This window comes from Oncorhynchus mykiss, chromosome 19 (assembly GCF_013265735.2).
Source record: "Oncorhynchus mykiss isolate Arlee chromosome 19, USDA_OmykA_1.1, whole genome shotgun sequence".
Taxonomy (NCBI): Eukaryota; Metazoa; Chordata; class Actinopteri; order Salmoniformes; family Salmonidae; genus Oncorhynchus; species Oncorhynchus mykiss.
In genome coordinates this window covers 24,173,568-24,316,682 of record NC_048583.1, presented here as the reverse complement: position 1 = coordinate 24,316,682, position 143,115 = coordinate 24,173,568, and the positions used below count along the sequence as shown (strand labels likewise).

Below are 143,115 nucleotides of genomic sequence, written 5' to 3'. Positions count from 1 at the left end.
TTATGGCCAAACAGTTCTATTTTTGTTCCATTGGACCAGAGGACATTTCTCCAAAAAGTACAGTCTTTGTCCCCATGGGCAGTTGCAAACCGTAGTCAGGCTTTTTTTATGGCGGTCTTGAAGCAGTGGCTTCTTCCTTGCTGAGTGGCCTTTCAGGTTATGTTGATATAGGACTCGTTTTACTGTGAATATAGATACTTTTGTACCTGTTTCCTCCAACATCTTCACAAGGTCCTTTGCTGTACGTTCATCTCTAGGAGACAGAACGCTTATCCTTCCTGAGCTGTATGACAGCTGCGTGGTCCCATGGTGTTTATACTTGCGTACCATTGTTTGAACAGATGAATGTGGTACCTTCAGGCATTTGGAAATTGCTCCCAAAAATGAACCCGACTTGGAGGTCAACAATTAGATTTTCCCATGATGTCAAGCAAAGAGGCACTGAGTTTGAAGGTAGGCCTTGAAATACATCCACAGGTACACCTCCAATTGACGTCAATTAGCCCATCAGAAGCTTCTAAAGCCATGACAGTCAACTTAGTGTATGTAAACTTCTGACCCACTGGAATTGTGATGCAATGAATTATAAGTAAAATAATCCGTCTGTAAACAATTGTTGTAAAAATTACTTGTGTCATGCGCAAAGTAGATGTCCTAACCGACTTGCCAAAACCATAGTTTCTTAACAAGAAATTTGTGGAGTGGTTGAAAAATGAGTTTATGACTCCAACCTAAGTGTATGTAAACTTCTAACTTCAACTGTACCTATACCTGTTGTTAATGTTAATTTATTTAACCCTTATTTTAGCAGATAAATTGGGATTCCGTGGTAAATTGACTGAGAATAAATTCTCATTTACATGTCAGACCCTGTGGAAGATCCTGATTGCACTGAGCTTTTAAACTTTGTCAGGCATGTGTAATTATGTACATGTGCCTGCGTATGTGTATGCCTGTGTGCGTGTGTGTGGATGTGTGTGTTAATGCTTCTGTTAGTATGCACCTGGCGCATCCATCTAGCCCTTTATCCATCAAACCTGTTCTGGAGCCCCACTACTACCTGTCATAGACCAACGTCGTGGATGACATCCAGATGTGTATGTTAACAAAGTTAGACTCCCAATCAGCCGTTTAAAAAAAATTATTACTCTCTCATTATCAAAACAAACAGGGATTTGACTAGCTCCAGCGATATAACTCACACAAGCAAATCAGACACTCAAGTTGCCTTTGGGAGAGCATATTGAATTAACAACATGCAGACCCTTTAAATTGATCACTAGTCACAAATACTAACGAAATAAACACAATTATATAGCATTAATTACATTGGAGATGGCTCCACAGGAACAGGCATGCGATTTTGATTACAAACGTGATTAATTCTGTTTACTCTTGCGATTGATTTAATGAAGGTGATTAGTCAGAGGGAAATGACTTTGTTGAAACATATCGTGTCTCGTGTCAGTCCTGGGTCGTGTTGATTAGGCACCAAATATAAGAAAACCAACTGAAACAGGGAGGGACAACATGAACATAAACTTCTCTCAATTTCGTTTTTTGTTGCAAAACGTTTTCCATTGCATGCTCTAATGAACATCACCCAAATAAGTTTTCTAGGCTTTAAGGTTGGCGATGCCGTAGCTAAAGTCTGGGCTGGTAAGATGGCCTAAGGCCCCCTGCCTTGTGGTGGGAGGATGTTTGGTTTCATATAATCAAGTTCCTGCAAAGAAGCGTGGGAGTATAGAGGCACAAACCTCCTCTCTGGTCAAAAGTAGGACAATATATAGAGAATAGGGTGCCATTTGGGACACAGCCTTCCTCTCTCTAGGCTAATACACAGCCATGCCTATGATATTAGTACAAATGCCAATTTAGATAAATTATGTAGTTCAATGTTGATTTTTAAGGCATCAAAAAATAACTGAAGTTTTATGATTGCTATTAACATTGCCCATGTGGAGTTCAATCACAAGCCATCTACACTCTATTTTATTTATCTGTCACCCACTCTCTCTTAGTCCCTCTCCCTCCTTTTTTTCTCTCACTACCTTGTTCATTCTCCCCTCACTTTAGACTTCTTGGTCACATTTCAAAAGGCAGAAACACACACACACACAGCGGGTTAATTTGATGGAATGTGATTAAGTCACGGGCTCTGACAAGAGACAGAGAATGCCAGACACCCATTGGAGAGAAACGTGTTTATCAACAACGACAATGCCTTGTCTGCCAAACTGACCCGCGCCGCCAAGAACTGACATCCTCCCAGACATGATTGTTCCATTCCACTCACTTACATGTCTGGTTCCATTTGGGTTTAGCTGACTAGTACATTTTGCACATTTCAAATGTACACGTGGTTGGCTTGACGTAAACCCAACATGACACATTCCAGGCACTTGTACCTACGTACCATTGGGGTCTATGACTATTTCAAGCAAGGCAGCTTTGAAAATAGTCATTGTATGTGCTTTTTTTGTCTTGTCGCTTGCAGCAGGTACTATATGCTACCTATTGCGTCTCAATTGCTGGTTCTTGTGAATTTTCTGTCAAAATGAACAATGTTTTAGTAACGTGTTGTAATAAAGCTGGTACCACTAAAGATTATTACTGTGCCATGTTCCTTTTTCCCCGCTATCATCAGCAGCTCTACCATTTCCTCTGTGATGGTTATCACCTAAACCCAAGGACCTCATCACGAGTCACGACCAAAATGTCAGCACTGTTCCGTCCTTCATCGATAATCCAATTCAATCTCACTTTATTTACGATGTCCTTGTTAATAGAATTATCCATTGGCAGCCATGAGTTTAATAGGCGAGGAGGGAGGAAATTAATTTATCGAGAAAGGCATAGCCAGGAAAACAGCTGCTGTTCAGAGATAGTGTGGAGAGTTACACAAACATACACAAGTGAGATAGGGGAGGGCTAATGGGAGAGGAGCGCAAGAGGCCAATCCCAAAGGCCAAACAACTCAACTCAAAAGTGACAAACACTTTAAAAATATACAGTTCCTACACAAAGAGAGATATATTGTTCATGAATGAAGACATGGTACAGTGCCTTGCGAAAGTATTCGGCCCCCTTGAACTTTGCGACCTTTTGCCACATTTCAGGCTTCAAACATAAAGATATAAAACTGTATTTTTTTGTGAAGAATCAGCAACAAGTGCGACACAATCATGAAGTGGAACGACATTTATTGGATATTTCAAACTTTTTTAACAAATCAAAAACTGAAAAATTGGGCGTGCAAAATTATTCAGCCCCTTTACTTTCAGTGCAGCAAACTCTCTCCAGAAGTTCAGTGAGGATCTCTGAATGATCCAATGTCTACCTAAATGACTAATGATGATAAATACAATCCACCTGTGTGTAATCAAGTCTCCGTATAAATGCACCTGCACTGTGATAGTCTCAGAGGTCCGTTAAAAGCGCAGAGAGCATCATGAAGAACAAGGAACACACCAGGCAGGTCCGACATACTGTTGTGAAGAAGTTTAAAGCCGGATTTGGATACAAAAAGATTTCCCAAGCTTTAAACATCCCAAGGAGCACTGTGCAAGCGATAATATTGAAATGGAAGGAGTATCAGACCACTGCAAATCTACCAAGACCTGGCCGTCCCTCTAAACTTTCAGCTCATACAAGGAGAAGACTGATCAGAGATGCAGCCAAGAGGCCCATGATCACTCTGGATGAACTGCAGAGATCTACAGCTGAGGTGGGAGACTCTGTCCATAGGACAACAATCAGTCATATATTGCACAAATCAGGCCTTTATGGAAGAGTGGCAAGAAGAAAGCCATTTCTTAAAGATATCCATAAAAAGTGTTGTTTAAAGTTTGCCACAAGCCACCTGGGAGACACACCAAACATGTGGAAGAAGGTGGTCAGGTCAGATGAAACCAAAATTGAACTTTTTGGCAAAAATGCAAGACGTTATGTTTGGCGTAAAAGCAACACAGCTTATCACCCTGAACACACCATCCCCACTGTCAAACATGGTGGTGGCAGCATCATGGTTTGGGCCTGCTTTTCTTCAGCAGGGACAGGGAATATGGTTAAAATTGATGGGAAGATGGATGGAGCCAAATACAGGACCATTCTGGAAGAAAACCTGATGGAGTCTGCAAAAGACCTGAGACTGGGACGGAGATTTGTCTTCCAACAAGACAATGATCCAAAACATAAAGCAAAATCTACAATGGAATGGTTCAAAAATAAACATATCCAGGTGTTAGAATGGCCAAGTCAAAGTCCAGACCTGAATCCAATCGAGAATCTGTGGAAAAAACTGAAAACTGCTGTTCACAAATGCTCTCCATCCAACCTCACTGAGCTCGAGCTGTTTTGCAAGGAGGAATGGGAAAAGATTTCAGTCTCTCGATGTGCAAAACTGATAGAGACATACCCCAAGCGACTTACAGCTGTAATCGCAGCAAAAGGTGGTTCCTTAAAATGAATAAATGTCGTTCCACTTCATGATTGTGTCCCACTTGTTGTTGATTCTTCACAAAAAAATACAGTTTTATATCTTTATGTTTGAAGCCTGAAATGTGGCAAAAGGTCGCAAAGTTCAAGGGGGCCGAATACTTTCGCAAGGCACTGTAAATAGATAAAGTTATTCTAAGCTATATTCTTTGTTCTCCCATCATTTCAACAAGCTAGCTAGCTATACAGTGCATTTAGGAAGTATTCATTACCCTTGACTTTCACGTTTTGTTATGTTACAGCCTTATTCTAATATGGATTAAATAGTTTTTGTTCCTCAATCGGCACACAATACCCCATAATGACAAAGCAAAAACAGGTTTTAGAAATGTTAACAAATTTATTTAAAAAATGTAAAGCTGAAATATCACAGTTACATAACTATTCAGACCTTTTACTCAGTACACAGTTGGCTGAGATACAGCCCTTCATCAAGGATCTCTTTGTCTACATCAAGGTTCTCCCATCTACACAAAGGAACTGTGGAACTCTGACAGAGTGACCATCGGGTTCTTGGTCACCTCCCTGACCAAGATACTTCTCCCCCAGTTGCTCAATTTGTCCAGGCAGCCAGCTCTAGGAAGAGTTTTGGTAGTTCCAAACTTCTTCCATCTAAGGATTATTGAGGCCACTGTGTTCTTGGGGACCTTCAATGCTGCAGAAATGTTTTGGTACCCTTCCCCAGATCTGTGCCTCGATACAACTCCTTCGATCTCATGGCTTGGTTTTTGCTCTGACATGCAGTCAACTGTGGGACCTTACATAAACAGGTGTTTGCCTTTCCAAATCATGGAATCATGTCCAATCAATTGAATTTACCAAAGGTGGACTCCAATCAAGTTCTAGAAACATCTCAAGGATGATCAATGGAAACAGGATGCACCTGAGCTCAATTTCAAGTCTCATAGCAAAGGGTCTGAACATAAATTCTTACATAAATAAGGTTTTTCTGTTTTTTATAAATGTGGTAAAAAACCTGTTTTCACTTTGTGGGGTATTGTGTATAGATTGATGAGAATTTTTTTTTTAAAAACAATTTTAGAATGAGGCTGTAACGTAACGTGTAAAAAGCCAATACTTTCCGAATGCACTGTATATCAATGCATTATGTAAACTGCGAAGCTTCATATCAATGCACAATCTAAATTGAGGCTGCGAATCCGCCATAGAAATAGAAAGAATATAAGCTCCGGTAATATGGATAGCCTAGTGCCATATGTCCACCAGATCCACATGCGTTTTGCCGTATGTGTCACGGTCATTGTAAGAAGCGGACCAAGGTGCAGCGTGGTGAGCGTACATATTCCTTTTTATTTTAATGTCGCCAACAAAACAATAAACAATACAAAACGACCGTGACGCTTAACAGGGCTATGATGCCTCTAACAAAGTTAACTTCCCACAAACACAAAAGGGAAAAAAGCTGCCTAAGTATGATTCCCAATCAGAGAGAACGATAGACAGCTGTCCCTGATTGAGAACCATACCCGGACAAAACAAAGAAATACAAAAACATAGAAAATAAAACATAGAATGCCCACCCAAATCACACCCTGACCAAACCAAAATAGAGACATAAAAAGCTCTCTAAGGTCAGGGCGTGACAACATGTTGTTTTTGAGAAATGTCTAGCCTGCATTTTCCGTACTTGATGCACATGTGGTTTGCATCATAGAAAATATCATTTTTGCCCTGTTTGACCAAAGCTAATAATTATAAAAAGATGAGTTATTCTCCTATTGAACAACTGGCTGGCTGTGCTACCAACAGACTGGTGCACAAGGGCACATTAGAACAATAAATATAGTTTGTGTCGATTCCTCTGTCACACATCTCTAGCAACATGAATACATTTAACTGGTTGTTTCCATATTGAGTACTGATTTCAAATCACTAGCTTGCCGTGCATGATGGCATGCTGAATTACGCACAGAACAGTTCTGTGCATATGTATTTTGCACACCATTCTGTTGGCTGGTTTCATGAAAACTAGCCAACAGGGCGCACTACCCAAGTGTAGTAATAATGAATTGTCACAGTGTCCTTCTTACTGGAGACATATTTCCAGTCGTATCTTCTCATCTCTATACACAATAGCCATTATCATTTAGTCTCTGTATGGTGCCACCCCCACCATGGGGAACTTTTATGAACTTACGGACTGTTCTATGTATGATGACTTCCGCCAGAACACAAAGAGTTTGACACATCTGGTGGACATGAAGCTTATCTATTGAAAGGTTTGGAGCAATTGGCCATTTTGCATGTCCTGGTGCCCCGGTTGGGTGGAGATTTCTCTTTAGGATCAATGGAATGGTCAAAAATGAGCAAACCCAGGGCACCGGGCCATGCAAAACAAATTTGCCCTAAACGTTAGTCGTCAAAACCATTCATCTTGAGGCGACTGGGGGAGCAGAGTTCTAAAATACAATCTGATTTGATTTGATATCACGCAATAAGTAAAACTGGATTATGATCATTTGCTGGTAAAAAAGGGGAGGTGCAAAAACATTAGTTTGCTCTCTCTATTTTAATTTGCTCCATGACAAGGTGCCCAAGTATAAGGCCGTCACTAGTTAACACCGCCACAAAGTCATGAACATTGTCTATTTCTACTTTTTCTCTTCTTTTAATCGGATTTTAAATCTAACTCTCACCTTAACCCTAACCTTAACCACACTGCTAACCTTAGTTTAACGCTTAGCTTAAATTAAGACCAAAAAGCTCAAGTTGTTTTCATGCATTTGTAAGATAGAGCCAATTCTGACTTTGTGGCTGTTTTATCTAGTGGAAACCCAAGTGTAGGCTACAGAGAAAATGTATTTGGCTCTCAACCAACTCGCGAATAGGAAGAACTTTGCATTAGGTGTTTCTGACTAATTAACATTGCCATGCTGGTGGGTGGCAACTTTGAAATAAATCCCAGCCCTAAACGAAACGTAGGCTGAAAATAATATACACATTATGTTATAAGAATAGACACATAAGACTCACGAAAACATCAGAAGTCACACATTCAGGTTTGGCACTTCAAGCCCAAATACACGTATATGTGGAACACCTGCTCGTCTAACATCTCACTCCAAAATCTTAGGCATTAATACAGAGTTGGCCCCCCTTTTGCTGCTATAACTGCCTCCACTCTTCTGGGAAGGCTTTCCACGAGATGTTGGAACATTGCTGCGGGGACTTGCTTCCATTCAGCCACAAGAGCATTATTGAGGTCGGGCACTGATGTTGGGAAATTAGGCCTGGCTCGCAGTCTGTGTTCCAATTCATCCCAAAGGTGTTCGATGGGGGTGAGGTCAGGACTCTGTCTCGACAAACCATTTCTGTAGCGACCTCTCTTTGTGCATGGGGGCATTGTCATGCTGAAACAGGAAAAGGCCTTCTCCAAACTGTAGCCACAAAGTTGGAAGCACAGAATCGTCTAGAATGTCATTGTATGCTGTAGCATTAAGATTTCCTTTCACTGGAACTAAGGCCTAGCCCGGACCATGAAAAACAGCCCCAGACTATCATTCCTCCTCCGTCAAACTTGATTGTCACTGACAGAGCTCTAGAGTTACTCTGTGGAGATGGGAGAACCTTTCAGAAGGACAACCATCACTGCAGCACTCCACCAATCATGCCTTTATGGTAGAGTGGACAGATGGAAGCCACTCCTCAGTAAAAGGCACATGAAAGCCTGGTTGTTTGAACTTTCTAGCCTGAATGCCAGAAAAAGTCTGGAGGAAACCTGACACAATCCCTACCGTGAAGCATGGTGGTGGCAGCATCATGCTGTGGGGATATTTTTCAGCGACAGAGACTGGGAGTATAGTCAGGAACGAGAGAAAGATGAATGGAGCAAAGTACAGAGAGATCCTTGATGAAAACCTGCTCCAGAGCGCTCAGGACCTCAGACTGGGTCAAAGAATCACCTTCCAACAGGACAACGACCCTAAGCACACAGCCGAGACAACGCACGTGTGGCTTCGCGACAAGTCTCTGAATGTCCTTGAGTGGCCCAGCCAGATCCCGGACTTGAACCCGATCTATCATCTCTGGAAAGACCTTAAAATAGCTATCCAGTGACGCTCCCCATCCAACCTGACAGAGCTTTAGTGGATCTGCAGAGAAGAACTGGAGAAACTTCCCAAATATAGGTGTGCTAAGCTTGGAGCATCATACCCAGGAAGACTCAAGCCTGTAATCGCTGCCAAAGGTGCTTCAAAAAAGTACTAAGTAAAAGGTCTAAATACTTATGTAAATGTGATATTTCCGGGTTTTTTTTAAATAAATTTGCACAAATTTCTAAAAAACTGGTTTTGCTTTTTCATTATGGGTTATTGTGTGTTGATTGATGTGGGGAAAAAAACAATTCAATACATTTTGGAATAAGGCTGTAACGTAACAAAATGAGGAAAACGTCAAGAATACTTTCCGAATGCACTGTACTTCCTCAATCGAAACAAACTTTTTGAAGTTAAAATGTTTTTATTTTCCAACATTATAAACAATTAAGTTTCTCAGAGCTTAATTACTAGATGGCAGTGACGTCATATCATTATCATTATCATTAACATGCTGACCACACCGCTCAAGTTAGGTGTAGGAGCATTGCAAAATAAATGTACACATTCATGTTATCCAATAATGTCATCCTAACTGTGCTCATGTCAACGAGCATCTGCATAGCCAAGTGCTAAACTTGGTTATATTTTTGACGCTTGACACACTGCAAGTCCCACCTCTCCCATCTCGTCATTGGTTTTTAGGAGCATATACCCATGTGGGTGATCGAAAGCTGAACTGAGGTCCGCACTCCAGTCGGTGGTGATAATGCACCTTAAAGTTGGTTGCCAACCGCCATATGAAGTCCAAAGAAGAAGAAGAAGAAGACTGAAGTAGGAGAGATTACTAGAAACGAACTCAGTTTACCATTTTATCTGTGGATCAATTGTCAGAGTAGAGGACCTTGTGCATATCAGGTAAAATAACAACTCAATGTTTATTTCCCAGGACAAATTAGTGAGTAACAAAAAGCTAGCAAAATGGCCATGAATGTTTAATGTGTTTTGACGTGTACTCAAATTAACATAGTTGGTTCAGAGTTCGCTTTGATATTTCAACCTGCGTGTCCTGATCGCTCCTGGTGTGAATGGACAAGTCTAGTCAGCATGTAAGCTTACGGACTATTTCATTTAAAAAAATATGAAATCCCCAAAATATGAAATCCAAATTATTTGGACGAGGCTCAATGTTAATTTAGCTCACGAGATGACCACAAGATCTCAGTGCAAGAGGCGTCACTACAGTCCCTGGTTCGAATCCAGGCTGTATCACATCCAGCCATGATTGGGAGTCCCATAGCGTGGTGCAAAATTGGCCCAGCGCCGTCCGTGTTTGGCCGGGGTAGGCCGTCATTGTAAGTAAAAATGTGTTCTTAACTGACTTGCCTAGTTAATCTTAGGGCGCATGAACTGCTAGCGGGACACCTACGACAACATCCGGTGAAATTGCGAAATTCAAAATACAAAAATAGTAATATTAAACATTAATGAAAATATAAGTGTCTGACATCATTTAAAAATTTAACTTCTTGTTAATCCAACCGCGTTGTCAGATTTCAAAAAGGCTTTACGGTGAAAGCATACCATGCAATTATCTAAGGACAGCGCCCCACATCAAAATACTTTTTCAACCAGCACAGGCATCACAAAATCACAAATAGTGATTAAATAAATCACTTACCTTTGAAGATCTTCCTCTGTTTGCAATCCCAAGGGTCCCAGCTGCACAACGAATGGTCGTTTTGTCCTTTATATCCAAAAAAGTCAGTTTAGTTGGCGCCATTGACTTTACTAATCCACTCGCATGCAAACGAATCCAAAAAGTTACCGGTAAAGTTCGTCCAAACAAGTCAAACAATGTTTCTAATTAATCCTCACGTACTCTCATATCTAAATAAATGATCAAATTTAAGACAGAGAATAGTATGTTCAATAGGGAAGATAAATAACAAAGAGCGCGCACCTCATGCATCAAGACTACTTTTCTAATGAGGTACACCTTGGAAAAACTACAACTACTTGTTCATTTTTCAAAAAACAAGCCTGAAACATTTTATAAAGACTGTTGACATCCAATGTAAACCATAGGTACTGCAATCCGGGTGCTTTTTGGTTGTAAATTCAATAGGCCAACAAAGGGAGCTCAAAAAAAAAACATTTTCCGGATGGATTTTCCTCAGGTTTTTGCCTGCCATATCAAACCGCTGTTATACTCACAGACATTATTTTAACAGTTGTAGAAACGTTAGAGTGTTTTCTATCCAATGCTACCAATTATATGCATATCTTAGCTTCTGGGCCTGAGTAACAGGCCGTTTACTTTGGGCAAGTCAGACTATCCGAACTTCCGAACACTGCCCTGGATCCCTAAGAAGTTGTTAAATAAAGGTTCAATAAAAAATGTAAAATTAAAAGATCTGAGAGGTACTCCCATATCTTCACTCCTCCCACGCACAATCTCTCACGTCCAAACAATCTCCCTTTTGCTCCAACACTTTAACATTGTATCATGCCAGAGAAAACATGGGAGAGATGGTTTGACTGGCTTTTGTGAATCAAGGCTGAAGAAAGGCCAACCACTATGGGGCTCATATTCATAAAGCGTCTCAGAGTAGGAGTGCAGATCCAGGATCAGTTTAGACTTTTAGGTCTTAATGAATAACATTACATGGGCAGGGGAAATCTGCATTCCTATTCTGAGACACTATGAATACGGGCCCAGCTCATGTGAACAGAGAGGTGAATTAAATTCCAGATGTGTGTGGCATCTGTTTTCAATTAGAGTACTACTAATCGAAGCTAAAACAACATTCCACCACCAAAAGGTGCTGAAGGCAAATTACAGAAAGTGAAAACATTGGATTCATTTGAGGCAGAGAAAGGAGTGTTTGGCACTCATCTAAAACAGTAACATGGTAATGTATTAGACCGTGTCTATAGCAGGTTAGTTAAAGTTACTGTACATAATGTAAGTGACAAATGAGGGAGTTGGCAACACCATGGTTGTGAGTTCAACACCATGCTACAACCACCAAAACCTTCAAAAGATACTTATTAAACCAACCCACTCCTTTCACCATTTATTATTCACCAAAAATTCCTTTGACCAAACCACCCCTGTTTACCAAACCGCTCAAAACCAACCCACTCCTTATTTCGTTCACAGAGAAAGGAAGTTCCCCTCAGGTAAAAAATAAATAAATAACATACAGTTGTCCATTTCACAAATACCCAACATTACAGCACTGTGACCTCGTGAGGCTGAGACTAGCTTTGTGTTCGTCTCCATGGGAACCATACAAGCAGGGAGATCCCATCCCAATTCTGACACCAATGTAGCAAATGTGTTAATTTATTCAGACAGACAATATGGCTTCTTCTTTTACTGAACTAGGAGCTGGAGACACACAAATAAAATTCACGTGGGGCAGACTAGACCCCAAACTATGAAAAAGAAAGAAAGTCACTCTCTGTATTACTCCTAGTTATGTATTATTACGTGACTGAAACTAAATTTCGTTGAGTCAATGCCCAGTGTCATAACTTTCTAAAAAATGTTCCAAGCTCCCTCTACTGAACCACAAAATGGGTCTGAGAACAACCCCTCTCCAAAGACCACTGGGACCATTACAAATCAATACAGCCCATTGAGTCAGCTGATAGTCTGCAGTGGGAACAGAAATGGAAGGTATGTTACAGAAATATGAGATTTGGTATCGTTTCTATATCATATTTTTCTGTTTCTGTGTCTCACGAAGAATGGCTAAGACTGATTAGGTTAATGAAACATTTCTAGAAATGTTGGGCAGCAAATAAATTAAAAAGACATGACATATGACTGCCATATGTAATGTTGAATTCATAGATTTTGACAGTACCAGTCTACAGTCTTATGATCTTTTTTAACGTTTTCGGGAAATTATTTATAAGAAATACTTTAAAAATGTTAAATCCTTTTACAGAATAGCTTAGATATTGAGTAATGGAACGCGAGGTCAGCTCAATGGCAGAGCAGTTAAAAAAATGTATTATTTGAACAGATGTGACTCCTTACTCACCAAGCCCTTTTACTAGAGGATCACTTCGAGCCTTGTCTCAACACGTTCTGAGCTTCACACTATTCATAGTTGGTATCTCAGCTTCTTAGATCCTTGCCTAGGCATACCTCTCCCTCCCTTCTCCTACATAAATGGTTCTGACAGTGGAGTAAAGGTACTTTAGGTGGGTGTTAATCAACCGCAACCCTCAATCTTTAGTGGAAGAGTGTGTCATGGAAGGGAACGTGTCAGAACTTGTCATGAGCATTTTTGGTTGTCTCATCAAACAGGAAGTGCAAGTGCGTATCCACAGTTATGGACAGTGAATCAGGCGTTTGTCTTTTGACGCCAAAAGGTATCAGGGGACCAATATTGATGTGACACCCACGGGTGCAGTTCAGAGAGAAGCTGGCGGGGTATCAAACTTTTTAAACATTTTGTTGTGTTACAGCCTGAATTTAATATGTATTAATTTGAGATGTTGTGTCACTGGTAATGCCCCATAATGTCAAAGTGGAATTATGCTTTTAGAGGTTTTTACAAATTAATAAAAAATGAAATGAGTCTTTAAATATTCAACCCCTTTGTTATGGCAAGCCTAAAGTTCAGGAGTAAAGATTTGCAAAACATTTTACAGAGTTTAATGGCTGTGATAGGAGAAAACTGAGGATGAAGCAAATACCTTGTAGTTACTCCACAATACTAACCTAAATGACAAAGTGAAAAGAAGGAAGCTTGTACAGAATACAAATATTCCAAAACATGCATCCTGTTTGCAATAAGTAAAACTGCTAAAAATGTGGCAAAGAAATGAACTTTATGTTTGGGGCAAATTCAACACATCACTGAGTACCAGTATTCATATTTTCAATCATGGTGGTGGCTCATGCTATTGGTATGCTTGTCATCGGCAAGGTCTAGGGAGGTTTTTAGGATAAAAATAAACAAAATAGTTAAGCACAGACAAAATCCTGGAGGAAAAGCTTTCCAACAGACAATGAAAGACAAATTCACCATTCAGCAGGACAATAACCTAAAACACAAGGCTAAATATACACTGGAGTTGCTTATCAATATGACATTGAATGTTCCTGAGTGGCCTAGTTACAGATTTGACTTTAATTGCTTGAAAATATATGGCAAGACTTGTATGATGGCACCGGAGAGGATGGCTGCCTTGTTTGTAACTTATTCTGTACATAATATTGCTGCTAAAGACTCTTATGACCGAAAATAGATTCTGGACAGCGATTACTCACCTCGAATTGGACTAAGAATATTTCTTTAATGAGTCAGATGGAAAGGATATACTCCAAACAGGCCCTCATCCCTGTCGATCGCAGGAGAAAAAACAGACATTTCGCGGAAGGAGATCATGGTGCTTTGTGAGGATCAGGCCGTCGACGAGTGGCTAATCTGCCTTTGCCATTCGTACTGTTAGCCAACGTTCAATCGCTGGAAAATAACTGGGACAAACTAAAAGCAAGTATATCCTACCAACGGGACATTAAAAACGATAATATCTTATGTTTCACCGAGTCGTGGCTGAACGACGACATTAACATACAGCTGGCGGGTTATACACTCTATCGGCAGGATAAACCAGCAGCCTCTGGTAAGACATGGGTTGGCAGACTATGTAAATTTGTAAACAACAGCTGGTGAACGATATCTAAGGAAGTCTCGAGGTTTCGGGCCCTTATTATATCCGCCTAACTCTGAGAACTACATTTTAATAGAAAACTAAAACAAATTATACATTTGTGACATCAATATGACAAAGGATTCAGTTATATGAGATCTGTATGTAAAACATTTACATTTGACATTTTAGAAATTTAGCAGATGCTCTTATCCAGAGCATAATAAGTAAGTGCATAATCTTAATTAAGATAGCTAGGTAAGACAACCACATATCACATTTAAAAGTAAAATATAAAAGATACAAGCATTCCATTCCAGCTTAAAAATGGATACAGTATCTTCAGAAAGTATTCATACACCATGACTTATTCCACATTTTGTTGTGTTACAGCCTGAATTCAAAATGTATTATTTTGTATGTTTTCTCACCCATCTACACACAATACCCCATAATGACATAGTGAAAACATGTTTGTAGACATTTTTTTATTACATAAGTTTTCACATAACTGAGTCAATACATGTTTGAATCACAGATGTGAGTCTTTCTGGGTAAGTCTCTAAGAGATTTGCAAATTATTATTTTAAAAATCTTCAAGCTCTGTCAAGTTCAAATCAAATCATATTTGTCACATGTGCCGAATACAACAGGTGTTGTACCTTACATTGAAATGCTTACTTACAAGCCCTTAACCAACAATACAGTTTTAAGAAAATACCTAAAGAAAGTAAGAGATAAAAGTAACAAATAATTAGAAGCAGCAGTAAAATAACAATAGCGAGGCTATATGCAGGGGATTACGGGACAGAGTCAATGTGCGGGGGCACCGGTGTCGAGGTAATTGAGGTAATATGTACATTTAGGAAGAGTTATTAAAGTGACTATGCATATACAATAATAGAGAGTAGCAGCAGCGTAGAAGAGGGGGCAATGCAAATAGTCTGGGTAGCCATATCCGCCTATATCCGCCTAACTCTGATGTTCAGGAGTCTTATGGATTTGGGGGTAGAAGCTGTTTAGAAGCCTCTTGGACCTAGACTTGGCGTTCCGGTACCGCTTGCTGTGTCTATGACTTGGGTGGCTGGAGTCTTTGACAATTTTTAGGGCCTTCCTCTGACATTGCCTGATATAAAGGACCTGGATGGCAGGAAGTTTGGCCCTGGTGATGTACTGGGCAGTACACACTACCCTGGTGTTGGAGTCGTGCCTGGCAGTGCAGTCATGAGTGAACAGGGAGTACAGGAGGGGACTGAGCACGCACCCCTGAGGGGCCACCTTGTTCAGGTGGATGTGTTGCACATTTAACATGCTGGTAGAGATTAGGTAGAACAGATTTGAGTTTCCCTGCTAATCAAAGTCGGTTAGGACATCTACTTTGTGCATGACACAAGTAATTTTTCCAACAATTGTTTACAGACAGATTATTTGAGCAATTTCCAAATGCCTGAAGGTACCACGTTCCTCTGTAGAAACAATAGTACGCAAGTATAAACACCATGGGACCACGCAGCCGTCATACCGCTCAGGAAGGAGACGTGTTCTGTCTCCTAGAGATGGACGTACTTTGGTGCGAAAAGTGCAAATCAATCCCAGAACAACAGCAAAGGACCTTATGAAGATGCTGCAGGAAACAGGTACAAAAGTATCTATATCCACAGTAAAACAAGTCCTATATCGACATAACCTGAAAGGTCACTCAACAAGGCCATAACATCGTTATGTTTGGAGGAAAAGGGGGAAGGCTTGCAAGCCGAAGAGCAGCATCATGTTTTGCGGGTGCTTTACTGCAGGAGGGACTGATGCATTTCACAAAATACATGGCATCATGAGGAATTAAAATTATGTGGATATATTGAAGCAAAATCTCAAGACAATAGTCACAAAGTTAAAGCTTGGTCGCAAATGATTCTTCCAAATGGACAATGACCCCAAGCATACTTCCAAAGTCAACAAGGACAACAAAGCCAAGGTATTGGAGTGGCCATCACAAAGCCCTGACCTCAATCCCATAGAAAATTTGTGGGCAGAACTGAAAAAGCGTGTGTGAGCAAGGAGGCCTACAAACCTGACTCAGTTACACCAGCTCTGTCAGGAGGAATGGGCAAGGGTGCCTATAAATTTGTCCGCAAATGTATGTTAGCATTTTTACTCAGCTAGAGTGTGTCTGTAGTTACACATCACACTATTACTGTTTTGGAATATAATGTTCAAAATATTTTCTTGAATAGCCTCTATATCGTGTGCATGTTTAACCATTGATATGTTCTGGGGGCCATTTTGAAACCTTAAGGAGCATCAGGTACTTCTAGAATGTCTACCAATGGCATGTCTATCTTTTTGTGAGAAATAACACTGGTCACTCAAGACATTTATGAAGTATAAATAGCCCTCACATTAGATTAGGGACTGCAAAAATACTATATTAATGATTAGTAAATGGGTTATAAGGACCTAAACATCTTATGAATGAAATTATGAATAATTCATACATAATTAAATGGTGAGCAAACTGTTTGTAAATACATTATAAATGGTTTATTACTGAACTTTATTATAAAGTTTTACCGGTGCCTGAATTGACGTGTTGTACCCAATGCTTGAAGTGGGTGCCGTACACATTTTGGGTTCCGCTGTTGTGCCGAAAATCTGCCCCCTGCCAGAACCCCCCCCCCCCTTCTAATTTCCTTAGTCTTGTGGCTAGAGTCAAATACTTTCTATAGAACAAACTTCACATCAGGATAGGCAACTGAAATTAATAATTAATGTATTTGTGTTATATTAAACATAGAGGGAGTAAAATGTTGACAAGCAATAACCATTTCAGAACAACTATGGCTGAATTATTATCCTTACACATTCAAAAATACAATTCAAAAAATACATGGGAGAGATGACGAATATTGGCAAAGAGATTCATTTATAGACTAATACAAAGTCAGTAGCGGATTTAGTTACTGGCGACATGGGCGGGCGACATGGGCAGCCGCCCTGGGCGGCATCTTGCCGGGGGGCGGCTCCGGGTACCCCAGGGTGCGAGCGGGAGCGGGTGATGAAGGGGGGGTTCGCCCAGGGCGCCATACAAGCTAGAACTGCCACATACACTTGAAACAAATAGCCAAACTGAAAACTGCAGACAAAAATGCTTTCTGCTACAAAGAGCAGGGAAATATAGGCTTAACTGGCAACGGAGTGAAGAGCAGAACTCTCATCTAGCAAGCAAGTCCCGGCAATGAAGAACGCGAAGGGGGGGGGGGGGGGGGGGGATTCTGGCAGGGGAGAGATTTTTGGCACAACACCAGTACTCTTCGTCTTTAGGTGTCTGTACTCATCATATTTTTAAACCAATATTCTATAAGATTCAGAATCACCTTTATTCGCCAAGTGCATTTTAAACATACTCAGAATTGTATATGGGGATATGGCGCTGCTAGTGATAGATAACATTTAGACAAATACAGACAGAGGGATTTACACCAAGTTTATATATAGTACATTATATACAAAATAGATAAAGTGAACATAGATGGGATATACAAATTTACAGTATAAATACATCTATATGCAGAGGTAGGGATGCTCCGTAACGTATAATGATAGGTGCCTATGTACAGTGTATGTAGTGTTTTATACAGATGAATCGAGTGCGATTCCAGTATAGGGCAGGAATTATGTGCAGTTCAACGGTAGCTTGATGCAGTGAGCAGCAAGTACCTATAATTTGAATTTTGTTGACAGATTCAATAGAATACAGTGGGGCAAAAAAGTATTTAGTCAGCCACCAATTGTGCAAGTTCTCCCACTTAAAAAGAGAGAGGCCTGTAATTTTCATCATAGGTACACTTCAACTATGACAGACAAAATGTGATTTTTTTTCTCCAGAAAATCACATTGTAGGATTTTTTAATGAAATTATTTGCAAATTATGGTGGAAAATAAGTATTTGGTCACCTACGAAAGAGAAAGATGTCTGGCTCTCACAGACCTGTAACTTCTGCTTTAAGAGGCTGTCCTCCACTCGTTACCTGCATTAATGGCACCTGTTTGAACTTGTTATCAGTATAAAAGACACCTGTCCACAACCCCAAACAGTCACACTCCAAACTCCACTATGGTCAAGACCAAAGATCTGTCAAAGGACACCAGAAACAAAATTGTAGACCTGCACCAGGCTGGGAAGACTAAATCTGCAATAGGTAAGCAGCTTGGTTTAAAGAAATCAACTGTGGGAGCAATTATTAGGAAATGGAAGACATACAAGACCACTGATAATCTCCCTCGATCTGGGGCTCCACGCAAGATCTCACCCCTTGGGGTCAAAATGATCACAAGAACGGTGAGCAAAAATCCCAGAACCACACGGGGGGACCTAGTGAATTACCTGCAGAGAGCTGGGACCAAAGTAACAAAGCCTACCATCAGTAACACACTACGCCACCAGGGACTCAAATCCTGCACTGCCAGACGTGTCCCCCTGCTTAAGCCAGTACATGTCCAGGCCCATCTGAAGTTCGCTAGAGAGCATTTGGATGATCCAGAAGAAAATTGGGAGAATGTCATATGGTCAGATGAAACCAAAATATAACTTTTTGGTAAAAACTCAACTCGTTGTCTTTGAAGGACAAAGAATGCAGAGTTGCATCCAAAGAACACCATACCTACTGTGAAGCTGGGGGTGGAAACATCATGCTTTGGGGCTGTTTTTCTGCAAAGGGACCTGGACGACTGATCCGTATAAAGGAAAGAATGAATGGGGCCATGTATCGTGAGATTGAGTGAAAACCTCCTTCCATCAGCAAGGGCATTGAAGATGAAACGTGGCTGGGTCTTTCAGCATGACAATGATCCCAAATACACCACCCGGGCAATGAAGGAGTGGCTTCATAAGAAGTATTTCAAGGTCCTGGAGTGGACTAGCCAGTCTCCAGATCTCAACCCCATAGAAAATCTTTGGAGGGAGTTGAAAGTCCGTGTTGCCCAGCAACAGCCCCAAAACATCACTGCTCTAGAGGAGATCTGCATTGAGGAATGGGCCAAAATACCAGCAACAGTGTGCGAAAACCTTGTGAAGACTTACAGAAAACGTTTGACCTCTGTCATGCCAACAAAAGGTATATAACAAAGTATTGAGATAAACTTTTGTTATTGACCAAAGACTTGTTTTCCACCATAATTTGAAAATAAATTCATTAAAAATCCTACAATGCGATTTTCTGGATTTATTTTTCTCAATTTGTCTGTCATAGTTGAAGTGTACCTATGATAGAACCAGAGAACTGGGTCAGAATATAGGATCAATGAAAGAAAGCCATCAAGGCACATTCGTCTCAGTTTTAGCACCTACTTGGACATTATTTAGACACATTTTAGGGTTAGGAAAGTATATAAATATAAGAAAAATGGTTAGGAGAGCCTTTATGCACAAAATATATTGACCAATAAGAAATACAGTGGTTTGATTCATCCTGAAAGTTGCCATGTTGAAGTTCAACACAAAAGATTGGAAGGTGGGAAAAAGTGTACAATAGAGAAAGAACAATAATCCTATAAATATACCCTAATTGTAACTAATCATGGAACTGTATGACAACGGTCCAGTCATTGTGAAACAAGCGCCAGGCTCCAGGTTTAAACTGCTTCGTGTTGTCTGATAATGATAATGATTCAAATAGGCTACATGTCCCAAATTATTGCACAATGATAGCGACCCTCGGGAACAAATTACAAGGACATGACCAAGGTGAATGTAATGATTGAAAAATAAAGGTGGGTATTACTGGCGGTGGCTCCCGATAGCGGCTAATATTTAACATGAAAAGCCCAGGCATTTAATTTAAAAATTCTAAAGCGCACACATCAACTTGGCAGGTTCAGTTTAAAGAAGCCTATAGCTTTTGGGTCTCCAAATTTCATCCACACATTGCAAATTCGAAATAACTGCACAGCTATTTATTTCGTACCAATTTCACTGTGGAAAAGAGGAGGCAATATATGTCATGTTGATATGATTTTCAGCCTGTTTCCATATGGCTGCTTTTTACACTTGTCTCCAGGGATCATAAGGAAAAATCATCTAAAACAATTGCTGTATATTTACAATCCACTTCTCCTAACTGATGACTCATTCACCTAGCTCGTATCAATTTATGAATTACAGTGCATGGAGAATGCTGTTTTTTCTATGGGAAAAAAAATTAAGTCGTTGCTTTTTCCACTTAGAACCGGCAGGTTCGCTAGACCTTAATCATAGTTTCATCATGCATAACGGTGGCATAGAAGTAAGTGTGCTGCACCCCCTGAAAAATCTGAATAAAAAATGATACAAATGGTATAAATAAAAATATTTATTTATTTATTTTTCTCACAAAAGTAGTGCACTGGACCTTTACTAGTCCTGTATTACAGGACCTATTTAGTGCAGCCCAAACTAAATTCAGCACAAGCACACACATACCCACATTTCCTCACATGGAAAACAGCATTCCTGCCACAGATGTAATGGGGACCATTAACTCCAACCTGCTAATGAGGGTATTATCAGCGACACGCTAAGTCATTGGTGAAAACAAATGATTCACTGTTTTTGAAGGACTTTAGCAGAACCTTTGGTGAGATTTCAACGAAATGAAGGCTAGACAACAAGCAAGCGTGAAACAGCCAAGTCTGCTTTTAATATCAGTCCCCTGGTGTTATTTCTAACAGACTTTGACATTTCTACAGTGGGATGAAACTGGACCATGGGTTAGGAAACTGCTATGAAAGAGCTGGCACATGGTTATGGTTAGGTTTCAAAGTCTGGAATTCAAACATGTCTATGTCCCAAAGATTGGGTCTATGTCCCAAAGATTGGGTCTGTGTCCCAAAGATTGGGTCTATGTCCCAAAGATTGGGTCTGTGTCCCAAAGATTGGTTCTGTGTCCCAAAGATTGGTTCTGTGTCCCAAAGATTGGTTCTGTGTCCCAAAGATTGGGTCTGTGTCCAAAAGATTGAGTCTGTGTCCAAAAGATTGAGTCTGTGTCCCAAATGGTACCCTATTCCATATGTAGTGCACTACTTTTAACCAGGGGCCATAAGGGGTAAATTGGTCAGTTTAATGGATGCTTACTTGCTAAAGAAGTATTGAGAGTTGACCTTGTGATTGTTGTTTGCGAGCGTTGTTCCACCCGAGGGGAAACAAATGATGTCATCACGTTTAATTTACTAAAACTGTGCGTTTACACTAGAGACTTCCTGTTTTTTGCATTGGCTGAGGCACAGTCCCCTGATTCCACTGGTATAGCCCTTCGCCTATGCAGTAGACAGGCTTGTCAGACATTCAGTGTTGCTCTACGATGCCCACAAGCTTTACACAAACCATCTCAAGTTAACCCGGAACTTGGATGAACATTTTTATGGAACTGAATTGTGCATTTCCAGAGGTATATGGGTCCTTCCAATGAAAAAAAAATGTTTTTCTTATATTGCATATAGAACAGACACTTCAAAACATACCTTATTTTTATAAATTGTTTTACTAATTTTGCTATGCATGAATGTGTTTCTATGGGCTAATAGCAGCAAGGTCAAAGTCAATGTTTCACCAAATACATCAAACTACATTTTAGGGGTCCTACAATTCTAAACTAAATAGCTAAATGATCCATGGTATGATCATCTTAAAACAATTCCATATGTTTGCTGTATTAGTTCTACTAAGCTATCAGCCAACAAGTTAATACATTTAGAGGGACATTTAACAAGTCCACGAGCTTCACAGCCACTGACTCTCTAGACAGTGTGGTAGTTAGTAGTCAATGACCACCATGTTTAAATCTGAAATCCATTTTTGAAAACCAGTAAGACAAGAGAGAAATGAATTGCTTGTCCACTCATGGAGTTCACAAGAGTAATTCCAACAACTAAGCAAGTACATGCTTAGAGGGCATGTCACATGTCCAGTCATGATGACGGAATTTAACATGTGCAATGGAATTTACATTGGTGATGTATCACCCGTCTTTCTCATGTTGAATATAGATGCATCTAACATGGAGGTGAATTTCATTGGTTACACCCTAGTACCTCCTCAATGGAATGCTTTTGACTCCTAATTAAACAGGGAACAAGCTTTAGGGAGGACTCTTGAGTCTGAGATAAGATCAGGCTCATGTCAGGACAGAACTCCCCTAGCTCCCATACTTCTCTCTCCTTTTGATAGAGTCAGGTTTATGCAATAATGTATACTAGATGACTGATAGGGGGCGCTGTGCTGAAGCTAAACACGCCTCCATCTTGGTACTCCTCAGAGTAAAAAAATATTTTGTAATCTATAGAAATGCATTTATTAATGTCTACATGAGTGTTTGCCATATGCATTCTATTACAGACACCTTAATGCCTACTTTTAAATTATATTATGTGAGATAAACATACACATTTAAAATATATATAACCGATTACTAATGTTACTGTCCCCAGTACAACAAAAACATACTTAATAAATACATGTTATTTTGTCCTTGAAACATTTAATTGAAATACTGTAGAATTCCATTCATTCCTATGGAGGACTGCTCCTACTGGGGAGTGCCAATATGGCCGACCGGTGGCTGCAAAGCATCTCAATAGACAACAGAGGAAGTGGCAAGGGAACTAATGTGGGTTAGAGGGGAGGAGATGCTGTGTATTAATGTGGGAATAGCCTGAATTGTAACCTCTCCTCCCCTCTTGTCCCCTTTCCCTCTCCTCCTTTCCTCCTGAGAGGATGTCACTCTTCACCCAGTGGTCCAGTTGCCTTATTAATGGCTAAAGTAAACAGATATTTTTAACATGTTGTTCATGCATTATGATACATAAGGATATAGTCATGATGAATGTAAATGCATGATGATTAATTAATTAATTCCTACTCTCGTTAACATAATTGATTCCTTATTACAGACAGTAATAAGAGTGACAGTACCGCGTCCTCTTTCTCAGGAGGTTATAACTCTTTACCCAGTGCTCCAGTGTTTTCTTGGGACGTGAGACAGTTTGTTTGTCTGTCCGGATAGACCTCTCAACTGTATCCTGTAGGACAGTTCAACCTCCCCTCAAGAGACGGTACTAATTTAGAATCTTATACGTCCCAAGACAAAACATGTCCTGAATTTGACATCTGATTTATGATCAGAGAAATCTTAAGTAGCTCACGCTCTCTTTAAGGAATACACAACAAACCCATAGGACAACATTCCCCCAGGTAACATGACAGCACTCGTTAGTCGTTAGATTTGATGTATGGTTTGCCAAAACCACTGTGTAACAAAAAAATATATTACTGACCGAATAAGATAACGGATTTGCTTTTATGTGCATTCCTCCAATCCTAGAATTGGGTGGGCTATAGGGTGGGGGTAAATACAGGGATAATTCTAGGAATAAACTACAATATTTTTTTAAATGGGAGGACGCTATTGCGATAGAGGGCACACATAAAACAGCACTGTAGTCAGGGAGGATGATAGCGAGGTCGAGGGAACACGTACCCTCTATACCCTTGTCGGAAGATTAACAGGCATGTGAAAATTCACAGATTGCGCATTCTGCGTGTGATGGATTAAATCATGTTTGCCTCATCCAAGACTGCACAGGTAAAGACAAAACAGGTAAAGACATGTGGCAATTCTATGCCAGAATTTTTTTTTTTTAGAGGGGAGTGGATGAAATTCAAAGGACTGTAGTGGCTCATTGAATTAAGGATGGGTGAGAGATGAGTCGAACAGCTTTGACATCAAAACTTGATCCCATGCCTTCTGCTATCTATCATCGTGACTCCGACACTATACATGCATTGTGGTGCCATTTGGGATGGAACACAAATCTTTATAAATAGGCTTTGTTGTCTTTCCAACTAATCTAGAATGATGAACGGTGGAGTTTTTATTCATATATTATTTTATTTTTTGTCATCAATGAGTATGTTTACATGCAAACTAATAATTAAATATTCATTTGGGGGGCATTGTTATTTTTTTGCCTATTTGTCTTATCTCGTGTTTCTTTTCATTTTGTGCTGTTTTGGTTACGGTCTTCAGAACAACTACCAGTGTCAGAAGACCTGAGTGAGGCCCCCCGAGTGGCACAGTGGTCTAAGGTACTGCAGACCTTGAGGCGTCACTACAGATCCAGGTTCGATCCCGGGCTGTGTCGCAGCAGGCCGCGATCGGGAGAACCATGAGGCGACACACAATTGGCCCAGCGCTGTCCGGGTTAGGGGAGGGTTTGGCCGGCCGGGATGTTCTTGTCCCATCGCGGTCTAGCAACTCCTGTGGCGGGCCAGGTGCATGCATGCTGACACCTTCACCAGTTGCACACTGTTTAATCAAATCCAATTGTATTAATCACATGCGTCGAACACAACAGGATACAACCTTACAGTGAAATGCTTACGAGCCCCTAACCGACAGTGCAGCTACTTTAACAAGTAGTTAAAGAGGAGCAGTAAAAAATAACAATATATACAGTAGGGTGGCCAGTACAGAGTCAATGTGCAGGGGCACCGGTTAGTTGAGGTAGTATGTACATGTAGGTAGAGTTATTTAAAGTGACTATGCATAGATGACAACAGAGAGCGGCAGTGGGGGCAATGTGAATAGTCTGGGTAGCCATTTGACTAGATGTTCAGGATTCTTATGGCTTGGGGGTAGAAGCTGTTTAGAAGCCTTTTGGACCTAGACTTGGGTGGGGGCAAGGGAGTGGGGGCAATGTGAATAGTCTGGGTAGCCATTTGACTAGATGTTCAGGATTCTTATGGCTTGGGGGTAGAAGCTGTTTAGAAGCCTTTTGGACCTAGACTTGGGTCAAACGTTTTGGGTAGCCTTCCACAAGCTTCCCACAATAAGTTGGGTGCATTTTGGCCCATTCCTCCTGACAGAGCTGGTGTAACTGAGTCAGGTTTGTAGGTCTCCTTGCTCGCACACACTTTTCAGTTCTGCCCACAAATGTTCTATAGGGTTGAGGTCGACTTTGTGATGGCCACTCCAATACCTTGACTTTGTTGTCCTTATTAAGCTATTTTGCCACAACTTTGGAAGTATACTTGGGGTCATTGTCCATTTGGAAGACCCATTTGCGACCAACTAGACTGATGTCTTGAGATGTTGCTTCGGTATATCCACATAATTTTCCTGCCTCATGATGCCATCTATTTTGTGAAGTGCACCAGTCCCTCCTGCAGCAAAGCACCCCCACAACATGATGCTGCCTCCACCGTGCTTCACGGTTAGGATGGTGTTCTTCGGCTTGCAAGCCTCCCCCTTTTTCCTCCATCGTTATGATGGTCATTATGGCCAAACATTTATATAAAAAGTACAATCTTTGTCCCCATGTGCAATTGCAAACCATAGTCTGGCTTTTTTATGGCGGTTTTGGAGCAGTGGCTTCTTCCTTGCTGAGCGGTCTTTCAGGTTATGTCGATATAGGACTCGTTTTACTGTGGATATAGATACTTTTGCACCTGTTTCCTCCAGCATCTTCACAAGGTCCTTTGCTGTTGTTCTGGGATTGATTTGCACTTTTCTCACCAAAGTTCATCTCTAGGAGACAGAACGCATCTCCTTCCTGAGCAGTATGACGGCTGCGTGGTCCCATGGTGTTTATACTTACGTACTATTGTTTGTACAGATGAACGTGGTACCTTCAGGCCTTTGGAAATTGCTCCCAAAGATGAACCAGACTTGTGGAGGTCTACAATTGTGGCTTGTGGAGGTCTTGGCTGATTTCTTTTTATTTCCCCATGATGTCAAGCAAAGAGGCACTGAGTTTGAAGGTAGGCCTTGAAATACATCCACAGGTACACCTCCAATTGACTCAAATGATGTCAATTAGCCTCATTTTCTGGAATTTTCCAAGCTATTTAAAATGAAGGTCAACTTTGTGTTTGTAACTTCTGACCCACTGGAATTGTGATTAAGTGAAATAATCTGTCTGTAAACAATTGTTAGGAAAATTACTCGCGCCATGCACAAAGTAGATGTCCTAACCGACTTGCCAAAACTATAGCTTGTTAACAAGAAATGTGTGGAGTGGTTGAAAAACTAGTTTTAATGACTCCAACCTAAGTGTATGTAAACTTTCGACTTCAACTGTAGGTAGAGGTAAAGTGACTATGCATGGATAAACCAGGCCTAATCTGTAACGGATCTCGTCCTCCTCTTCTGAGGAGGAGTAGCGAGAAGGATCGGAGGACCAATTTGCAGAGTGGTAAGTGATCATGATGTAATATTTAATGAATCAAACTGAACAGAACACTGGAACAAAACAATAAACATGAATAAACTAAAACCGAAACAGTCCTGTCTAGTGACATACACAAAGACAGAAAATAACCACCCACAAAACTCAATGGAAAACAGGCTACCTAAATATGGTTCTCAATCAGGGACAACGATTGACAGCTGCCTCTGATTGAGAACAATACCAGGCCAAACACAGAAATAGAAAATCATAGACAAACTAACATAGACAAGGAACTAAGGTCAGAACGTGACATAATCGCCCAACATCAGTGCCCATACTCACTAATGCTCTTGTGGCTTCCACAGCCATTTAAGTCACATAATTGCCAGTGCTTTTTTAAATGATTAAATAATGAATAGCTAGGCTAACTCTAACTTCCATCATGTGCACATTCAAATAGCCTTGTCCAACTAGGTCTACTATCCCCTCGTATACCTTAGCTGTTAAAAGTGATATTGTGGCAGATTTTAACCAATGCCTGATTAAGCTAATCATGTAAATGTAATTAACTAGAAAGTTGGGACACCACAAAATAATGTTTATAGAGCTGTTATCTTCCGAATAAACTCTTAAAGACCTAGTAATCTTTTACATCAGTAGCAGTCAATATTTAATCGTCACTTTATTTAGTCTCATCTGAAAGTTGTAAATTCTTGGGTTATCTTCACGAACCCTGGCTAACAAGTTGAATCAGCAATACAAAATATGATTTAATTATTTATTTACTAAATAATCACACAGAATTACATCTACACAGAATGGAACATACATTGATTACAAATTGCAATTGTAATGCATTCTAATTAACCGGCCATTTGAAAAAGGAAAATGCAATAAATATTTACTCTGAGCTGCGCTTCGGTAGATTGGTCATAGATAGTAGGCTGGGTTGCCCAGCAGGGATCTCTTGTCCTTTGAAGAATGTCTCTGTTGGTAAACTGGATACTTGGTAGTACCGTCGTCATGCGGTAGGCCAGAATACTCTGTCCGTCCTCTCCTACCCCAAGTCTACAGTTGCTGCACTAACGCAATGGCTAACGCAACTTCTTTAGTGAATAAGGGTTCAAAATTCATACCAAGTTGCCATGCTATATGCTCATGCTATATTCTGGCTGGTATAGTCGAACTTCATCCTTCCGTGTAGGTCGTCACCTTCACATTGAAATTCGATGCTAATTTTGTTAGGTTCTTGCTGAGGTTGGCTTAGTTCTGTAGGTGGTCTTTATCCTTTCAACGTGGGGACTGCAAGTCCTCACGTCCTTGGAACAGGAAGTTACATTTTCGTAAAGGGGCTTATATAGGGTTGGGAGAGAGGGCCGTGTTTCATAGTTTACAACCAATGTCTGTTCACATGGGCGGGGCCACTGAGTTTGAGCATAGTTCACTCATGAAAACCAATTCTCTCATTTAGAAGCTAAAATTACATTACGGCTTGTGAAAAGAATGAGTCTAGCTCAGCGGTTCCCAAACTAGGGGTCACTGATTTGAAAATGGGGTCGTGGGAGAATTTCTAAAATCCTGGTAAAAATCATAGAGGTTGATGGTTTTTGCAACTGCACTTAAAGAAACTTCCAAAGTTCTTGAAATGTTCCATATCGACTGACCTTCATGTAAAGAAATTATGGACTGTCATTTCTCTTTGCTTATTTGAGCTGTTCTTGCCATTATATGGTCTTGGTCTTTTACTACATTAGGGCTATCTCCTGTATATCACTCCTACCTTGTCACAACACAATTGATTGGCTGTCATCAAGGCGAAGGGTGGCTACTTTGAAGAATCTAAAATATATTTGGATTTGTTTAACACTTTTTTGGTTACTACATGATTCCATATGTGTTAATTCATAGTTTTGAATGAGTAGGTGTGTGCAAACGTTTGACTGGTTTGTATGTATGTGTTTTATGATGATGTGTAGCCTAACATGTGCAATGATGTGCCAAATCGGTGGTTTAGTGCATTTGTTATTGGGGGCTGGCCCGGGAGATGCGGGGAGCTGGGATGTAGCGCACCGGGCTAAGCACGCGTACTGGGGACACCGTGCGCTACACCGCATCACACGGTGCCTGACCAGTACGACTCCCGCCGCGGTAAGCACGAGGAGTTGGCTCAGGTCTCCTACCTGACTTGGCACACGAAGAGTTTGGCCCCCCCTCCAAAAAAAATGTTTTATTGGGGCTGCCTCTCGTGCTTCCGTGCTAGCCTTGTACCCATATACCTTCGCCGTTCCTCCTGTGCTCTCTCCACCTGCTTCCATGGCAGGGTCTTGTCCCCATTACCTCCCAGGTTCAGGATGTTTTACCGTCCAGTATTTCGTCCTGATTCCTCGATTCCACAAAGCTCCATTCCTCCTTATCACACTGCTTGGTCCTTTTATGGTGGGTTATTCTGTCACGATCGTCGTAGTGAGGAGATCAAGGCGCAGCGTCATATGAATACATGTCCTATATTTAATGAAGAAAGAACACTGAAACAAACTTACAAAACAACAAACGAACATGCCGCTATATAATCTAAATGTGCAGACACAGGCAACTAGACATAGATAATAACCCACAAAATACCCAAAGAAGATGGCTGCCTAAATATGGTTCCCAATTAGAGACAACGATAAATAGCGGCCTCTAATTACACCTAGATAGTAAACGACCCCATAAACCTACAAAACCCCTAGACAGTACAAAAACACACACATCACCCATGTCACACCCTGACCTAACCAAAACAATAAAGAAAACAAAGAATACTAAGGTCAGGGTGTGACAAGCAGTGGAGAAGAAGGAAAGGAGGAAGACTGGATAGGAAAAAGAGTGAAGGAGACAGAGGAGGAAAGGTAAAGATATGATTACAGAGCCTGCCAATTTATTATTCCAAACAATATTTTTGAGATAAAATACAGAAACCGTGTAAAGCTGCTGCCAATAGTAGTCAGATATGTAAGATATATGATGGCAGCACATCTGTGGAAACAAAATTATTTGATTTTGTTGAATTGAATGGAGAAACAGCAGAGAAAATTGCAGCTGAGGTCCTGGTGATCATCCAAAAATGTAACCTGGAAAACATTCTCAGTCGACAACAAATACCAACTTTGGAGGACTGAATAGGCTGAGGAGGGTCAATGTCCATACCAAAGTAAAAAAAAAATGCTCTGCAGGGGGAGGTGATTGGCTTAGGTTGTCCTGCCCACGTCATTCATAACACGGCCAGAACAGCTTTGGATATGATGTTGAGTACCTGCTCACAAAGATATTTGGAATATGTTCATATTTTCACCGTCAGAGTAGAAAGACTAAAGGGCTTTTGTGAGTTTGTTGCCCAGGAGTACCATAACATTTTAGGACACAGCAATGTTCACTGGATGTCGATGCTCCCTACTCTAGAAAGAGTGCTGAAAATGTGCCATTGAAATCCTTTTTTATTTCTGAAGACAAAAGCCCTGTTGTCCTGTGAACAATGTTCGAAGATTCACTGACTGAACTTTGGCTGGCCTTTGTCCATGTAAACTTGACCGTATTCAGTGACACAATCAAGATGCTTGGAGGCCAGGACCACTGTGCTGTGGAGTCCGCTGCAATTCTGAGAAACGTTGAGGCAAAATGACTGCAAAATTCCAGTTTTGGTCAGAGGACTTCTGAGAGAGCTAGAGGAAAATGGAGCCATGTCTAAAGAGAGCTTTCTAAAATCATTCTTCACTATGGCTGTGAACTACTTGCAAGCATGGGGAAAGCACACAGATAATCTAAAAGATTTACATACGTCTCCTTTTAAAAAGGCAACCTCTGCGTGAAGGCAGCAAGCACACCCAATGTGACCATCAATGAGGATGCATTGTGTGACGAGGTTACTGGCCTGCAAGAGTTCCTAAAGGGGGGATCGCTTGAAGAATGGAAAACATCTGAGACACCACTCAGTCAAAGATGGAGCATGGTGGTTACTGACTTCAAAGAGAATGACATCCCACACACTAACCTGGCTAGATTAGCGTCTGTTGTCATGTGCTTACCTGGAAGTAATGCACCAGTCAAGAGAGTGTTCTCCCAAATGAATGCTCTATGGACAGCAGCAAGAAATAGGTTCACTGCTCCTACCATCAAGGCCATGCATATTGTGAAGACAGACGTAAACCTCCCCTGCCAGGAGTTCATGGAGAAGTTGGCCAAAGACAGAGCAATCCTGAAGAAAATACATTCTTCTGAGAAATATACAGATTAGGTTGGTATAAGTATGTTATGTAGTTACCAATCTCATTAGCATCTGATTTCTTTATTATGTTAAGTATTTCACATATACTATTGTCCGTTTTTTTTTCAATTTTGCTCATGTTCTCTTCTGCTGTTATTCTACCCAGACTACCAGGACCACTGAATGGCTGTTCAGATCTGACAGTTCTGTCTTGTCTATAGTGTTTCTGTAATATAGTTGTTTTCTCTGTCACAGTGTGCCTGTTAGACAAAATACATGAAACTGGAAATGTCCCCGGTTTTCATTTCAGAAATCTGGTCACCAGGTTGGGCCGTTTCCATATAAATTACATTGGTAGAAACGATACAAAACAACCAACTAGTTTGCTGACTATATACAGCTAAACACTGCAACTATTTCCATGAGACAGAGAGCAATCATTCGAGCTCCACCAATGATGTGCTCGCCTATACCAACAAAGTTACCATGACATGACAGGACTTGCTAATCTGAGAGCTATTCCCCAAGTTTCACAGCATCAAACATCGACAAAACCAAACACATATCTGCTGTTTACTTATTTCACTCACCTCGACATCACTTTTCAAAGTTCAAGGATGTGTCCAACTCCGTATCACCAACCAACATAGAGATACAACCTCTTTTACAGTGAAAAGTCATGTCCTCTTCGACGCCGTCATTTTGAGTCATGAAGTGAAAAAAACATTGAAAAGGCAAGTGACAGCATACCCTGTTTCTGGTTGATGACAACAGCCAAACAAATACAACAACGTTTGTTAACAAGTTCATTTTGCGATATTGACACAGATATTGTTGTTAGAATAACAAGGCCATTCGCAGCCCTATAGTAATTCAAAGAAAGGCCGTCAACGTCCACTATGTGTTCTAAAGAGTTAACAACGTTCTCTCTGCGTGGTGTTTTGGGAAACACATGCCACATATTTGGCTGTTGTAGGAAAGACGCATTGTTAAAGCACTCATAAGCCTAAATTCCATTCCTATCAGGAAAGCGGGCCCAAAGCCTAATTACACTTACAGTTAATAAAGTGTTACCAAACAAAGTTCACAGGAGGATTCCAGCGAAGATGACCTTACAACCCTCTCTCCAGTCTCAGTCATTCTATAACACAGGGAGCTTAGTCTCAGGGTACTTGTATTACATTTACTAATAAAGGCTTGTTGATTACAGGGTGTTGAGCAAGGAATTCATTAACTGCCAGAGCTTGAGGTTTCATTTTATTAAATGACCCTGTCTAAACAACCCTCCTCTCAGTTTCTGTTATTTCGAGGGGTGGAAAAATGTTAACACAAAACTCCCACTGAAACCCATCCGCTTCTGCTTGTTAGAGACGGTCGTAAACATGCAACAGACGTGTGGGCTTGGCTTCTGCTTGGCTTCTGCTTTTGTCCGTACCATACCATACCGCATGTTGATTTTGTCCACCCACACCAGACAGGACACACAGATTGAAATATCAAAATGAACTCTGAACCAACTATATTAATTTAGGGACATGTCAAAAAGCATTAAACATTTATGGCAATTTAGCTAGCTAGCTTGCTGTTGTTAAGATAATTTGTCCTGGGATGTAAATGTTGGGTTGTTACGTTCTGACCTTAGTTCCCTTATTATGTCTTTGTGTTAGTTTGGTCAGGGCGTGAGTTGTGGTGGGTAGTCTATGTTCTTTTTTCTATGTTGTGTTTATGTGTTTGGCCTATTATGGTTCTCAATCAGAGGCAGGTGCCGTTCGTTGTCTCTGATTGAGAATCATACTTAGGTAGCCTGTTTTCCCCATTTTAGTGGTGGGTGATTGTTTTCTGTGTCTGTGTTTCCTACAGAACTGTTTTGTTTTTTGTTTCTGTCTTTCACTTTGTTTTTTTTGTATTTTCGTGTTCAGTGATTTTTCATTAAAAATGATGAACACTTACCACGCTACACATTGGTCCGATCTCTCATACTCCTCGTGGGAGGAGGACGAATCGCGTTACATGGGTTGTTTTTTTACCTGAAATGCACAATGTCCTCTACTCCGACAATTAATCCACACAGTAAAGGTTCAATCGATTTAGTTACTAGTAATCTCTCCTCCTTCAGGCTACTTCTTCTTCTTTGAACTTTATATGACAGTTGGCAACAAAATTAAGGTGCAATACCACCACCAACTGGACTGGAGTGTGGACCTCAGTTCATCTTTCAATCACCCACGTGGGTATATGGTCCTAAAAACCAATGAGGAGATGGGAGAGGCGGGATTTGCAGCATGTCAAGCGTCACAAATAAAACCAAGTTCTATTTTAGCGCCTGGCTACGCAGACGCTCGTTGACACCCACGAGCAGTGTAGGTGTAATGATTGAATAACATGTATAGTATGTGTACATTTAACAGGCTGACCACACCGCTCGCATCGCATGTTACATGCTGACCACACTGCTCGCATCATGTGCGCGGGCGTTGAAAAATAAATGTACACATACAGTGCCTTGCGAAAGTATTCGGCCCCCTTGAACCTTGAGTATTCGGCCGACCTTTTGCCACATTTCAGGCTTCAAACATAAAGATATAAAACTGTATTTTTTGTGAAGAATCAACAACAAGTGGGACACAATCATGAAGTGGAACGACATTTATTGGATATTTCAAACTTTTTTAACAAATCAAAAACTGAAAAATTGGGCGTGCAAAATTATTCAGCCCCCTTAAGTTAATACTTTGTAGTTAATACTTTTGCTGCGATTACAGCTGTAAGTCGCTTGGGGTATGTCTCTATCAGTTTTGCACATCGAGAGACAGAACATTTTTCCCATTCCTCCTTGCAAAACAGCTCGAGCTCAGTGAGGTTGGATGAAGAGCATTTGTGAACAGCAGTTTTCAGTTCTTTCCACAGATTCTCGATTGGATTCAGGTCTGGACTTTGACTTGGCCATTCTAACACCTGGATATGTTTATTTTTGAACCATTCCATTGTAGATTTTGCTTTATGTTTTGGATCATTGTCTTGTTGGAAGACAAATCTCCGTCCCAGTCTCAGGTCTTTTGCAGACTCCATCAGGTTCTTCCAGAATGGTCCTGTATTTGGCTCCATCCATCTTCCCATCAATTTTAACCATCTTCCCTGTCCCTGCTGAAGAAAAGCAGGCCCAAACCATGATGCTGCCACCACCATGTTTGACAGTGGGGATGGTGTGTTCAGCTGTGTTGCTTTTACGCCAAACATAACGTTTTGCATTGTTGCCAAAAAAGTTCAATTTTGGTTTCATCTGACCAGAGCACCTTCTTCCACATGTTTGGTGTGTCTCCCAGGTGGCTTGTGGCAAACTTTAAACGACACTTTTTATGGATATCTTTAAGAAATGGCTTTCTTCTTGCCACTCTTCCATAAAGGCCAGATTTGTGCAATATACGACTGATTGTTGTCCTATGGACAGAGTCTCCCACCTCAGCTGTAGATCTCTGCAGTTCATCCAGAGTGATCATGGGCCTCTTGGCTGCATCTCTGATCAGTCTTCTCCTTGTATGAGCTGAAAGTTTAGAGGGACGGCCAGGTCTTGGTAGATTTGCAGTGGTCTGATACTCCTTCCATTTCAATATTATCGCTTGCACAGTGCTCCTTGGGATGTTTAAAGCTTGGGAAATATTTTTGTATCCAAATCTGGCTTTAAACTTCTTCACAACAGTATCTCGGACCTGCCTGGTGTGTTCCTTGTTCTTCATGATGCTCTCTGCGCTTTTAACGGACCTCTGAGACTATCACAGTGCAGGTGCATTTATTCGGAGACTTGATTACACACAGGTGGATTGTATTTATCATCATTAGTCATTTAGGTCAACATTGGATCATTCAGAGATCCTCACTGAACTTCTGGAGAGAGTTTGCTGCACTGAAAGTAAAGGGGCTGAATAATTTTGCATGCCCAATTTTTCAGTTTTTGATTTGTTAAAAAAGTTTGAAATATCCAATAAATGTCGTTCCACTTCATGATTGTGTCCCACTTGTTGTTGATTCTTCACAAAAAAATACAGTTTTATATCTTTATGTTTGAAGCCTGAAATGTGGCAAAAGTTCGCAAAGTTCAAGCGGGCCGAATACTTTCGCAAGGCACTGTACATGTTATTCAATCATTGCACCCACACTGCTCGTATTTTCTCAACATGCCCAGATGTCTCTCTTGTGTAAAATGATGTCACTGGTTAAGATGCTATTGACTCACCCATGTCATCATACATCATGACTAATGGTTTATTCACATGATTACCAGAAACGCAAACACTTCATAATTAAAGAACGTACTCCCACACAGGACTCTCTTGATTTTCCCCCTGGGTAAATCAACTGACATATTGACATTTGACCCTTCAGTCCCTATCACCAGAGAGAAGAAGGGGAAAGAGAGAGAGTCTACTCCATATCTGGCCATGAAAATAAGATCACGAAGTGAGGAATTTTTGAATGGAGGTCAATGAGAGTGTTGAATTTAGTCACCAAAAAATGTAATTGCTATTTTTTAATAGTTAAGTTGTTATGAATGCACTCATGTAAGTACAGGCTCGTGGCCTTTCGGCAAATTTGAAAAATCCGACTTTATATCAGAGTTGTGCCTGTTGGTCACACACATATCTGCCCTCTCATTGGCTAGAATGATCCCACCTAATCTCGTCTCCTCCTGCATGCCTTCCATCTTTGAGGACATGTATTTCCATTGTTTGAGTGGTCACTTGACTATCTTGTCAATATAATACATAATCTTTGCTATCGCCTCGTGGCTATGACCTCACGTCAGACAGTAGTGCGGTAACAGGACAATAACATTCACCAACTTCCTCTCTGTCTAAAGCGGTGCCGGATTCTCCCTGGAGGTAAGTAATAATAATTCTTCTTTGTTTGTGTAGAAAAGTATATGAAAAGTATATGTTGAGAGACAAGGGAGATGTCAGGGAAACGCAGGACAACAATGTTCTTAGTTTGCCATTTTTCGTACCAGGTGAAATAATCAGTTTCAAAAATATTTACAGTGAAAAATCTCACAATGGAAAAATGAAAAACAATAAAGAATAACTTTACCAAGTCAGCCTGAAAACATTTATAGTTTCCACAGCACATTGGAATCTAGCTCATGAGTTAGCTTTGAGTTGGGACAGAGCTTCAACAACATTGTGCTGCTCAACGTCCTGGAGGTCTGAAATTGACTGGTTAAATAACAGAGTGAGGCTGCCTTTCCCTCCTTGGGACTATGCAGTCTCACAAACAGCAGAGGACTAAACTTCCCCTACAGTAGTAAACAGGTATGTTCAACACAATTACACATAATCAATACAATAATAATTGACATTCAGGTAAGCATATCCAACATTTCCAGACTGTAATAATTATGAAAAAACCTTTAGTTGGCATAATTAATGACGTTTTACAGAAAGTGATGATATCACCTTCCCTATAACCATGGCATCTAGGTAATGTCTAGATGGGATACAGCTTTTGTCAAATTGACACCAAAAGTTGATTTATTTAGCATTTTAGTTAACCCTAACCCCTTTCATAACCATAACCTAATTCTCCTAACCTGCTAGGTTAATTTTCCTAACCTGCATTGTAAGTTCTCCTAAACCTGTTACGTAAAGTACATTTTGACAAAAGCTTCTTAGACAAAACCCTGCATCAGACCGGTGGCCATGCATTTAATATTCACAGTGGAGGCTACCAGGAAGTACAGTACCATTTGGTGTCACTTAGAAATGTCCTTGTTTTTAACATCGAATTGATCAGAAATACAGTGTAGACATTGTTAATGTTTTAAATTAAACTATTGTAGCTCAAAACGGCTGATTTTGAATGGAATATCTACATAGGCGTACAGAGGGCAATTATCAGCAACCAATACTCCTGTGTTCCAATGGCACGTTGTGTTAGCTAATCCAAGTTTATCAATTTAAAAGGCCAATTGATCATTAGAAAACCCTTTTGCAATTGTGTTAGCACAACTGAAAACTGTTGTTCTGATTAAAGAAGCAATAAAACTGGCCTTCTTTAGACTAGTTGAGTACCTGCAGCATCAGAATTTGTGGGCTCGATTACAGGCTCAAAATGTCCAGAAACAAAGCACTTTCTTCTGAAAATCGTCAGTCTATTCTTGTTCTGAGAAATGAAGGCTATTCCATGCGAGAAATTGCCAATAAACTGAAGATCTCGTACAAGGCCCCGGTGCACAACTGAGCAAGAGGACAGTCTAGTTTGAGAAACAGATGCCTCACAAGTTCTCAACTGGCGGTTTCATTAAATAGTACCCGCAAAACACCAGTCTCAACGTCAACAGTAAAGAGGCGACTCCGGGATGCTGGCCTTCTAGGCAGAATTACAAAGAAAAAGCCATATCTCAGGCTGGCCAATAAAAAGAAAAAATATTAAGATGGGCAAAAGAACACAAACACTGGACAGAGCAAGATTGGAAAAAAGTGTTATGGACAGACAAATCTAATTTTAAGGTGTTCGGATCACAAAGAAGAACATTCGTGAGATGCAGAAAAAATGAAAAGATGCTGGAGGAGTGCTTGACACCAAGGTGGTGGTAAAGTGGGAGATTTGTACAGTGTGAAAGGGATCTTGAAGAAGGAAGGCTATCACTCCATTTTGCAACACCATGCCATACCCTGTCATCCACAGGGCTTAATTGGAGCCAATTTCCTCCTACAACAGGACAATGACCCAAAGCACAGCTCCAAACTATGCAATAACTATTTAGGGTAGAAGCAGTCAGCTGGTATTCTGTCTATAATGGAGTGGCCAGCACGGTCACCGGATCTCAACCCTATTGAGCTGTTATGGGAACAGCTTGACCGTAAGAAGTGCCCATCAAGCCAATCCAATTTGTGGGAGGTGCTTCAGGAAGCATGGGGTAAAATCTCTTCAGATTACCTCAACAAATTGACAACTAGAATGCCAAAGGTCTGCAAGGCTGTAATTGCTGCAAATGGAGGATTCTTTGACGAAAGCAAAGTTTGAAGGAAACAATTTATTATTTAAATGAAAAATAATTATTTATAACCTTGACTATAAGTCTTGACTATATTCCCTATTCATTTTGCAACTCATTTTATGTATGTTTTCATGGAAAACAAGGACATTTCTAAGTGACCCCAAACTTTTGAACGGTAGTGTATATGTTTACTATAGTGAAATACATTGGCTGTAAACTTTAACAAAATAATACGTTTGGACTAAACCTGTAATTGTGTCTGTGTGATTTTGTGACTGTGACCAGTAATATGAGTAGGATATACCAATGTTGACAAACTATGACGAACGGAGCTAGTGTGGTTCGTAAAGCTAAAGTAAAATGTAGCAATGTTACTACGAGCACACAGAATGGAGCTGACGGCCATCCCTAAGGCGTTTGAGTCTAGGTTAAGGAATGGCGTGAATTAATGAATGATAGTGGTCGCATTCCCTTGCTCAGACGTGAATCAACCAATGGTGCCAACCAATGCCAACCAATGGCATGAATCAACCAATGGTTGAGTGCCACGTCATCGACTGTGCCGTCAGGCACCAGATTGCTATAACATAATATGTTACGTGGTTAGCTGGTACGTAAAATACCTATCCAGGTGTAGTAAGATCTGGCATGCATCAGCAACGCCTGGGCAGAGGAACGTGCCCAGTGTTTGTGTATGTGTGCATGCCTGTAGGCGTGGGTTTTAAAGGAAATAGTCACAGTGCGATGTCGCAGAAAAGCCTCTTCATCACAGTTTGCCTCTCTAAAAAGCCTGTAAAACATCTAATTGGGCCTGAAGTTACAGGCTTTGGGACAATTATAGGAGAGTAGAGGTGGGAAAAAAGTCACAGTGTAAATTATGAATAGTCAGTGACTACTCCTTGGGGATTTATAGTAGCATTTGAACAGTCTCCAGACTGCTTTAGCCGTTAATATCTCTGACATTACATTTTGGAAGACGAAGGGAGGACAGCAGCTGGAAAACGTGGTTTTCCCAGGCTAAAGTGAGGTTAGCCACAGGAAGAATAACAGTACTAATGTCTCGTTCTGGAAGTGACAGGGATTCTCCAGTTCAGATATTCATCATCACAGTGAGTCAACATGACTGTCTAGAGCAGGGGTGCACAATTAGAATTTAAAGAGGTCCAGTGACTAACATTTTCTTCCCCAAAAGGCCCAAACCATTAAAATGTCTAATGTGCGCTATGATTTGGGGGCATATGTGTTCTTGTATATGTGTAGCTAATAAACAAAGTACTACATTTCAATAACATTTCAACAATATTCATTGCACATTTTTAATGCAGACACATTAAAAATGTAAAAGGTAAAATAAATATGCAGCCCAATCGTAAGTGAAAGTATTTCAAGCAGAACAAGACAGCATCTTCCCCCAAAAAATAACAAAAGTGCCTGTTTCTGAAAAAAGTGCTTAGATTTTTTTACAAATAAGAAACCACAGGTCTAATATTTATCTTTCTGACTCTCTCCCACTTCACTTCTCCATCTCTCTTCTTTAGTGAGAGAAATGGGCTGTTGCTTGCCCTGCCAGTAATTTGAACCTTGGCTGGAATGGAGTCAGTCAGTGCCATTCTCATGCACATATGTGGTGAGTCTAGAACAGTACTTATTTTTAATGATGTCCATAGTGGAGAAAGAAGACTCACAACTGTATGTGGAGCCAAACATGGTCAAGGTGTGTAGTTCTACTTTGGTTAGACCAGGGAAAACAGTCTCAGACACAGCCTGCAGCCAGAAAGGGTCATGATCAGTTAGTTGAAAGTGCTCTCTTAGTGCAACATTTGCTTGCAGATCAATCAGTTCCATCTGTAGAGATCCAGCATGTGCCCACTTGAAGGTCTGTATCACCTCCTTTGAAAATCCCCTGACATCTGTGACGAGGAATGGATTCTCAATTAGAAGAAGGAGCTGCTGTCGAAGGCTGAAGCTGTCAAAGCGATTACTGAAGTTTCCAATCAGCTTGTCAATGAAGTCAACATGAGGAGAAACATCTCTCTCACCCTGAATCTGTTCCTGCAATTTTGGGAAGTGTGCACAGTCTCCTTGAAGATCTTCATCGAACACTTCCAGTTTCCTCTGGAAGGAGAGGACAGATGTCATCAAATCACAAACTGAATTGTTCTTGCCCTGTAGTTTCACGTTGTGCTCATTAAGGTGTGATGTGATGTTTACCAAAAAAGCAACAATATCCATTTTGCTCTCATCTTGCAAAAAAAGTTCAAACTTGGTTGCCTTCTGACTCTTGAGCTGTACTAGGAAAGCTGTTATTTATTTTTGATGAGTTTCATCATTGTATGAGTTTCATCATTGAGTTTCATCATTGTATTCATCACTTCAGCATACTCTTCTGACAGATTGGTGCACATGACAGACTGATGAATGATGCAGTGGTACGTTGTGATCTCAGGGTTGTCCTCTTTCAGCCGTACCGCAGCTCCTCGCTCACTTCCTATCATGGCAAGGGCCCCGTCTGAGGTGGGAGAGGCCACTTGTTTTAGACCTATCCCCCTCTTTCTCAGCATCTCCTTTATGGCCATGAATATGTCCCTTCCTCTTGTATGTGTCTCGAGTGGTACCTAACAGGTCTTCACATAATTCCTTCTTCCCTGTGTGGTAAAATCGAACATTCACCACAAGCTAGGCATTATCACTCACATTTAGATTCATCAACAGCTAATGCTATGCATGGTGCATTCCATATAGCTTCATCACGCTGTGTTAATACATCCTCTGTTAGTATTTCACTCTTTCTTGTTGTATGTGACATTGGGATTTGCTTGATCTTTTCACACAGCTCGTCTTTTTGTTTACCGTCAAGTAAAGTTTCAGCAACAGCATTCATGCACTCCATCACCACTCCCCCGTCAGTAAATGGCTTTTGGTGTTGACCCAAAATCCACGCTATTTTTAGTGAACATTCGTTTGCATATTGTTGGGCAGTGAAATGCATGGGAGAGGACTCTGGTGGACCAATTATACTGGGCTTTGAGTTTGTCTATTTTGCGTACCCTCACCTCAGACTGCTGTGGTTATGTTTGCTCAAAAGATCTGTGCTTTGTCTCGTAGTGGCGCTTCACATTGGCACTTTTTATCAGAGCCACAGTCTCTCAACAGATCAGGCAGAGTGGTTTGACACTCACTGCAGGAAGGATAAAAGCATATGTCTGTCCACTCCTCTTTGAAAGCTTGATTTTCTGTATCGACTTTCCTGACTTGACCACACCATTCTATAATTTATCCTCTCACTTCCGCCTTTACTTCTCTCGCTGTCTCTCTCTCTGACATTTTATTTATTTATTACCTTTATTTAACAAGGCAAGAACAAATTCTTATTTTCAATGACTGCCTGGAACAGTGTGTTAACTGCCTTGTTCAGGGGCAGAACGACAGATTTTTACCTTGTCAGCTCCGGGATTTGATCTTGCAACCTTTCGGTTACTTATCCAACGCTCTAACAACTAGGCTACCTGCCGCCCCAGACATCAGTCTCCTAACAGGCACATTTGCTTGATTGGCTGAGTTTCATGAAGTGATTTAAATAACGCACGTGATTGGACAGTATGGGGCGCTGTCTGGGACCTTCCCAGCTGCGCTGAGCCAGCGCATATGTGTATATTGAAAAAAAGGGTTGTTTCATCAGTATTTAATTTATTTATAGAACCTTCACTCGGTCCGAATCCGGACCGAGGTCTGCCAATTGTGCACCTCTGGTCTAGAGGGAGACATTGGTTGCATCCCAATAATCTCTCCTTTCTCCCAAAATGTGCACTTATTCAGTTGCCTTGATTGATTTGAAAGGAAATAACTGGTGTATGGAAACTGCATCTAGCCTGTCCAGGATTTGCTTGCTGTCAAATCCTGTCTTCCTACGTCCTTGTTTCCTCTATTGATTTCAAAGCGCATTGGAGGAGAGGATCCAAGGTCCCTCCCTCGGACATGAGCTTGGGAGGATTTGAGGAAAAAATAATGGAGAAAGCAAGGATTTGACAGTTAGTAATGTTTTCAGACACAGCTCAAATCCTCTGTGATTAAGCCACACTGACCACACGGACAGGAAGTGACATCATATTTATGTCTATTTGCACTTTTCCCCTATGAGCTCACTGAAATAATGTCCAGATTTCCATTTACTGTACCCACACAGCCAGGATAACTTTAATGTTTCTTTAATATTTCAATTTTTATGAAATTCACTGAGGAGGATAGTCCTCCCCTTCCTCCTATGAGGAACCTCCACTGATCCCTAGGTATTGTGTTCTCTTTCCCACAATTGTGTGCTGCTTACCCAATAAAAGATGTGCTCTTAGACACACAAGTGCACACACAACTGGGCCTAAGAATGTCCTCTCAATCCTCATTCCTGAGTTTGAACCACAGACCTATAAAAAGCCCTATGATCTCCGAGGTGACATACTGTTGGATGGCCTGAGACAAAACAATGAAACTGGGGTTTCATAGCCTGACTAAGAGCTCTATTCAATCCGTATCGCTGAAGCATTACAGATTGTGCGATAGTAATTTAAAGGTAATTTCCAATTGAGCCGACATATGCAGTGTTTACCTTGACTGCAGTCTCCTTTAGAGCTGACATATGCAGTGTTTACCTTCCGCGATATGGATTAAATAGAGCCCTAATACTACTTACATGCCCAGTATGTTTCTCTAAATACCACAATGGACCATCAAATTTACCATAAAATGCCCATTGAACTGATTCATCGCAGGCTCTTTTTACAAGTTCCTAACCAATTGTGCTATTTTGTGTGTTTTTTCACATTGTTAAAATTATTTTGTACATAATGTTGATGCTACTGTCTCTTGTGACCGAAAATAGTTTATTGATATCAGAATAATGATTACTCAGCTCGAACTGGTCAAAGAAGCAGAAACTTACTTACAAGCAGAAACTAAAGCAGAAAGCACCAGTGACTCGCTCAATATGGAAGTGGTCAGATGACGCAGATGCTACGCTACAGGACTGTTTTGCTAGCACAGACTGGAATATATTCCGGGATTCATCCAATGGCATTTAGGAGTATACCACCTCAGTCACCGGCTTCATCAATAAGTGCATCGACAACGTTGTCCCCACAGTGACCGTGCATACATATACCAACCAGAAGCCATGGATTACAGGCAACACCCGCACCAAGCTAAAGGCTAGAGCTGACGTTTTCAAGGAGCGGGACACTAATCCGGACATTTATAAGAAATCCGCTATGCCCTCAGACGAACCATCAAATAGGCAAAGCATCAATAAAGGACTAAGATTTAATCCTACTACACTGGCTCTGATGCTCGTCGTATGTAGCAGAGCTTGCAAACTATTACAGACTACAAAGGGAAACCCAGCCGGGAGCTGCCCAGTGATGTGAGCCTATCAGACAGGCTAAATGCCTTTTATGACCGCATCGAGGCACGCAACACTGAAGCACGCATGAGAGCACCAGCTGTTCTGGACAACTGTGTGATCACGCTCTCCGTAGCCGATGTGAGCAAAACCTTCAAACAGGTCAACATTTACAAGGCCCCAGGGCCAGATGGATTACCAGGACGTGTACTCAGAACATGCACAAACCAACTGGCAAGTGTTTTTACAGACATTTTCAACCTCTCAGAGTCTGTAATGCCTACATGTTTCAAGCGGACCACCAAACTCTACACCCACTCCAATTCGCATATCACCACCGGAAGATCCATAGATGACGTAAAATCAATCGCAGTCCACACTGCCCTTTCACACCTGGACAAAAGGAACCCCTATGTGAGAATTCTGTTAATTGACTACAGCTCAGTTTTCAACACCATAGTGCACACAAAGCTCATCACTAAGCTATGGACCCTGGGACTAAACACCTCCTGCAACTGGCCCTCAGGGGTGCGTGCTCAGCCCCCTCCTGTACTCCCTGTTCACCCACAACTGCGTGGCCAAGCACGACTCCAACACCATCATTAAGTTTGCTGATGACACAATGGTGGTAGGCCTGATCACCGACAACAATGAGACAGACTATAGGGAGGAGGTCAGAGACCTGTGGTGCCAGAACAACAATTTTCATAGAGAGCAAAGGAATTTCTTCCACCTCACAGAACTTGAGGTCCAAACAAATTTCATGTTCCAGAAAAGGTATAAAAGATTGGTGAAGAATCCAATTACGAACTGGTCCGTTTGTTACAACTTGGAGAAGCTCATGGGAGACGGTGTGGCCACATTACCATAACGCTGTTTATATAATAGCCTCAGATATGAGGTTTACATCTAATTGTTGTATAAGATGAATAAGTGAGTATGATACTGTTTACACAATTTTACAATATGATTTTGGACTGTTTAATGAAGGAAACTCCAATTCCCTTTTGAGTTGAACTAAATCAGAGGACTGCCCCTGAGCCCAGTTAGGGTCAAGCATCCTGGGACAGCCCCTTTTCTGCAATTCCGAATAAAACCCAACTTTGAGAAATTATCACCAGACCGTGTTTCTCTCAATCATGGGAGTACAAAGGTTGCATACCATTGCTGAATATTTTAACCATACCACGTGGTTAAACTATTAGACTACCGATACCGACAGAATAAGAACAAGTCTTTGATATTAATTACTAGTCTGCAGCTAGGAATTCGGCATCATTGAACGCAAAGAACGACAACCGCCGAAACATCCATTCTATAACGAATGAATGAATGTCACTCTGAACAACCACTCTAACCACAACATACGACAGAGAGAGAGAGAGACAATTCTACAAAAGAAACAAACTTTTCAACAGCAATGAAGACGTTGAGCGTAAATATATATATTGATTGCAATTGTTCCCGAATGAGTGAGCGTTCATGTGTAAAGGATTAGCATTTCAATTGTTATAATTATCAACTCTGTAGTGACTTCTCAGCTGACCTCCATTCCCCGTTTTGTCCGATGCCGGTTTAGCCCACTAGGGCACATTCCATTATAATTTCTTGTAACCATATTGACTTTGTTTGTTTGTTTATGCATTTCTGTGAATTACTTAGTTAGTAATACATAAATGGTTTAAGACAATTGATGTATGGATGACTCATAGTGAAGACTGGGTTTGTGTAGATAACCAACAATTTGGAATGAGACTAACGTGAGGTAAAGTAAATAATTCATTAATCAGAAGACTTATTTGATCAGATATAAAATATCAGAAAATTTATTTTAGGAAATGATAACTTTGTAATCTGAATATTTTCCTTGGTGCCCCGACTTCCTAGTTAATTACAGTTACATGATTAATTAGTTTGATCGCGTAATACTAATTACAGAGAATCTTTGATAAAAACTAAGTCTTCAATTTAATGATAGTAAAGACACAACATCACCAACAAACTATCATGGTCCAAACACGTCGTTTAGAGGGCACGACAATACCTTTTCCCCCCTCAGGAGACTAAAAACATTTGTCATGGGTCCCGAGATCCTCAAAAAGTTCTACAGCTGCACAATCGAGAGCATCCTGACCGGTTGAATAACCACCTGGTATGGCCATTGCTCGGCATCTGACTGTAAGGCACCAGCGAGGGTAGTGCATACAGCCCAGTACATCACTGGGTCCAAGCTTCCTGCAATCCAGAACTTATATACTAGGCAGTGTCAGAGGAAGGCCCCAAAAATTGTCAAAGACTCCAGTCACCCAAGTCATAGACTGTTCTCTCTGCTACCGCATGGCAAGCGGTACTGGAGCGCCAAGTCCAAAAGGCTCCTTATTTAAGCTTCCCTGCATTAAATTTCCCGGCCACTAGGAGTGCCGCCTCTGGATGAGCGTATTCCTATTTGCTTATGTCCTTATACAGCTCATTGAGTGCGGTCTTAGTGCCAACATTGGTTTGTGGTGGTAAATAGATCGCTGCAAAATATACAGATGAAAACTTTCTTGGTAAATAGTGTGGTCTACAGCTTATCATGAGATACTCTACCTCAGGCTTCCTCGAGACTTCCTTAATATTAGATTTCATGCACCAGCTGTGGTTTACAAATACACCACCCCTTGTCTTACTGGAGACAGCTGTTCTATCTTGCCGATGCAGCGTAAAACCCACGACATGTTATCCGTGTTGTTGTTCAGCCACGACTGAAACATAAGATATTACAGTTTTTAATTTCCTGTTGGTAGGATATTTGTGATAGTAGCTTGTCTATTTTGTTATCAAATGATTGTACATTGGCTAATAGGACTGATGGTAGAGGCAGATTACCCAGTCGGAGTCGGATCCTTAACCTGTCTACGATACTGGTTCCCAATTGGGAATCAACCCTCCCACGTTCAGCTGAAACGGTGGCGCATGGAACGCAAAAATATTCTTAAAAATATTTAACCTCCACACATTAACAAGTCCAATAGCTCAAATGAAAGATAAACACCTTGTTCATCTAGCCAGCAAGTCAGATTTCTAAAATGTTTTACGGCGAAAACATAGCACATATATATGTAAAACCACCACCAGACACAGCTCATTTCAATAGCCAAAACATGCAATCAACAAACGCAGGATTAAAAAATAAATCGCTCACTAACCTTTTGAAAATCTTCATCAGATGACAGTAATATGACATATTACACAGTACATATTTTTTTTTTCAATAATATGCCATTTATATCCATAAATGTCCATTTACAGTGAGTTCACCTTCAGAAATTACTCAAAAATGCCCGCAGGAAATCTATGTAGCGCGGCAAGATAACGTAAATAGACATCATAAACTTTGACTAAATATACATGTTCTACATATAGTTAGAAAGATACACTGCTTCTTTATGCAACCGCTATGTTAGATTTATTTTTAACGTTACAGAAATCGCACACTATTCCATATGCTGAGACAGCGCTCAGTTCCAAGCTACATTTCCACGTAATGTTGGAGTCAACAGAAACACAGATTTAAGCATAAATATTCCCTTACCTTCGATGGTCTTCGTTCAGAATGTTCTGGAAGGCTTCATACTTACCCAATACATCGTTTGGTTTCAAGTCTTGCGTCTTTGTATTAGCTACTGCTAATAACATCAGCTGAAGTGCACCAAAAACGTCCTCTGGTCCGGTAAAGTTGCGCATCAAAACTTCAAAATTACATATTATATGTCGACTAAACAGGTCAAACTAAGTGCAGAAGCAAGCTTTATGATGTTTTAGACACGCAAAACAAACTTCAATTCAATCGGCCATCGTCTGCTCTTCTCTTGAGTGCTGGAACAAAGGAATGGCTGGGACCAATTCGCGCCCATACGCACAGCCTATTCTCTCGTGGCACGCACTAATTTCACTCCCATAGGGTCAATTCTCGCGGGATTTGAACGATTCAAAGCTCTAATGAAAGAGGACATCTAGCGGAAGAGATAGAAAGTGTCCCCAGAATCATAACTGGTTGGGAAGGGTGGGGGCCATGACGTCAAAGTTGCTCCAACTTTCATGGCCACAAAAACTAGTTTGGAAGAATGCCTGCCCTGTGAGTTCTGCTATACTTACAGACATAATTCCAACGGTTTTAGAATCTTTAGAGTGTTTGCATATATTAGCAATTTTTGACAGATTTTTTTTCCAGTTTACTAGGGGTACCCAATCTCTCCAAAGGGGGCGTATGTCTGCCATATCCTTAACAGGTTGGCACCCCAAACTACTTCCTCGATCTATCTGTCTCTTTCTCATGCAAATTACAGGGATTTGGGCCTTGTCGGGTGTTTGAAGTACAGTGGGGTAAAAAAGTATTTAGTCAGCCACCAATTGTGCAAGTTCTCCCACTTAAAAAGATGAGAGAGGCCTGTAATAGGTACACTTCAACTATGACAGACAAAATGAGAAGAAAAAAAATCCAGAAAATCAAATCATTTTTTATGAATTTATTTGCAAATTATGGTGGAAAATAAGTATTTGGTCACCTACAAACAAGCAAGATTTCTGGCTCTCACAGACCTGTAACTTCTTCTTTAAGAGGCTCCTCTGTCCTCCACTCATTACCTGTATTAATGGCACCTATTTGATCTTGTTATCAGTATAAAAGACACCTGTCCACAACCTCATACAGTCACACTCCAAACTCCACTATGGCCAAGACCAAAGAGCTGTCAAAGGACACAATAAACAAAATTGTAGACCTGCACCAGGCTGGGAAGACTGAATCTGCAATAGGTAAGCAGCTTGGTATGAAGAAATCAACTGTGGGAGCAATTATTAGGAAATGGAAGACAGACAAGACCATTGATAATCTCCCTCAATCTGGGGCTCCACGCAAGATCTCACCCCGTGGGGTCAAAATGATCACAAGAACGGTGAGCAAAAATCCCAGAACCACACGGGGGGACCTAGTGAATGACCTGCAGAGAGCTGGGAACAAAGTAACAAAGCCTACCATCAGTAACACACTACGCCGCCAGGGACTCAAATCCTGCAGTGCCAGACGTGTCCCCCTGCTTAAGCCAGTACATGTCCAGGCCCGTCTGAAGTTTGCTAGAGAGCATTTGGATGATCCAGAAGAAGATTGGAAGAATGTCATATGGTCAGATGAAACCAAAATATAACTTTTTGGTAAAAACTCAGCTCGTCGTGTTTGGAGGACAAAGAATGCTGAGTTGCATCCAAAGAACACCATACCTACTGTGAAGCATGTGGGGGTGGAAACATCATGCTTTGGGGCTGTTTTTCTGCAAAGGGACCAGGACGACTGATCCGTGTAAAGGAAAGAATGAATGGGGCCATGTATATCGTGAGATTTTAAGTGAAAACCTCCTTCAACTTCAATTATGTGATACCTTGGTTCGTGAACTCCCCCCAAAGTCGCCTTCGCATTGCGATTTAATATACCCATACTCTTCCCAGTCTCTATGGTTAGCTTCCATTTGACCAGATGACGCAGACACTACTCAGCATTGATGCGATCTTTCTGTAAGTACAGCAACCGCCTCAATTTGACTGATGAAATAATCCCATTGGATTGCTCCCCTCAAACTCCACCACAAATGTAATGGTCCATTTTGAAGCAGTTCACCCCTCCCAATCGTTCATCTTTTCATAGACCTCACGTGTGAAATTAAGTGTTATCCATTAGCCTCAAATGTTCAAGTACCTCTATCCCAGAGCACGTATTTTTAAAAGTGTTGTGCTCATAGAGATGCTTCCCTCAAACTATAGATCAAATCACACAGACAAGCGCTATTACTCAATTTCATATGATCATTATATGATAGAGAGATACATAACACTGATGTAGTCTGTCACAGAGACCCGGCATCAAATCACCGCTCATCTAGTCTTCATTGGACGGGTCCGGGTGGAAATGAGATGTCCTGGAAATGGGTGTTAGACTATGTGGCCATGCATAGTACATGACAGTGTGTGTGTGAAAATAGAGTCAGACTTTGAGCACATGTACAGTATGAACGAGAGAGAGAGAGAAAGAAAAAGAGAGAGTGTGGAAATGGGAGTAAGTCTTTGTGCACATGCACAGTATGTGACAGTATGTGTGTAAATGGGAGTCAGACTATGTACAATACATGAAAGAATGTGTGTGTGTAACACAATCTTACCTTGTCAGAGCAGACTGTTTTCCTGCAATCCCGTCTTGCCAGTGTCTGATCTGGCTGTCATCTCTCATATCTGACTAGCCTCCACACAGAACCATCCAGAAGGTTTGGATTAGACAAAAGGGGCCTGGAGAGAGAAAAAAAAACACACACACAGTCTTTGAAAACAATTCACTAAATGAGGGCATTGCAACAAAATGACAATAGAATCCAGGCATTGACCGACTCTTTAACGAACACCGATTGGAGTAAAAGGATCATAAGCAATGTTACCTATCAAAACAATGGCTGAAAATGGAGGTCCTTGATCTGAGCATACAAACCAAAAGGATACCTTATTTGCTATTTTTCCATTCCTTTGAAAAGGCAGAGGCGTATTCCATTAGGAGAAGCAACAATGTGCCCATAGGAGCACTGTAAAACGTCTGGAAGACAGGGAAACTTAAGCAGAGGGTTGCTGCCTGTCAGACAGAGCCTAAAAACAGTATCAAGAAAATTGTATTTCAGACAGCATTTCAGACCCAGACAGCATTTCAGACCCAGTGCCCCAGCAAAGAGAGGATAGACAATGTTGTGTGATAGACGCTGATCTTGGGTCACTTTTGTATTTTCCCCACTATTGGTTATGGTTATGATTGAAGAAGAGGAAGCTGGTCTTAGATCTAAGGAAACTTTCCCCTAGAGCGCACTCAACAGGGTGGGTAATGTGTCATGTTGTATCTACTCAACACCTCCTCTGGTTTTACAGGCTCCTAGGTTAACACTCATAACTTTATGGGCTGCTTTCCCAGACTAAGCATGCTCGTGGACTAAAAACCTTGACTTAATCTGTGTTTTGGAAACCATCCCCATAACTGTGAAATGATTCAGAGTAGGGCAGAGAAAGCCTATCTAAATGCTTGCTTGCTGTCAGGTCATGTACTGTATACACGTGTGCCCCACAAAGGTGCATGCTCAGTCCCCGCACGTCTCCAACTCAAATCGGTGGTAGTCAAAGTAGTTTTTAACTGTAATGCAGTTGATTGATGATAACATGAACATGTACTGGGCTTGACATCCATACAAGCATTACATTCAGATTTTTACCTCAATATAAACAGTTGCCTAAATGTAGGCTAATTTTGCTGGGGAGAAATGGGGAGATTCGGGATGGAGATGCAGGTGTGAAAACGGTGCAGCCTATTTATTTCATGCTATCTTGGCTGAGCTCCTATGTCAAACACCGGGAAACGGACTCCAACATCTCAGAAGAGGTAAGGTCTTGTCTTTTTTGTTTAGCCAGTTGCTTGTAAATAGCTGGATGGCTATAGAGATTAGCCCTGAATCACTATGAGTGGTGAGGTGCAGACCAATTTATTAGATGCGTATGAAAACTCCAAGAAGCATGAATACTCTGACTTCTGTGAAGGCCGCATGTCAGTAAAGGCTGACCATGCTGAACCAGTCAGCCATGTCACAATATAGATTCAATGTTTGGAGGAAAAAGAGGATCTTACTAATCTAACATCTCATAAGAGGATTAATACCACAAGTGTGTGCGTGTAAGTGTGAGAGAGGAACCGAGAGTGGAGGCATGAATACTCAATAATGACCACTCGGCACTTCTACTTCTCTATACTTGGTGTAGCTCTGAGGTAAGACTGTCAAAAATCTGTTACCTTGAACCATGATTGTGTTTGCATGTCCAAATCCCACAATCACATGCAGGTGCTTTTAGTCTTCATTAAAATCTCAGAAACTGACTGCGTAATTTCACAGAACAACCAGTGAGTCTACTGGACGAGGCCAGGTTTCTTTAAAGCCACAATCAGGAGTTTGTGTTTTCAGCACAGCGGCAGCCCTGGCCGCAACTTGGTTTGAGGGATGGGGCCTTGAAAAATGGGTGGAAAACCCTCTTAAATTTTTTTGACTGAACTATGGATGCAAGAAAGGACAGACAGTCCATGAGATCTATATAAAAGTTCATAACATTTGTTGAAGGTACATCTGGATTGCATACAAAAACCCAACACCAAAAACATTATGGAGTTGTACAACCCTAAATTTGGGGTTATGATAGGTGAAGATTGTTGAACCATACATTTCAGTTCTTCAAGAGTCAATAAGATTATCAGGAATTAAAATGACCCTTCACGGAAATACATTTTAAAACTTTGTTAACCTCAATGATTTTGAATGCATTTTATCCACATGTTGTGGAATTGTGTTTTCAAAACCCTTGAAATGAATGGGAATCTTACGGATCGTGGTTTAAATGGCAACTGTGTATTGTACACAGTACCCCCCCCCCCACACACACACACACACACACTCACACTTTAATGCGACGGTGATTGTTAAAGTTAATTATGAGTAACCAAATACATAGGTCATTTTCCGTGCTGGTAATTGGCCCGACCCTTACATATCCTTTCCATAGCACAGACACTCTGGAATGGAAAGGAGAATGGTGGGGAAAACAGCCAGGAGCCAATCAGAGAAACCACAGGCCCCCATCAGGAACCAATAAGAGGACATTTATATGACACAAAATCGCAGAATGGATTGATACTTTTGATCATTAAATAGAGTACAAAACAAATGTGAGGAATGTGTACTCACCAGTACTCACCATTTGTTTTATATTCTATTTGATGATCTATCATTATTTTCTACTCACTGAGTAGTCTACATGCGTACTTAAAAGAAAATGCATGATTTTGGAAAGACACTAAACACAGTAGAAATTAAAGAGGAAGTTCAGGATTTTGCAACTTGATGTTTTCTCACTCTGAAAGTAGTCTCCTGGGCCTGAAGAAACAGTCATCCATGGTTCGGTTCTTTAAACAGCTGCTACAAACTTCAGCTAACTTTAGTTACCATTAGGTAACAATCAATTTGAAGTGAATGAGGTGTGTTCATGTAATTTGTAATGGCCAAATAACCTTTATTAAGTAGAATCCAACCAAATTTCAAATCAAAAAGTATATTGGTCACGTACATAGATTTGCAGATGTCATCGCAGGTGCAGCAAAATGTTTATGTTTCTAGCTCCAACAGCACAGTAATATCTAGAGGCAGGGGCACAACTTTCACTGGGGACAGGGGGGACATGACCTCCACACATTCTGAATATGCATTTTTGTCTCCCCCAATTTTATCATTGCACTGTCTGTGATATAAAAAAGTGGCAGCAGTGTACTTTAGGACCATGCATACGCCTCAGAGCGGTTGGGTAGGCTGTTTGACGGTTTCAACCGGCTAGATTTAGGACTACACAGACACCAAAGAGTGTGTGAACAGAGGCAACTGTTGTCTGTGTGTTTTATGCTTTTTCTCCGAGTTGTAAAAGGAAGCAGAGAAGAAACTGTCTACTCTTTATTTGACTGATGTAGCTGGCAAAGTAACTTGGGGCAGCAGGGTAGCCTAGTGGTAGAGCATTGGACTAGTAACCGGAAGGTTGCAAGTTCAAACCCCCGAGCTGACAAGGTACAAATCTGTTGTTCTGCCCCTGAACAGGCAGTTAACCCACTGTTCCTAGACCATCATTGAAAATAAGAATTTGTTCTTAACTGATTTGCCTAGTTAAAAAAAAAGGTTAAATAAATAAAAAAACTGCTGTTTGACTTAAAGTATTTATTTCCAGTGGTGTAACTGACATGTAATGGTAGCCAAAGTCTCATCCTCTCTCGGCTGAAGTGAATAAACTATTTAGCTAGCAAGTAGCTACCACAGCCAGTTCATCTCTAGCTATCTGTCAGGTAGCTGTTGTCCCATTTCAACAGAAGTAAATAAACTTGGCTAGTTTTCACCAGTTGATGTAGACCTAGCTAGCTAGCTCACAATCTTGAGCTATTATTTTTTACCTCAATCACACTAGACCTGTCTCAAATAATGAAAGCAGCGGCCAAACATTGAAGACCGATATTCTGATGTTTTTGACAACGCAATGTAAGTTTTTATTAGTATAGCGTTGTAACGTTAATGATCTGTCAGTTTCCCTTGGTAATTCCCTACTTTTCACACTGACACGGTTTATAAACAGCTCTACAGGCTTCACTGTTATGGTGCACAGTCAGTACACAACACTATGCCCATCATAAGAGGATCTTAAGAGGATCAGATGGTGACAGGTGTCCCAGCAGGGTCAGATAGCCAGGGAAGACCAGTATACAGAGCTCAGGTGAATTTTGCAGTATATGAATGGATACAAAGTTCCACCTTGAGTTGATGGTAGGCTACAGTCTGGGATGTGGGAATAATGGTCATTACAATTATTGAACCATTGATAATATTATTGGATAATATAATGTATAAATAAACACCAAGGTAATTCTTTGTCATGCCTCATCTGAGCAGGATCAGGTGACAGGTGACAGGGGTCTCAGCAGGGTCAGGAAACCAGGGAAGGCCAGTCTGTGAGAGCGCTGAGGTAAACTTTATTCTCTCTGAGCAGCAAACACAGGACAAGCCAGAAGCTTCAAAGATTGAAACTATTTAAAGGCAGTCTGACAAACCTCTAAAAATTGATTTCCAAACTGTATCAAGGTTTGATAGAGGCTTTTCCTGATGACACAAAACATGTCAGAACAAAAATGTGAGTTCAACCTGGGAGACACTATTGACAAGGATTAATGGATACAGATGTGTTTGAATGCCAAGTCATGCTCTTAAATCTCAGACATAATTCACTGCAATTTAATACCATCCACAGAAAATACTATACTGAACAAAAATATAAATGCAACATGTAAAGTGTTGGTCCCATGTTTCATGACCTGAAATAAAATACCCCAGAAAAGTTCCATATGCACAAAATTCCTATTTCTCTCAAGTTTTGTGTACATTTTTTTTTAAACAGCTTGATCATTACACAGGTTCACCTTGGACTGGGGCCAATAAAAGGCCAATCTAAAATGTGCCGTTTGTCACAACACAATGCCACAGATGTCTCAAATTTTGAGTGAGCATGCAATTGGCATGGTGACTGCAGGAATGGCCACCAGAGCCTATGGCAGAGAATTTAAATGTTTTTCTTCTCTACCATAAGCCACCTCCAACTTCGTTTTAGAGAATTTGGCAGTATGTCCAACCGGCCTCATAATCACAGACCACGTGTAACCACGCCAGCCCAGGACATCCACATCTAGCTTATTCACCTGCGGGTTCGTTTAAGACCAGCCACCCGGACAGCTGATGAAACTGAAGAGTATTTCTGTTTGTACAGTATGTATGTATTCGGAAAGTATTCAGACCCCTTGACTTTTCAACATTTTGTTACAGCCTTACTCTAAAATTGATTATATCGTTCCCCCCCCCCCCCCCCCCCCTCATCAATCTACACACAATACCCCATAATGACAAAGCAAAAACTGTTTATAGAGTTGAAATCGGAAGTTTACATACACTTAGGTTAGATCATTAAAACACATTTTTCAGCCACCCACACATTTCTTGTTAACAAACTATAGTTTTGGCAAGTCGGTTAGCATATCTACTTTCTGCATGCCTTTAAACAGCTTGGGAAATTCCAGAAAATGATGTCATGGCTTTAGAAGCTTCTGATAGGCTAATTGACATCATTTCATTCAATTGGAGGTGTACCTGTGGATGTATTTCAAGGCCTACCTTCAAACTCAGTGCCTCTTTTGCTTGACATCATGGGAAAATCAAAAGAAATCAGCCAAGACCCCAGAAACAAAATTGTAGACCTCCACAAGTCTGGTTCATCCTTGGGAGCAATTTCCAAACTCCTGAAGGTACCATGTTCATCTGTGCAAACAAGAGTACGCAAGTATAAACACCATGGGACCACACAGCCATCATACCCCTCAGGAAGGAGATGCGTTCTGTCTCCTAGAGATGAAAGTACTTTGGTGTGAAAATTGAAAATCAATCCCAGAACAACAGCAAATGACCTTGTGAAGATGATGGAGGAAACAGGTACAAAAGTATCTATATTCACAGTAAAATTAGTCCCATATCGACATAACCTGAAAGGCAGCTCAGCAAGGAAGAAGCCACTGCTCCAAAAGCAGACGGTTAACTTTAGCTGGCTATGACAATCAGTTTGTATTGCTAGTACTCTATGGATTGGGATTATAGTTCATTGTTTTCAAGCTAACTTTAGATGTCTAAACAAAAGACCCCCAGTTAAAACTTGCTGTTAGCTAGCTAACGTTAGTTGAGGTTAGATGGCTGGCTTGCTAGCTAACATTAATTTACGTGTATGACCTGAGTTTAACGTTAGTGATGTTTTCTCAGAATGGAATTGTGTATTGCTAGTTACACCCTGTTAGCTAGCTAACTATCTAACATTGAACCAATTTGGTTAACTTTAGCTAGCTATGACAAGCTTGCTGTTAGCTAGCTAGCTGACATTAGATGGCTGGCTGGCTTGCTAGCTAACATTACGTGTATGAACTGTGTGTAGGGATGTTCTCAGAATGCCATTTCGCATCAATTGTATAATAATGCTAAAATATTTGTACATGGAATTTGTCTTTCAGCATCAGTAGAACACGCCTGACTCTCCTCCACCAGTCATATTACCAGGACGCCACCCAGGACACAAACACTTTGGTGGAAAGCTGCTGCCATCCCATGTGACAATAGCAGCAGTATGACGTCTCCACAAGGAATCGATGGCAACACTTAGTATGTAAAGCAAAAACATGTTTTGATTATTTAATTGATCTCCAACATGATTGGCACTACTTTTATTGCATTACAGCTTTGATTTTGCTCAACAAGTAAGCAACATTTCCTCCTTTATACTGATTAAGGACATAGATGGATAGATATACACTCAAAAAAATGTTAGAATATACACGGCTCAAAAAAATAAAGGGAAAACTTAAACAACACAATGTAACTCCAAGTCAATCACACTTCTGTGAAATCAAACTTTCCACTTAGGAAGCAACACTGATTGACAAATTTCACATGCTGTTGTGCAAATGAAATAGACAACAGGTGGAAATTATAGGCATTTAGCAAGACACCCCCAATAAAGGAGTGGTTCTGCAGGTGGTGACCAGACCACTTCACAGTTCCTATGCTTCCTGGCTGATGTTTTGGTCACTTTTGAATGCTGGCGGTGCTTTCACTCTAGTGGTAGCATGAGACGGAGTCTACAACCCACACAAGTGGCTCAGGTAGTGCAGCTCATCCAGGATGGCACATCAATGCGAGCTGTGGCAAGAAGGTTTGCTGTGTCTGTAAGCGTAGTGTCCAGAGCATGGAGGCGCTACCAGGAGACAGGCCAGTACATCAGGAGACGTGGAGGAGGTCGTAGGAGGGCAACAACCCAGCAGCAGGACCGCTTCCTCCGCCTTTGTGCAAGGAGGAGCAGGAGGAGCACTGCCAGAGCCCTGCAAAATGACCTCCAGCAGGCCACAAATGTGCATGTGTCTGCTCAAATGGTCAGAAACAGACTCCATGAGGGTGGTATGAGGGCCTGACGTCCACAGGTGGGGGTTGTGCTTACAGCCCAACACCATGCAGGACGTTTGGCATTTGCCAGAGAACACCAAGATTGGCCAATTCGCCACTGGCGCCCTGTGCTCTTCACAGATGAAAGCAGGTTCACACTGAGCACATGTGACAGACGTGACAGTCTGGCATTTCTTTGGGGGGCCGCACAGCCCTCCATGTGCTCGCCAGAGGTAGCCTGACTGCCATTAGGTACCGAGATGAGATCCTCAGACCCCTTGTGAGACCATATGCTGGTGCGGTTGGCCCTAATGCAAAACAATGCTAGACCTCATGTGGCTGGAGTATGCCAGCAGTTCCTGCAAGAGGAAGGCATTGATGCTATGGACTGGCCCGCCCGTTCCCCAGACCTGAATCCAATTGAGCACTTCTGGGACATCATGTCTCGCTCCATCCACCAACGCCACGTTGCACCACAGACTGTCCAGGAGTTGGCGGATTATTTAGTCCAGGTCTGGGAGGAGATCCCTCAGGAGACCATCCACCACCTCATCAGGAGCATGCCCAGGCGTTGTAGGGAGCTCATACAGGCACGTGGAGGCCACACACACTACTGAGCCTCATTTTGACTTGTTTTAAGGACATTACATCAAAGTTGGATCAGCCTGTAGTGTGGTTGTCCACTTTAATTTTGAGTGTGACTCCAAATCCAGACCTCCATGGGTTGATAAATTTGATTTCCATTGATAATTGTTGTGTGATTTTGTTGTCAGCACATTCAACTATGTAAAGAAAAAAGTATTTAATAAGAATATTTCATTCATTCAGATCTGTGTTATTTTAGTGTTCCCTTAATTTTTTTGAGCAGTGTATTTTTGGCAACTTTCCTTCACTACATTCCGAAATAAAATAATGTACTTTTTACTCCATACATTTTCCCTGACACCCAAAAGTACTCGTTACATTGTTTTTAAAAATGTATTTTCCCGTTATTTTACCAGGTAAGTTGACTGAGAACACGTTCTCATTTACAGCAACGACCTGGGGAATAGTTACAGGGGAGAGCAGGGGGATGAATAAGCAAATTGTAAACTGGGGATTATTAGGTGACCGTGATGGTTTGAGGGCCAGATTGGGAATTTAGCCAAGACACCGGGGTTAACACCCCTACTCTTATGACAAGTGCCATGGGATCTTTAATGACCTCAGAGTCAGGACACCCGTTTAACGTCCCATCCGAAAGACGGCACCCTACACAGGGCAGTGTCCCCAATCACTGCCCTGGGGCATTGGGATATTTTTAGACCAGAGGAAAGAGTGCCTCCTACTTGCCCTCCAACACCACGTCCAGCAGCACCTGGTCTCCCATCCAGGGACTGACCAGGACCAACCCTGCTAGGCTTCAGAATCAAGCCAGCAGTGGTATGCAGGGTGGTATGCTGCTGACATTGTGACAGAAATTGTCCAATTCACACATTAATCAAGAGAACATCCCTGGTCATCCCTACTGCATCTTATCTGGCAGACTCGCTAAACTCAATTGCTTAGTTTGTAAATTAATGTCTTGAGTGTTGGAGTGTGCCCCTGGCTAGCCCGTCAAAAAAAAAATGGTGCCGTCTAGTTTGCTTAATATAAGGATTTTTTAATTATTTATACTTTTACATTTTAGCAATTCCATTTACTTTTGATACTTTATTTTTAGAACCAAATACTTTGACTTTACCTCAAGTATTATTTTACTGGGTGACTTTTACAGGAGTAATTTTCTATTAAGGTATCTTTACATTTACTCAAGTATGACAATGTAGTACTTTTTCCACCACTGGATGTGGCTAGGGGTTATAGTTATAGTATCTCAGTGTCATCTAATATTTATAAAATCTTTTCATCTGGACAATATTATTATGTGGAATTTATCCTTATTGTAGGCTACTACTTTTACCACTTTTAGTCTTTACTACGCTACTCATTGTTTAGCACATGACCTCACATGTGAATCCTTAAAGAGATGGCTGGGGCTGGCTTAAAAGGGTGTGAACAATGCTGAATAGGTGTAGACAAAGGAGAGCTCTCCAGTAGGTACCAAAAATTCAAAAGCCCTTTTCTCAAAAGGGAGTTTACAAGTTTATCTATTTTCAAAGCAGAATTACTTTCCCATTTCATTTTTGAGGAACAGTGTGTGATATACCATTTTGTAGCTCTGAGTCTACTTTTATCCAATGTAAAAAACACAATTTCTAATTTTGCGACATAAGACCGATTTGAGCCGGTTGGTCACATTTGTGCATCCATAGCTTTCTCAGTCATCATTATTCACGCTTTATTCGGGATTATCCTTAATCATGGTAGCATCCACATTCATGTGGAAGTGTTTAGAAACATTCTATTCTTAATTACAATAAAAGTGTCCCCAAAAAGGACATATGTAGATTGTGTATAAATGCAGGAAATGAGCTTTAGTTGCCCTCCAAAAAATCTGAGGGAGGACCCCCAGACAGGTTATGTCCCCCCCATTTCTAAAACCAAAGTTGTGCCAGTCTAGAAACAATATTGAAAAAATAGTATAAAAATAAATAAAAAATCTACTTCTGTTGATTGTTCACTAGTGTAGTGAACGTGAGTGTTTAGAGAAAACCAAATCGTATCTTACTTTCAGGGTGACATAATTAACTATTCCATTAAGTATAAATACAATCTGTGAATATATATACATTCTGTGAATATACAAACTCAGCAAAAAAAGAAATGGCCCTTTTTCAGGACTCTCTCTTTCAAATATAATTTGTAAAAATCCAAATAACTTCACAGATCTTCATTGTAAATGATGTGATGGTCAGATTCGTATTTATCGTCGAAGGAATGAGCGTTACACCGAGGCGTGTACTCTGGAGCGGGATCGATTTGGAGGTGGATGGTCTTTCATGGTCTGGGGCGGTGTGTCACAGCATCATTGGACTGAGCTAGTTGTCATTGCAGGCAATCTCAACGCTGTGCGTTACAGGGAAGACATCCTCCTCTCTCATGTGGTACCCTTCCTGCAGGCTCATCCTGCCATGACCCTCCAGCATGACAATGCCACACTGCTCATTCTGTGCGTGATTTCCTGCAAGACAGGAATGTCAGTGTTCTGCCATGGCCAGCGAAGAGCCTGGATCTCAATCCCATTGAGCACTTCTAGGACCTGTTTGGTCGGAGGGTGAGGGCCATTCCCCCCAGAAATATCTGGAAACTTGCAGGTGCTTTGGTGGAAGAGTGGGGTAACATCTCACAGCAAGAACTGGCAAATCTGGTGCAGGCCATGAGGATGAGATGTACTGCTGTACTTAATGCAGCTGGTGGCCACAACAGATACTGCCTGTTACTTTTGATTTTGACCCCCCCCCTTTTTGTTCAGGGACACATATTTCCATTTCTGTTGGTCACATGTTTGTGGAACTTGTTCAGTTTATGTCTCAGTTGTTGAATCTTGTTATGGTCATACAAATATTTACACATGTTAAGTTGGCTGAAAATAAACGCAGTTGACAGTGAGAGGACGTTTCTTTTTTTGCTGCGTTTATGTACATACATAATACCAGTCAAAAGTATGGACACCTCATTCCAGGGTTTTTCTTTATTTTTACTATTTTCTACACTATGAAATAACACATATGGAATAATGTAGTAACACCATAGTGTTAAACAAATCAAAATATTTGTTTGCCTTGATGACAGCTTTGCACACTTGGCATTCTTTCAAACAGCTTCACGAGGTAGTCACCTGGAATGCATTTCAATTATCCATATCTGCAGCACTCTACCACTCAGGCCTTTATGATAGTGGCCAGATGAAAGCTACTCCTCAGTAAAAGTCACATGAAAACCTGCTCCAGAGCGCTCAGGACCTGACTGGGGTAAAGTTTCACCTTCTAACAGAACAATGACCCTAAGTACACAGCCAAGACATTGCAGGAGTGGCTTCAGGACACGTTTTTGAATGTCCTTGAGTGGCCCAGCCACAGCCCAGACTTGAACATCTCTGGAGAGACCTGAAAATAGCTGTGCAGCGACACTCCCCTTCCAACCTGAAAGAGCTTGACAGGATCTGCAGAGAAGAATGGGAGAAACTCCCCAAAATGCAGGTGTGCCAAGCTTGTAGTGTCATACTGTACCCAAGAAGACTGGAGGCTGTAATCGCTGCAAAAGTTGCTTCAACAAAGTACTGAGTAAAGATTCTAAATATTTATGCTAATGTATTTTTGTGTGTGGCTATAATGTCTAAAAACCTATTTTTGCTTTGTCATTATGGGGTATTGTGTGTAGATTGATGAGGAATAAGGCTGTAATATAACAAAATGTGGAAAAAGACAAGGGGTGTGAATACTTTCCCAATGCACTGTAAAACAGCTAAACCACAAACTAGGAGGCTCAGTGGATCTCACAGCCCATAAAGCTATCACTATCTAATAGCTTCAGTGTAGCTTATCTGTTAGAGGTGATTCTGATCAAAGCGGTCATTGGTTTCCTCCAGCTTTCAGAGGTCAGGGCTCCTGCTCTATCCCCCTCATAGCTCAGAGTGGTGGTGAGATGTCTGTGGAGGCTTGGTGGTGGGTGACCCTTGGGGGTTGTGTGCTCCAGTTCGGGCTTGTCTTTCACCACCACCACTGCTGCTCTTCTCTTTCTCTCCTTCTGCTCTCTCAATCCGGTTTGTTTTTGTCTTAGCGCTCCTCTGGGAGGCATAGCCCGGTACTTCCTGGTCCATGACGGACAGGAAGTCGTAGAAGGGCATGGAGGGCATCCATTTCTCATCCACAATAACACCTGGGTGGGGGAGAGAGAGAAGAACAGAAGCAGAACCTGTTTAGAAAGCACCATACTCAAATAGTAGAATAACAGAAAAACCTGAAGGAACAGAAACAAGAAAAAGCTCAAGAAATCTGTAAAACGGTAAACTAACCCATGAAAAGATGAGCTAGGGGTTGTTTTTTGACAGAGCATACAGTAACCTTATAATAGAACAAACTTACTCAGGCTGGTTATAGGCAGACTATCACATTCCACCTATACAGTAGCCCATATATCCTATTTAAAAAAGGACTGAATACAAACAGATAATTTGGTTCCATTTCTACCTACCTACATATAGCTGAAGTCGGAAGTTTACATACACTTAGGTTGGAGTTATTAAAACTCGTTTTCAACCACACCACAAATATCTTGTTAACAAACAATAGTTTTGGCAAGTCGGTTAGGACATCTTAGTGCATGACAAGTAATTTTTCCAACAATAGTTCCATCTCATATTGCTCAAATAAACAGCAAACCTGGTTAAAAAAAAAACTAAGCAAAACCTCACGGCACAACACCTCTCCCCTATTTGGTCTAGATACAGTGCCTTGCGAAAGTATTCGGCCCCCTTGAACTTTGCGACCTTTTGCCACATTTCAGGCTTCAAACATAAAGATATAAAACTGTATTTTTTTGTGAAGAATCAACAACAAGTGGGACACAATCATGAAGTGGAACGACATTTATTGGATATTTCAAACTTTTTTAACAAATCAAAAATTGAAAAATTGGGCGTGCAAAATTATTCAGCCCCTTTACTTTCAGTGCAGCAAACTCTCTCCAGAAGTTCAGTGAGGATCTCTGAATGATCCAATGTTGACCTAAATGACTAATGATGATAAATACAATCCACCTGTGTGTAATCAAGTCTCCGTATAAATGCACCTGCACTGTGATAGTCTCAGAGGTCCGTTAAAAGCGCAGAGAGCATCATGAAGAACAAGGAACACACCAGGCAGGTCCGAGATACTGTTGTGAAGAAGTTTAAAGCCGGATTTGGATACAAAAAGATTTCCCAAGCTTTAAACATCCCAAGGAGCACTGTGCAAGCGATAATATTGAAATGGAAGGAGTATCAGACCACTGCAAATCTACCAAGACCTGGCCGTCCCTCTACACTTTCAGCTCATACAAGGAGAAGACTGATCAGAGATGCAGCCAAGAGGCCCATGATCACTCTGGATGAACTGCAGAGATCTACAGCTGAGGTGGGAGACTCTGTCCATAGGACAACAATCAGTCGTATATTGCACAAATCTGGCCTTTATGGAAGAGTGGCAAGAAGAAAGCCATTTCTTAAAGATATCCATAAAAAGTGTTGTTTAAAGTTTGCCACAAGCCACCTGGGAGACACACCAAACATGTGGAAGAAGGTGCTCTGGTCAGATGAAACCAAAATTGAACTTTTTGGCAACAATGCAAAACGTTATGTTTGGCGTAAAAGCAACACAGCTGAACACACCATCCCCACTGTCAAATATGGTGGTGGCAGCATCATGGTTTGGGCCTGCTTTTCTTCAGCAGGGACAGGGAAGATGGTTTAAATTGATGGGAAGATGGATGGAGCCAAATACAGGACCATTCTGGAAGAAAACCTGATGGAGTCTGCAAAAGACCTGAGACTGGGACGGAGATTTGTCTTCCAACAAGACAATGATCCAAAACATAAAGCAAAATCTACAATGGAATGGTTCAAAAATAAACATATCCAGGTGTTAGAATGGCCAAGTCAAAGTCCAGACCTGAATCCAATCGAGAATCTGTGGAAAGAACTGAAAACTGCTGTTCACAAATGCTCTCCATCCAACCTCACTGAGCTCGAGCTGTTTTGCAAGGAGGAATGGGAAAAAATGTCAGTCTCTCGATGTGCAAAACTGAGAGACATACCACAAGCGACTTACAGCTGTAATCGCAGCAAAAGGTGGCGCTACAAAGTATTAACTTAAGGGGGCTGAATAATTTTGCACACCCAATTTTTCAGTTTTTGATTTGTTAAAAAAGTTGGAAATATCCAATAAATGTCGTTCCACTTCATGATTGTGTCCCACTTGTTGTTGATTCTTCACAAAAAAAATACAGTTTTATATCTTTATGTTTGAAGCCTGAAATGAGGCAAAAGGTCGCAAAGTTCAAGGGGGCCGAATACTTTTGCAAGGCACTGTAGTTTGTGTGTATGTATTGATATGTAGGCTACGTGTGCCTTTGACAAAACATTTTTTCATGTAGTTCTGTCCTTCTGAGTTCTGAGCTGTTCTGTATTATGTCATGTCTCAGGTTTTGTGTGGACCCCAGGAAGAGTAGCTGTTGCTTTTGTGACAGCTGATGGGCATCCTAATAAAATACCAAATACGCAGCTGGATTTTAGTGCAAGGTCACGGATAGGTTGCTGAACATAAGGAATAATTCCATGACAACATGTGGAACTTCAATTTAGAATTAGATTTTCCACTGGCGCTCTGAAATAGATACAGCAGAAGAAAAAGTCTAAAATGACCAGCAGGATCAAACACCAGATCTGTAGTGCACAGTTAAAGGGATGGTTCACTTAACATGCAAATTGCATCACAGTTTTTGCTCTGTACTGAAAGTTCTCCATCTTTAAAACTTGACTACTGACATGCACACCTTTTTAGGGTTGTATTAACAACAAATACTAAAATCGTCTTTGAATGACCTATACCTTTAAGAGAGAAGGGTACAATTCATGTTAATAATAACACCACCACATTGTGTTCTAGAAAAGTGCTATATACACCCAAAGACACTTATGTGATAGCCTGTACACTTTTGTAGCACTAAAAGTAAGGGCTTGACCCTTCACAGATAATACTCATGATCTATATATACAGTCAGATCCAAAATTATTGGCACCCCTGATAAAGAGGAGCAAAAAATACTGTTCAAAATAAATAATACAAATACTGAGCTATATTGATTGTATGGTCAAGAACATGGGAACATTATATTTTATACTAATTCAATTGCTCAGAGAGATTTTGTTCAACAAAATGTATTTTTTTAATCTAGAAAATATATTGGCACCCGTTTTCAATAATCTATAACCCTCCCCTTGCGGATAAGGGAAGGGGGGATACCTAGTCAGTTGTACAACTGAATGCCATCAACTGAAATGTGTCTTCCGCATGAATCAGAGAGGTGCGGGGGGCTGCCTTAAATCGACAACATCTTTGGGGCCCGGGGAACAGTGTCAGCTCAGATAACAGACCTGGGTTCAAATACTACCAGGCACCTCAATTACCTTTCATTAAAATGTCAAAACAAGTATTCAGATAACCTTTATATGAAAAAACAAACAAGTAGTTGAATATTGAAATGCATTTGAAAATACTATTTGGAAGGTATTGCCATGTATTTACAATTACTTCAAATACATACAGTATCGTTGGAAGTATTTGAAAGATAATTTTTTAAATAATACTTGGTATGTATTTGAAAATAGTTCTGAATGTACATTATTTCAAATGAAACCAACAACTCTTATACATGAATGTTACTTTTCTGCATACGCGTCCGTTTTCCAACACCAAACCCACCACTGGTGTGCGTGGCCTAAGAGCTCGATTTTCATGTCATCTGACCATATCAGCATATCAAAAAAATACCTCATATCTACTGTAAAATTTGGTGATGGATCTTTGATGTTATGGGACTATTTTGCCTCCACTGGTCTTGAGGCCCTTGTTAAGATCAACGGCATCATGAACATTACCAAGTACCAGGACATTTTAGCCAAAAACCTTTTTAATTTAAAAAAACTTTACTTAACAGGGCAAGTCAGTTAAGAACAAATTCTTATTTATGACGGCCTACCCCGGACGACGCTGGGCCAATTGTGAGCCGCCCTATGGTACTCCCAATCACAGCCTGGATTTGAACCAGGGACTGTAGTGACGCCTCTTGCACTGAAATGCAGTGCCTTAAGGCTCCCGAGTGGCGCAACGGTCTAACAATAACCCCAAGCACATCAAATGCTTAACTGACCACAAAAATCAACATTTGGTCATCTCAGTCTCCGGACTTGAACCACATTGACAACCTGTGGTTTGAATTGAAGAGAGCAGTTCAGTTCAGAAGTGCAGACAAAGGATATCAATGACCAGGAAAGATTCTGTATGGAGGAATGGTCTAAGATCCCTCAAATATTCTCAAATTTCAAACATTTTAGAAAAAAGCTCAGTCCTTGCAAAGAGAGGGTGTTGGAGTATTGAAAACAGGTGAGCCAATAATTGTGGTGCCTATCTTTGAGATTTGTTTTATTATTTGTTAAACCAAAATCTGAGCAATTTGCATTAGTATAACTTTTTTTTGTTGTTGCATACAATATAGTTCAGTGTTATTTATTTTTGTATTTTTGCTCATCTTTATCAAGGGTGCCAATAATTTTGAACCATACAGTAGCTTTGTCTCTCCAGACAGGAATATTGCATTATATACAACTTATGCTTTTACAGCAGTTACTTAATATGGGGCCAATTCCATCTTCCATTTCCATGCTTACAGAGAGTGACTAAGAGACTTTGTGGCTGTCTCAAGGAAATGGACAATAAAGGAATCATCTTCATTGTGTGGTGAGTGGAATGCATAAGCGTGTGTAGAGAGGGGTAAAACATGAGCCAAAAATCCACTCTACTGTCATTTCAGGCTTTAGTGGGATTGGGCTGGTCTTTGACAGTAACCGTCTGAGTACATGACATTTACAACAATACAATGCTTGAATTACACAATAAAGTCAGGTTGTGTACATTATCACCTGGTCGACCATGAAAGGAGTCATTTTTTCACCTTGACAAAGGGTGCAGATCCTAGACGTGAGAGGCGTGCCATCAACCAGAGGGTTGCCGTTTCAAATCACAGGTCTGTCTGAAAAATGTGTTGGTTGCTGGTATCAAATCCTAGATGCCATCTCCTGCATTTGTGCCCTGCTCCAGGCTTTACTATGGCTGACCCTGGGCTCAAAACTCTTCTCGCTGTGTGTGTGTGTTTTTCAAAGAGTTGGGATGAAGCAGAGTCAAATTTTCAGCTCTGTGATAAAATTGACAATGATCATCGTGTGGAGAGTTGAATGCATTGGCAGTTAATGCGTAGCGAGAGAGGGGAGAAACATGAGCCAACACACTACTGTCAAATCAGGCTTTGGTGGGATTGAGCTCATCTTTGAAAGTAACTGTAAAATGTCATGTACTTAGACAATGAGTCAATGCTTGAATTACACAGAGTAATGATGCAGGTTTTGTGCATTATTGCCTGTTCGACTGAAAGGTCAAATTTACAGTCGGAATTGATACAAGCCACTTTGTCAACCTGCCAATGGGTGTAGATCCTAGAGGTTAAATAGGGGTGCCAGCAACAAGAGGTACTGAAAAAAATCTACTGGTAGGGGTAGCTGGTATCAAATCCTGAAGGCCATCTCCTACTGTTGTTCCCTTGAGCAAGGCATTTAACCTAAACTGCTCCATTATCTCCTTCCCATGACTGACCCTGTGCTCCAACCACTCAAATGTGAGTGTGTCTAGAAGGGGTTGAAATAAAACAAGACATTTCCATATGATATGGCATTAGCCATCAATGCATAGAGAGGAGATAAATGTGAGCCAATGACCCACTCTACTGTCAATTCAGGCTTTAGTGGGATTGGGCTTGCCTATGAAAGCAACTGTAAATGTCATATACTCAGACTAAGACAATGGGTCTGTTTGAATTACACATAAATTAGGAGAAGCCAAGATATATGCACAGGTTGTGTGCATTATCACCTGGTCGAGCTTGAAAGGAGTCATCTGCCATACTCTCAATGGGTTTGGATCCCTCTGGTAAATGCAAGCAGTTTGGTGGGAAAGACCTCAGATTTGTTCGGGAGGGTGAAGTGTTACCAAACGTCCAGACAGAAATGTATTGTATAGAGCAGACTGGTTCACAGTCTGTGGAATTGGGAGTAGTGTCAGCTCTAGACATCGCAGCGCTATCTGCAACGGTGTACAGAACTTCGGTGTATAGATTTTCTCTAAACGATATTTCCACATTTCGTAACTGAACAAAATGTTAATACGGATCAAACCCCAAATCAAAATGTAAGATACAGTAAGCTTGGTATAGAAACACGAGTATCATAAGATGTCCTAACAGTAAATGTACCTTTCCGTCAAAGTTTAATTGATGTCTATAGGGTTTCTGATTATGATAGATGAATAAAAACTCTCGAGTCAGCTCCAGAAAATAAAAAACATCAACACGGTCTAAACGTCGAACACTTCAAGTTGACGAATGATGTGCTTCTCCAGACAGAGAAAGCGCAGGGTGTTCTCATTAGTGCACGCAATGCAAAACATTAACATTTTGCAACAGTAAACAAAAAACAAGCGTTTATTGGACAACTCTAGGTAGGCCATCCCTGTTTCAGTCCGTTTTCTTCCATTGGATGCCTAATGAACACAAACCAGAAAAAGAGGGGGCATTAGCCTGAAAAGAACCTCAATCTATGGTGAGTGCTGTATGATGACAGGACTATAACTGGCAACCATCAGACACAATTAAGAGATACAGTTCCCTCCAGAGACAGAGGAAGTGGATTGGAAGCGTCTCAGGAAAACATCCTCCTTCCTCTACTGTACTTCCTTCATTTCAGCTCCCTCTGTCACTAGAAGTGGAATAACTGAAAGAAAAACCTGACGCCTAGTCTTTGGAGGTTTGTCGATGAGTGTGCATTTTGGGTAGAAACCAGCAAGGCATCAGTCTGTCACACACATATATACAATACTAATCCGCCCACAAAACAAAAGCGATTGGATTAGCTCAAAAAGGCTCTGGAGAAAGAGGTTTGAATGAATGAATGAATGAATAAATAGAGGTGATCTCATGAATGGTGGTGACAGATGGAGCTGTGTGGTACAATACTCAGACAGGACACCGTCACCTGAGATTACAGACTCTTGGCAAAGACTCAATTGACAAAAAAGCACATACACGTACACAGAATGGCTTGAATGACACAATCAGGAAAAAGACCATAAGATCGGCCTACTCCATTATTCACTGACCCATACAGTAGAGAATGGGAAATGTATGTGATTATGTTGATTAATAGGTTGTGTTGACATGATTGCATAGATTATGTGTGTGATCTGGAGCATGTGATGCAATGCACACTTCTGTGCATGAAGACAAAGTACCATATCTTCTCAACACAACCAGATATGCCTAGATTTGCATATGTAGCACAACACTTCTATACACAAGTAATACATATGGGCAGTGGTGAATGAAATAACTGATGTTGGGAATGTGCAAATAGGAGCTGGTAGTCAGAGCCTTCAACTTGCAGCCATGGCAGCAGGGCTGTGCCCCCCTTAAAGGCCAGAAACTGCAGGTGCAAATGCAGCATTCGTCAATCATCATAGAGTGCACTTCCATATGTGGAAGCAAAGTACAAGTTATTTTTCTTTAATTGTTCTTTGCTGATAAACTTATTTCTAACAGTGGTCATTTTGGTCACTGCCAGTGTAAAGTGTGTAAATTAAGGAAACACTGGACCAACCAAGTACATTAACACCCCCCCCCCCCCCCCCCCCCTCCCATACCTGCAGGTGGTTCTTCACCATCCTCCACTCTCTGCAGCCACTGCAGAATGGGCTGTACCATTAAGGGTCTGCCAGTGGGGTAGTGGAAGACCTCTCCTCCTGTGGCCAGCTGGGAGACCACCAGGGCAGGAAGCAGGGGCAGGAAACCCAGGTATGCCTCCAGGACAGCCTTACCTGCAGGGGTATGACCCCTGGAACACACAAGATACCCCTCAACACAAAAATACACCCTGCATTCACTGGTTTTTCCATCCAACCAATCCAACCAGTCAATGAGCTGAGATTCAATTCAAAGACAAAAGTAAAACACAATCCGTTTTGAAAATAGTGGGTCATTGGCAGAAAATAACAGAGTTGAAAAGACAATGGAGTTATACAACCCCAATTCTGAATCATACTTTGCCTTGAAACAGTATATTGAAATGTTCCTCCCAAGTGGACGACAAGATAAAAAAATGATGAACATTTAATGCTAATGCCACTAGAACTAAACCTTTCTGTTACATAATTGGGCTATGGCTGCCTTGCCCTGAACTGTGTGTTCCCGACACTCTGAAACCTACTGCAACCCTTCATTGACGTGGGACACGTAATGCTCCGGTACATACAGGTGGATCCAGCAGGGCAGGTAGGGGTTGAGCAGTCCTGTGTTCAGCAGACTCCTCATATCATCCAATACTCTCTTGTTCCCTTTCCTCCCACTCTCCTCTTCTCCCACAAAGAGCAGCAGAAGTTTTTTTTTAACCTCCAGATACAGGGGCAGGTTCTCCACTGTCAATTCTGGCTGGAAGGGGTACAGAGGGCAAAAAAAGGTGATCAATGATAAATACAGTGTGTTGCAAAAGTATTCATCCTCCTTGGATTTGATTTTGTTACAAAGTGGGATTAAAATGTATGTGTCATTCTTTTGTCCACAATCTACACAAAATATAATTTTTTTTAATATTAATAAAACTATATCACACACACACATACAGTTGATGTAGGAAGTTTACATACACCTTAGCCAAATACATTTAAACTCCGTTTTTCACCATTCCTGACATTTAATCCTAGTAAATATTCCGTTTTAGGTCCTTCCTGAGTGGTATGACGGCTGCGTGGTCCCATGGTGTTTATACTTGCGTACTATTGTTTGTGCAGATGAACGTGGTACCTTCAGGCGTTTGAAAATTGCTCCCAAGGATGAACCAGACTTGTGGAGGTCTACAATTTTGTTTCTGAGGTCTTGGCTGATTACTTTTTCTTTTCCCATGATGTCAAGCAAAGAGACACTGAGTTTAAAGGTAGGCCTTGAAATACATCCACAGGTACACCTCCAATTGACTCAAATGATGTCAATCAGAAGCTTCTAAAGCCATTACATTTTCTGGAATTTTCCAAGCTGTTTAAAGGCACAGTCAACTAAGTGTATGTAAACTCCTGACCCACTGGAATTGTAATTAAGTGAAATAATCTGTCTAAACAATTGTTGGAAAAATGGCTTGTGTCATGCACAAAGTAGATGTCCTAACTGACTTGCCAAAACTATAGTTTGTTAATTAACAAGAAATTTGTGGAGTGGTGGAAAAATGAGTTTTAATGACACCAACCTAAGTGTATGTAAACTTCTGACTTCAACTGTACACAACACACATACACACACATATATATTAGTCGTTGCACAAGTATTCAGCTCCTTTGTTTAGGCCTACATTTTGGCTTAAATCACATAAGTTATATGGAAAATGATAGGGGTTGAAATTATTTTTGAATGACTAAGAGAGCATTTCGAAAGCCTCAAAGAAGGTCAGCCATTGGTAGATGGGTAACAACAATAACAAATCAGACATTGAATATCACTTTTTTTTACTCCCTTTAACTCCCCAATTTCATGGTATCCAATTGGTAGTTACAGTCTTGTCTCATCGCTGCAACTCCGGTACGGACTAGGGAGAGCCGAAGGCCGAGAGCCGTACGTCATCCGAAACACAACCCAACCAAGCTGCACTGCTTCAAGACACAATGCCCACTTAACCCGGAAGCCAGCTGCAGGAAACACTGTACACCTGGTGACCTTGGCAGCGTGCACTGCGCCCAGCCCGCCACAGGAGTCACTAGTGCACGATGGGACAAGGACATCCCTGCCAGCCAAACACTCCCCTAACCCGGACGATGCTGGGCCAATTGTGCACCGTCTCATGGGTCTCCAGGTCACGGCCGGCTGCGACAGAGCCTGGACTCGAACCAAGAATCTCTAGTGGCCTTAGACCACTGCGCCACTCAGGAGGCCCTGAATGTCTCTTTAAGCATGGTCAAATTAATAATTGTGCTGTGGATTATGTTTTAAACTACCCAGACAAAGATAGCCGTCCTTCTTCACTGAGCTGTAGGATAGGAAGGAAACTGCTCAGGGATGTTACAATGAGGCCATGGGTGATTTTAAAACAGTTCAATGGCAGAAAAATGTGGATGGATCAACATTGCAGTGACTTCACAATAAGTACATACATTTTTATTTATTTAACTAGGCAAATCAGTTAAGAACAAATTCTAGGAACAGTGGGTTAACTGCCTTGTTCAGAGTTTTTAGATTTTTACCATGTCAGCTCAGGGATTTGATCTTGCAACCTTCCAGTTACTAGTCCAACGCTCTAACCACTAGGCTACCTGCCTACCCATGACAGCGTGAAAGGAAGAATACAAATATATAGAACATGCATCTTGTAAGCAACAAGGCACTAAAGTAATATTACAAAAAAAAACATAAAAGGAATACACTTTCTGGCCTAAATGCAAAGCCTTATGGTTGGGGCAAATCCAACACATCACATCACTGAGTAACTGCAGCCTTATTTTCAAGCATGTTGGTGGCTGCTTCATGGGATGGGTTTTTCTTGACATCAGCATATCCAGGATAAAAAGAAACGGGATGGCACTAAGCAAAGGCAAAATCCTAGAGGAAAACCTGCTTCAGTCTCATTTACACTAGACACTGGGAGAGGAATTCACCTCCACCGGACAATAACCTGCAACAGAAGGCCAAACCTACACTGGAATTGTTTACCAAGAAGCAATGGTGTAATGTACTGAAGTAAAAATACAACCTTTTTTGTTTGTATCTGTACTTAATTTATATTTGACAACTTTTACTTCACTACATTCCTAAAGAATGTAATGTACTTTTTACTCCAAACATTTTCCCTGGAACCCAAAAGTACTCGTTACATTTTGAATGCTTAGCAGGACAGGAAAATGGTCCAATTCACACACTTATCAAGGGAACATCCCTAAGGTCTCTGATCTGACATACTCAAAACACAAATGCATAATTTGTAAATAATATCAGTGTGCCCCTGGCTATCCGAAAAGAAAAAAGAAAATTGTGCTGTCTGGTTTGCTTAAGATAAGGAATTTGTAATGATTTATTACTTTTACTTTTGATACTTAAGTATATTTTATAAATTACATTTACTTTTGATACTGATAGGTTTGGTTTCTGAGCTTTATATATTATTCATCATTAGGTTTAATAGAGACATGAAGGGAGCCATCGGTAAGCTTGGGAAGGGCTGAGTGCAGGGAAAACAATCACAAGTAGCAGTACTGATAAGGGGAGGAACCGTGTAAGGCCCATATCACTCAGCTCTCTGCAATAATGATGCAATGTTGAGTGATAAGGAGGAGACTCCACCCAAAGTGTGGTATATATATATACTACCACGAGTAAAACCATGTTTTTGTCTAATGCAGCTGTATTGACCCTCTGGGCAGAATAAACTTTGTTTAAAGCTTTCCTAGTGTCTGTTGAGTTTGTACTCTGAAAATTAGAACCTAACAATACTTAAGTACATTTAAAACCAAATACTTTTACTCAAGTACTATTTTACTGGGTGACTCACTTTTACTCAAGTATAACAATTGAGTTATTTTTCCACCACTGCCAGGAAGACATTGCATTTTCCAAGTTACAGTTTTGACTTAAATCTGCTGGAAAATGGAAAGACTTGAAAATTGCCATCAAGCCACAATCCAACATCTTCAAAGAGCTTAAAAAAACAACAACCTAGTTACAGTTTTGAATTAAATAGAGTTGAAAATTGAGAAATTGAAAATTGAGAGGCGACTCTGGGATGCTGGCCTTCTAGGCAGAGTTACAAAGAAAAAGCCATATCTCAGACTGGCCAATAAAAAGAAAAGATTAAGATGGCTAAAACACAGACACTGGACAGAGAAACTCTGCCTAGAAGGCCAGCATCCCGGAGTTGCCTCTTCACTGTTGACGTTGAGACTGGTGTTTTGCGGGTACTATTTAATGAAGCTGCCAGTTGAGGACTTGTACATTAGTGTCTAGTTTGAGAAACGGACGCCTCACTTGTCCCCTTGCTCAGTTGTGCACCGGGGCATCCAGTTTGCACTGTTCTGTGAAGGGAGTAGTACACAGCGTTGTACAAGATCTTCAGTATCTTGGCAATTTCTCACATGGAATCGCCTTCATTTCTCAGAACAAGAATAGAGTGACGAGTTTCAGAAGAAAGTTCTTTGTTTGTGGCCATTTTGAGCCTATAATCAAACCCACAAATGCTCAGACACTCAATTACTCTAAAGAAGGCCAGTTTTATTGCTTCTTTAAATCTAAATTTTTCAGCTGTGCTATCACTTCAAAAGGGTTTTCTAATGATCAATTAGCTAATCAAGTGTATCATTTTAAAAGGCTAACACAATGTGCCATTGGAACATAGGAGTGATGGTTGCTGATAATGGTCCTCTGTACGCCTATGTAGATATTATATTTTATTTTAAAATCAGCTGTTTCCAGTAACAAAGGTCATTTTCAACATTGAATGTCCACACAGATTTCCTGATCAATTTGATGCCATTTTAAATGGACAAAGAAAAATGGCTTTTCTTTCAAAAACAAGGACATTTCTAAGTGACCCCAAACATTTGAACGGTATTGTATGTTGAGTCTGCCTGTCGGAGGTGGAGTTCCAGAGCTCACAGGTGTGCCTGGCATGGATTGTGACTCCATCTCGTTCCTCGCCCTCTTCAACTGTGTCATTCACCGCCCGACTCTCCATCAATGCCAACTGGCTCTGGACCAATGCATCAGCTGTCGCCCGTATCTCTGCCCTCAGATAATGTTTCTCTTTCTGCTGGTGTGCCTTCAATGACTCGATCTCAGTCTTCAAAGTTTGAATCTGATCCATGTGCACCTTCATCAGATGAGCAGAATGGCCCCCATTGATTACAGTGGCCTATGATAGAAACGGTAGATCAATTAAGAATTAAAAGTGACTCCAACACAAATGCTGTGCACACATTTTAAGAATCTAGCAAAACTAACTGCTTTCTTGGCAATCATGCGTTTTTCCGATGCGGCCTGTTGTCCAGCCCTTTGTCCACATTTCTCAATGGATGGTTGTATGCTCTGCAAAAACATTCACGTTTTTAGTACACAATTATTTTTTATTTTTTTTATTTAACCTTCATTTAAACTATTTTATTACACAGTATACAGTACACAATGATAGGCTATATACATTTTTTTATTAAGAAAATGCACTGAAACAAAATACCTTTCGTTTTGGTGATCCTCTCAGGGCCGGCTCATTTCCTGCTGTGGTACGGTCCTAACCCTGGAACGGGTAGCACCATTCTCTTTGCTCACAAAGTCACTTTTTTATATAAACAGCTCATTTTTGAATAGTAACTGTGTTAAGGGTGGAGTTGGGGCCGGGGTGAGGAGTACTGGAAAGGTGTGACTTTTATAGGCCATAAGTATACAGCAGATCGCCAATTCTCCTCACTTTGACTATGCTGTAACAGTGTTGCACCATGACCAGGATTTCTATTCATTTAAGTGAGCAGATTAGGGCTTTCAGGAGGAACAGAAAATCTAGTACAGCTAATAAAGTATTTTTTTAATCAATTAGTATATTTGAGTTTAACCACAATATTTTCTCTGTCTTTTCTGGTGGAATAAACTGAAATTCTATGGCTTGTTTAAAACAATATTTTGTTTTCAAATAACCTGAAGTGTATGAGAAAAAGGCCATTCTTGAACGTGGGGTTAGTTACTAATTTGTACATAAAGCCAGTTTGTTATTCTGTTTTTAGAGGGAGAGACACCTGCAAATTACCTCTAAATCTCACAGCATAATCTTTTAGTTGAGCAACCACTGTAGGGTGGCCGGAAATACTCTGTTAAGTACTCGTAAATGAGATGCCATACTGGGAACGCTTTTGTAATCTTAACAAATGGTTTGTGTGTGTCAAAACATTTTCTGTGATGCGTCTCATATCTGGTAGTGAGAAATTGTTATTTCTTACGAATATGTGGTGGCAAATTGTAATCAAAGTGTTTCTAAGTTTTTAATAAAATCAGATTGCGTGATACGACTTCAAATAAATATTTACACAGTAGCGGTTTCTGTTTTGTTCAGAGGAAGATGTTACACTCATCCTGGTTCAACAATTCAAATTATTACAATGACCAAAAATATTATATTTTAGAAGGACGCTGTACAGATGAACACACGTATAGACAGACAGACACCCTAGTATGAAAACACTGGCGTACCCCTTCATTTTTTAGGTCCATGTTTCTTAAATCCTGGTCCTGGGGACCCAAAGGGGTATACATTTTTGAACTAGTACTACACACTTGATTCCACGAATAAAATATTTGAATCAGGCCATATATAGCCCCTCTCTTTCCCTGTCTGCACATACAGTATGTGTACATGTAACGGATGTGAAATGGCTAGCTAGTTAGCGGTGCGCGCTAGTGGCGTTTCAATCAGTGACGTCACTTGCTCTGAGACCTTGAAGTAGTGGTTCCCCTCTTTTTTTGTGGAGCGATGGGTAACGATGCTTCGTGGGTGTCAGTTGTTGATGTGTGCAGAGGGTCCCTGGTTCGCGCCCGGGTATGGGCGAGGGGACGGTCTAAAGTTATACTGTTACATACACACATTACACACAGGAATAGGGTTTTCCAAATAGGCTTTTTTAACTATATCCATTCAAATGTTTGATGGATTATTTTTGGGGGATGGAATTTCTATCAACCTGTGATACAAACAGACTTACAAATGTATCCAGTAATGCTCTCTGGATGTGTGTAACCAGTTGGTCCGGCATGCAAAGGTTGAGAGAATGAGCCTCAGTTTGGCCTGTAGGTCCTCGTGACACCAGAATGGCAGGCAGCGTCACAGAATACTCCACAGCCCTGAGAACAGAAATACATTAGAATAACTTTTTCCCTCCCAGAAGGAACATCAATATTCATTATATTACAAAAAAAAAAATAAAAAGCACACACACACGCCTATACCCAAATAAGCACCCTATTCAAGATAAATATTTGGTGAGGTTGGCATATCTATTTTACATTCATTGTAGTCTCTTCCCACAGTCGCTGTATGAGCGCCATGAGTCGAAGTGAGACTAGTACATATATTTTTGTCATGACATCAGATATTTGCAGTCTAGTTGGATCTTTTGACTGGTGACCCAAAGCATTTCCACGTTCTGTCTCCGTACTGCTTGTTGTGACTTGGCTACCTGCTCAACTTTTTCACTTTTCAACTCTGAATAACTTATTTCATCAAACTCTGTATTTAACACGCTTACCAAGGTCCTCATTTTGTCTTTTTATAATCCAATGCCTTAGATCTGCAGGGCCTCCTCTGGACCAAAAAATAAAAGCTAAGTAACATTATGCCTTCTGATTGCAGTTGCTGTACTCGTAATACAGTGCCTTCAGAAAGTATTCAGATACCTTGACTTTTTCCACATTACAGCCTTATTCTAAAATGTATTTATTTTTTCTCAGCAAATCCACACACACCCCCTCCCCAAATAACAAAGCGAAACAGGTTTTTTGAAATGTTTGCAAATTTAAAAACAAAACTTAAAAATCTTATTTACATACGTTTTCAGACCCTTTACTATGATACTTGAAATTGAGCTCAGGTGCATCTTGTTTTTATTGAACATCCTTGAGCTGCGTCGACAACTTGATTAGAGTCCACCGGTGGTAAATTCAATTGATTGGGCATGATTTGGAAAGGCACACACCTGTCTATATAAAAAGGTCCCACAGTTGACAGTGCATGTCAGAGCAAAATCAAAGCCATTATGTCAAAGTAATTGTCAGTAGAGCTCCAAGACAGGATTGTGTCGAGGCACAGATCTGGGGAAGGGTACCAAAACATTTATGCAGCATTGAAGGTCCCCTAGAACACAGTGGATTCCATCAATCTTAAATGGAGAAGACCCTCCCTAGAGCTGGCTGCCCGGCCAAACTGAGCAATCGGGGAAGAAGGGCCTTGGTCAGGGAAATGACCAATAACCAGAAGGTCACTGACAGAGCTCCAGTTCCTCTGTGGAGCTGGGAGAATCTTCCAGAAGGACAACCATCTCTGCAGCACTCCACCAAATCAGGCCTTTTTGGTAGAGTGGCCAGACGGAAGCTGGTCCTCAGCGAAAGGCACGACAGCCCACTTGGTGTTTGCCAAAAGGCACCTAAACACTCTCAGACCATGAGAAACAAGATTCTCTGGTCTGATGAAACCAAGTGTGAACTCTCTGGCCTGAATGCCCGGAAATGTCTGGAGGAAACCTGACACCATGTTTTTCAGCAGCAGGGACTGAGATCGAGGGAAAGATGAACAGAACAAATTATACAGATCCTTGATGAAAACATGCTCCAGAGCACTCAGGACCTCAGACTGGAAGGTGAATCTTCACCCCAACAGGACAATGACCCAAAGCACACAGCCAAGAAAATGCAGGAGTAGCTTCGAGACAAGCGTCTGAATGTCTTTGAGTGGCCCAGCTAGAGCCCGGACTTGAACCTGATCGAACATCTGTGGAGAGACCTGAAAATACCTGTGCAGCAACACTCCTCATCCAACCTGACAGAGCTTGAGAGGATCTGCAGAGAGGAATGGGAGAAACTCCCCAAATGCAGGTGTGCCAAGCTTGTAGCATCATACCCAAGACAGTGAACGCTACCAAAGGTGCTTTAACAAAGTACTGAGTAAAGGGTCTTAATACTGATGTAAATTTGATATTTCAGATTATTAATACATTTGCAAGAAAGAAAAAAAAGGGGTATTGTGTGTAGATTGATGGGGGGGGGGGGGGGGGGGGGGGGTTAATCCATTTTAAAATAAGGCTGTAACGTAAAAAAGTGGGAAAAGGAGTCTGAATACTTTCCGAATGCACTGTATACAGGAGAACTATCGCCTTGTGGTGAGGATAGACGAGTTGCAAGCTCCGCTGCAGACACAAATCATTAGGCAAGGGCAATTTAAGTGTAGGAAAGAAGGATCCAGCATCTGTGCCACCAATAAATACAGGTACTAGTGTAATTTCCTCTGCACAGTCCCCGCAGCTGGACCGTATTCCCATGACTTCTGGAAAGACATGCTGGTCGGCATGCTCAACAGGTGTCGCTCATTCAGACGAGACACATTAAACCGGTTTCCCCCACTAAGCAACTAGCCAGAGCCAGCCTTCTCAGGTCTGTGTTAAGCGCAGGGGTGGGCAATTCCAGTCGTCGGGGGCCTGAGTGGTGTCACAGCTTTGCCCCAGGTAACACACCTGACTCCAATCACCTAATCATGATCTTCACTTTAGAATGCAACTTGATTAAAATCAGCTGTGTTTGCTAGGGATGGAGAAAGAAAAATTGCTACACCAAATCAGGCCCCTGAGGATTGGAATTGCCCACCTCTGCTAGTGGGGTCTGAGCCGCCGAAGCCTCGCACCATTAGCTCTGGCAAATTGAAAACAAGTCATTGGAGACTCCATTACCCACAATATTAGACTTAAAAATAATCATCTCACAATCATACATTGTTTACCAGGGGAAAGGGCTACCGACAAAGGCTAATCTTAAAAATAAAACAAGGAAAATCAAATGTTGATACAGTAGTGGCTGTGACCAAAAGTTGAGAATGACAAATATTAATTCCCACAGTGTTTGCTGCTTCAGTGTCTTTAGATATTTGTCAGATGTTACTATGGAATACTGAAGTATAATTACAAGCATGTCATAAGTGTCAAAGGCTTTTACTGACAATTACATGAAGTTGAAGCAAAGAGTCAATATTTGCAGTGTTGACCCTTCTTTTTCAAGACCTCTGCAATCTGCCCTGGCATGCTGTCAATTAACTTCTGGGTCACATGACTGATGACAGCCCGTTCTTGCATAATCAATGTTTGGAGTTTGTCAGAATCTGTGGGTTTTTGTTTGTCCACCCGCCTCTTGAGGATTGACCACAAGTTCTCAATGGGATTAAGGTCTGGGGAATTTCCTGGCCATGTACCCAAAATATCGATGTTTTGTTCCCCGAGCCACTTAGTTACCACTTTTGCCTTATGGCAAGGTGCTCCATCATGCTGGAAAGGCATTGTTCATCACCAAACTATTCCTGGATTGTGGGGAGAAGTTGCTCTCGGAGGATGTGTTAGTACCATTCTTTATTCATGGCTGTGTTCTTATGAAAAATTGTGAGTGAGCCCACTCCCTTGGCTGAGACCTCACACGAACGGTCTCAGGATGCTTTATTGTTGGCATGACACAGGACTGATGGTAGAGCTCACCTGGTCTTCTCCGGGCAAGTTTTTTCCGGATGCCCCAAACAATCGGAAAGGGGATTCAGAGAAAATGACTTTACCCCAGTCCTCAGCAGTCCAATCCCTGTACCAGAATATCAGTCTGTACCTGATGTTTTTCCTGGAGAGAAGTGGCTTCTTTGCTGCCCTTCTTGAAACCAGGTCATCCTCCAAAAATCTTTGCCTCACTGTGCGTGCAGATGCACCCACACCTGCCTGCTGCCATTCCTGAGCAAGCTCTGTACTGGTGGTGCCCTGATCCCGCAGCTTAAATCAACTTTAGGTGACGGTCCTGGCGCTTGCTGGACTTTCTTGGGCGCCCTGAAGCCTTCTTCACAACAATTGAACCGCTCTCCTTGAAGTTCTTGATAATCTGATAAATGGTTGATTTAGGTGCAATCTTACTGGCAGCAAGCCCTTTTTGTGCAAAGCAATGATGACGGCACGTTTCCTTGCAGGTAACCATGAAAGAGAGGAAGAACAATGATTCCAAGCACCACCCTCCTTTTGAAGCTTCCAGTCTGTTACTCACACTCAATCAAAATGATAGAATGATCTCCAACCTTGTCCTCGTCAACACTCACACCTGTGTTAATTAGAGAATCAGCTGATGACAGCTGGTCCTTTTGTGGCAGGGCTGAAATGCAGTGGAAATGTTTGCATGGAAAAGAGGGACTTTGCAATTAATCTGATCACTCTTCATAACATTCTGGAGTATATGCAAATTGCCATCATACAAACTGAGGCAGCCTGTGAAAATTAATATGTGTGTCATTCAAAACTTTTGGCCACGACTCTCCTGGTCCACAAGACACCTACTAGACTGGGGTAAAAACTGCCAGACTAAATGTCTAAGACACCCGCCTAGAGCCTCGCCGCGTCCCCCTGCATCCATTGAAGTCCAAGACATCTCCGCTCCCCCCCCCCCCGAATAAGTCGACCTCTGGGAGGCCTTCAATAAGAGGCAAGCAGACACCCTCCCTCCTCATTGTCCATATGACTGCACCATAGAACTCCTACCGGCTCCACCCCTCCCCAGGCCCGTATTTACTCCCTCTTGATCCCTGAAGCTGCAGTAATGGACAATTATATTCACGAGTTGCTGGAGGCAGGTTTCATTCACTCCTCAACATCCCAAGATCGTGCAGGTTTGGAGGTCTGTGTCTTTGCATCGACTACCGAGGGCTGAACAGGATCACAATTAAGAACCGTTACCCCTTACCCGATGTCTGCCGCCTTGGAGCTGACCGAGGGGGCTGAATTCTTTACCAAATTGGACCTCCGCAACGCTTACAATCTGGTGAAAATCAGGGAGGGACATGAGTGGGAGACTTCCTTTAACCTCTCTGGAATATTCGGTACGGTAGCGTCCCACCCCGCCAACAGCCAGTGAAAGTGCAGGGGGCCAAATTCAAAACAACAAAAATCTCATAATTAAAATTCCTCAAGCATACAAGTATTTTACACCATTTTAAGAGATACAGTTCTCATTAATCCAACCACAGTGTCTGATTTCAAAAAGGCTTTACAGCAAAAGCACCACAAACGATTATATTAGGTCACCACCAAGTCACAGAAAAACACAGCCATTTTTCCAGCCAAAGAGCGGAGTAACAAAAAGCAGAAATATAAAATTAAATCATTAACCTTTGATGATCTTCAGATGACACTCATAGGACTTCATGTTACACAATACATGTATGTTTTGTTCGATAAAGTGCATATTTATATCCAAAAATCTTATTTTACATTGGCGTGTTATGTTCAGTAGTTCCAGAGAGCCACATCAATTCACAGAAATACTCATAATAAAACATTGATAAAAGATACAACTATTATACATGGAACTTTAGATAAACTTCTCCTTAATGCAACCGCTGTGTCAGATGAACAGATATAGAACAGATATAACCCTTGGTTCTCTCCAGACCGGACTGCCCAACACAAAAACATCCTATGGAGTTCTGCATTAGCATCGAACAGCCCCCGTGATATGCAACTTTTCAGGGAAGCAGTTATATACAGGCAGTTAGAAAAGCTAAGGCTAGCTTTTTCAAGCAGAAATGTGCTTCTTGCAACACAAACTCAAAAAAGTTCTGGGACACTGTTAAAGTCAATGGAGAATAAGAACACCTCCCAGCTGCCCACTGCACTGAGGATAGGAAACACTGTCACCACCGATAAATCCACTTTAATTGAGAATTTCAATAAGCATTTTTCTACGGCTGGCAATGCTTTCCACCTGGCTACCCCTATCCCGGTCAACAGCACTGCACCCCCCACAGCAACTCATCCAATCCTTCACCATTTCTTCTTCTCCCAAATCCAGTCAGCGGATGTTCTGAAAGAGCTGCAAAATCTGGACCCCTACAAAATCAGCCGGGCTAGACAATCTGGACCCTTTCTAAAATTATCTGCGGAAATTGTTGCAACCCCTATTACTAGCCTGTTCAGCCTCTTTCGTGTCCTCTGAGATTCCCAAAGATTGGAAAGCAGCTGGGGTCATCCCCCTCTTCAAAAGGGGGAGGGACACTTGACCCAAACTGCTACAGACCTATATCTGTCCTACCCTGCCTTTCTAAGTTCTTCAAAAGCCAAGTGAACAAACACCTCAGCCACGCTCAAGGTCCTAAAACGATATCTTAACCGCCATCGATAAGAAACATTACTGTGCAGCCATATTCATTGACCTGGCCAAGGCTATCGACTGTCAATCACCACATCCTCATCGGCAGACTCGATAGCCTTGGTTTCTCAAATGATTGCCTCGCCTGGTTCACCAACTACTTCTCTGATAGAGCTCCATGTGTGTAATCAAAGGGCCTGTTGTCCGGGACTCTGGCACTCTCTATGGGGGTGCCACAGGGTTCAATTCTTGGGCCGACTCTCTTCTCTGTATACATCAATGATGTCGCTCTTGCTGCTGGTGAGTCTCTGGTCCAACTCTACGCAGACGACACCATTCTGTATACTTCTGGCCCTTCTTTGGACACTGTTAACAACCCTCCAGATGAGCTTCAATGCCATACAACTCTCCTTCTGTGGCCTCCAACTGCTCTTAAATGCAAGTAAAACTAAATGCATGCTCTTCAACCGATCGCTTCCTGCACCTGCCCAGCATCACTACTCTGGACGGTTCTGACTTGTGGACAACTACAAATACCTAGGTGTCTGGTTAGACTGTAAACTCTCCTTCCAGACTCACATTAAACATCTCCAATCCAAAATGTTATTGAATTGGCTTCCTATTTCGCAACAAAGCAGCCTTCACTCATGCTGCCAAACATACCCTCGTAAAACTGACTATACTACCGATCTTCGACTTTGGCGATGTCATTTACAAAATAGCCTCCAATACCCTACTCAATAAATTGGATGCAGTCTATCACAGTGCCATCCGTTTTGTCACCAAAGCACCATATACTACCCACCACTGCGACCTGTACGCTTTCGTTGGCTGGCCCTCGCTTCATACTCGTCGCCAAACCCACTGGCTCCAGATCATCTACAAGTCTCTGCTAGGTAAAGCCACACCTTATCTCAGCTCGCTGGTCACCATAGCAGCACCCACCTGTCACCCAAAAAAGCCAATTCCTCCTTTGGCTGCCTCTCTTTACAGTTCTTTGTTGCCAATGACTGGAACGAACTACAAAAAACAGGAAACACTTATCTCCCTCAATAGCTTTAAGCACCAGCTGTCAGAGCAGCTCACAGATTACTGCACATCTATAATTTAGACCAAACAACTACCCCCTCCCCTACTGTATTTATTTTGCTCCTTTGCACCCCATTATTTCTACTTCACATTCTCCCACTGTAAATCTACCATTCCAGTCTTTTACTTGCTAGATTGTATTTACTTCCCCACCATGGCCTTTTTTGCCATTACCTCCCTTATCTCACCTCATTTGCTCACATTGTATATAGACTTATTTTTCTACTGTATGTTTGTTTTACTCCATATGTAACTCTGTTGTTGTATATGTCGAACTGCTTTGCTTTATCTTGGCCATGTTGCAATTGTAAATGAGAACTTGTTCTCAACTTGCCTACCTGGTTAAATAAAAAGGTGAAATAAATAAATAAATAAATACAAAAAATAGGAAATATTTGTATTTAAGGAAAAAGCACACCATGCAATAATCTACGGCACTCAGAGCCCAAATCAGCCAAAGAAATATCCAGCGTGTTGTGTAGTCTACATTAGTCAGAAATAGCATTATAAATATTCACTTAACTTTGATGATCTTCATCAGAATGCACTCCCAGGAATCCCAGTTCCACAATACATGTTTGATTTGTTCGATAATGTCCATCATTTATGTCCAAATAGCTACTTTTGTTAGCATGTTTTGTAAACAAATCCAAAGTCACGAAGCGTGTTCACTAGGAGCAGACGAAATGTCAAAAAAGTTCCGTTACAGTCCGTAGTAACATGTCAAACGATGTCTTTAGGATGTTAACATAAATCTTCAATAATGTTCCAACCGGACAATTCCTTTTTCTGTAGAAAAGCAATGGAATGCGAGCTAACTCTCATGACCGCGCGTCACGAGCCCGTGGCTCTCTGCCAGACCACTGACTCAAAGTCTCCTTATGAGCCCCTCCTTTACAGTCTAAAGACTGTTGACATCTAGTGGAAGCCTTAGGAATTGCAACATGACCTTATTCTTCCAAGCTACTCAATACTGCCCCCCCCAGTAACCAAGAAGTTAACACCCCTAGTGTCCACTATGCGTATTTAGCATGCCATTCAGATGATCTAACTCACTGGCAGTCTTCCAACCATTGGTCAATCGTTGAATCGGTTCGTCTTTGTTTACCTCAATGACATCCTGATCTTCTCCAAGACCCTTCCGGAACACATCCTGCAAGCCCGCCAAGTCCTGAGACGTCTCCAGCAGTTCCTTGGGTTTGGCCATTTTTACAGGCGTTTTACAGAACTTTGGTGCCGTGGCAGTGCCTCTCACAACTCTACCCTGCAAGTCTCAGACCTGTTGTTTCGGCTGGACCCCCGAAGCCGACAGGCCATTCACGGAGTTCAAGGGACATTTTACCTCCGGACCCATCCTCGTTCATCCTGATCCTACTCGTCCCTTTGTGGTAGAGGTGGATGCCTTGGACGTTTTCCAAGCGTTTCTCGCCAGCGGAATGCAACTACGATGTGGGCAACAGAGCTCTTGGTAGTCAAGTGGGCCCTTGAGGGGTGGAGACACTGGTTGGAGGGGGCACCTCATCCTTTCGTGATCTGGACAGACCATAAGAACTTGGTCTCCATTCAAGAAGCCAGGAGGTTGAATGCTCGCCAGGCGGGCTCCGTTTTACAGGGTCAACTTCACTCCAGCCTAAATCGCCTGGGATCCAAGAATCAGAAAGCAGATGCCCTGTCAAGGAGGGACTCAGAGCCCATCATCCCCAGCTCCCGCATTATGTCTCCACTTGTTATGGAATATAGAAACCATGGTACGACAAGCCCAGACCCGAGAACCTGACCCTGGCGGGGGTCCCACTAACAGACTTTGTTGCACGTGGCCAAAGCAAGTCGTAAAAACAGAGCCCCGGCTGGGTTGGTCCAACCTCTGCCCATCCCCAGCCAGCCCTGGTCCCACCTGTCCGTAGACTATCACAGGGTTACCTCCATCCCAAAGGCTTACCACTATCCTTGTGGTCATTGGTCAGTTCTCCATTGCCTTACCAAAGTTGCCCTCAGTGAAGGAGTCTTGAGACTACAGACTTTCTCAGGACATTGTCTCGGATCGTGGGCCCCAGTCCATCACACAGTATTGTAAAGCCTTCTGCTCCCTGTTGGGGGCGTCGGTGAGTCTCTCCTCAGGGTTCCACCCACAGTCGAATGGGCAAACAGAGCAGGCCAACCAGGAGCTGGAGAAGTTCCTGCCCTGTTTTGTTTCCACAAAGGCCAACAACTGGTGCAAGTTACTCGTCTGAGCCTAGTATGCTCACAACACATTGCTGAACTTGTCCAATGGACTGTCGCCGATTGAGTGTCAGTTCTGGTTTGCCCACCGTTTTCTGAACAAGATGCCGAAGAGGGGGTGTCATCATCCGAGGCGTTCATTCGAAGATGTCGCCTCACCTGGATCAGAAGGCGATCAACCTTTCTCCGATCATCTGCCCGACACCAACACGCAAACCGCCACCGAAGGCCTCCTCGGCTCCTCCGACCGGGTCAACGAGTGTGGCTGTCCACCGGTGATCTTCCCTTAAAAGTAGGACTCGGACCTCCCGGGTGGCGCAGTGGTCTAAGGCACTGCATCGCAGTGCTAGCTGTGACATCCTTGTCTCATCGCGCACTAGCGACTCCTGTGGCGGGCCGGGCGCAGTTTAAAAAATAATCCTGTGGCGGGCCGGGAGCAGTGCACACTGATCAGGTCGCTAGGTGTACGGTGTTTCCTCCGACACATTGGTGCAGCTGGCTTCCGGGTTGGATGCGCGCTGTGTTAAAGAAGCATGGCTGCCTGCTCGGGACATCCTGGATCTGGGACTCCAACCAACTATGTGGTAGTCGCTCTGGCTCCAAGGCTGGAGCCGCTCCTAGAAGGGGGAGGTACTGTCCTGTCATGGTTCCATCTGTCACCAGAGAGCGGCATAGACAGTCCTAGGCCCATTAACGACACTCAGGTGCGTCCTACTTAATCTTTATGATTTTCCTGTTAAAAAAGGTGTGTTTTTGGTTGTCCTTTGCTGAAGTTTGAATTATGTGCCGTGTGCGTTTGTCTCCTGAGTTTGAGACTTAGTGTTTGTTGTTTTCCCACTCTTCCCTCCGTTACAGTTTCTCAGTAACGTATTATGTTTATCCCTTACCACTGATTCCTCATCTGGTCTCTTCTCTGTACCTGGGTCCAAACTCACCATGTCAGAGAAAGATGTTGGCCTCGAGTAATTGTCTTTGGCCCCCTCCCAGTTAGAGGGAGTGATGAGCTCTACAGCAGAGTTTCACAACTCAATCGCTGGTTGAAAACGGTTTTCTGCCTCCTCCCAAAATATCGATGTTTTAGATACCTGTCCCCCTTTCTGAGACTCTCCCACAAACCAGACCAAGCCTGGCCTGCTGAAGAATGTCTGCCACTAGCAGTCAGTGTAGTAAGTTCAGCTTTCCCCCCTGAGACTGTCTGTGTCTCGATCTTGGTCAGGCAAAACATGGCAGTGTTCGCCTTAGCAATCTCAGTGGAATAAAGTCGTTCTCCATTACAGTCATTATTGAAAGAGATTGTGATAATATCTCAAAATAGGACTACTTAATGTTAGTTCCCTCACTTCCAAGGCAGTCAGTCAGTCAATTAACGAATTACTGATCATAACCTCGATGTGATTGGCATGACTGAAACATGGCTCAATCCTGATGATATTTACTGTGTTACATGAGGCCTCTCCTCCGTTTTACAATAGTGACCATACCACCCCCCCCCCCCCCTCGCATGACAGAAGAGTTGCTAAAATTAACGACAGCAAATTTCAATACGAAAAAAGGACTACATTTGTGTTTAGTAATGAAATCTATGCAGTTTACTCAATCACTTTTATAGCTACCGTTTACAGGCCTCCTGGGCCGTATACAGCTTATCTAACTTAGTTGTCTGAATTCCGATTGGACCTCTCAGTCATGGCAGATATTCACATTTTAGGTGACTTCAATATTCACATGGAAAAGTCCACAGACCCACTCCAAAAAGGCTTTCGAAGCAATCAGCGACTCAGTGGGTTTTGTCCAACATGTCTCCGAACCTACGCATTGCCACAGTCATATCCTAGATCTAGTTTTGTCCCATGGAATAAATAGTGGATCTAAAAGGTTTCCACAACCCTGGACTATCTATTGCTTGCAATCGCAACAAATAATCTGCTCAGACCCCAACCAAGGACTATTACTATTTAATGACCATATTAATTACTTTCAATGTACTGCTAATAACAAACTTTATTGTTAGTGCCAAGTGCAATATCAAAATCTTTAATATTTTGGCTGGTTGTAAAAGTAAACTAAGATCTAATCATTTTATTTGTTTACAGCCCATTGTGGTGAGTGACATTCATTAATGTGTCAACCTGACAAGATAACTCTTTAGGTCACAACTCAAATTAAATACGGCAAATGTTTAAATGGATGTTTAATGTCCCAGCGAAGAAAAAGCTGAAGAAAAGGGTAGGGCTTTGAGGAGTCTTTACCAGAGTGTGGAGAGTGAAGAAATAAGTCACGTATCTACATTGCCCAAGATGACCGCTGCTGACCAAACCAGTTTCCATCTCCTTCACCCCCACCTTCCTTATTTGTATCATTTCAAAACTCTTCTAATAAACATCCTCTATTAAAGAGGACAAACATTAGGTGTACAGATTTGTTGAATATGTGGTGTTACTGTTATTATAGAATTACAGGATATTCCAAAAGGCACACGTATTAAACTCCAATACATACATAAGCAAAATCCATGGAGAAAAAAAAAAATCCTAGGAGTATGATACACTTTGAGAAGACTGAAAAAAAGTCCCCACACACTTGGATAAATGAAATACTACTTTTAGTTCTTATGTTCCTGCACCTAAACTAGCATGTTGGGTATGATAGATTCCTCCAGTATGATACACACACATGATTTTTAAAATTAGCACTGTACCATATTTCTGCTTGTCTGTCAGCAAACAACCCGACCATCGTCTCTCCTCTGAGTGCTTTTGCTGCTTCCTTGAACACTGGCACACCTGAGAGACACACACACTATGAGACAGGAGAATTCCATTTTAATTCATGATTGTTATATATGTTAATGCCACACACATACGCTACCTGCGTCTGCTGTGGAGCTGAACAGGCCTAGTACTGTGACAGGGGCGATAGCTGCATGTCGCTGGTACAGGTCCCCCTCCAAGAATGATGTCACCTCATCAGGAGAGGACAGGAGGACAGGGGACACCAGACGACTCCTGGGTCACACACACCAAAAGAAAAACACAGACATGGTGATGTGAAGGCCCCATGGTTTGACGGTCTTATCACATGTACGCAACCGCGATCCCTTTCTCCCCCGCTCTTTCTAAGCTGTCTGACTAACACGCAAAAATGCTTTAAAATCTTTATGAAAGAAGACATGGCTGGGCACCCTTTAGAACAGTTTCCCCCCCAAAAAAATGTCACACACACACACACAACAAAGCACTCATCTTCCAGATGAGGAAAGAATGCACCCGTTTTAAGAACAAATGGATAAATGTGCAGAAAAGGGTGAAATTTGAGAAAGGTAGGTAACATGTAAACAAAGCATTAAGGTAACATGTAATAACACACTACCATGTCACTTTGTAATTATAATATGTAAATGAAGGCATTACGGTAACAAGTAAATTAAGCTAGAATTTTATTTATTTATTCTGAGCACCTTCAAAGTTCGACTGCCATTGTAACCTCACAGCAGCGATTCCCATCCTTTTTTCTCTCTACATAATGGCCTTTTAATAGAACATGTAAATGAAGGCATTACAGTAACATGCATGTAAATGAAGGAAGTTCTAGCTTTAGTTTTTTTGAGCCTTCCTTCGAGGGTAAACAATATATCTACTGTACACAACACATTTATAGCTGAACATTCTGCAACTTTGAACCCACCTGAACTGGCCCCATATATAGATGTCCATAAATGCAATAGAATATTCTATATGTTCTATTTTGCTTTAGTGGAGGTGTCACTCACAGCATGATGAACCTGTTCACGCTCTCAGTACCCAGCATGCCTTGGTAGGGCTGGCTAGGCTCCTGTGGGCGGTACAGACGGACGGTGGGAAAGGAGCGGATTTTCTGAGCGCTGCACACGTCAGTCCACTCCCCACAATCCAGCACAGCCAGCTCCACGTCGCTGACGTCAGCGTCTTATAGATACATCCGGATAGACAGGACACGTTAGATACATGCATAAAGATAACTGACACATTGATGTAAAATGGATAGGCTACATATACAGTTCACCGTCACATTCCTTAAGATGCCAAATAGATACAATCAACAGATCTGGATATCAAATACATAAAGATATACAGACAAATGGCATAAGTATCCGACAGTCAGGCATATTGATCTGACGGACCAGATGAAAATAGTTCTATTGACCGAGCCTAAATTGTCTTATCGACCACAAGGTCTTTGTAGGACTCGTCTTATTGACAGAGCCAAAAAAAAGGTCATATTGATTAACTGTAAAGATTATCAGGGAACTTACCTAACCCCTTTTGCTTCAAGTACAGTGATTTACAATAACATTGAAAGGAGAACTGCTGAATCAACCATTCAAATGCATGTCTTAATGCATTACCTTCTAGGGATTCTGACACCTCTATGTAGGACTGCATGAAAGCCATGGAGACAGCATCCCCTGGTGGAGAAAAATAGAACGACTTACATTTCAATACAGAAATGTAAAAGTAGTCAAATAAACATGTTATGGATTCCACATTATCTTAAATAACAGGACCGAGGGGTGTCTTTTACACTAGCCTGGGCACCTGTCATCATGCCAAACAAATGTTTGGTATGGCAAGGAGTTGACATGATAGCACAAACAAATCTGAAACCATGCTACTTGTACACTGATTGTCTTATACAGAACTGTGTGAGACTATCTTTGCCATGGCAATTCTGAATCATAAAATATATTTGAAAATGATAATCAAAGGAAAACTAGTAGAATGATTTGCACCCGTCTCGGTGGACTAATCCATTGAGGAGGCCACGGGGATAGCACAGTCCATTTTAAGACGTGATACTGAAGAGGTATATGGTTACATTAAGTAAAAAATAAAAATGGTGCAACACTAATAAATCTAATGTTATTCTATAACAAATGCGCTTTCTACCACGTTGGATATAGTCGCTGTCTGCGGTTCTGAAACAATCTTCAGAAGAATTGCCGCCTTTCCCTACGTTGCTATGTGCATAATAGCAAAATTAACCGGCATATTGAAATTGAGAACAATGCAGCAGAGGCAACAGCAGACGAGGAAACAGCCCTATTCGGATGGGATTAGTTTTTACTGGGGGTGGTCGGGTTATGCAATTATGTGCACAAGCACAAACCACCACATAGGTAATTCTAGTCCTATTCGCATATCCCATGTCAGTCATTTGTACATGGCAGGAGTAATAATTCCAGACGGTTTAGCGAGTTCAGTGTAGCCCTGTTATAGCCTGTACTTTATTTCAAATGTAATTATCACTATTTACATTCTACCCCTCCTCAGCCTATGCTGTTGGCCAGCTCGAGTTTGAGAATGAGAGCAATACTGGGAGGTACAAGCTCAGAAACATAGCCATGGTCCGCTGGCATAGCCAACACCTGTCTGAGCAAGGTTATTATAGTTTTGGGATTTTATATTAGTTTTAATTTCTACAAAAAAATGTTTAATTCAGTGTTAGACAGGTTGTGCTCATTTTTATTTAGTTACATAAAACTATTTCTACACATACAGTGCATTCGGAAAGTATTCAAACCCTTAGACTTTTTCCACTGTTACGCAACAGCCTTATTCTAAGATTTATTAAATGAATGTTTCCTCAATCTACACACAAAACCGCATAATGACAAACTGAAAACATTTTGGCAAATTTATTACAAATTTAAAAAAAGAAAAATTACATTTACATAAGTATTCAGACCCTTTAGCACAGATTACAGCCTGGATGGTGCCAGGTTTCCTCCAGACGTGAAGCTTGGTATTCAAACCAAAGAGTTCAATCTTGGTTTCATCAGACCAGAGAATTGTTTCTCATGGTCTGAGAGTCCTTAGGTGCCTTTTACTGAGGAGTGGCTTCCGTCTGGCCACTCTACCATAAAGGCCTGATTGGTGAAGTGCTGCAGAGACGGGAGAACCTTCCAGAAGGATGACCATCTCCACAGAGGAACTCTGGAGCTCTGTCAGAGTGACCATTGGGTTCTGGGTTCTTGGTCACCTCCCTGACAAAGGCCCTTCTCCCCCCTGATTTCTCGGTTTGTCGAGGCAGCTAGTTCTAGGAAGTTTCTTGGTGGTTCCAAACTTAATCCGTTTAACAATGGAGGCCACTGTTCTTGGGGACCTTTAAAGCTACAGAATTTTTTTGGAACCTTTCCCCAGATCTGTGCACAACCACTCCTTCGACCTCATGGCTTGGTTTTAGCTCTGACGTGCAGGGTCAACTGTGGGACCTTAGATAAACAGCTGTGTGCCTTTCCAAATCATTACCACAGGTGGACTCCAATCAAGTTATCAAAACATCTCAAGGATGATCAATGGATAAAGGATGCACCAGAGCTCAATTTCAAGTCTCATAGCAAAGGGTCTGAATACTTATGTAAATAAAAGGTATGTTAAAATTATAAATTTGCTAACATTTCGCTTTGTTATTATGGGGTAGTGTGTGGATGAGGTAAAAAAAAAAAAAAAAAGTTAATCAATTTCAGAATAAGGCTGTAACGTTAGAGGAGCTATTTGGGATGTATAGTTTATTTAACTAGGCAAGTCAGTTAAGAACAAATTCTTATTTATAATGACTGCCTACCAAAAGGCCTTCTGCTGGGACAGGGGCTGGGATGAAAAATAAAAATAGGGCAAAAACACACATCATGACGAGAGAGACAACACTACATAAAGAGACCTAAGACATGGTAGCAACACAAAACATGGTAAACATTATTGGACACAGATAACAGCACAATGGGCAAGAAGGTAGAGACAACAATACATCACACAATGCAACCACGGTCAGTATGAGTGTCCATGATTGAGTCTTTGAATAAAGAGATCTAGGCAGAGTTCCTCCGTCCAGTGTCTGTGTTCCTTTTGCCCATCTTAATCTTTTTTTTACATTTATTTTTGTATTTATACATTTTTTAAATTATTATTTTAAAATCAGCCAGTCGGAGATATGGCTTTTTCTTTGCAACTCTGCCTAGAAGGCCAGCATCCCGGAGTTGCCTCTTCACTGTTGACGTTGAGACTGGTGTTTTGCAGGTACCATTTAATGAAGTTGTCAGTTGAGGACTTGTGAGGCATCAGTTTCTCAAACTAGACACTAATTAACTTGTCCCCTTGCTCAGTTGTGCACCGGGGCCTCCCACTCCTCTTTCTATTCTGGTTAGAGCTAGATTGCGCTGTTCTGTGAAGGGAGTAGTACACAGCGTTGTACCAGATCTTCAGTTTCTTGGCAATTTCTCGCATGGAATAGCCTTCATTTCTCAAAACAAGAATAGACTGACGAGTTTCAGAAGAAAGTTATTTGTTTCTCCAACACCTTCGTGGGAATTTGTGTTATAACGATGCACAGTAAGTGTATATTTTGAATTTGTAAAATCATTTTTGGGGTGCTAGGAATGTAGAATTTCTGATGTTCCAAAACCTTATTGCATGCGGTGGTTATTAACGTGTAGACAGAGTGTCGGTACAGTTGCGGACATTGCCCCCGCTGTGGTCAATTGTTCAAATGAGAGCATTATGGCTGTATGGCCTTCGGGTTCAAGAGCTAAAGATGAAATTATAAAAGTCAATCTCAATGTGACTTGGAATTAAAAAGGGAATAGAGCAAAGACTGGTGCAAAATATATGGAAGGAAGGAAACGCTCACACCCATGTTTAAACCAGTTGTGGAAAAAGTACCCAATTATCATTCTATAGTAAAAGTAATAGAGAATGACAGAAGTAATCTTTACTTTTACTATAGAGTACATTTAAAACCAAGTGCTTTTAGACTTTTACTCAAGTAGTATTTTATTGGGTGACTTTAACTTAATAGAGAATGACAGAAGTAATCTTTAAGTTAAAGTCACCCAATAAAAAACTACTTGAGTAAAAGTCTAAAAGCACTTGGTTTTAAATGTACTTGAGAAAATCCTTTCACATTCCTTATATTAAGCAAACCAGACAGCACAGTTTATTTTATTTTTTATGTACGGATAGCCAGGGGCACACGCCAACACTCAGACATCATTTACAAAACAAAGCATGTGTTTAGTGAGTCTGCCAGATCGGAGGCAGTAGGATTGACCAGGAATGTTCTCTAGGTAAGTGTAAGTGTGTAAGTGTAAGTGTAAGTGTGAATTGGACCATTTTACTGTCCTGCTGTTCATTCAAAGTGTACTTTTGGTTTTCAGGGGAAATGTATAGTAAAAAGTAAAGTTTTCCTTTAGGAATGTAGTGGAATAAAAGTTGTCAAAAATATGAAATAGTAAAATAAGGTACAGAACCCCAAAAAACAACTTAAGTAATACTTTAAATTATTTTTACACCCCTGGTTTAAACCAATCCAATGCTTTAACTTTAGTAGTACGTGTAAGAATCAAGTTGGCCACCAAGATAGGCCTTTTTTAAACATCGACAAATATCCTGGCCACATTTACACGTCAGATTCCATAGTTTAAGTTGTCCATTTTATAATACAAATAAATCATATTTTAAGTGTCGTTAAATGTGCGTGCACGCGCACACACATTTTAATTCTAGCCTCATTTCATCCTGTGGCCACAGGTGATAAATAAAATAACAGATTACACATTAAAACCTCATACAGAACGATATAAAAGCAACATGCTCACATTTCACGTAAAACAGCACCACCGTGTAGTCACTCTCTGCCACTGTGCTGTGGAACGTGTCAGCAGTGAGTTCTGTGACAGCATCCATGTCCAGACTCTGGCCCCTGTCTCTGTACACAGACTCCGCCACCTCATCATCAAGCACATCTAGTGACAAAGAAGCAGTCAACCAATTGTACAGTGGGAGCAGAGTGCTATAAACATTTAATTTAATGCACACTCCTAAACAACCCACTTCTATCTACACACCTGCCTAGGGAGGGGCTAGACACATTTCTACAATGCCCCTTCTAATTTAATATAACGAAAAGTGTTTAGGGTTAATGAAAAATTGTAGAGCGCAGAGAAATGAAAGTGAAATTTAAAAATGTTTAGTGTCACCATTTCAATTCTGTGATCTGGTTTCTTGTTGGCATTACAATACATGTACAATTTATTAATGATGTTGACCTGAAACAAGGAAAAGGAAATAATATATCTACAACAAGACCCCTTCTTACCAAGAGTGGCCCAATTATCATCGTCCTCTTCCTCCTCCTCCGGAGTGCTCTCATCTCTGAACAGGTCGATAACCTCCTCTAGATTGTTCAGAATCAGGTACTTGACCTCTGAACCCTGACAAACACAGCATTTTGTTAGTGTCTAAGTGTGTGTATGTAACTTTTGAGCTGTGGAAAGAATTTCTCCTTGAAAGACAAACACCAATCAATATACTTCTGTTGAAAATGAGGACATTTTGATTGTACACTACAATGGTAATAAACAGGACTTCTTTATACCACATACAGTGAGCGCCAAAATTATTGGGAGAGTAGGCAGGTTTTCATGGACGGAGATTAATTTGTCAAAAGCATTTGTCATAAACATTTCGACATGTGGAATGGAAACGGCAGATAGCAGACATTTTCTAAAGCTCGACAACATTTTTATCCATTCGACGGGTGGATTTTTATTTTTTGTCAAACTTTCTTTGCGACAAATGATAGAAAGTGTTTCTCAAATAAATGATGGTTGCTGAATGCTTTTGAAGGTACGCAGAGCACTGCACATTTAATTCTAAATGCCTAGTGTACTTATTTTTATATATATAAATAAAAAGAAGAAGTCGTCCTTGTTTTGGCATCTGATTGTAGTTTTGGAGATATTCTGACCACAAGACCCAACTCTATATATTATTATATATATATATTTTTTTTTTGCAGGACAAGGACAGTGGCCCAAAAATCTCCAAAGTATCACAGCTGGAGAATTGCAGACCTTAGTTGGGTCTTGTGGTCAGAATATCTCCAAAACTACAATCAGATGCCACCTACATAACCACAAGTTGTTTGGGAGGGTTGCCACAAAAAAGCCTTTGCGGTCATCAAACAAACTGAACTTGTTAGGACACATGGTGTCATGGACTCCAAGTACCAGCAGATATTAAAATAAAACCTGACAGCCTCTGCTAGGAAGCTTAAACTGGGTCGTGGTTGGATCTTCCAGCAGGACAATGATCCAAAGCACACCTCAAAAACAGTTCACTGACGATAGAATCAAGGTTTTGCCATGGCCATCTGAGTCCCCTGACCTAAACTCCATAGTAAACCTGTGGGATGAGCTGAAGAGACTCCACAAGCATAGACCTCAGATCTGAAGAGATTCTGTATGGAGGAATGGTCTCAGATCCCTTGCCATGTGTTCTCCAACCTCAACGCATTTAAGAGAAGTTTCATAGCTGTTCTTGGCAAAATGAGGTAGCACAAAGTATTAAATGAAGGGGTGCCAATAATTGGGGCGCACATATTTGTTTATGATAACAATTTTCTTTCAATTATTTTACTTAAAAAAAAGTTAGATTTGTGTGAATATTTTGAATAAAAGACCAAGAGGATAAACAATAGACTTTTTTTCAGAGCCCGTTTTGCTGGGTGCCAATTAGTGGAGGGCCCTGTAAATAATGTATTGTGCAATTTGAGTCACTTATTTTAAATAAGAATAGAATACATTTCTAAACACTACATGAATGTGGATGCTAAATTGATTACAGAACCCTGAATGAATAGTGAATAACGATGGGTAAGAAAATTAGACGCACAAATATCATACCTCCAAGACATCTCACCATTACAATAACAGGAGAGGTTAGCATTTTTGGGGGGAATGATATTTGTGCGTCCATAGCTTTCGCACTCATCATTATTCACAATTCATTCAGGATTATCCGTAATCATGGGAGCATCCACATTAATGAAGCAGTGTTTAGAAACATTCTATTCTTATTTACAACAAAAGTGAATCCAATGACAACACAATTTACCATTAATTTCTACTGGGCACAAAATAATCTGAAAAACAACCAAAACACACAGTAAGTGCATCCAACAAGTTTGTAGAGTCACAACCTTGATGTAGTCATTGCATGCTAGGAATATGGGACCAAATACAACACTTTTTGTTATTTTAATACACATAAGTGAATTTGGTCCCATGAAATGGGGTAGACTATGTATAAAAAGTGCTGGAATTTCTAAAACGGTTCACCCGATATGATGAAAATCCCCTCAAATTAAAGCGGACAGTCTGCACTTCTACCTCATTGTCATTGTATCATAATTGTATAATTCCAAAATGCTGGATGGAGTACAGAGCCAAAACAACAAAAAGTGTCACTGTCCCAATACTTTTGGAGCTCACTGTAACTAAGCATGGTGGTATAGCCATCACAAATAATATTTTGTTGGGAGAAATGGATTGCTTTCTATAAAGCAATTTATGTAACTTGCAAAATAATAAAAAGGGTCTCACCTCTCCTGGTAGTCTGTAAGCAGCATTGTATTCCAGTGGGATTTTTACATCAGGACTCTCTCTGCCACAGATCAGAAAGAATAGTCAATTTACTCTTAGCTTGTGTTGTTGGAATAGATTACATGTTAATTCAATGGTCATGTCAAGTACATCTGAAAGGATTGAATAGGTACACACAATACAGGGTGGGGGTCCAGTGCCAAGCTCATCAGAACTACTACCATTTTGCTCACTCTACAAATCCTTTCAGATCTTTATGAGTGCATAGAGGGTGCTAAAGATCATGGACCAAGCCATGTTGCAATAGGTAGGAACTACCAACCCATGATGACTATAACCAGGGTAATGTTAAATTAGGTAACACTGAAGCAAAACGTTTCAAAATCCCCCGTTTAAAAAGGGAATGACGTCGCACTAGATAAGCGAGTCTGCTAAATTACTAAAATGTAAAACATACAAAAGAACACAAAAACAAGCATTTCTTATAAGACACACACAGATAGTACCCCTACTACCAACCTGTTTAACTCAATTTCAGACTGTTTTCTTCCATTTCATAACAAATTAACACATCCCAACAAAAGGTAGGATGAGCCAGTGTTGTCATGGCCCTTCGCTGGTACTGACCTGTGGATGAGCACCAGGCCCACCTGGCCTCTCAGCCTCCAGGCTAGAGTTTGGGCAGTGACCCGGTCAAGGGCCACCGTGTGGGGCTGAGAGAAGAGGAAGAGCAGGGGCACCTGGAGGTGGCTGTGGACCATGTTCACCTCTGAGGGCTCCACTGAGGCCTCACTCTGATAGGGAGAGAAATTGTATAAACTTTTTTCATCACAGACATGAACAATAACAACAAAAAGATGGAGAAAAATCACTAGAGTTCCACCAACTAGAGTTCCACCACCACCAGCCTGATTTGAGACTGGGCAACCTGGCTTCTCACCACCAGTGGGGCTTCCATCAGCTGGAGGAAGGTGTAGATGTGGAGGGTGGTGAGGGCTCTCCTTAGGGCCGTGTGTGGACAGGGGTCTGAGTGCTGGGATTGGGATGCACCCTTACAGTGCAGGAACCATAGACCTGCTGTCAGAGATGAAATATCATCCACCCTGCAATGTAGCACAAGAGGAAGATGACACCAATAATCATAATATGCCAAATTGTAAATTGTTCTTTTTTGTGTGATCTGAAAGAAAGATAAGTGTAAGCAATATTGGAATAAGTATATTTAGGCTATCAAAGTCTCAGGTATCCAAACTTTCAGATATACACAAAATGTCTAGGGGTCATTTGGGAGTTCAGCAAAAGTCTAAGCTATAGATATATATAAAGAGGATTCTAGTTACCTTGTCATGGTGCAGACCCATTTGGTTATACATTCCATGCATACCAAACGGGCATCTACGTATATCATCCAGGACTAGACATCTGACTTTCACATTTCATACAGAAGAGGGAATGATATTTCAATAGCATATTATTTTATACACCGTATCATCACGGTCATGTTCAGTAGAGAGAAAACTGTTTGAAACAAGAGTGAAAGGGGATGTACATCCTGTATTTGACCAATATTTCTCTTTTTCGTTAGACTTGGGTGGTATCTAGATTTTCATACCGACCTTGTTCCATCCCAGGATATTTGGTAATACAGACACTGAACACAAGGGGCACTATTTTCAAACCCCACTGAGGCTCTGTAATCTGAAGGTTAGCAATGCTAACAAGTATACGTAAATGCCCATAGCTAAATGCTACTGAGCGCATTGCGAGCATCTTATTCAGTCTGAAACTACACGGCTCAAAAAAAATAAAGGGAACACTTAAACAACACAATGTAACTCCAAGTCAATCACACTTCTGTGAAATCAAACTGTCCACTTAGGAAGCAACACTGATTGACAATAAATGTCACATGCTGTTGTGCAAATGGAATAGACAACAGGTGGAAATTATTGGCAATTAGCAAGACACCCCCAATAAAGGAGTGGTTCTGCAGGTGGGGACCACAGACCACTTCTCAGTTCCTATGCTTCCTGGCTGATGTTTTGGTCAATTTTGAATGCTGGCGGTGCTTTCACTCTAGTGGTAGCATGAGACGGAGTCTACAACCCACACAAGTGGCTCAGGTAGTGCAGCTCATCCAGGATGGCACATCAATGCGAGCTGTGGCAAGAAGGTTTGCTGTGTCTGTCAGCGTAGTGTCCAGAGCATGGAGGCGCTACCAGGAGACAGGCCAGTACATCAGGAGACATGGAGGAGGCCGTAGGAGGGCAACAACCCAGCAGCAGGACCGCTACCTCTGCCTTTGTGCAAGGAGCCCTGCAAAATGACCTCCAGCAGGCCACAAATGTGCATGTGTCTGCTCAAACGGTCAGAAACAGACTCCATGAGGATGGTATGAGGGCCTGACGTCCACAGGTGGGGGTTGTGCTTACAGCCAAACATCGTGCAGGACGTTTTTCATTTGCCAGAGAACACCAATATTGGCAAATTCGCCACTGGCGCCCTGTGCTCTTCACAGATGAAAGCAGGTTCACACTGAGCACGTGACAGACGTGACAGCCTGGAGACGCCGTGGAGAACATTCTGCTGCCTGCAACATCCTCCAGCATGACCGGTTTGGCGGTGGGTCAGTCATGGTGTGGGGTGGCATTTCTTTGGGGGGCCGCACAGCCCTCCATGTGCTCGCCAGAGGTAGCCTGACTGCCATTAGGTATCGAGATGAGATCCTCAGACCCCTTGTGAGACCATATGCTGGTGCGGTTGGGTTCTTCCTAATGCAAGACAATGCTAGACCTCATGTGGCTGTAGTGTGTCAGCAGTTCCTGCAAGAGGAAGGCATTGATGCTATGGACTGGCCCGCCCGTTCCCCAGACCTGAATCCAATTGAGCACATCTGGGACATTATGTCTCACTCCATCCACCAACACCACAGACTGTCCAGGAGTTGGCGGATTATTTAGTCCAGGTCTGGGAGGAGATCCCTCAGGAGACCATCCGCCACCTCATCAGGAGCATGCCCAGGTGTTGTAGGGAGGTCATACAGGCACGTGGAGGCCACACACACTACTGAGCCTCATTTTGTTTTAAGGACATTACATCAAAGTTGGATCAGCCTGTAGTGTGGTTTTCCACTTCAATTTTCAGTGTGACTCCAAATCCAGACCTACATGGGTTGATCAATTTGATTTCCATTGATAATTTGTGTGATTTTGTTGTCAGCACATTCAACTATGTAAAGAAAAAAGTATTTCATAAGAATATTTCATTTATTCAGATCTAGGATGTGTTATTTTAGCATTCCCTTTATTTTTTTGAGCAGTGTATTTGCAGGTTAGACATCCCAGCTCATCAAGTCATACAAGTAACAAAAAAACACTACTCATAAAAGCAAGGCTCTTGACCCATGAGTGGGTTCTCCGCTGTTACTAAGCAAAGCTTGATTTTGAAAGAAGCTAACCAGCTAAATAATGTAACTACTAAGTCAGCAAACCAAATGCTCAACAGCAGAGCATTTAGCAGATTTCAGACAGTCAACCCTTGTAGTTACAAGATATCTAGTTGGCAAACAGTTGTGAATTATAGACTGTAACTATATACAATGGTTGCTCCACTAAAAGTTTTGCAATTATGCTGCGGGATTTAGAGGTAATTTGTGGTTTAGTACTTTACCCTGCGTCACCACTTCATTGCTCCAGACCAGCGCAAGGGGGAGTTGGACCGAAAAGTATAATCAGTGCTCTTACTGTGTCTGACAATGAATGGGCGACTGATAATTGTGCACAATTTCAGAATTACTTACCGGTACTAAAATTGTTGTTACTAAGGTTATTTCACTCTTAAACCCACTCCCGACCAGTCACATTGTAACAGTGTCTGAGTGGCGCAACGTTCTAAGACACTGCATACCGTGCAACCTGTGCATACCCGTGCCAGCCTTAACTTTATCCTCACTCAATTTACGTTATTTGAAAATGAAAACTCTAAAATATTGTAATTTTTTTAAACAAAGCGATTATTATAAAAGCCCATTGGATATTCTCACAGATATATTAATAACCCTGTTATTAGCAGGACAATATATATTGGTTATGGATCCCGAGTGGGGCACAATGGGATTGCCTTGCAGTTCTCCAACTGTATCCACTGAAAGCGCGCAAGGTTCGAGGCACGAGGGCAGGGGACACGGGACGAGCAGCAGAGCTGCGCACAGAAGACCGACCTAGCCCACAGGGAAGGGAGGAGTGGACCCCCACCCCGGGTAGCACAGAGTAACAGGTTGACTACACCGCTCGCATCACAAAATACATTTTGAAATCTATATTATTCAATTATTGCACCCACACTGCTTGCGCGAGCCAACAAGCATCTGCGTTGAAGAGTTAAAATAGAAGTTAGTTCTATTTCTGACGCAGATCGCACTGCAATTACTGCCTCTCCCATTTCCTCATAGGGTTATAGAAGCAGGTACCCACGTGCCTCCTCATTGGTTATACCCACATGGGTGACTGAAAGACAAAATAGGTCAGTGGCGGTTACCTAATTTATGAAAGTTGCCAATCGCAATATAAAGTCAAGAGAAGAAAAAGCCTGGAAGGAGGAGAGATGACTAGAAACGGTTCGGTTGACCGTTTTATGTGTGGATTAATTGGTGGAGTAGAGGACCTTGTGCATTTCAGGTAAAATATCAACTCAATATTTGTCCTGGGATATAAACTAGCTAGCAATAGAAGCTAGCTAAATAGGACAATTTAGCTAGCAAGTGCAAGCTAGCTCGCTTGCCATAAATGTTTAATGCTTTTCGACCTGTCCCCAAATTAATATAATTGGTTCAGAGTTTGTTTTGATATTTTAACATTTGTGTTGCGATCTCGTTTGTTGTGGGGGGACAAAATACAGTTATGCACGATGGCGCATGCGTACAGTTGGTTTGAGTTCCGTGCAACACTTTAAGGGACATTGCACTAATAATGGCGCTGACTAAACATTCCCCCTGTTCTGTTCTTAGTGCCAGTCTGCACGTTCAAACTAAAACAACGTAGATCAATTAGATTTTTCACTGAATCTCTTTTTGGGTATTGATTAGACTACAATTATACAGTAAAAATGTTATGGTCTTAGTGTAACCTTTATTTTTTACCTTTATTTAACTAGGCAAGTCAGTTAAAGAACAAATTCTTATTTTCAATGACGGCCTAGGAATAGTGGGTTAACTGCCTGTTCAGGGGCAGAACGACAGATTTGTACCTTGTCAGCTCGGGGATTTGAACTTGCAACCTTCCAGTAACTAGTCCAACGCTCTAACCACTAGGCTACCCTGCCGCCCCATTTAACTAGTCTAGTAAGAACAAATTCTTACTTACAAGGACAGCCTACTCCTTCCTCCCTGTCGGGGAATTGAACCCCGGTCTCCCACGTGCCCAGTATGGGGATTCTTTAGCTAAATACATCTGCGTGAATGTGCCTTTGGCATGCTGCAAGGAGGCATGAGGACTGCAGATGTGGCCAGGGCAATAAATTGCCATGTCTGTACTGCGAGACGTCGAAGACAGCGCTACAGGGAGACAGGACGGACAGCTGATTGTCCTCACAGTGGCAGACCACGTGTAACAACACCTACACAGGATCAATACATTCGAACTTCACACCTGCAGGGCAGGTACAGGATGGTAACAACAACTGCCAGAGTTACACCAGGAATGTACAATCCCTCCATCAGTGCTCAGATAGCCCAGCCTCTCTCACCCGATTATGGACAGAGGGCTTGTAGGCCTGCTGTGAGGCAGGTCCTCACCAGACATCACCGGCAACAACGTCACCTATGGGCACAAACCCACCGTCGCTGGACCAGACAGGACTGGCAAAAAGTGCTCTCCACTGACAAGTTGTTTTTTTCTCACCAGGGATGATGGTCGGATTTGCATTTATCAACAAAGGAATGAGCGTTACACCGAGGCCTGTACTCTGGAGCAGGATCGATTTGGAGGTGGAGGGTCCGTCATGGTCTGGGGCGGTGTGTCATGGCATCATCGGACTGAGCTTGTTGTCATTGCTGGCAATCAACGCTGTGCGTTACAGGGAAGACATCCTCCTCCCTCATGTGGTACCCTTCCTGCAGGCTCATCCTGACATGACCCTCCAGCATGACAATGCCACCAGGCATACTGCTTGTTCTGTGTGTGATTTCCTGCAAGACAGGAATGTCAGTGTTCTGCCATGGCCAGTGAAGAGTCCAGATCTCAATCCCATTGAGCACATCTGGGACCTGTTGGATCAGAGGGTGAGGGCTAGGGACATTCCCCCCCAGAAGCATCCGGGAACTTGCAGGTGACTTGGTGGAAGAGTGGGGTAACATCTCAATGCAAGAACTGGCAAATCTGGGAGGAGGAGGAGTGCAGTACTTAATGCAGCTGGTGGCCACACCAGATACTGACTTATTTTTTATTTTGAGCCCCCCCTTTGTTCAAGGACATATTATTCCATTTCTGTTAGTCACATGTCTATGTTACTTGTTCGGTTTGTCTCAGTTGTTGAATCTCGTTATGTTCATACAAATATTTACACGTGCAGTTTGCTGAAAATAAACACAGTTGACAGTGAGAGGACGTTTCTTTTTTGCTGAGTTTAAGTAGAACTACCTAGCACCCACAATAGGAGGAGTGACGCTTGTATAGTATAAACGGACAGTAAGTGACTCAGGTCTCGTCATTGTGTGCTTGTAAACAAACACCACGTGACTGGGAATTACCGGTGAGCGTCATAATGAAAAAATATATTTTAAAAAACTGCAAGAGTTGACTGCAGGTGTTCACTTAAAAATATTCCCATTCATAAAAACACTTTTCCAAATAATACACGGTCTACTGCACAAACCTATTTTCCTTTGAAAATTGTTTTGCCACGCTGTACCCTACTGAACACAACCCAGCTTTATCTTGTGACTGGGGAGAGATGGCCTCTCCCTGGGGTTCCCGAGGGGGCTATGGATGGAAGAACACTGACCCCATGTTCGTCAGCACTGGGCCTCCTGTGGTCAGCACAAACTGGTACTTGACTCCGTACACAAATGCTGTCTCCATCAACGCTCTGTGCTCTGGATAGAATGACAAGGACGTGAAGGTTACACCGAATGACAAAACTCAGAAGTTGGTACAAAGTGTTAGGCTGTACTAAAATGGAACCAAGGGGTTGAATAGCAAAATAATTTTCTATAGCTTTGGATATAAAGACATGTATGATATGAAAACTACTTTCATCCTTGGCAACAAGTCAATAGTCAAATGGATTTCTCTTAAATCTAAAAACCCAGGCTGGGTGAAAGCAATATGCCCTCTGAGATGAGGAAACCTCAGACTAATTGAGATGCACCTCTTGTGGTTTCCTTCCTTATTATTAACATTTTAAAGGTAGTGTGGGAGACTGGACCTTACCTGGTAAGCCCAAGACCTGGACATGGCCTAGCACAATATCAGCCTTGCCTTTAGCTGCCCTCTCCACTGACTGTAGCTCAGCAATTGTATGGACGTACCTCACCTCGTCAAAAAGCACAGTGCTGAGGGAGGGACAGGTCACATACATACCATTACATATATATGGCCATTCAATAAATTAATTCCCTCGCCTAAGCAGGTTACGGTAGACAACTGAGTGAAATGCATTCGTACATGTTCATGTTCCATTGTGCAACAGTATTCAAGATTTACTCAACTCTACAATAGTTCAAATTAATTTTAAAAAGTCCTTTCATACAGTGCTTTCAAAGGGTATTATTTATTGACTTTACGTCACAAAATAGCACAATCAATAATAGAGGCTCTGCAAGCAAAGTGTGTGGGAGTATCTATTCATTATGTACACACAAATGAAAAATGGTATGTCATTTGTCAATGTACTCTATATCGTACATGTTGAATTAAAGAGCAACTGGCCCTAAAAACCAACTTATAATATAATGGGCCTCATATACATATATATATATAAAAAACAGCCTATGAGTCAGAAGCATTTATTATACTGTCAAATTTTTATTTATTTTTTTACCCCTTTTTCTCCCCAATTTCGTGGTATCCAATTGTTGTAGTAGCTACTATCTTGTCTCATCGCTACAACTCCCGTACGGGCTCGGGAGAGACCAAGGTTGAAAGTCATGCGTCCTCCGATACACAACCCAACCTAGCCGCACTGCTTCTTAACACAGCGCGCATCCAACCCGGAAGCCAGCCGCACCGATGTGCCGGAGGAAACACCGTGCACCTGGCAAACTTGGCTAGCGCGCACTGCGCCCGGCCCGCCACAGGAGTCGCTGGTGCGCGATGAGACAAAGACATCCCTACCGACCAAGCCCTCCCTAACCCGGACGACGCTAGGCCAATTGTGCGTCGCCCCATGGACCTCCCGGTCGCGGCCGGTTACGACAGAGCCTGGACGCGAACCCAGAGTCTCTGATGGCACAGCTGGCGCTGCAGTACAGCGCCCTTAAAACCTCTTAGAGCTCGGGACTATTTTTTCAACATTTTGTTAAAAATCGCGCAAAATTTCAAAGTCCTGCTACTCATGCCAGGAATATAGTATATGCATATGATTAGTATGTGTGGATAGAAAACACTGAAGTTTCTAAAACTGGTTAAATCATGTCTGTGACTATAACAGAACATGAACAGCAAGCGAAATCCCAAGAAAAACCTGGTCACAAAAAAAAAAAGTATTCATCCGCCAGTCTCTGAATTGTCTATGGCAAGAGAAAATAAATGGCGATCAGTTGACAGTTCCTACAGCTTCCACACGATGTCACCAGTACTGTCAATTTCATGGGATTTAATCCTTGGTGGAATGAGAAATAGGCCCTTCCTGTCATCCAGTATACAGGTAGAGGCTTATGGGAGAGAGACAATGGACGATGATTTCAAGAGTAGCTGCTATTGAATACAGATCGCCCCGTGATCAATTTGATCGATTATTAATGTTTACAAATACCTAAAGTTGGGTTACAAAAGTAGTTTGAAGTGTTTTGTCAAAGTTTATAGGCAACTTTTTTAATTTAAAAAAATGACGTTGCGTTTTGGAATGGTGCTTTTCCATGGATCAGACGGGCTATATCAATGGACATTTTGGGTATACATGGACGGATTTAATCAGAAAAAAATACCCAATTGTGATGTTTATGGGACATATAGGAGTGCCAACAAAGAAGCTTGTCAAAGGTAATGAATGTTTTATATTTTATTTCTGCGTTTTGTGTAGCGCCAGCTACGCTAATTATTTTGTTTACGTCTCCTTCAGGTATTTCAGGGTGTTGCATGCTATCAGATAATAGCTTCTCATGCTTTCGCCGAAAAGCATTTTAAAAATCTGACATGTTGGCTAGATTCACAACGAGTGTAGCTTTAATTCAGTACCCTGCATGTGTGTTTTAATGAAAGTTTGAGTTTTATCGAATACTATTAGCATTTGGCATTGCGCACTTCCATTTCCTGTTGACTAGGTGGGACGCTAGCGTCTCACATGGCTCTAAGAGGTTTAAATTAACCACTGCGCCACCCGGGAGGCCTTATACTGTCAAAATTTACTACAAAGTGTAAATAGGTTAATATTGGTCATAAAGTCAGTCTCGTCCAAAACAGTTGTGAGAATTGTGGTCGTGACTGCATCACAACGTAAATGAAGGTTGGGTTTGTTTCAATCCTGCCCACAGCTGTCAGCACAGAAGTAAACATCAATTCAGATGACCCAATCATAATGTGTTTGGTAAATTTGGGTTGCCTTTGGTTAATGAACCAAATCTAAAACAAGGCCAAATACAGAAGTGCAGTCACCCTTTAAAGTGACCGGTCATTTCTTGATACACTAATTTTATTTATTAAACTTCGGGTTTACTGCCTTGTTCAGGGGCAGAACTACAAGATTTTTAACTTGTCAGCTCAGGGATTCCATCTAACAACCTTTTGGTTACTGGCCCAACACTCTAACCACTAGTTTACCTGCCACCCCGGGTCTGTCAAAGCCTCTTCCTAACAGTGAGGCTACAGCGCTTCTGCTGAAGCGAGAAACTGCCTAAAGCCAAGCTCAAAGTATGGATTAGCTCAAATAACCCATCAGTTGTCTGCATTATTTGTTAATTGGAGACACCATCTACAAAGACACTGACTCGGCAGGCACCGACTGACTGAGTTGCAAGAGTTCCAAAGGTGAGAGTTATACATCGATTGACCCCTAGGTCAGCTACTGTACTCCCAGCTCAAGGTAGAAGTCGCCCCTAACCACAGATCTAGGATCAGATTACCCTACCCTTAAAGGGCCAACCTGCAGTTGAAACAAAGCGTTATCCCCGTCACTTTTTCAGTAAAAAGCTGAGGGATGGGTCTGGAGAAATGTAGTCACTGAAATTCCTAGTCATGATATGACAATTATTGTTTTAACCATATTTTGAAGCTATACAGTATTTTTAAATTTGATTTACTTTGTTTACAAACATTGGAATAGAAGCTTATTTTGAGTCGTATGGATACGACAGTTAAACTAAGCTCATGAGGCATTTAAGTCATAAATAAGTCATAAATATATAAATATATAATAAATAAGTCATATTCTTCAAGAATATAAGAATCAAATGGGTACATGCTGTATCATAAATGTTTACAAATGTCAAAAAAATGGATGTAGCACGCAACTGCTGATTGCCCCTTCAACCACTACAGAGGTTATACAATATCTAACCCTGTATCAGTGTTTAGGGGAAATGTTAACAAACTCTTTACTCACAAGAGAACGTGAGCCACTATGGCGTTCACATCGAAGACGGTGTCTGTGTCGAAACTCTTCAGGACATTGCCACCCCTGCAAGACAAATAATATAATAGTTATGTTCATTTTTGTCAGAAACATCTGTTCATCTTAAACCATAAGATGCATTCTAAAATTACATTGTATTAGGTGTAATATGCATGTACTGTTAGCACAATATTGAATCAAGCTCCTTAAGATCCACAATGGATATACAATACACACCTGAACAAATAAACTTTTTTCATCAGCTTCTCTCCAGTGCAGTACTTTGCTATGTGTTCATTAGTACAATTTACCTGCAAACAAGCATAGACAATGAAAACAATTCATTCTAAACAGATGTTTGTTTACTTTGCTCTTCACATAAGTGAACTTGTAGTGCAAAGTTTATCAAAAAGTGGACAAAGAGAATACCTGAAGTCCGGGTCTCTCTAACAGGAGGCCTTTGGCAGCCAGCAATGCATACTACAGCCGACAACAATACAGTCCTTTCAAAAACCCATACCATTTCTTATAGTAACAATAAGCCAGTGAGGATTTGTCTTACTTGTGGAATGAACAAAAGTTGCTCCAATTTGCAAGTAGAATCAACAACATGCTGTGTTCTCAAACAATCCAGTACTCCAGTGATGTCAAAATAAAACTTTATAAGACAGATATGAAAATATATCTAAATACCGCTACAACCTCCCAAGGTTCCCAACAATATCTAATTTCTCCTTGTGCAACATTGACTCAGCAAAAGCCAGTGGTGCTTGGAGTAAATCAAGGGATAAAGATTTGTGTTGGTTACCTTAGCAACTGAAATACCGTAATCTTCTAGAACATCTGCAGACTTCTCCAGCTGTTCAATGAAGAGACCTATAGTTGGATTGACTTGTAATTAAAAAGAAAAATAAATTGAATTATAGTCTATGGGGTTAGAAGGCACCAACGTTAATAGTAAACAATTGTGTGAAATACATTATTCAACTGCACTGCAAAAAGGCAAACATACTGTAATGAAACAAGGAAATAGCACGAGGTAACTAGCGAGCAGTGAACCCAATGACAAATGCCCTAACCAATAGCCACAACCCCAATTAGGATATAATCCCCATTATTAACTAGGGTCATTACAATACAATTTAGTATTTTATTAACCCATACCTAGGTAGGCTCATTACAATCTCAGAGTGAGTTAACCCTATTAGAGCAGTGGCTAGCGAGTTTGCCTGCAGGCTGAGAGACCCTGGTTTGAGACACGCAAGTGCAAGTGTGTTGCACTATCGAGGGCCTCAAGGGTTCCATTCAACTCCTGACACCAATTTAGCAAATGGTGCTAGTGCAACACCCCTTGCAAGTCTTGAACCAGGGCCTTCCAGACACTTTGGGGAGATTAATGTCCCTACCTGAGCAAGGGTCGTGAACTGCAATTGTTAGAGTATTCGGTGCAATATGTCCACCAGCAAGTCTACAGGGCTTCTTGGGGGGGCTCATATTTTTGCTCACCTGTTAATGTCACTTACCTTGTTTTCCAAAGTATATAAAATACATCTTTCCTGATTGCATTTTCTCGAAAAAATGGGCAGCTGTGTGCTCAATGAGTTTTGAGGCATTTCCAGTGGTGCATTGTTCACTTTTTGAGCAGAGCAAAAGTATGATGACACATATGAACCATGCCATGGTCGATGAAGGATCGAACCTAACAGTTCAATTGAACCGACAAAATCTAGTAGAAATGAATGGAATAAGTTACATTCGACGATGCAAGCTGGCTAGGTCTGTTATGGCATAACGCGTTGGCTACGTTATTCAGCTAACGTTACCTAGCTAAAGTAGCCAGACAAGGGCCATTTAAATTCCATGACCACGATATGGGCACTCTTAATACATTGCAGAAGCATTTTCTATAACTAGCTTTTACACAACTTACACGACCTGGTAACGAGCAGTTTTTTTTCCCACTTCAATTATGTAGCTAAACTACCCAAATGAAAGAGGGATGCTAGAACATTTTTGCTGTTTCATCTTCCTGTGTCCCACCTAACTAACCAATCAGAGTGATGGATTTTTAAAAGCAGTTGACAGCCAATCGAAAATTAAGGGGCCTGCGCCTTCAGAGCTGACATCATTGCAAGCCAATCACAAAGAAGGATTCTGGAGGTTGGGTACCATACTGACCAATGTTGAAATAGTGGGTGGAGAGAAAACTCTGCAAGGCGATACGGACTGAAAAGGACACCATTGTGGTTCTAAAGCGAGGCATTTCATTGATTTCAACACAATGTGTGATGGAAAGGGAGCCAAGATGGCGTTGGAAGAGAGCTAGTTCAAGGCTGCAGCTTATTGGTCAGTAGGCGGGATCTAAACTGCAGCTTCACTCAGCTGATCTCTCCCTACTTCACGTCCCCTTTTTTTCCTGAGTTGTTTTTTTGCACAGATGAGCTGCTTTGCAGAGACTGGAGGGTTTTCTTGTTTGTCTGTTTTATACCTATAGCTGTTAAGTCATCCGTTCTGTCGTTAACCCTCGGATTTATGTCGGTAGGTGGTTGGTTAGTTAGTTAGTGTAGTATTATTAAGCTCGTGCATTTGTTTTTGAGTGGACATCAAAAAATAAATTATACAAAATTCGTGGGAAATACATCAAAAACTGGATCTTCTACTATATTAGAATAAAACATTAGATATGCTTATTTAAGTCGTTGTTGTTACGCTTATCCGTTCGCTATGTTGTTGAAAGAAAACCAGGTCAGCTTAAGTGTTTTCACGTCTGTAACGGACTCAAGTGATGAACCGATTCGAGCTGCGGTTCCTCCATCTGTGGAGCTCGGACTCACCATTGTTTATACCATCCTATATTCGCTACTTTTTGTGTTTGTTTACTTGCAACTTTGGCTCATTTTGCGTTATGGACACAAGCGCTTCAGCTACCAGAGTGTCTTTCTTTTTCTCTGTTTGCTGTGGTCAGCGCTAAGGACTACATTATTTTCATTCTACTTCAAGAACGTTGTCCAAGCAAACCAGTTGCAGCCTTTGCCTTACTGGCTGTTGTACTGTTTTCCAGTATGCCTCCAATTTTTCACTCTGTGTCTGCTCAATCTTTATTTTGCACAGGTAAGTGGATGTTGATACATTTTCTGATGTTGCAATGTCATGTTTTTCATGTACACACAATCTGTCATACGTCATCTTTATTATAGGCCTATCAACTAAACATGTTTATCATGTTTTTTTTGTACGTGTAATTTATCATGCTTACATTTATGAGTAAAGAGTGTGTCTCCAGACAATATGCCTATAGGGCCATTTCCATGTAAAAGGACCCATGAGCACCAACATGTAAAGTTCACAAGCGCATGACAAATTGGGTGTCAAATGAAAGCTGAGTCTGTATTTTTGAGAAATTAAGGCAAATATACATTTTTCAACTGTTTTCCATCCCAACAAATACAAATAACAAACGGTTTTGAATTCTTGTCAGACAGATGGAAAAGGAGTCTTGTAAAAAAAAATACCACAACAAATTTTAAAAGATATTAGAAATACATCAATACATATCTTGAAGATATTGTCTCATTTGTCTCATTTATCTCCCTCATGAGGAGGGAGGATAATGAAAGTTCACAGAAGTAAAGGTAGACCTATCAATCAGTTCTAGTGTTTTTACTAATATCGACTTTGTTTATTAATTATTAAGTGATTAAAATCGGTAACAAAATTTCAGAAAAATTGCTAGCTACAATGGGAAATCATAGAAGTCACAAGCCATAGTTGGGCCATCTCCTTTCCACTGGCATAGTACTGTCATGTTCAGCTGATAACTGTTTTCTTTCTCTTTCTGTCATCTGATGGTCAAAGCAAGAGTGTGAACAGTCTAGACAGCCCCTCTCTCTAATTAATGCCATCTCTCCCAGCTCTTACTAACACCTTTTTATTTTTTTTGTTTCACCTTTATTTAACCAGGTAGGCCAGTTGAGAACAAGTTCTCATTTACAACTGCGACCTGGCCAAGATAAAGCAAAGCAGTGTGACAAAAACAACAACACAGAGTTACACATAAACAAACGTACAGTCAATAGCACAATAGAAAATAAAAATAGAAAAATCTATGTACAGTGTGTGCAAATGTAGAACAGTTAGGAGGTAAGCACCTACCCATGAGATCCCTCTCTTTCCATTTACTGTAAGCAGCATCCTCACCCACTGAGCACCGACCAACACCGGATATCCATATATTTTGAAAAGTTGTTGAAATTTGGTCAGTCCGCCCTGGCCTTGATTCCAACAGTAAAGTACAGTAGAGTAGAGCAGAGCGCAGTACAGCACATTACAGAAAAGTATAGTTCAGTACTGTACTGTAAAGAAAAGTAGAATATACTTCAGTACAGTACTGTAGTGTAGAATAGAGTGGAGATCAGTACAGTAGAGTTGAGTATACTATAATGTACTGTAATTAACTATACTTTACTTGACCTTCCTGTACTGAACCTTACTGTGCTGTACTCTACTCTACTGAGCTCTGCTGTGCTGTACTTTTTTAGTGGTGGAGCTCATTAAAATAATAGAAAGTGTGTAGAATAATACCCAAATATACAAAGGAGTATATTGCATATTTCTACCTTTGTCTACCTATTTAGGATACATCACTATCAACTGGAAAAATAGTCTCAAAACTAACCTATAGTCATTTGCAGGAAAATCCAGTTCAAAAGAGTAGATCTCCTTTGCAGACTAAAACCAACCCTGCTATCATGACTATTCACCTGGTTCCCACAGCCTCAAAACCTAGCTTCCAATCAGCTCTTCTTCACACTGTAGGCTACAGCAGTCACTCTCATGCACCCTTTCTCTTGTCTTTGTTCCACTGTGTACTGACTCACTGCGCACAGCAGCAACAACAACCCTCAAACCTGTAAGACAATCCCTACTGTGTCCCAGAGCAGTACTGGCATCCTCTGTGTGGCATATGTCCATCGCTTGGAGAGGAGCAAAGAGAGGGGTGTGTGAATGTTTTTCTCTCCCCAAGTCTCAGCAAAGCAAAGCTTCTCTTGCTCGAGTGAAAGGCTGCAAGTGCACTGATACTGCCACAAGGTGGCATTTAAACACGGTAGCCAATCAGAAGCATAACATCACCCCTTTCTTTGTCCTGTACTATTCCAGTCACACAAAAAGGGGTTTGTAGGCAGCGAGCAGTATAGGAGCAAAGCGCTCTAGCCCTCTGCCTCACATATAGCATAGATCATCTGAAGTCTCTCAAATGTATCTGCCAAATATAGACCCTTTCTTGTAAAGATGGATAAGGATGGTCATAGTGTATTGGAGGGGTTGTTGTGTGAGGGAGATGGGGGATCGCACCTGGAGACATCCCATTACCTTTGGCAGTGACCTTCATCATCTGTTCAATGTATGTTCGTCATGAGTTTATGAGGACAATCCGTGGGATATCCCTTGGTACCTGCTGTTGCAATTTTCAAATAACACATGCCCCAATTAGTTGATGATTTGTGTTTACAGTCCGTATGGTGCATCATGTTGACAGTTCTGATTGAAATAGGTCATCTGTGGGTAACACTATAATATACCTAGGTAATTGTGGTAATTCAGTAAAGTTGGTGATTTGCTAATTTTTTCTTTGTTCTGACATTAGGGCCGGGACGATATCAGTATCGCGACAAGGAAACAAAACACGAAGTGTATTTAACTTCTTTAGGAAAACAGCCCCTAATGTCGGAAACACACTTCATTATGTTCTCATCCAGAGTCAGTTATTTATTTTCCTGGTTTTGAAGGACCAAAGAGTTAGGTCTGCTTCGTGTTTTCATTTTTGCCATGAAAAAAATATTGCAGCACTGGTATCGTCACAGCCCTATCTGACATGGCATTCCATCAAGGGGAGGTTAGGTCTGGAGTTGTTGCCATAAGGTGTGTGTGTTGACTGTTTCACAGACAAGTCAGGTGTCAAGGCTTTTTTGTCCTCTTTTCCGATGACACAGCCATGCATGAGGTGTCATGTGCTTTTGTATTCCCCTTGTAAAAGTCTATCTCCATCCATACTCCCTCTCCCTCCTCCCCTCCCACCTCATCCCAGGAGATGGGGGCGAAGTGATAAACAATTAATTTGTCAGATTACACTTTCAGCAACTCTCCTGGTTGTGTGGCAGAAACACATTATGGCTTGCTGTGCCTTGAATACCAACTGTTTACATTAAACAACCATTCCCCGATGCATGTGATCTGTGCAAATTGCTGTCTGGCCTAATGCATGCATTGCCGGAGCCTGGCTGGCTGCTGTGTGATATTACAGTTAAACTGACATGTGACTTATGCAACAGTGAAAAGAGCAGAGAGAAAAACAAGGGAGAGAGAGGGGGAGGCGAGAGAGAGACAGCAAAATGGTACCATCTTGACTAAAGACTCTTTGTCATCAAAAGGTGTGTCATTCTCTGCCCAAACTGGGAAATATTGATTGCAACTTTTAGGGGATTCACTCTTTTTCAAACACCTGAGAATAAACAAGTGTGTAACAAGTTAGCTGGTGTGTCCTTGCAAAGATAATGTGTTCCGACTGGATATCGCTATGCAAGCCCATGCGATATAAATGATCTGAGAGTGGAAGATTGAAGAAAAACAGGAGACTACTCGAACTCCAACACAGACAAGTGGTCTCACGAAGATTTCTGCACCACCATTGACTGATTGGAGCGGTGTTGAACGTAGTACGGTGTCGTAATGTTTAACTATCTAGGCCAGAGTTGGCACTATGGCACAGTATTGGCAGCCAAAGCCCTATGAATTCTACAGACCTGACTGTGGGATATGCTCTGCGGTACATTTTAAGATCAGCTTCCCCTCCCCAATCCAAATCTGGGGAAACGCTAAATTGACCCAAGATCTGCGTATTGGGGTAACTTCACCCTACATAAACAGTGGAAGTAGGTGACCAGACCAGTCCAACAGAGCTCTTATTCACCAATATCATTTGTTTCCTTTCGGAATACCAGGATTCTGGAATGTTGTTTTGTTTCTTCCCCTGGACTTGCCTGAATGTGGTTATCAATGAAATCAAGAAATTGTCCGTCCTTCGGTTTTTCTTCCGTCGTGATTGCAAATGAAAAGCATTGATTACAATTTTATTACAATTTGTGAGGATGTGGATAGGATAGTTAGGCTAGATACATCGGCCATATAGGTGCATGTCTCTGCTACCTCTTTGGTAGAGGCTACCAAAGAGGTAGCAGAGACATGCACCTATATGGCCGATGTATCTAGCCTAACTATCCTATCCACATGCTCCCGAGAGTGGCATGAATGTGACTGTCTGGCCGCAGGTGTTGCACAAACGTTTGTGTAACATTACACCCGTCATGTGCATGTGACCTGTGTCTCAGACAGTATGGGCCATGTGTGGAGCGTCATCTGCATCTGACTCAACAACCTTTCCACCATGAGTTTCCTGTTCCTCACAACCTAAATCTCCTTTCTTTCTTTCGAATGTCTATCTCTGTTGTTTTCTCCCTCCCAGTCTCGATCTCTTTCTCTTGCTCCCTCTTTTAGTCGCTCACTCTCGCTCTCTCTCTCTCTTGCTCTTTCTCTCCCAGTGTCTCTTGTTCTCTCTCTCCCCTCTATGAGTGATGGAGAGAAGGCTGGGAAATGGGGCCTGTCTGTTTGTCTCTGTTTGTCTGCCTCCGGTTGGACAAACAGGTTTTTCTTGGTAGCAAGAGGACCATGCATTGAAAACAGAGGCCCTTCCAGGTCTCAGTGTTTTTGTCTGTCAGATTATCGTGTTCAAGTTCCAGTCAAATGGTTTTTACAGCCTGACCCCAAGTCATGAATGAAACTGGGTTAAGGCCAGTCGTGACGTTGTCAAAGCCAGCGCTAGACCCTGAGGACACAATAGAATGGTGCATTCCTCTGACTTGAAGTCATGACCCTGCATATCTTCACAATACTGAACTCATATAACCTACGGTTCGAACTCTCGCATATAAACATCTGTCTGCTGAAATCTGCAATGCATTCATTAGGGACAAAATGTTATGAAACAGAGTAAAATGGGGAGGTGCCTGAACTTTTCCAATAAGAACACTGCTTTTTTTGTTTGTTTTTAATGCAAAGTGTTGTGTGACAGTGTGCCCTACTGAACACAACCCAGATGTATTAACCCAATGGGCTTCCTTTCCTATTGCATCAGTGGCATAGTATCCTTCATTATGCTCAAAATACTTTTTCTCATCTACTACTCTCAACTTTTGCCCTCAACTGAAAGCTTCTAAAGTTTAGATGTGTTCCTCTGTGTCTTAATTGGTAGAGCATGGCGCTTGCAACTTCAGGATTGTGTGTTCGATTCCCGCTGGGGCCACTCATACAAAAAATATATTCACGCATAACTGTAAGTCACTTTGGATAAAAGTGTCAGCTAAATGGCATATATTAATCAATATTATTTATAAAGCTGTTACTACAATCATAATAACTTTTTTTTAATAACATAAGTTTTTGAGAAATCTGCGTAGACACATCTCCCAGATGTGATACCTCAGTATACATTGATCTTTACCTTAGAGTCAGTCCACTGTGATTGACTGAAGGATTACATTACATTAACCCTTTACACTCATGGAAATTGGCATATATGGATAAGGCAACATTTAAATGTTTCTAACAGAATAAATAGAAAATGCACTTTGGAGATTATGGGGAAATTATTAGACCAAAGAATACACTGTTGATTTAATGTGCATTTTACACTGTACTTATTGAAGCATTTTTCAATAACAAAATCTGAAAATACTCTGGATACATTCAGTAATATAATAAGAATATTCCTTGAAATTGTGGGGTAGTTGCAACATAAGAAAAAAACTATTACAAGGGTTTGAGTGAGAGGACTAACTGGTTTCTCCAAGTGGCTACACATCTCTCCAAATGGCACAGTTCCTACGTAATTTTAATGCACTTTTATGACTCGAGGAAAGAAAGAACCTTAAAATATAAGGGGCTTTTTTTTTTGCTCTACTAGCTTTGCTGTTGAGGAACTGAAACAAGCACATTGTAGTTTTTTTTGTAGGGAACACAGCTCTGTATCCCCACCATAACACAATTGCTGTTGTTGTTTACTCAATGCAAAAACATTCCATTATAAATCTTAATCTGGGTCAGGTGGGCATAATTTCAACTATTGCCAACATGACTAGCTAAATTATAGAATACAATATTTTTTTATGGTATTTTACAGATCTTACAGTGTTAGGCTTTCACAAAGTACTTAACGGAGTCATGAGGGCTTTCAAGTGCGTGTTCCGCGACTAACTTTCTTCACAATATGGCTCATTCTGTTCAGGACAACCCAGGGTATGACGCATGTCATTCTATTGACTGTACATCATTCATAGCGATCATAAATGTTTATACTATAAATTAAATGAGTTAATTTTGAAATGTGAAATGCACATTTGTACTCAACGGTGTTTGGTTTGCTTGCATGACATCAAAGCGGTATTTATTATAATCCTTAACGTCTCATCTTTCAGAACACATCAACTCCTCTCGATTTACTGCATTGCCCTCACTCAGATAGCAACAATGGGGATGGGGGCATCTTTTTGTTGCGCTTGGTACACACATTTAGAATGGCTCAGTTGAAACCCATACAGCCCTGTAAAGTGGACAGACTGAGCTCTGACATCATAGATATAGTATGTCACTGTGTTCCAATTGAGGCACATTTCAATGACCAAATCTGCCATTTTTAACCTGTGTACAAGATGACGGGCTGTGAGTGTAAAGGGCTACGGGATGCTTCTGCAGTTCTGAATGGGTTGTTCATCCTCATAGAGAGGGAAAAGGTCAACAGGAAATGATGTGTTAAGCCCCTGTAAATCTGTCAGAGAACCACCGAGACTGCCAGGGATAAAGAGGGTAATTTAGTTGAAGAAGCTTATTTTTTTTTAGCTGAGTCATCAGACGGACGATTTACCAAGAGTGTGAATGTGGGCTTTCTCACAGTTAACCCATAGTTATATAAAATTTATGCCAAGACTCCCTGCCTAGTGACACAATAGAAGATAGGGCAACGCTTGATAATCAGTTGAATATTTGAATCAGCTGTGTAGTGCTAGGGCCTAAAACAAATGTGCATCCCTTTGGGTCCCGAGAATCGAGTTTGGGAAACCCTGAGAGAAGGCATTTTTTTGCCGAGGCGTAGGTAACTGTTTTGTGTTTGTATTACTATGCAATATATACATTTTTATATAATTTTTTTTTTTATTACTTTTTACCGCTTTTTCTCCCCAATTTTGTCATATCCAATTGGTAGTTACAGTCTTGCTGCAACTCCCGTACAGACTCGGGCCACTTGTGTGTCGCCTCATGGGTCTCCCGGTCGCGGCTGGCTGTGACACCGCCCGGGATCAAACCCGGATCTGTAGTGATGCTTCAAGCAAGCACTGCAGTGCCTTAGACTGCTGCGCCACATGGGAGGCCTATTACTATACAATATTGATCGAAGATTATTTTATTTCAGTAGATATGGGCCATTCTACAGAAGTGATGCACATTTTTATCCTATTTTTCCCCTATTTTTCCCCTACAAAATCAGCACACACATCTTCCATCATATGTCAGGTAGACATAAATACTACTCACACTTAGTTTGTGTTGCATATTTGAAATATTTACCTGAATTCCTTACCACCCCACTAAATTTGTCAATATCGAAACAACATAGTGAAAAAGTTGCAATAAAGGGAGAACCATGCACAGTTGTGATCATTTTGATGCCCAATGTAGCCATTTTTATCTCAATATCAAATCATTTCTGGGTAACAATTAAGTGCCTTACTGATTATTTTCAATCAAAGTGGTGAAAAAGAAACATATTATTTTTTGCTAGGTACTTAATTGAGAGAAAACAAATGCCTGCATTGGACATTCAAGAGTAGTCAACTGGGTTGTCAGTGAATATTGTCTTCTCCTTCAAATTGGATTGCCTATAAACCAAAGACTAAGTTAATATTCAGGGTCATGCCAAGACCAAGATTTATACCATGACAATGATCCCATGATCCAGACCCAGTGAGTTGAGACCATGACAAGTTAAAGGACGAATTTATGTGGTTGTAAGAAACTTAAGTAGAGTAAACTGAGTAAGAAGGATAACCTCATACAATACAATGCAATGAAAATGAAATTCACCTGAGGTCCTGGTACTGCTTGATCTGTGGCAGCGTCCAGAAGTACGGAGTCAGGTGTTGTTGCCAGCCATAGCTTTCCACCAGCACTGTACCATCCTCTGTACCATCCTCCTGTCCAACCAGCTGTGGTATGTGAGATCAATAAAACTAGTTCCAATCATGTTGGAGGTCAGGGAGCCGGTGATCAAGGCACCTCCTTGCCATCCCCAGAGTCTCTGTAGGGTCTGTGGTAAACTATTCCTCCAACATCGTGTAGCACCCAACTGGGTGATGCCAGCTAAGTGCTGCTAGGTCGCCAAAGGATCACTGCACATCAGTTACTGGAAAAGTCTTGGAGTAACCACTTTGGAGATCTGCACAATTTCAACAAGATTTTACAATCTCCAAGCAAATTCTTCTGTTTTTCAAATTAAAACAATGGCTAAGTAGCTAGTTAGCTAGCCTCTCAGTTATCTTAGCACACCAACTGACTAGCCAGTCTTAAAACTGTGGATCGATTATATTTATAATCAATACTAAATAAGCTAACAAAATAAATGAATAAAAAAAGACGTAATAATACTTAAAAACAATACACATTTACAGGAGCTCTCTGCCTAGGCTGCTACTATGGCGCCATGGCAACTATCAAACTCATAGATCCATCAAGGTGTTCCACGATTAAAAAAAAAAGGTTGGGTACCACTGTTCTAGAGTTAGAACACTTTCCTGAATCCTGACATCTCTCTAACCTCCCTGCTGTCTGTTTTCTATTGAACTTCTGTATATCGGAGTTAGTCTCATTGAGAAAAAATATCTGTTTTTCAAGAGTGACTGACCACTCTACCCACCCAATTCTCTTATGACCCAATTACAATTCTGTTTTTCACTACCATCCTAGAAGCAGTGCTTTCTCATGGATCTTCGCAGGATGTTTTAGTTTCCGATGAGACATCCAAGAAAAAAAACCTACCACCAATGTTCCCTCTAATCTTTTTTGGCATTGAGCAAATTTCAGGTCCCGCAATTTTAACATTTGCCAAGTAGGATACTGTAGCTGTTTGATCATAATGTAGGCCTACCAGAGTGGCCTACTGTAACGCTCCGGGTGTCGTGGGTGTGGAGTCAGACGCAGGAAACACTCATGCAACACTGGGTGCTCAAAACCAAATGCCCCAAACGCGGGGGACGAAAACAGTACAGCAGAATACACGACCAGGAACAAACACGTTCCTCTACTACATAACCGAAGGTCACAATAATTAATCCCGCACAAAGAAACAGGCGGGCCGGCTGTCTAATAAAGCCCAACTAATGACTCACTAACAGGTGCTAACAATAAACATACAAGGAGGGGGAGGAAAGACAATCAGTGGCAGCTAATAGGCCGGCGACGACGACCGCCGAGCGCAACCCGACCGGGACGGGGAGCCAACCTCGGTCGGACTCATGACACCTACCATCAAAAACAATGGAGGAAATGCACCCCATAACATTTTAACATGGAAATAGCTATTCTATCATTCAGCCTACAGTACCAGCCAATGTGTGGTGTTCAATGTACAGTAGACCTACATATTCCATGAGACTTTTGAAAAAAACATGCAGGGCTTGACATTAACCTGTTTGTCCACTTGTCCTTCAGACAAGGAGGTGACTGAAAATGTTGTTGTTTAATGGAAGAAACCACTTTACAAAATAAAATGCATTATTATTCCCATACAATTATTTTACAGAGAATCAGACAAATTATGCTACCCTCTGCCTTTCGGTTATTCAAGCTTGTCTCAAAATACAACACTGCCGCTTTAAGACAAAAAAAATATCTTTACCTGACTCACTTTTCAAAGATGTCTAGAAATGAATGTTTTTTTTCTCTTGTAGGAAGCAATGACTCCCCTATTGCTGACTACAAATGATCTGTAACTGGGCTAATAAATCTTTAACTAGCAAAGGATATGAACAAAATGTGCACAGGTGGCTACATGCAAATGTTGCTTTGATCTCAAAACAAGTGCATCTACTAACGACCACAGCTGTAAACACAGTCCAGTTCAAAGTAAAGGGCACAGATCCATATATGGCTATTTTCATTTGCATATAGGCTTACTGCAGCTCTGATTGGTTATGCCGAATTGGTCTACGGGCTGAGTCATACACAATAGAATTGTACTCCGATGCGTTAAAAGCCTTTTGTTTCGGTATGTTGCATTGAAAGTGACCAATATTGCATTGATTTGATCACAATGTCCACGGTTAAGGGAAATGTCGATAGTGTTAACTAACATGGAAAACTCGAGAAAGTTGAGTGAAGTTCAGTCTTGTGCTTCTCTCCATGGGCTGATATTTCCTCTGCGCACGCGCACAGCTTAGAGGGGACATTGCCTACCATCTATGCTAAGAATCAGGTGACTTAGATTGACTGACAGACATTAACAAACCAATACCCAGTGTTGTAGACAAGTAATCCAAGCCCAGGAGTCTAAGAATTTAGTATCAGGCTGAAATACACACTAAATTTTGCTCCTTTTCGCAATTGTTTCACTCTCAAAATGGAGTGGTGAACAAAATTTAGTGTGGATTCCCGGGTAGCTAGTCGAATAGAGGACAAGCAGGAATGACTAACAAAGGTGTCATGCCATAGGGAGCATGTTTACAAAATGTGTCCTGTTAAAAAAAAAAGGATATATTTTTGGGGGTTTCTCTGTAATACTACTAGCCACCTAGCAATTTTATAAAGTTGACTTTAGCTTGCCCACATAGGTTCCCAATCTCCCAACCTCATAACTAGCTACCAGTAAGCCATTTCAGGTTACCAATGATGTTAGAGTGGCAAGCTTGTCTAACTATCTTAGCTAGCATGCCTGCTGGCAAGGTTGGTAGACATGGTAGAAGCAAGCCATTGGTTAATGTACTGAATCAGACTCCCATTCCTTTCAATCGTTCACCGAGATTTTAGCAGAGTTGTAGAGAAGCATATTTAGTTTCTTTAAACATTTTAAAATAAACACCAGGATACAAACCGCTCGAGGTATGCTTAGATATGCAGAAAAATCTACATTTTTGACATGGAATTAAGCATAATGATTATGGCTCTAGCGTGCAGGAAAGGGGTGTTTACATTAGTATTTTTTTTGCCAATTTAAGGACACGGGCCTAGCCCTGCCGAGTCATCCTCACGTACTTTGTGCCCCCACAGATTTTTAGGGTGCATGACGCCCTGATTACTAACCCTCCTTTCCCAGCTCTGTTGTCTGCCTCCCCATCAGCCCTCTCTCTATCTGGCCCAGTCCAGCCTTAGTCTGCAATCAGATTAGCATCAGGCTTTCTGCCTGGTTGATTGACTGGCTGGCAGGCTGGAGAGACTGGGTAACCTCCACTACACAGGTGTTAATCCTTCCCCAAACCCCCCTCAACACACTGACACTGACTGACACAAGCACTCTGACACAGACATGTACAGGAACATTCAGATACAGACCCATAAACTAGTACACGTTCTCTGAACTGGGTAATATTTCAACACATTATTACATTGCACACACACACACACAACACACAATGCATGCTCATGAGCTCTGAACCTGGTCATTTGCATTTTAGAGCACACAACATTTTAGGTCCACACACACACACACACACACACACACACACAAACACTTAACGATGCCCTCTCCAATAAATAACTGTCAGCATCAGGTGATGTGTAGAGTTCAGTGCCATGGAATCCGAACCCTCTCGTTCTCTCTCAAAGGTGTCAGGGAATTTCGACACAGACTGAATTTCACAGTTGTTCCCTAAGTGGACTAGCTCAGCACGTACCCACTCTTCTACCCTTCCCACATTTTGGAACTTCCTTCAGCCCCTAAGCTCGGCTTAGTATTGTGAAAAGAGTATTTGAGGTTCCTTTGCAAGAAGAGTTCAGTTTCTGGTTGTGCTGGGCATTCCCATAACAAATCGGGACAGTAATGTAGACACTGGACACGCCTATAAGTGTTAGAATATTATTGCCAGACAAACTATTTTTGTGCACTTTTTTTGTACAGAAGTCAGTTTGTAGATTCTAATTAGAATCACGGTCCCTTGCAAGAGGATGAGTATCTAGAGAAACACAAGCGTATACACAATGAAGAGAGCTGAGTGCTTGCAAAGCTGTCAACAAGAGTACAGATGGACTATCCAAATAAAGTGTTACCTGTTTGTTTTATACTTAGAGTGTGTGAATATTGAAGCCTTCAAGGTGTGTGTGTTTGTGTGTGTGGCTTGCTATAATTCTTGATTCACTCAAAATGTGTCAAATATCTAGTAAGGCGTGTCACTCAACTGTCCATAGTGTCAATGACAAGCACTCTCCCTCTTCTTTGCTCACACATGATTTTTCTCTCTCATTCTCTCTATATTGCTCTCGCGCGCACACACACACACAGAGAGATATAGCTCTGCCAGGGGAAGAAGTGTTGGGAACCCATTGTACAGGCACTTCACCACTAAGTCAGATATCAAAGATCCCCCAGACAGAGCTCCGCTAGGGTGACCAGTGATACTGATAATAACAGCGTGAAATGGCCTGCTTTGAAGACCATTGATATGGGAGAAGCATCTGTGAGAGAATGTTTTCTGGATCTCTTTCATCATGATGGCTGCCTTTTCTGTGGCAGTGTCCTTTTTGATGATGTTTTGTTAGAATCTCTGTTAGAGATTCAGAGCAACATTGCCATAATGCAAAATAATTGTGCATAGCGCAAAAATGATGAAACTATAAAAATGTCACCCCCAGAATTTTAAAGGCTGCTATTTTGTCACATGGCACACTCCGAGACAGCCACATTCGACTAGAAATACACATAGAGGACAGTTTCCTTGCCTTGTTAACATTATCCTCATGTTGTGTAAACTGCTGTATCGAGGAATGTGTTAATAGGCCCCATGATGGCTCTGTGCTCTACTCTTTTTGCTCTGGGACTGCTTCATCAGTGAAGATTAGAAAGAAGGGAAGGGACACAGCGGTTCAGAGGTGGAGGAGAGTAAAGAGCAGAGGGAAGAGGAGAAGAGTCTATCTCCCCCGCTGCTCCCCCTCTCTTCATCTGGCTTCCAGCCAGCCCCACAAATTTAGCCAAGATTTTAGGCCTATCTGGGCACGCCTCAGTTGTAGACGCTGACTGATAATTTCTCAACAAGCCTCTGTGGCAGAATGCCAAGGCACTGTCACTAGAGACCTTAACCCCATCGGCGTCTGCGTCCCCCAACGGTCAGTCCGCAGACGTTGCAGAACGGTTGGGGTCTCCTTTGTCCCCAGAATTGTACCCTTTTCACACTATTGTGCTGTCCCAAACTGTACTGGCTTGGATATTTTATTTTGTCGATGTCAGCAACTATGGTGGACCGTGGCTGTGTAATCAGGGCAGCCCAGTACAGCTTGGTTGGGCTCGGCTCTGTTCAGCTCGGTAGTGTGAAAAGTATTTTGAAGACCTAATACTGATTGCATGTATTCAATTCTTTACCCAACAGCAGGGCACCCACCTTTGATTCATGTTGGTGTCTATTTCTATCTGTTTTGAGTGACACTGCTGCCACCACATGCTTTTCTGTGCTCCTCAGCAATATCAATGTGTGAATGTTTAATGATGAGTAAACTGTTATTAACAATGTGTCCCTTCTCTGTCTCCCCAGGTAATGTTTAAAGCCAAAGCAAAATATTCTCCGGAGCTCAACAAATACAAGTTAGTGGAATTTTTGCTGACTCCGTGTCTGGGTTAGTCTAACTGAGTTTATACTGATTGGGGTGAGGCGAGGGACAATGCAGGGGAGAGAATGTTGGGCAGGAGGGCATCAAATGGCCAATAACCCAAATGAAAGCTGGTGTATGGGAATGGACAGTGTTTTCTTAAAACGATGCCATGAGAGTTGAAATGCCATGGCTGTTTGAAAAGACACACCCCCAAACCTCCGAAATGTACCAGTCATCTGTAGCGAGGTGTCGTTTTAATGTCATATGTTGAACAATGTTGAACATCCTTTTACTCTCCGTCCGTCTATAATGCTGAACTATTATGGACTACTGAGTTCCTCACACTGGGCACCATCATGTAAGATAGTGTGTTATTACTATGAAATTATTAATGGGGTACCAGTACTTTCACTGTCATCTGTTACTAAGTGAAAATGGTTGATGCATTGCAGTTGCTACCATTTCTTCCAATTGCAAATGACTCAATGGGAATAACATAACATGAAAATGACACATGACAAATGACATGAAAAAGTACGTTCTTACTAGAATGGGATCGATCAAACCTTTGGTGACAACATGGCTCTCGTTCAGATACTCAGAGCCCTAGTTACAAAACCAAGTTGGCCAAGCTCTGTACAGTATCAATGATTGACTTTCACTGTATGCCTAGAGTGTGTTATTGTAGATACAGTGGAATGGACTGTCCAGTAATCTTGATGAACTCTAATAATGCCTCTGAGCTTCGTCTCAGCTGTCTCCACCCTTGACTGTTTGATGTGGATGGGGGAAGGTGGTGTCTGAATTTCTGGACTAATAAACACTTTGATCACCCAGCCGATTAATGTCTGATGCGAAATGAAAAGCTGCAAGCTCAAATCCCCAAATCCACCACACACCCTCCTCCCCCCTTTCCATCCCAGTCCTCTACAATTCCCAGCACCACACACGTAGGCACACACACATGCACAAATGCACACACACGCACATTCACAAGCACAACCCATACACACATCCTGCAAGGGGGAGGGGGTAAAGGAAGAGAGGAGAAGAGCAGGTGGAGAAGGGGGAACTGGGAAGATTGACTGAGCCAATGCAGTAGAATGGAATGAGGTTTTGGGTGTTTTAAGCTTTATTCATTTATTGTTGTATAGAATTATTGTAATGTTGTGTATTGGAAGCTAGTTCTTGTACCACCTATAATTGTGTTTTTTTCCGCAGGCTGCCCATGCATCTGGCGTTCATCTTTGCCAGCCTTTTCTTCCTCGTAGTAAACCTGACATGCGCCATGCTGGTGCAGGGGGGCATAGGGGGTGGCATGGGGGGCGAGGCGGGCGAGGCAGAGGTGCGGCAGGTGGTGCTGGCCCGGGTGCTGGTCAACGACAGCCTCTTCGTACTCTGCGCCATCTCGCTGGCTGTGTGCATTTTCAAGATTGCCAAGATGTCCTCGTCCAACGTCTACCTCGAATCCAAGGTACTGGGCGGCCATCAATCAAGCATTAAATCAATCAATTAGCCAATAAGTCACTTAACCAATTAGCCAACTAACCAATCAGTTACTTAATCAATCAATTCAATTCATTAATGATTCATTGATCATCCCTTAGTGCTCTAGAGGTGCACCATACGGCAGGTAGCCTAGTGGGTAAGAGCATTGGGCCAGTAACTGAAATGTTGCTGTTTCGAATCCTGTGCCGACTAGGTGAAAAATATGTCTGTGCCCTTGAGCAAGGCACTTTACCCTAATTGCTCCTGAAAGGCGCTCTAGACAAGTGTCTGCTAAATGACTAAAATCCCAAAAATGTAATACAATATCTCTCTCACTCTCTCCCTACCTACGCTGTAGGGTACGTCAGTGTGCCAAGCTACTGTCATAGGTGCTGCAGTCATCCTGCTCTACACGTCCAGGGCCAGCTATAACCTGGTGGTGGTGGCTCTCTCTCCAGAGAACCGTCCCAGCGCCTTTAACTACAGCTGGTACAACGTCTCTGACCAGGTAGGATAGCCGTGGTTAGGAATACACACACACAAGCGTAAAATGTTGACGATGATCATGAAGATTGTTAGTGTTAAGTCACTGAGAGGACTAGGGGCGTGTGGGTCAGGCCTGTTAAACCTTCAGTGAACTCTGCTGTCCTAGACATTCAAAGCTTGCTGTTCTGCCAGCCAAACACTCACCCCGGGTGTCTGACATAATTAATCATCTATTATAGGGCTGATCAGTCTGCAAACACTGTATGTATGTGTCTGTATGATTAGGCTATGTCTGCAACTAATCCGCAGTCACATCCATTCTGCGTTAGTTGCATAGATGATAGTTCACACACATTTTTGGGGGGTTTTCTCTGTCTCAACTGTGCACACGAGTATGCCCAATTTAAGTGTCAATGTGTGTACAATGTGGATATGTATGTGCCCGTCTGTGTGTGTTCTGCTTTTACATGACTCTGTGTGTGTCTGTGCGCACGTACGCTCCGATAAGCACTTGTGTTTGTGTGCGTACATGTGTTGTTTGTGCCTGTGAACACTAAGCTCTTTTATATGACTCTATATTTAAGTGTATATGCCACTTATACAACAGTTGCCAAAGAAACAACACTAAAGCACACATGTACTGATGGAAATAACATGTTTTCAATTATAATTTCATTTTGATAACTGAATTCATACTTTTTCATCTATCCACAAAATCCGGTTGTTTAATCTTTAAGGATGAGCACTATATGTACCGTATGTGTGTATGAGTCCCTCTGTGTGTATCTGTGCATACATCTCATGTTTACGACCATTCTCCAGTCTCCCTTCTAAATTGACACTTGGCTTGAGTTCAATCCGTCCAGAAGACATTGATGACAGAGCCATTCTATCCAGATCTGTTTGCTGAGTGGCTGAGAGCAATGTGGCTTCTGCAGCAACAATCCATTTGGATTGGGGGGGATTTGGGATTTGGCAGGATATGGGCTCTGTGGGGGAAAGGTCTTCATTTGTCTATAAATAACCCAGCTAGGCCAGGCGAGGAGAGGGGGGGGGGGGGAATCACAGCAAAGGACTGCCTGGTGCTAGTGACCTAGATCTGGTCTCAAACCCTGAGACAGACGGCCCTGTACTGGAGGTTTTCCTAGTTCCCTAGGCTAGTCTTGGGCCACTGTGTGTGTTTGGGTGACTGTCTGTCTTGGTTTATTGGTTTAAATGTGTCTTGTTGAGTAAGTGTGTCACAAATACATACACTCGCAGACCCACACACACTCACACTCACGTGTCTTTGTTTCTGTTTCTATGTCTACAATCTTATCTATCTAATCTATCCACGTCGGTTTGTGTTTGTATTTGGGATTATCTGAGAAATTATCTTAAAGTATGTTTCTGTCTCAGTTGAGGGCTGACCCCATTTAGTCGATTGGTTGGTTGGTAGGTTGTTGATTGGCCAAGATTTTTTTCTGTTGAGTAGTCCCAAAAAATACTGAACAAAAATATAAATGCAACATGCAACAATTTGAATGATTTTACTGAGTTACAGTTCAGTCAATTGAAATCAATTAATTAGGCCCTAATCTATGGATTTCACATGACTGGGCAGGGGTGCAGCCATGGGGAGCCAGGCCCAGCCAATCAGAATGAGTTTTTCCCCACAAAAGGGCTTTAATACAGACAGAAATACTCCTCAGTTTCATCAGCTGTTCGGATCGCTGGTCTCAGACGATTTCGCAGGTGAAGAACCTGGATGTGGAGGGCCTTGGCTGGCGTGGTTACACGTGATCTGCGGTTGTGAGGCTCATTGGACATACTGCCAAATTCTCTAATTATAGAGTAGTTTATAGGGTAGAGAAATTCGCAGGCAACAGCAGTGGTGAACATTCATGCAGTCAGCATGCCAATTGCACACTCCCTCAACTTGAGACATCTGTGGCATTGTGTTGTGTGGCAAAACTGCACATTTTATTTTCCCCAGCACAAGGTGCACCTGTGTAATGATCATGCTGTTGAATCAACTTCTTGATATACCACACCTATCAGGTGGATGGATTATCTTGGCAAAGGAGAAATTCTCACTAACAGGGATGTAAACACATTTGTGCACAGAATTTGAGAGAAACATTTCTGGGATATTTTATTTCAGCTCATGAAACACGGGACACTTTATATGTTGAGTTTATATTTGTTCAGAATATATACAGAGCATTCGGAAAGTATTCAGACACCTTGACTTTTTCCACATTTTGTTACGTTACAGTCTTATTTTCTAAAATTGATACAGTTATTTTACCCCCTCATCAGTCTACAGTCGTGGCTAAAACTTTTGAGAATTACACAAATTTCCACAAAGTTTGCTGCTTCAGTGCTTTTAGATATTTTGTCAGATGTTACTATGGAATACTGAAGTATAATTACAAGCATTTCATAAGTGTCAAAGGCTTTTATTGACAATTACATGAAGTTGATGCAAAGAGTCAATATTTGCAGTGTTGACCCTTCTTTTTCAAGACCTCTGCAATCCTCCCTGGCATGCTGTCAGTTAACTTCTGGGCCACTGTGTGTAACCACTGATGTCAGCCCATTCTTGCATAATCAATGCTTGGAGTTTGTCAGAATTTGTGTGTTTTTGTTTGTCCACCCTCCTCTTGAGGATTGACCACAAGTTCTCAATGGTCTGGAGAGTTTCCTGGCCATGGACCCAAAATATCGATGTTTTGTTCCCCGAGCCACTTAGTTATCACTTTTGCCTTATGGCAAGGTGCTCCATCATGCTAGAAAAGGCATTGTTCGTCACCGAACTGTCCCTGGATGGTTGGGAGAAGTTGCTCTCGGAGGATGTGTTGGTACCATTCTTTATTCATAGTTGTGTTCTTAGGCAAAATTGTGAGTGAGCACACTCCCTTGGCTGAGAAGCAACCCCACACATGAGTGGTCTCAGGATGCTTTAATGTTGGCATGACACAAGACTGATGGCATGACACAAGACTGATGGTAGCGCTTACCTTGTCTTCTCCGGACAAGCTTTTTGCCGCAAACAATCGGAAAGGGGATTCATCAGAGAAAATGACTTTACGCCAGTCCTCAGCAGTCCAATCACTGTACCTTTTGCAGAATATCAGTCTGCCCCTGATGTTTTTCCTAGAGAGAAGTGGCTTCTTTGCTGCCCTTCTTCACACCAGGCCATCCTCTAAGTCTTCACCTCACTGTGCGTGCAGATGCACTCACACCTGCCTGCAGATGCACTCACACCTGCCTGCTGCCATTCCTGAGCAAGCTCTGTACTGGTGGTGCCCCGATCCCGCAGCTTAAATCAACTTTAGGTGACGGTCCTGGCGCTTGCTGGACTTTCTTGGGCGCCCTGAAGCCTTCTTCACAACAATTGAACCGCTCTCCTTGAAGTTCTTGATGATCCGATAAATGGTTGATTTAGGTGAATCTTACTGGCAGCAATATCCTTGCCTGTGAAGCCCTTTTTGTGCAAAGCAATGATGACAGCACCTGTTTCCTTGCAGGTAACCATGAAAGACAGAGGAAGAACAATGATTACAAGCACCGCCCTCCTTTTGAAGCTTCCAGTCTGTTATTCAAACTCAATCAGCATGACAGAGTGATCTCCAGCCTTGTCCTCATCAACACTTACGCCTGTGTTAACGAGAGAATCACTGATATGATGTCAGCTGGTCCTTTTATGGCAGGGCTGAAATGCAGTGGAAATGTTTTTTTCGGGATTCAGTTCATTTGCATGCAATTAATTGCAATTCATCTGATCACTCTTCATAACATTCAGGAATATATGCAAATTGCCATCATACAAACTGAGCCAGGAGACTTTGTGAAAATTAATATTTGTGTCATTCTCAAAACCTTTGGCCACGACTGTATATACAGTACCAGTCAAAAGTTTGAACAGACCTAATCATCCCAAATAGGGCTATCTTCTGTATACCACCCCTACTGTACCTTGTCACAACACAACTGATTGGCTCAAACACATTAAGAAGGAAATAAATTCCACAAATTAACTTTTAACAATGCACACCTGTTAATTGAAATGCATTACAGGTGACTACCTTCATGACTACCTCATAAAGCTGGTTGAGAGAATACCAAGCATGTGCAAAGCTGTCATCAAGGCAAAGGGTGGCTACTTTGAACAATCCAAAATCTAAAATGTATTTTGATTTGTTAAACACTTTTTTGTTTACTACATGTGTTATTTCATAGTTTTGATGTCTTCACTACTATTATACAATGTAAAAAATAAAAACCCTTGAATGAGTAGATGTGTCCAAACTTTTGACTGGTACTGTATATGTATAGTTTAAATTAGAGATATGTTTTTTGCATTGGAATGCATCTCAATCCACCACATCCACCGATCGATCGTCTGTAGCTTCCGAACTGTCTGGCCTACAAACTATTATGTGCACTTGTGTGTGTCTCCATGTGTGTATTTTTTCTGTGTTTCATTTCTCTAATTGTTGGATCTGTGTGTTTTCCCTCCAGGCAGACATAGAGAAGATCAGTGGAGAGGCCTACATCATCTTTGGGATCATCCTCTTTTTCTGGGAGCTGCTACCCACCAGTCTGGTCGTGGTCTTCTTCAGGGTACAGAGGCCCAATCAGAACCTAGTAAGACCATTTACTTCCTGATGGTATTTTTTATTTAACCTTTATTTAACCAGGTAGGCTAGTTGAGAACAAGTTCTCATTTGCAACTGCGACCTGGCCAAGATAAAGCATAGCAATTTGACACATACAACACAGAGTTACACATGGAATAAACAAAACATAGTCAATAATACAGTAGAACTAAAAAAAACAAAAAGTCTATATACAGTGAGTGCAAATGAGGTAAGATAAGGGAGTTAAGGCAATAAATAGGCCATGGTGGCGAAGTAATTACAATATAGCAATTAAACACTGGAATAGAAGATCTGCAGAAGATGAAAGTACAAGTAGCGATACTGGGGTGCAAAGGAGCAAGTTAAATGAATAAATACAGTATGGGGATGAGGTAGGTAGATACATGGGCTGTTTACAGATGGGCTATGTACAGGTGCAGTGATCTGTGAGCTGCTCTGACAGCTGGTGCTTAAAGCTAGTGAGGGAGATTTAAGTCTCCAGCTTCAGAGATTTTTGCAGTTCGTTCCAGTCATTGGCAGCAGAGAACTGGAAGGAAAGACGACCAAATGAGGAATTGGCTTTGGGGGTGACCAGTGAGATATACCTGCTGGAGCGTGTGCTATGATTGTATACCAGTCAATCAAGGAGCTAAGGCTGGGCGATATGGCCTAAAACTAATATCTAAAAAAAAAATCTAACTTATGGGCGACTCACGATATATACTGCATCTCGATTTGTTTTATGTTTTCTCTAAATAAGCTTTGTTGTACAATTGAAGGTAAAATATACTGCATTTAAAACAGTAAGCAATAATCTAATGAATTCAGAGCTTGTGAAATTATACCTAGGCTGAATATATGCGGGGTTGGCAGGTAGCCTAGGTTAGAGCATTGGGCCAGTAACCGAAAGGTTGCTAGGCCGAATGCCTGAGCTGACAAGGTCAAATCTGTCGTACTGCCCCTGAACAGTTAACCCACTGTTCCTAGGTAGACATTGTAAATAAGAATTTGTTTTTAACTGACTTGCCTAGTTAAAAAAAAATTAAATAAAGAAAGTATGCCTTCCACAACCATAAGACCCAATAATGATAAAAATGCTCTTTATGTTACACATTTAATCAGCAACATGCATAATGCACATTCACTAATAATGTAGCAGGCATTATAGAAAATGAACACCGGTCTCATAAACAATCTCTCAAGCACAAACCCACATGATAGTGAGTAGCCAGCTAATATTTATATTTCAAGGATAGCCAACTTGGATCTAGGTTTAATTACACACGCTCTGAATTCAGGTAACAAGGAAAAACAGTTGAATTGTTGTGAACAACCTTCTGTCCGTCTCCAACTGTTTGAACAGCATGCTAGCCTGTCCTCTGTGTTCAGATGTTGAAATCACTACCTTATTTCTCAGAATGAGAACAAGTTGACAATTCCTTATATCATTGTTTTATGCTTATTGCGCATTTATAAAACACAGACTAAACAGCTAGTATATCTTTATCTGACTAAAATGCCGCTAGTGATACGTGGTACGTGGTCAAATGCAAATAGCGAGTTAAAACCGTTTGTCGAGGCCTCCCGAGCGGCGCAGTGGTCGAAGGCACTGCATCACAGTGCCTGCTGTGCCACTAGAGATCCTGGTTCGAGTCCAGGCTCTATTGCTGTTGGCCGCGACATGGAGACCCATGGGGCGGCGCACAATTGGCCCAGCGTCATCCGGGTTAGGGGAGGGTTTGGCCGGCAGGGAGATGAGAAGCGAGAGGTTTCACTCTCGCAAAAGTCTGTCAATAATAAGCCCTTATTTTGAATTGTCCCAAAGGTCTGCGTTCCTGCCTTTGGGACAATGACTCCCATTGTTAGGGCAGAGACATGAGCATCTCATCATTATATACAGATCTCTGGTGTAAATGGGAAGGTGCACAGTACAGAAGGAGCGAGACCAAAAAGACAATGTGAACAAGCTGACACAAACGCTCATAAAATTGAAAAATATTTTCAAAAACTTGATTCTGCGAGACAGGCATTTGGAATATCGTGCAAAAACATACATTCAAATGAATTGGATATATTGCCTAGCCCTACAAGGAGCTCACATGAATCATATGTGTTTGAATGCACATTAGTCAAATATTTGCCTACCTCAGTACATCTATACTGAGCAAATACATAAACACAACATGTAAAGTATTGGTCCCATGTTTCATGAGCTGAAATAAAAGATCCCAGAAATGACTCTCAAATGTTGTGCACACATTTTGTTTATATCCCTGTTAGGGAGCATCTCATTTGCCAAAATAATCCATCCACCTGACAGGTGTTTTATATCAAGAAGCTGATTAAACATCATGATCATTACACCTTGTGCTGAGAACAATAAAAGGCCACTCTAAAATGTGCAGTTTTGTCACACAACACAATGCCATAGATGTCTCAAGTTTTGAGTGAGTGTTGCAGTTGACATGCTGACTGCAGGAGTGTCCACCAGAGCAGTTGCTAGAGAATGTAATGTTCATTTCTCTGCAATAAGCCACCTCCAATGTCGTTTTAGAGAAGTTGGCAGCCTGTCCAACAGGCCTCACAACCGCCGGCCTCACAACCGCCGACCACATTTAATCACACCAGCCCAGGACCTTCACATCCAGCTTCTTCACCTGCGGGATCGTCTGAGACTAGACAGCTGATAAAACTGTGGGTTTGCACAACCAAATAATTTCTGCACAAACTGTCAGAAAACATCCTAGCGAAGCTCATCTGTGTGCTCGTCATCCTCTCCAGGGTCTTGACCTGACTGCAGTTCGGCGTTCTTTGGGTAAATGCTCACCTTCAATGGCCACTGGCACGCTGGAAAAGTGTGCTTTTACGGATGAATCCCGTTTTCAACTGTACTGGGCAGATGGCAGACGTATGGTGTCATGTGGGCGTGCGGTTTGCTGATGTCAGAGTGCCCCATGGCAATTTGAATGCACAGAGCTACCCGTGACGAGATCCTGAGGGCAATTGTCATGCCATTCATCACCTCATGTTTCAGTATGATAATGCACAAATATACCCCAAGGATCTGTATGCAATTGCTGAAAGATGAAAATGTCCCAGTTCTTCCATGGCCTGCATACTCACCAGACATGTCACCCATTGAGCATATTTTGGGATGTTCTGGATTTACGTGTACAACAGCACGTTCCAATTGCTGCCAATATCCAGCAACTTCACACAGTCATTGAAGAGGAGTGGGACAACATTCCACAGGCAACAGCCTGATAAACTCTGTGAAGGGCTGCATGAAATGGTGGTCACACCAGATACTGACTGGTTTTCTGATCCATGCCCCTAACTTTTTTTTAAGGTATCTGTGACCAGTCATTTAAATTGACTGATGTCCTAATATGAACTGTTACACAGTACAATCTTTGAAATTGTTGCGTTTATATTTTTGCTCATTGTAAATTGACATTCATTTATCAGACAACCACACTGACTTTGAAACACAAAGGATGACAGTTTAGCCATTTAGCAGTGCTACTTTTTCCTACTGGTCCACCGTGGGAATCGAACCCACAACCCTGGCATTGCAAGTGCCATGTTCTACCAACTGAGCCACATGAGACCCATTGGAAATTATTTGGTCCCACAATACATGTACTTACAAGAATATTTCCAGTCTTATTACTATGGTATAAGTTCATGTAAAGTCTTTAAGCATGTTTTTCGTGTCATATATTTCTTATTAAGTTGTGAGTGTGTCCTTTTCCCCAGGCACCAGGAGGAATGATCAACAGTCACAGCTTCAGTTCCAAGGCCTATTTTTTTGATAACCCCCGGAGGTACGACAGCGATGATGACCTGTCCAGGAGCAACAACTCCAGAGCAGATCGACCGAAGTGGGTAACAGGATACTCTATCACTTATAACATCCTATATTGTAAATTCCGTCACCTATAACATCCTGTATCCCCTGTACACAGTCACCTATATTGCATCCTATATTGTCCGTATACAGTCACCTAAAACCATACTGTAATGCCGTCATTTACCCCCCACAGTCACCTATATCATCCTATATCTCGTGTACACAATGCTAACATCCTACATTCCAGCTATACAGTCGCTTATAGCATCATATTTCCCCTGTACAAAGTCATCTATAACAACCTACAGTGCCTTCAGAAAGTATTGCTACCCCTTGACTTATTCCACATTTTTGTTGTGTTACAGCCTGAATTCAAAATGTATTAAATTAAAAAAAATCTCAGCCATCTACGCACAATACCCCATAATGACAAAGTGAAAACCATGTTTTTAGTATTCACACCTGAGTCAATACATTTAATACATTTTTAGCACACACTCTTATTCAGAGCGAGTTACAGTAGTGAGTACATACATTTTCATATTTGTTTGTACAATACATGTTAGAATCATATTTGGCAGTGATTACAGCTAACATCCTACAGCTTTGCACAACTGGATTGTACAATATTTGCACATTATTCTTTGAAAAACTCTTAAAGCTCTGTCAAATTGGTTGTTGATCATTGCTAGACAGCCATTTTCAAGTCTTGCCAAAGATTTTCAAGACAAATTAATTCATAACTGTAACTAGGCCACTCAGGTACATTCGATGTCCTCTTGGTTAGCAACTCCAGTGTATATCTGGCCTTGTCCTGCTGAAAGGTGAATTTGTCTCCCAGTGTCTGTTGGAAAGCAGAACCAGGGTTTCCTCTAGGATTTTGCCTGTACTTAACTCTATTCCATTTCATTTGATCAGCAACAACAAAATACCTAGTCCTTCCCAATGACACACATACCCATAACATGATGCATCCACCACCATGCTTGAAAATGTGAAGAGTGGTACTCTGTAATTTGTTGGATTTGTCCCAAACATAACGCTTTGTATTCAGGACATAAATTTAATTTATTTGCCATTTAAAAAAAACATGTTTTGCTTTATTGCAAACAAGATGCATGTTCACTCTGTCATTTAGGTAAGTTTTGTGGAGTAACTACAATGTTGTTGATCCATCCTCAGTTATCACCACCATTAAACTTATTCAAGTCTGTAACTGTTTTAAAGTCACCATTGGCCTCATTGTGAAATCCATGAGCGGTATCCTTCCTCTCCGGCAACTGAGTTAGAAAGGATGCCTGTATCTTTGTAGTGACTGGGTGTATTGATACACCATCCAAAGTGTAATTAATGCTCAAAGGGATATTCAATATCTGCTTTTCTTTTACCTATCTACAAATAGGGGCATTGGAAAAACTTCCTGGTCTTTGTGACTGAATCTGTGTTTCAAATTCACTGCTCGACTGAGGGACCTTACATGTATGTGTGGGGTACAGAGATTAGGTAGTCATTCAAAAATCATGTTAAACACTATTATTGTCAATACAACTTATTTTGTGAATTAAGCTATTTTTTTCCTCCTGAACTTATTTAGGCTTGCCATAACAAAGTGGTTGAATACTTTTTGACTTAAAACATTTCAGCCTTTCATTTTTTGTTAATTTCTAAATACAGTGCCTTGCGAAAGTATTCGGCCCCCTTGAACTTTGCGACCTTTTGCCACATTTCAGGCTTCAAACATAAAGATATAAAACTGTATTTTTTTGTGAAGAATCAACAACAAGTGGGACACAATCATGAAGTGGAACGACATTTATTGGATATTTCAAACTTTTTTAACAAATCAAAAACTGAAAAATTGGGCGTGCAAAATTATTCAGCCCCTTTACTTTCAGTGCAGCAAACTCTCTCCAGAAGTTCAGTGAGGATCTCTGAATGATCCAATGTTGACCTAAATGACTAATGATGATAAATACAATCCACCTGTGTGTAATCAAGTCTCTGTATAAATGCACCTGCACTGTGATAGTCTCAGAGGTCCGTTAAAAGCGCAGAGAGCATCATGAAGAACAAGGAACACACCAGGCAGGTCCGAGATACTGTTGTGAAGAAGTTTAAAGCCGGATTTGGATACAAAAAGATTTCCCAAGCTTTTAACATCCCAAGGAGCACTGTGCAAGCGATAATATTGAAATGGAAGGAGTATCAGACCACTGCAAATCTACCAAGACCTGGCCGTCCCTCTAAACTTTCAGCTCATACAAGGAGAAGACTGATCAGAGATGCAGCCAAGAGGCCCATGATCACTCTGGATGAACTGCAGAGATCTACAGCTGAGGTGGGAGACTCTGTCCATAGGACAACAATCAGTCGTATATTGCACAAATCTGGCCTTTATGGAAGAGTGGCAAGAAGAAAGCCATTTCTTAAAGATATCCATAAAAAGTGTCATTTAAAGTTTGCCACAAGCCACCTGGGAGACACACCAAACATGTGGAAGAAGGTGCTCTGGTCAGATGAAACCAAAATGGAACTTTTTGGCAACAATGCAAAACGTTATGTTTGGCGTAAAAGCAACACAGCTGAACACACCATCCCCCCTGTCAAACATGGTGGTGGCAGCATCATGGTTTGGGCCTGCTTTTCTTCAGCAGGGACAGGGAAGATGGTTAAAATTGATGGGAAGATGGATGGAGCCAAATACAGGACCATTCTGGAAGAAAACCTGATGGAGTCTGCAAAAGACCTGAGACTGGGACGGAGATTTGTCTTCCAACAAGACAATGATCCAAAACATAAAGCAAAATCTACAATGGAATGGTTCAAAAATAAACATATCCAGGTGTTAGAATGGCCAAGTCAAAGTCCAGACCTGAATCCAATCGAGAATCTGTGGAAAGAACTGAAAACTGCTGTTCACAAATGCTCTCCATCCAACCTCACTGAGCTCGAGCTGTTTTGCAAGGAGGAATGGGAAAAAAATTCAGTCTCTCGATGTGCAAAACTGATAGAGACATACCCCAAGCGACTTACAGCTGTAATCGCAGCAAAAGGTGGCGCTACAAAGTATTAACTTAAGGGGGCTGAATAATTTTGCACGCCCAATTTTTCAGTTTTTGATTTGTTAAAAAAGTTTGAAATATCCAATAAATGTCGTTCCACTTCATGATTGTGTCCCACTTGTTGTTGATTCTTCACAAAAAAAATACAGTTTTATATCTTTATGTTTGAAGCCTGAAATGTGGCAAAAGGTCGCAAAGTTCAAGGGGGCCGAATACTTTCGCAAGGCACTGTATTTCTAGAAACGTAATTCCACTATTTTGTGTAAGCCAGTGACACAGAACCTCCATTTAATACATTTTAAATTAAGCCTGTAACACAACAGAATCTGGAAAAAGTCAAGGGGTGTGAATACTTTCTCAAAGCACTGTATATGCACCACAGTCACATATAACTTCCTACATTCCCTTTACACAGTCGCCCATACAGTCACATAATACATTCTACATCCCCCAGTCAACCTAACGTCTTATATCCCCCATACAGATACAATGCTGATTTAAGCCTGTCCCTTCCATTCCACAGTAGTTTCCTGTCCTCGACGCCCCAGTTGGACCCCAGCTGGTACAGCTCCACCCAGAGGAACGGCAGCCTTACGGGGATCCCCCATCTCCCCACCGGCTCCCAGACCTCCACTGCACCCCTTCTCCTAGCCTACGGCAACATCCATTCCAACCAGCACCATAACTACTATTCCACCCCCCAGAACTACTATTCTACCCCCCAGAATCACTACTGCACCCCTCAGAACTAACCACCCCCGCCGTCCCCAGTAGATACCCCTGAAAGTAATCCAGAAAACACTCAGGAAAGGGGCGCTCCTGACCTTCAGCTACATGGCTACGACCCTCTGGGTTACCCTAGCGATCCTGTGACTGGCGCTGTGTGGCCACACCTCCCTCATTCCAGCTTTCAACCCGGTCCCACCCCACCAGGGCTACTTAACTACCGTCTTGTTGTAGGCATGGTGACGACCATTGAGATTTCTAGGGCCAGACGAGGGGAGATCATTTGAGGTCAGTGGTGGTTAGGGAATGGTCAGCTGAGTGATATTCTGTTTATTAAAAAAGCTTTCCAACATGTCTATTACCACAGTCCTGAAACAGAGGTCTGCTACCCAACCCGAGCCCAACGGCCCCCGACATTATACATCGGGTTAGGGCCAGGTAGGGTCTTTTTTTCATCAATAACTAGAGAACGGGCAGGGCTCGGGTATCACTAGATTGATCACTAACATTTTGAAGCTGAACCATTTGTGTGTTCTCTGCTGCGCAGTACAGTCATATTTAACTAAGTTCTTCAACCACATTACATATAAAACAGGAAAGATTATTTCACAGAAAATAAATGTTCCTTGAGTTTTTTAGGAGTTTAGAGTGATGAAAAGTAGCCCAAGCAGAGCCATTGCTATGGATACTCAGACTCAGAGCCACCATGAGCTGAGCGGATGCAGAGCGAGTGACAGACGGAGGAGCAGCTAATGGATTTACAAACTGAGGAAGTTATTTCTGATTTGGGGTTTTTGGCAGGGCATTAAATTTGGCAGAAGCAATTGGGCCTGGGTAGTGTAGGGCCTGAACGTTGTGGGCATGGGTAGGGCTCGGGCTTTACACTCTTGTCCGTGCAGGGCTCTTCCTGGAACATTGTACTATTCCTAAGAAGTGTTTGTAAGGAAGGGATTGTGCTTCTCAGCTTTTCCACACACACACACTCTATGTTTGTCGGACATCAAACAGAAAAGTTAGTCCTCTATCTCTTTCAAGGACCAGACAAGTACATGGACCAGGAAGGACCAGGAAGGGTTAATAAATTTCCTATTTTGCTTTGGTCCAGTGGGCAGTTCTCCCCGCTACCCCCTGCACACAGACTCCCCTCCATGAGTCTGGAGGTGACATTTGCACTTGAAAAAATCCCCTCACTTCACATTCTGAGGACAAGACTCTGGCTTTAATGTAGACTTGGATCTTTATACAATCTCAGACTTTGTGTTCCTTCCCTGGACCATGTCTCATTTCCCTGTAAAGACCAGTTGTTATCTGAGCAATGAGACATCCATGACCATGTCCTTCTAAACCAGCACCAAATGGGGCTAGAATCATGGGCAATGCTCTCAGTATTCGAGCCCAATGTGCACTGGGACACTGTGGGAAGGGTTAATACTTTGTGTGTTTGAATCTTTCACACTGTCTAAGACTGTGTGGAAGAGGAAGGCCACTTTTGCCAAAGAGGGCACAGATCGAGAGTTGGGCGTAAAATGTAGTCTCGAGCCTCCAGCTTTCTTAGCTCCTTGGGAACTCCGTTTTGACGAGAGGCCCATAATGGAGCATAGACTGTGGGGAAACAATATGTTTCTGAATTAATTTTCTGATCTGGACCCAGTAAAGTGAATGTACGGACTAAGTGTGGATCGGCGGAGTGATCAGATCAAAATGTTTGTGGTCCAGTTTTATAGTACAGTAGTCTACTCCTGGCAAAGCCCTAGCAAGGTCCCAGCTCAGTTTGTGTTTTCTTTACAACTCTAATGGTCATTGTCACCAGACAGCACAAAAATATCTGGGACCAGGTTAACCGGTGACAGAGAGGATAGATGGGCTTAAAGACGCCCTCCCTCTCTTTCTATATCTTGACTATAATAGTAGCTGTATCCATGTGGTAGTTTACAGCATCAAGATCACCATCATTAGCCTGGACCCAGATCTGTTTGTTTTGTCTTGCCAGCAACTCTGGTCATAGTCACCCCATTGGCCATCAGAGTTGGCAAAAATAGCACAGACAGATCTGAGACCAGGCTACACCACCATACAAGGACACCTGAAAATGTGCCATTACATGTTACTGTTAGTTTTTTTTCCCTTGTGGAAAACGTCTTGCACAAAATGCTGTAAATATCAAAAATTATTAATAAGCTTTATGACCACCTACTTACTTCATTTTTAACTGGATTCTATGTTTGTTTTTTATACTCCATGGCTACTAGTTTGGACTTTTCCATGTCGAGATAGTGGTACGGCCCAGGTGTACAGGGCGAGTATGTGTGTGAATGTGTTTGCTAAACATGCTTATATGCACAGAAAGTGTTTAGGTAGGAGGTAAGAAGACTGTTGATTGTCTTTCCTTTCCTGTTACGATGAGCGAAGGGGGGGGAACCCAAGAGCAGACTCGGAAGAGGAAGCCGGGATGAATGCACAAAAAGGTATATTGAACAGAGAATTGGGGAGTGCAGAACCGGGGTAGCTCAGATGAGTTGCAAAAACCAGGAATGTAGTGTGAGGTTGGAGTTGGTTGAGTAGAACAGGGGAACGGGTCCTGAGGGGAATCCAAGGTAATAGTGGTGAGTGATATCCAGAGCAAGGTGGTTGGTGGTGAGATGTGGAACAGGAGCCAGAGACAGAGCAGTAACTGCAAGGAGAGGACAACAAATGGTGTACGGGAGGAAAACGAGCAAAGCAGAGTAACAGGATCTTGAGAATAGACAAAAGGCTAGAGTGACGGACTGAGCAGAGATTACGATCTGGCCGAGTGGAGGTGGCAGGGATGAGTATATGTAGAGGTCTTGATTATGGGATGATTTGCAGCTGGTAGGGATCAGCTCTGACTCCAGCACACCTGTTTCCAACCACACAATCACACCAAGGGAGAGTGTATACAGGGGGAGAACTGAAGATTAGGAAGACACCGGATGAACACCAGAGGGTGTAGTGGGCACAGATGTGACAATTTCCTTTGTTTGTTACTGTTGAACAGAGTTTTGTGTTTGCAAAAGCCTGTTCAGAGAGGGCAAGAGGAATTGCTCTCTACACATTTGATATGCCTTCTAATCATATTTAATTTTTTGTTTTGTTTTATTTTGCCATTATTTTCTTGTTTCCTTTCTTCCATGAATGTCTGAGATCAAGTGTTGTTGTTGTTGACGTTATACGAGTTATGTCAATTAATATCTGCTGACGAATGCAATCATATTTTAAGTATATATATTTTTTAAAATGTTTTTATTTACCCCCTTTTCTCCCCAATTTCGCTCCAACTCCAACCGAAGTCAGCTTGCAGGCTCCCAGCCTGCCACAAGGAGCTGGGACGATGAGCCAAGTAAAGCCCCCCCAGCCAAACCCTCCCCTAACCCGGACGATGCTGCGCCAATTGTGCGCCGCCCTGTGGGACTCTCGATCACGGCCGGTTGTGACACAGCCCTGGATCGAACCTGGGTCTGTAGTGACACCTCAAGCACTGCGATGCAGTGCCTTAGACCGCTGTGCCACTCGGGAGGCTTTTTATGTATATTCTATGCTATTTTCTCCCAACATCTCTGTGTTTGGGATTGTCATTGCATCATATGGCTGATGTCACCTTTTGACCTTTGGTGCTGTGGTGGTCATACAGGAAATGTCCAGTTCGACAGGAAGTGAAAACGTATAACCCACAGAGAATGATAGAGGCCTCTAGTGGCCAAAAGGCTGTTTTAGCATGGGCACCGCCATTGAGGGCTTCCCCCATTTTAATGTAGGCAATTGGGTGGGACTTCCATCTTCATTTACTGATCCTTCCTGATGACCCGGTTGGAGTCATTTCCAACTGGGTCATTAGGAGGGATTAGCCAATTGAAAATGTACTATTTTAAAAGATAGCCTTAATGGAGCTGCTGTCTATTACCCTAGAATGGCACAGATACACATATGAGTCCTCTATTTATCTCTATAGTATACCCGCAGGTTGAACTTCCTCTCACCCTCCCAGGGCCATAAGCCAATTCCGGCCAGCCAGGGGAACTGCTTTAAAGATTTTTATTGTATTTTATTCCCCCTTTTCCTTAAAAAAAATAATTTTAGAGGTGGATTCTGCAGGGTAATGGATTTGGGTGTAGGAACAAACAGATGTTTGTCTTTCCTTTAATTTGCTTTGGAGTCTCAAA

At 41.6% G+C, this 143,115-nt stretch overlaps 2 protein-coding genes and 1 non-coding gene across 8 annotated transcripts; 1 reads left to right on the top strand and 2 right to left on the bottom strand.

Annotated features, from left to right (window-relative positions):
• Positions 1-60,890: 60,890 nt before the first annotated feature.
• On the bottom strand, positions 60,891-109,859 carry txndc16 (thioredoxin domain containing 16). Of its 6 annotated transcripts, XM_021573688.2 has the most exons (20): positions 109,732-109,852; positions 109,325-109,527; positions 108,610-108,692; positions 108,039-108,112; positions 107,793-107,867; positions 104,465-104,586; positions 104,037-104,127; positions 97,978-98,140; positions 97,665-97,831; positions 97,038-97,098; positions 94,751-94,865; positions 94,251-94,397; positions 90,003-90,062; positions 89,388-89,562; positions 88,487-88,623; positions 88,317-88,401; positions 76,147-76,285; positions 69,684-69,859; positions 69,076-69,266; positions 60,891-61,453 (listed from the first exon to the last, which is right to left on the bottom strand). In XM_021573688.2, the coding sequence occupies exons 2-20, from the start codon at positions 109,479-109,481 to the stop codon at positions 61,197-61,199; spliced, it is 2,475 nt and encodes an 824-aa protein (XP_021429363.1). In that variant the 5' UTR covers positions 109,482-109,527; positions 109,732-109,852; the 3' UTR covers positions 60,891-61,196. The 6 variants fall into 6 exon arrangements, with proteins under 6 accessions (XP_021429363.1, XP_036810370.1, XP_036810371.1 ...); XM_036954475.1 differs by having other exon boundaries at positions 109,325-109,858; XM_036954476.1 differs by having other exon boundaries at positions 108,610-108,677; positions 109,325-109,858.
• A 201-nt stretch (positions 109,860-110,060) lies between these two features.
• gpr137c (G protein-coupled receptor 137c) lies at positions 110,061-140,351 on the top strand. Its single transcript, XM_021573687.2, has 7 exons — positions 110,061-110,912; positions 124,640-124,689; positions 125,919-126,171; positions 126,544-126,693; positions 131,178-131,303; positions 135,056-135,180; positions 138,735-140,351. Exons 1-7 carry the CDS (start codon positions 110,526-110,528, stop codon positions 138,961-138,963), a joined length of 1,320 nt encoding a protein of 439 aa, XP_021429362.1. The 5' UTR covers positions 110,061-110,525; the 3' UTR covers positions 138,964-140,351.
• Positions 134,834-134,907, bottom strand: trnaa-ugc. The gene has a single exon. It is a non-coding gene; the product is annotated as a tRNA-Ala (tRNA).
• Positions 140,352-143,115: the final 2,764 nt, after the last annotated feature.

Bases quoted from the DNA above. Each gene is read 5' to 3' on its own strand.
- gpr137c (XM_021573687.2), top strand. From the start codon at position 110,526: ATGTTGTTGAAAGAAAACCAGGTCAGCTTAAGTGTTTTCACGTCTGTA. The intron at 126,172-126,543 runs GTACTGGGCGGC...CCTACGCTGTAG, and splicing joins ACGTCTACCTCGAATCCAAG to GGTACGTCAGTGTGCCAAGC. The intron at 131,304-135,055 runs GTAAGACCATTT...CCTTTTCCCCAG, and splicing joins AGAGGCCCAATCAGAACCTA to GCACCAGGAGGAATGATCAA.
- txndc16 (XM_036954475.1), bottom strand. From the start codon at position 109,481: ATGGCATGGTTCATATGTGTCATCATACTTTTGCTCTGCTCAAAAAGT. The intron at 89,563-90,002 runs GTAATGCATTAA...TGTATCTATAAG, and splicing joins GGTGTCAGAATCCCTAGAAG to ACGCTGACGTCAGCGACGTG. The intron at 61,454-69,075 runs GTATGGGAGGGG...TCCCCCACCCAG, and splicing joins TGGTGAAGAACCACCTGCAG to GTGTTATTGTGGATGAGAAA.